The 144,179-nt window shown below is 38.6% G+C and overlaps 7 protein-coding genes, 2 long non-coding RNA genes and 3 other non-coding genes across 17 annotated transcripts; 6 read left to right on the top strand and 6 right to left on the bottom strand.

The window, feature by feature from the left end:
* The first annotated feature begins 38,434 nt into the window (after positions 1 to 38,434).
* On the top strand, positions 38,435 to 39,872 carry gpr101 (G protein-coupled receptor 101). Its single transcript, XM_053630664.1, has one exon. It carries the CDS (start codon positions 38,595 to 38,597, stop codon positions 39,870 to 39,872), a length of 1,278 nt encoding a protein of 425 aa, XP_053486639.1. The 5' UTR covers positions 38,435 to 38,594.
* A 2,217-nt stretch (positions 39,873 to 42,089) lies between these two features.
* Positions 42,090 to 66,193, bottom strand: LOC128611382 (transmembrane 9 superfamily member 2). Of its 2 annotated transcripts, XM_053630838.1 has the most exons (18): positions 65,862 to 66,193; positions 65,379 to 65,446; positions 65,197 to 65,290; positions 59,251 to 59,378; positions 58,966 to 59,095; positions 58,672 to 58,799; positions 58,209 to 58,320; positions 58,022 to 58,101; positions 57,819 to 57,924; positions 56,184 to 56,225; positions 55,549 to 55,681; positions 55,298 to 55,417; positions 54,031 to 54,088; positions 53,782 to 53,941; positions 47,438 to 47,589; positions 47,219 to 47,330; positions 45,539 to 45,710; positions 42,090 to 43,201 (listed from the first exon to the last, which is right to left on the bottom strand). In XM_053630838.1, the coding sequence occupies exons 1-18, from the start codon at positions 65,991 to 65,993 to the stop codon at positions 43,134 to 43,136; spliced, it is 1,995 nt and encodes a 664-aa protein (XP_053486813.1). In that variant the 5' UTR covers positions 65,994 to 66,193; the 3' UTR covers positions 42,090 to 43,133. The 2 variants fall into 2 exon arrangements, with proteins under 2 accessions (XP_053486813.1, XP_053486814.1); XM_053630839.1 differs by lacking the exon at positions 56,184 to 56,225 and having other exon boundaries at positions 65,862 to 66,192.
* Positions 66,194 to 76,967: 10,774 nt separating this feature from the next.
* On the top strand, positions 76,968 to 82,532 carry rbmx (RNA binding motif protein X-linked). Of its 4 annotated transcripts, XR_008386554.1 has the most exons (10): positions 76,968 to 77,069; positions 78,081 to 78,195; positions 78,653 to 78,759; positions 78,958 to 79,123; positions 79,319 to 79,432; positions 79,552 to 79,669; positions 79,839 to 79,973; positions 80,062 to 80,153; positions 82,229 to 82,328; positions 82,408 to 82,532. XR_008386554.1 is itself a non-coding variant. In XM_053630837.1 (9 exons), the coding sequence occupies exons 2-9, from the start codon at positions 78,087 to 78,089 to the stop codon at positions 80,940 to 80,942; spliced, it is 1,119 nt and encodes a 372-aa protein (XP_053486812.1). In that variant the 5' UTR covers positions 76,968 to 77,069; positions 78,081 to 78,086; the 3' UTR covers positions 80,943 to 81,230. The 4 variants fall into 4 exon arrangements, 3 of the variants coding, with proteins under 3 accessions (XP_053486812.1, XP_053486809.1, XP_053486811.1); XM_053630837.1 differs by lacking the exons at positions 82,229 to 82,328; positions 82,408 to 82,532 and adding an exon at positions 80,650 to 81,230 and having other exon boundaries at positions 79,334 to 79,432; XM_053630834.1 differs by lacking the exons at positions 82,229 to 82,328; positions 82,408 to 82,532 and adding an exon at positions 80,650 to 81,230.
* Positions 78,479 to 78,554, top strand: LOC128612124 (small nucleolar RNA SNORD61). The gene has a single exon (XR_008386689.1). It is a non-coding gene; the product is annotated as a small nucleolar RNA SNORD61 (small nucleolar RNA).
* LOC128612122 (small nucleolar RNA SNORD61) lies at positions 78,796 to 78,870 on the top strand. Its single transcript, XR_008386687.1, has one exon. It is a non-coding gene; the product is annotated as a small nucleolar RNA SNORD61 (small nucleolar RNA).
* Positions 79,180 to 79,251, top strand: LOC128612123 (small nucleolar RNA SNORD61). Its single transcript, XR_008386688.1, has one exon. It is a non-coding gene; the product is annotated as a small nucleolar RNA SNORD61 (small nucleolar RNA).
* A 180-nt stretch (positions 82,533 to 82,712) lies between the features above and the next one.
* Positions 82,713 to 120,328, top strand: arhgef6 (Rac/Cdc42 guanine nucleotide exchange factor (GEF) 6). Of its 2 annotated transcripts, XM_053630832.1 has the most exons (22): positions 82,713 to 83,034; positions 84,189 to 84,272; positions 87,640 to 87,724; positions 92,875 to 92,987; positions 93,078 to 93,282; positions 97,187 to 97,257; positions 97,373 to 97,467; positions 100,686 to 100,781; positions 101,529 to 101,651; positions 105,777 to 105,915; positions 106,017 to 106,076; positions 108,112 to 108,258; positions 112,063 to 112,149; positions 112,297 to 112,378; positions 112,494 to 112,609; positions 112,719 to 112,904; positions 113,425 to 113,445; positions 115,991 to 116,084; positions 116,250 to 116,336; positions 116,420 to 116,519; positions 116,823 to 116,877; positions 116,967 to 120,328. In XM_053630832.1, the coding sequence occupies exons 1-22, from the start codon at positions 82,870 to 82,872 to the stop codon at positions 117,087 to 117,089; spliced, it is 2,334 nt and encodes a 777-aa protein (XP_053486807.1). In that variant the 5' UTR covers positions 82,713 to 82,869; the 3' UTR covers positions 117,090 to 120,328. The 2 variants fall into 2 exon arrangements, with proteins under 2 accessions (XP_053486807.1, XP_053486808.1); XM_053630833.1 differs by lacking the exon at positions 113,425 to 113,445 and having other exon boundaries at positions 82,715 to 83,034.
* Positions 120,329 to 121,448: 1,120 nt separating this feature from the next.
* Positions 121,449 to 124,712, bottom strand: cd40lg (CD40 ligand). Its single transcript, XM_053630580.1, has 5 exons — positions 124,201 to 124,712; positions 123,025 to 123,159; positions 122,887 to 122,908; positions 122,710 to 122,787; positions 121,449 to 122,621 (listed from the first exon to the last, which is right to left on the bottom strand). Exons 1-5 carry the CDS (start codon positions 124,387 to 124,389, stop codon positions 122,257 to 122,259), a joined length of 789 nt encoding a protein of 262 aa, XP_053486555.1. The 5' UTR covers positions 124,390 to 124,712; the 3' UTR covers positions 121,449 to 122,256.
* Positions 124,713 to 129,219: 4,507 nt separating this feature from the next.
* Positions 129,220 to 132,313, bottom strand: vgll1 (vestigial like family member 1). The gene is made up of 4 exons (XM_053630643.1): positions 132,005 to 132,313; positions 131,394 to 131,585; positions 130,891 to 131,283; positions 129,220 to 130,287 (listed from the first exon to the last, which is right to left on the bottom strand). The coding sequence occupies exons 2-4, from the start codon at positions 131,581 to 131,583 to the stop codon at positions 130,247 to 130,249; spliced, it is 624 nt and encodes a 207-aa protein (XP_053486618.1). The 5' UTR covers positions 131,584 to 131,585; positions 132,005 to 132,313; the 3' UTR covers positions 129,220 to 130,246.
* A 4,400-nt stretch (positions 132,314 to 136,713) lies between these two features.
* On the bottom strand, positions 136,714 to 138,276 carry LOC128611280 (adhesion G-protein coupled receptor G6-like). Its single transcript, XM_053630663.1, has 4 exons — positions 137,770 to 138,276; positions 137,404 to 137,681; positions 136,937 to 137,038; positions 136,714 to 136,832 (listed from the first exon to the last, which is right to left on the bottom strand). Exons 1-4 carry the CDS (start codon positions 137,925 to 137,927, stop codon positions 136,714 to 136,716), a joined length of 657 nt encoding a protein of 218 aa, XP_053486638.1. The 5' UTR covers positions 137,928 to 138,276.
* Positions 138,277 to 138,286: 10 nt separating this feature from the next.
* Positions 138,287 to 140,715, bottom strand: LOC128612066 (uncharacterized). The gene is made up of 5 exons (XR_008386667.1): positions 140,531 to 140,715; positions 139,832 to 140,133; positions 139,624 to 139,727; positions 139,398 to 139,519; positions 138,287 to 139,313 (listed from the first exon to the last, which is right to left on the bottom strand). It is a non-coding gene; the product is annotated as an uncharacterized LOC128612066 (long non-coding RNA).
* A 218-nt stretch (positions 140,716 to 140,933) lies between these two features.
* Positions 140,934 to 143,564, bottom strand: LOC128612068 (uncharacterized). The gene is made up of 4 exons (XR_008386668.1): positions 142,907 to 143,564; positions 141,200 to 141,404; positions 141,041 to 141,071; positions 140,934 to 140,945 (listed from the first exon to the last, which is right to left on the bottom strand). It is a non-coding gene; the product is annotated as an uncharacterized LOC128612068 (long non-coding RNA).
* Between the last annotated feature and the right edge of the window lie 615 nt (positions 143,565 to 144,179).

Here is a 144,179-nt window from a genome sequence, read left to right as displayed (position 1 = left end):
CATATGGAAAACAATGTTCATGAGTAATTCTTTTTTCTGTTTGAAACAGATTGATGTGCTCTTTGCAATTCTAACAGCATACTGCTCAGAGAATTACGGATTGAGGTGACAAGACACCTATAGATTACGTGTGTGCGTGTGTGTGTGTAATTCTGTTTCAAGACTAACAACTGGGTACAGATCTGATGTTGTTAAATAAATCATGGCGTAAAGGACCCCTTGTGTCCACAGGAAGTTAGCCTTGGCCTAGCACTAATTGGAAGTTGTGAGGTGATCTGATGAAACTGCAGGAATACTCTCCGTTGTCACAATAGTAAAGCATCCATTTTTAAGCATGACCGCACTCACTTCAGCCTTAATTAATGCACAGTTTAATGCAAACTGGTGAGGACAGAACCCAACTCATAGACCAGAGGGTCACAGATACCAACCAAGTTTAAACACCAACCTAAAGCTTTACCTGTGCAGAGTGCAAAGTTCTCTAAAGCAGTAAAATTACAGCACAAATCAGAATGACAGTAGGTTTTCAAGAATTTCCTTTGTAGAAGAAAAAAAAACTAACAGAAACTCATGACTCAGAGCCATCAAAATGGGGAACACATTCCATCAATAGAATAGATCGATATAGCATCTTACCTCTCAGAGCGCTCAATCAGACTTGATATATGTCTTGTGTGAGCAGGTTCAGTGAGCCTCTGTAGAGAGAAAACATAAAAGTCAGTTTTCAGCATCTGACACTAATAGCATATGATCAGCCTCAGTAACCTTATGAGATAGCTACTCCCTTTCTGCCCATCATTCATAAGTACCTCAGAATATAAACTCTATCAAAGGCAAATCCCATGCCACTCCCAGCTGCCAAGGGAAGCAATAGAAGCTAGAAAACATCCTTTCCTTGCTTTTATTATTTACTGGATGAATAAGATTGTGCGCAATATTAAGACAATCCTGTGCAATATTGAGATCCTGATATAATATTCATTATTTTCATCTGGCAAAAGCCGCCATACATTTTAATAGTCTACTAAAACAAAACAATTAATGGTGAATCATATTTCGATATACAAATAAATCTAGCTCAAACACCAATGGGAAGATCAGCCATTGATACATTTGATCAAATGGGCTTCCTGTTATTTCATTATGAGACTTATTATAAATCGATCCATCCATTTTCCATACTGTTTATCCTACAGAGGGTTGCAGGTGAGCCTGAAGCCTATCCCAGGGAACTCGGTGGACAGGACAGGGGGATACCCTGGACGGGGTGCCAACCCATTGTAGGGCACAATCACACACATATTTACACACTATGGACAATGTGGAACTGTCAATCAGTCTACAACATATGTCTTTGGACTGGGGGAAGAGACTGGAGTACCCGTAGGAAACCCCCAATGCATGGGGAGAACATGCAAACTCCATGCACACAGGGTGCAGGCGAGAATCAAACCTGCGAGGCAAACGACTAAACCACTAAACCACCGTGCCCAACCCCCTTTATCATTAATCTTCAAAACAAAAAGAATATTGAAAATTACACAATGTAAAGAATACACTGGTGCTACATTGTATTTAGAGGTTAGTGTTCCATTGACGCAACCTTGTTTAAATCAACCAGTGCCCATGAATTGATGGTGTACTTGTATGTTGTGAAACACAGATTCATATTGTCACTAAAACCAGCTTGACAAAGGCAACATAAAAAAAAGTAATTACCTTCAACGAGAGATACGTACTTGAGCCGCAAAGAACTTAAAGTCCTTAAAATGTTACAAATTGAAATTCGCAGCAAAACGTTAAATTATAGTAAATATGTATGTGTGACTATTCTGGTGGATGTGATAACCTTCTCCACCATTATTTTAGGTGTGAGGCATGCTCTTATTGTGTCCAAGAATTCAAATTAAAAAGACAAGCCAGCCATTTGTGTTGTAAGTGCACCATGCTCAAAACCTGTACCAGATTCAAAGTTTCTGTGAGAAACAAGAAGAACCTCCCAAACGCACCCATCCATGGTACATCCCCTCCAGCCCTAACTGCAGGCTGTCCCCCAGGGAGAGCTGCACCTCCTGACCTCCTCCTCCATGGGGGTCAAAGGGAATTTAACGCGAGGGTCCCACATTCCTCCAAGGTGATAATTGCTGTTGCTCTCTGCAGGGGGCCTTCAGGCAGTGGGTAAACAGGAGGAGAAAAAGACCCACCCCCACCCTACATACACACACACACACTGACATTTAAACACACCGTGCACAGATGACACACATGAATTATGGCATCAACTGATGGTGTGACACCAGTCACAACGACACACGGTGGCGGCGTTTTTTTTTTTTCAGGCTCTCCCAAGTGTGCAGCTGTTAGGCCAAGTGTAAACAGCGCAGCACTTCACACCTCCAGTCAGACTCCTATGAACACTCTCCATGCTGATAAGATTTATTGAAAACTTCACGCAAGGCCCATCATAAGACAAAAACATTACAATTACTTAATTACTCCCCTTCATCATCTGAACCGCACACCCAGTGGTCTCTGATGGAGTCTTCGGTGCTAGCTGATTGATGAACCATGCCAAGGATGAGATCTCTCTCATTCATCCACTGCTGAGAGGAGGTGCATTGCTCCTTTCCTATTATCAAGAGTGTTCATGAAAGTTGTTCTAAAAGCATAAAATTTGGTCAAAGAAAGCTTTACAGAGTATTTTTAGAACGAGTGCTCTTTGCCTTACTTGATGATGTCTCACAGTAAAAGAGAAAAGATTCAGGCATGACCAATTAAGAGACTTCTGTCTGCTGAGCCTTGACCCTATTTTCCAAAACCAACACCATACAGGAAAACAAGCTCTCCAGTTTCCGCTATGATCTTTCTAATCATATCTAATCGCTCGTAAACTACTGTACAGGCACAACACAGTGTGGTTAGTAGCAGACTGCCTTAAGCATTTGGTAAAGGCCATTATTTTTAAAGGCATTTCCCAGCCTATGCCCACATGTGGTTTCTGCAAGCCACACACTGAGGCTTCAGGGGTTATAAAAGCTGAGGTGGTGATTAAGAACCAGAAATAATGGCCTTCACAAAACCTGGAATGCTTTTCCAGGGCAGATGAATTGCTGACTTATTAGCCCCTCAAACTATGATCATTAGTGAAGCTACATGCCATGTAATAAGAAAAAATTAGATGTTTTTGCCATTATGTGGAAAAGGCCTTGTGGGCTGCAGGCTTTTTGCTAAGCCCCATATTGCTCTTTTGCCTAACCTGACTACTGATTTCACCTTGTTAAATTTTGTGAGTCTTTCTACTCCCTAAATCTGGGATTAGGGTGGACAGCAGTGAAGCTATCTCAATCATGCCCAGATTCTCTTTAAGCCTCTCTATCTCTCTCTCTCTCATACACACACACACACACACACACACATGCAAAAACCCCTATCACTTTGCTCATTACAAGAGCTTCACACCTTTTAGGGCTTTATCTGGGATTTTATATTCTCCAGCCTCTTACTTGACATCTCTGGCCCAACGACCTTCAATCAGGACCTGGAGCTTGGCTCTAAAGCCACAACTTTGTACCTTTACTTCTGCAAACACACCACTTGTCTGGCTAAGCCAAGATCATTAGAGTTTAGTAATGCTCTCCTGCCTTCCATCTATTGTCCACACTGACCTAAGTTAATGATTAGAGTGAGACAGGTTGGCATTTTATGTCCTTGTGTTTAATAGCTGTATCCATGCACTGTTACTATGTGTGTGTGTGTGTGTGTGTGTGTGTGTGTGTGTACCTGTGTACTCTAAATGTGTTTAGGTTGTATGCATCTAATTGAGATGTAAGCAAAAAAAAATGTTTTTTTCCTTCAGAAGTTTCTAATAAATATCCAGGATAATTTTAAACACCTGGCCATAAACCTGGAGGAATGCTAAATAAAAGCAAGGTTTCAGAGAAAGACTCCTGTCTGGCTATTACTCACCAAGACAGCAGGATTTGTAATGGTTATAACCTGGATTAGCTGGTTGAAACAAAAAAAAAAAGCCCTAGAAGAGGGGGTAAAATGTATCACAATAATATGTGTTTTTCACACAGAAGCTGAATGAAATCAAATTTAAAGAGTCTGTCTAAAGCTAAGGGATCAAGTAATTCCACTAACATATGGAGTATTGTTTGCACTTTACAGGAAGGTAGAAATAACTTAAAACAAAAATGAGACAGCATGCTTTCTTTCCATCAGCCGCTACAAACTGTGAGCAAAGCTGGAGAGGAAGTGGATCTTGAACTTGCGTTCTATTTTGACCCCCAATCGGGCCCCTGAGGTGACCCAGGGGACCAGACACAGCCCTTGCACTGTGCTGCAGCTCTAGTTTCGATTGCCTGACTCCTTCCGCCGCTGCACCTGTCACCCATCAATAGACCCCCTGCCCACACCCTTTCAGCATGTTGAATATATGGCCAGGCTGAATGCCCCCACCCAGCTAATTACTGCTGGTCCCGAGGTCCGGCTGCATTACACTGTGTGCACCACAACATCACAGCTCCAGTGTGTGCTTGCTCTGGCCTGGGTATGCCACACACACACACACACACACACACACACACACACACAGAAGCAAGCACTGTGACATGAAGACAGATTAACGAGTGCTGTACACTCACAAACACTAGGAATAGAGTTATCACTCTGGACAGGCAGACAGCACAGGCTGGAGGTGTAAAGCCTTGTGTAGGACACTGTCTTTACCAAACTCTCTACTGGTCAGTTGTCAGAACAAACATATTATATAGGCCACTATGAATTCCCAAGCTTATATATATATATATATATATATATATATATATATATATATATATATATATATATATATATATATGTATGTGTGTGTGTGTGTGTGTGTGTGTGTGTGTGTGCGCGCAGAACAACATGGAAACGTCCAAATATTGTCTGAAAAAGGAGAGGATTTAAAAACATATAGCCTAGACTTCACACATTCATAATAGTTGTATTAAGATCTAAACTAAGTCTATTCATATAGAAATGTACGTGTTCATGTGGCTAAGTGCGTGGAATGCGCCAGATTCAGAGCCAGTCTTGGATCTACTTGCACACAGATGAGTAAACTCTAAATTTACCCTTCCGTACGCGCGACAACAAACAACACGTGACGCAGCGCGCGCACGAAAGAAAAAAAAAAGACACGCGCTCGCTCTGTGATTGGCTCGCGCTTCTGTCTCGCAGGAGCTCCGACTGGGATGCGCTTAGAGGCGTCCCGCTGCGCAAGTCGCCGCAGGTAAATTTCGCATGTTAAGCCGCGTTGGGAAGAAAACATGACACGATGCACTACCCTAGCCACATGAAACGACGTTTTGCTACAATGTAAGCACCGCAGTCCTCACGCTTTACTCTCCTGATTGTTTCCAGACTACCGCACCTGCTGACAGACACAGACACAGACACCGGACTGAGACTGAAATCTCGTGCGCATTCTCTTATCCTGGTGACGGCCAGATCATTGTGATATCCGCCAAAACCGGAGCCCCAGTCGTCTTGCATGTGAGCCGAGATTTCTGCGCACCCGGTATCAGAGAGAAAACCATGGATGAAAAGTCATGGGGGGGAAACACTCCGCCAGGGTGTGACTCCTACTCGGCTGCTTGTTTGCGCGGCTTGTCCTCTCAGCATCCACGATGCAAACGTCCCGCAAAGCATCCTGTATCCTGCTCTCCACAGTCAGGTTTAGGGTATCTCCCACTTGTCCGTTCTGCGAGTTATTATGGTTTTTTTTTTTTTTTTTTTTAAACTTTTGACCCGTTGATGTCATTTCCTGTATGGGTAACACTCAGTATAGCCTCACCTCAGCTCCAGAATACCTTCATGAGCGCGTAATACTTCCCAAAACTCCTGGGTTCACCAGGTCAGTGGACGCTGTCATCGTGCGGCGAAAGGAAAAGATCATTAAAGTGATATGCACCATCCTGCTTCGTTCATGCTGTATCTCTGAAGCGCATTTACTTTTAAATCAACATTAGTGACTCACAGTGTAAAGTTTGGGCAACATTGCAAAGGAAATCAACGTGAACGTGGGTAAAGATGCAAGGCACACAACCAAGTATTTATAAGTTAATCACAACCTTATGTATTAGTTAATCACACTCTAGGTTCTCTAGGTTTTGTAATGCCAATGCTCATCTTCATGAAACCTCTTTAAGATAACTGTATAGCGCATTAGCTGATAAGGAAACAATGCTGACAGAGGGTGGATTTCACTATTTTTTGAGACTTTTCAAATGTAGTGTCATGACATAGCGAAGTTGCAAAGCAAATAAATAAACAAACCAAAATCCCAACAGCAAATAAAAAAGAAAGAAAGAAATAAAAATACAACTGCAGATTGTACAGAACAGAGAACAGCAGATTCAAAACAGAGAACAGCAAATTCAAAAACAGGAAAGAGAACAAAACACCACAACAAAAGCAAACCTGAAGAGACAAACAATATTGGAAAATAGTTTGGGGGGGAAATATGAAAACACAACTATATTACAGATTTATTTTACTTACAGAACTTACACACATTATTGCACACTGTCAAACTATCCTCACTAACCAAAGTTCACCTGTCTTCAATCAAAGCACTCAAAACTGCATTTTGGCTTTGGGGACACTCCCCCCCCCCAACTTTTCTATAGAGAACATAATATAACTTAATACAAAGAGGCCAAGACGGACCAGTGGCTAAGAATCAAATCTATAATGAATGTATCCATGACTTTAATTAGAAAGAATGTAAATGGTAGCATTAGCAGCACTGCAAAAGAATAACTTTTAATATTTTTTTGCCACAGTTGATGCAAACTCTAACAATTACATGGTTATGCAAGCTCTCTGAAGGTTTTGGGTTTGTTTTTTGTTTTGCTTTATTTTTGCAGTTGTGTTTTTTATTTACTTTTCAGTTCAGGGTGTCTATACAATTGCCCAATAGGAAATCTGGGTGTGAAGGGTTATACAATGGAACATTGTTTAAAAAAAAAGAGGCTATAGCTGATTTTATTCACATGCATTTTATGTATATACATGTGTCTGTATTAGTGGTCAGTGTGCCTTCATTAATGGAGGATTGTGATCCTTTAATAACGGTTAAGTAAACCTGTGTGTATTTCACTCTATCTCTGCTGCACAGGGATAGAGTGAAATGCACAGAGTGGGTGGTAGGTTGTTAGAGTTAGTTACAGATAGGACCCCTACAAGGTGTGGTGTTTCCTTACTCGTTTCTGACTCTCTTTCTCTCTGATTCTTTTACCTTTGAACCTAGGGTGAATCACCATGAGCCAGCCGGCAATGATAGATGGCCGCTGGTCTGCCAATATGGCACAATATTTCAATTTCCTGCCTAGGCTGTGGTGCTCCAGAGGTTGAGCAGAGTTCAGCTGCACAGTGTGGTGCCAGCAGCTGCCCCCAGTGCCCGTGCTGGAGACCTAAGAACAAGTTTCCATCACATACCACAGGCCTGCGTGGTGTCAGTGAAAACAACCCAGCTTTGTAGTGTGACACAAACCCATCTGACTCTTAATGAGACACAACACACTACACTGAATGTTGCTTTTCTTTTCTTTTTTAATGGAAGGATATTTGTTCCTTTTTAAATTTTTGTGGAATATTTTATTTCCTGTGGATGATTTATATAAATAGAAATACATGCTGTTTCTTAAACTAATTACGTTGTACTTGTACAATGAGAATAAAGCTATTTTAATCTATTCTAGTCTAGCCCATTGTATTCTATTCTATCATTAAATTAAATATGCCCAAGCAAACATTTTACATCTGAGCATGAAATGGGTTTATGAAAAAGGTAATCCTGATTTTCAATATATTTTATTAACAGATTACGCTGGGGGTAGTGTGTTAACATTTCGATTAAATGTGATAAGGCAGTGATCAGTCACACAATTCAGGAAGTCAGTAGGGCCTAGAACATGTTACATCAGGCAAAACAACTGAAAGATAATAGATATACAGCTAAGCTTTTCAAGTTGTTTTATTTTGGAGTTTGCCTCTCCAGCATGGTGCTCTTTCCCAGAGCAAGCAAAATATGTTCAGAGAGACAGAAAAAAAGGGGGGGGAGGGGGGGGCTTAAATAAGGAGACAAAAATACATGCAGGAATGAAGTTGTGCATCACACTGTGATGCATGCCTTATATTTTGACATTGCTATCTGGGTCAGTGATATTTATGAGTATCATGGTGTTGCTCAGAAATGTGATTATGCATGTTCATTTTATGTGACAAAACCAGGCTGATATCCAGTAAGTGTGCACATAGATGCACATGTCTATCTGGAATTGAGTATTTCTTTCTGTCTGTGGATTTTAGAATGGGGGAGGGCAGTGTGCCTTTCAGCTGGAGCACTGTGATTGGTCTGAATGAATCTGAGGCCTTGTGGCATGCAGTGCACCCTAGTGGTGGGGAGGAGGATCAAAAACAAACACTCTAATAAGCCTCTGAACATTCCCTCAAACTACACACAAACAGTCTCATACCATACTTTACAGCATCCACACTTCATGTTCTGCATTGGGTGCACGGAGGCACAGATATTATATGTTACAAAACCAAAGGTTTGGGTGCAACATTAACCTTTTCACAGATCTATAACACCATACACAAGTATGAGAGTTAAAAATATGTATCAACACACTTCTAGACAGAATGTCTTAATCTGCCTGGAGCATTGAATCCATCATAAAAGCCCAATATACTTGTTTAAACCACTGTACACTCATGTCGGATCTGCTCACATGATTGCTGACTTATTTGTCACAATCCCAGTGATCAGAAAAGTAATTGTATGAAAAAAGCTTTTTGGCCCTAACAGAAGCTGCAGCTATATATATATATATATATATATATATATATATATATATATATATATATATATATATATATATATATATATATATATATTTAAAAAAGTGGAATTTAGATAAAGATAAGAGTGGTTGTAATATAACACCCAAATCTGATTCATGGACAAATGTCAATAAATTTGCCTCATGTATCAATTTATAGCAGCTGCTGATTTACCTCCTGTTTCCCTTCACAAAATCTAAGTAAACTATACTTCCAGATGTGTTGGGCAAATTGTAAGGATAGTAGCAGAGGAGCATGAGGGTGTTTAAAGGTCAAAATAGTCCTCCTTCCACTGGGGGCCAAACTCTTGAACTTGTTTCCAAGATTTCTGGCGCCATTTATTTGTGCTGGGTTAGGCTTAAACAAAATTTAACCAGGAACACAAGAGCCAGGACAAGTCATCTCCAGCACTGAGGGTCAAAATTCTAAACTGTTATACCTAATACTGCGTAGTTACTATAGTTACTGTATGTAACAATGCTTATTTAATGTTTATTTCTACAAATTTAGCAATTCATTCATTCAGTGTGGAAGATTCATGTCACCATCAAAAAAGGAACAGGCTTCATTATGTTTGTTGACTGAAAAGTGGTCTATTATGTAACATCCATCCATCCATCTTCTATACCGCTTATCCTTTCTTCAGGGTCACGGGGAAACCTGGAGCCTATCCCAGGAAGCATCTGGCACAAGGCGGGGTACATCCTGGACAGGGTGCCAATCTATTATGTAACATATTCCATAACTTTCTTCACTGACATAAAAATTGGAAAAATATAAAGTTCTTTAAGGGGGTGGGGAAAAATCCTCCTTCTTACTGATGCAATAGTCATGCAGATACAGGTCAAGAGCTTCAGCTAATGTTTACATCAAACATCAGAACTAGGGAAAAATGTGATCTCAGTGACTTTGACCATGGCATGGTTGTTGGAACCAGATGGGCTGGTTTGAGTATTTCAGAAACTGCTGATCTCCTGAGATTTTCACACACAGTGGGGCAAAAAAATAAAAACACATCCAGTGAGTGGCAGTTCTGTGGGCAGAAACACCTTGTTGATATGAGAGGTTAGAGTAGACTGTCCAAATTGGTTCGCGCTGACAAGAAGGCTATGGTAACTCAAATAACCACTCTTTACAACCATGGCGAGCAGAAAAAAATATCTCAGAATGCACAACACTGCACAGACCTTGAGGTGAATGGGCTACAAGAGCAGAAGACCACATCAGGTTCCACTCCTGTCAGACAAGAACAGGAATCTGAGCACAGGCTCACCGTTATTAAGATAAGAGATAAGATGTAGCTTTATTGATACCCCATAGGGGAAATTCAAGGATATTGGACAGTTGAAGAAAAACCTCACCTGGTTTGGGGATTTATTCATTTAATCTATTCAGCCACAAGAGCATTAGTGATATTAGGCACTGATGTTGGATGAGAAGGCTTGGTGCACAGTTGGCATTCTATTTCATCCCAAAGGTTTTTACTGGGGTTGTGGTCAGCGCTCTGTGCAGGCTACTCGAGTTATATAAACACAGCATATAAACACATCCTACACTGTTGAATATAATTCTGTGCTTCCAATTTTATGGCAACGGTCTGGGGAAGAACCACAGATGGGTGTGATGGTCAGGTGGCCATATAGTGTATATAGTAAAACAAATTCATAGCTGTGCAAAACAGGCTGGGGGACAAAACATAAACAGACATACAGTCCAGTTACATAAAACAACAAGGGTGGGGTAGTATTTTTTTTTCTCCATGGTTTGGCATTATTGATCCTTTTGACTTTCACACAGAAATCAGCAGCAAGGAAAACTATGCCACCTGAACATCCTCCAATTTTAATGTAGTGCTTTGGGTGTTAAAACTGAATATACACCTTTCTAAATGTTGCAAATCTATGTTTTATTATGGCTGAAGCACTTGAGCAGAAAGACACCAAAAACTGTCGCTTTGTGCTCCACTGTGGAAAGATAGCTAATGAATATAGGTTATAAGGATGTGTATATTGGGGTATAGCTGAAGACTATAGACCCCTCTTTGCCTGGCAAGGGGATTAATAATGAATTAAGGCATATAAACCCCACAGAGCAACCCCCCTGCCAACATGCTTTCCCTAAAAAAAGAGAGAGAGAGATTCATGCATACTAATGTATCCATTATTTATAGTGCTTGCACAGCTGGGTTACCAATGTTAAAGAGAAGGAAGGAGGGAAAAGTGGTTGCTCCTGGATGGAAGTCCCAGGCTGAGAAGCAACCAGGTTTGAGGCAATGGTAAAGTATGTGCTATGGTGGCAGTTGTACATCCATATCTTGAATAAAGGAGGGTGTCCTACACTGAGAGTCACGCCTAATACAAGGGGACAAGGAGGCAAGTGCTGCTGGGGGATGGGTGGATTAAACAAATAAATACATGATAAGAAATAATCATGCTGGGATAGCAGGGCTCAGTGGAGACAAAGAGACTATGGGGGAGGAGGTCAGGACTCTAGCTAGAATCAATTCACTGCCTTGTCTACAGATTACAGTTTGTGGTGGAATGAAGATTGGGTGGGTATAGCAACCTAATGTGAAGATTCATGAACTTGAGTTCTAGTTCTTTACCAAGCCATCTTCACAGCAAAACAAACAATTTAATTAATAGTAGATTTATGCACTCTGGGTGTGTGTAGGAGAAGGAGAAGGAGAGGATTAGAGTTAGCAGACAGTTGGAATTTTGGAGAGAGTCAAGGAGACTGGAATCAACTCACGCATCAAGCATGATAAGATGATAAGATACCTTCTGGCCAGAAGAGTATACAACCCACTGGAACTTTATATTTGCATAGATAGCAAGAGATGAGGGGACATCTTGAGAGACTAACAGACCACCACCAGAATCTCCCCGATCTCCACTGATACCTGCATGTCTGCAGCAGGCCACAGTTGATTTGATCTCTTAACCACATCACTGGAGATAGACAGAGATCACTATGGAAATCATATGAAAGAGAATTACCCAGTCAGTAGAAAATAAATTCATGACTGGTTACATAGTGTAAATGCAGATATACCTGTACCTGTTTGCATGAAAATTTTTCAATATGGTTTTAGTCTTTTATGGAGAGCAGGCCTGTAGAATTGTATTTGTAGTGTTTAAGACAAGTAACTGAGACCCAGGTCATTTGAAATGCATATTTTAAAAGATTTGATAATTTCAAATATTTTGTTCTTCAGATTGAGCAGCATACACTATGGAATAAATTCAGTGTTTATTTATGAATCAAGATTTTGTGTGTGTACATATAGTGCATCCACCATTTGATGAAATAAAATGAATGCTAAACTAATCCAGGAAGAAGAATGGGTCCTAATTTACAGTGGGTTAATAAGGTGGTTCAGATGAATTATCACCTGAGGCCAGACCTCCCAAGAGAGATTCTACACTGTGCAAACACTGCAACCTTTATTATTCTGCACAGACAAGGACTACTTAGACCTTTTATACTGAGTTGTGCCACACACAGGAAAAATCCATAAACTTTGGAATTATAACAAAATAACCCATTGAGGTTTTGACAGACTGGATTTTCCACTGTTCAAAGTCAAAATTGCCTCCACAACATCCCTGCCCCTCCATTTTTATGGCAAATACAACAGCATCCTAATTATGTGTGTGGCCACCATGGTAAGAGTCATCTTGTTAACTTGTACATGCTGTGAGCTTGTATAAATGTGCTATAGCCGCACTTTGGGATCTTTGCTTCCTGCTTAGTCTGCCACAACTGGATCTCAAACCAGAATTAAAACAGGTTAACCCATCATTTGAATGTGTATGCATTATCCAGGACATTCTGTGTGTACATGTTCAAAACCCGTTTGGAATCTGATTTTTAGATCCAAAGTTGTTTTATACAACTGCAGAAAAAAAAATCCTAAAATACATTTGGAGCAGTTTTATACTCTAAAAAATATTGCTAGTTGTGTAGTTTATTTCCTGGGTAGACTTGGAATTACAAAGATTGTATATCCCTATGCATTTACTTTCAAAGACATGGTGTGTAAAACAAGGTCTGGGTGTTGTAATTCATTGCTTAACCCTGAGGTCATGGATGTTGTCCAATGTCTGCAATGGGTAGATCAGAGCTAAGTCCTAAGCTAAGTCGCCAGCTTCAGAATGACAGAGAAACCGTGTCTGAAGCTTGCCCCAGGGTGTCCGAACAGAAGGCTTTGAGTGTCCTAAAGACACAGAACCACCAACCTGTTCCTCAAGAGGCTTTCATTAGGTTTCAAAGGCTTCCTGGTTTTAGATTACTGTGCAAATATGCGTCTAGCTGTGTCCACTAGTCACTGAGTGCTGTGAAGATTGGGCTGATTGAACATGTTAGTGTTCAACTTCACTGTGAATCCAGAAGGAATCCATTTATACTGCGGTTTGAAAAGAAAAATCCTCATACAAACACAGGGGTGATTTTCATTTTGTAACCTTTGGTCATGATGAAACCTTGACATTTGCCTTGGTTCATAGGCCAAACAGGAAAGCTAGCAAGTGTGTCAAGATCCCTCATATAGGCAGTCGCCAGCCTGCCTGACCCGTCCAGCTTTTTTTTGACATATTGTCAATCTTAGGCCAAGAATTGCAGAGGTCATAAAACCAAGCACACTTTATCAAGCAAAGATCTATCTCAGAGAGATATACAACCTATGTTAATGTAATGGGCAGGCACAAGGTGATAGGGCCCTGAAAGACGCCCCACTTATCTTATTATGTTCTTCACCCATTGTCTCAGAAAAGGCCTTATGCTACTCTTAGTTTGTCCTTTAAAGGCACATTAGGAAGAAAAAAAAAAGTGGCCCACAACTTCCCTGGAATGGTTCACATTCATTATGAGAGTCCTTTAGCATAAGAATGGCTCCTGCCTGCATGCATAATTCTGCTGAGTAATTGTGATGGCCTTTTCTGCTGGCTGCTGACAAAAAAGCACCGGCACGGGGGCTATTGTCATGGGCGCATCCATCTGCATCCAGACCATTAAAAGATATTTGCACTTCCTCAGGGCCACTGGACCCGGGTGGGTTTTTGACATGTAGCAGAAGGCTGTGGACTTTGGCCACCAGCTCTTGAGGTGCAGATTAGGGAAGCATAAGGGGCCGTGCTCCTGTCAAGCTCTTCGAGGATTGGATGGACAAAAACAGGCAAGGGACTGACTGAAAGTTGAGTGTTAGAGGGGAAACTGTGTGGGGGTTGTAACCTTGTGAGTAAGGATGTTTTTCAGGGAGTTGATACATGTTGGAGTCTGCCTTCTCAATGCAATGGTTTAGGCAGTTGAATGAGCATCAGACACAAATACACACAGACAGACTGACAGATGGGAGAAGCTGGCTGCATTCTGGAGATCCGTGTATTAACTGGATTCTTAATACCTCATTGTGAAGATGGTACAAGCATGTATAATCAAGAGTATTGGATAATGCATGGGGTACTCAGACATGAATGAACATGTTAAACTCATTGTAACACATTATCAAAAACTCGTAACTATAACCTAAAGCCAGTTACGGACAATGTGCTAAAGAATTATGTGTAATGGGCAAGTTACAGTTCAAGATTTTCTTGAACTTTTCTCAAGATTTATAAAGTTTTGATCAAGCCAGGTCTTACAAATATGAACGTTGGTGAGATTTATACCCTCAGCACCAACACAGATCACAATTACACCACAGTCATCACCAAGTGAAGCCATGCTTACGTTAAGCACACTGAGTGTTTTGATAACCTACTGTATACTATACAAACCTGCACCACCTGTCAATCCAAACCTTACAAGTAACTTAGGCTTGTTACTACATTGTTACTACACTTGTTATACGTGTTACTACACTACCACTGATGGAATGCTGAAGGACAGGTATAAAAATGATTGAATTACGGGGTTATGGAAAAGTCATTGTGTGTGTGCAGGCAGCACTACCACTGGGCAGGGAGTACCTGTGGGCTGGATCCTACTGGGACTCATTTGGATCTGACAGCTCCCAATGTGTTCATTAGGGCTCTGATTGGGCCCAGCTCCTGTGGGGAGTGCCTGCCAGCCCCATACTGAATAGTCGTGATTGTGCTCAGCATAAATCGCCATCTGTTTCAGCAGGAGAGAGAGAGAGAGAGAGAGAGAGAGAGAGAGAGAGAGAGAGAGAGAGAGAATGGGCAGAAAGCCACTCAATTTTTAATCCATCTACATTTTGTGGGTTTAAGTCAAACTAAAAAAATGAATAAAATCTGTCTCGTAGGAGGTAATGCTAATATATTAAACTGCAGTAACATTTATATGGTTTTTCATCATAACTGTCTGCGAGGAACAAATTTTAATATACTACATTTTTAATATACTAGCATTACATTGGCTATAAGTATAATTAGTAAAAAGGAGTGCTTCTAAATGGTACTTTTTCCACAAAGTATATCTCCATTCATATAAACACACACACAATTTCCAGACACATGCAGAGTGAATTTAACATGAATGAACATATTAAATTCAGTGTAATATACATATATACATATTCTAATGTTCAGTGTAATATACAGCGGGGTCCAAAAGTCTGAGACCATTGAAAATCTGGGAATGTTTATTTAAAATTTGGAAATAAATAGAAGATTGTAGGCTTTTAAAATACTTTTTGAAACAAAGAAAGTAAATGTTCAATGTATTGAATATATAATATTGAAGATTCTGCTCTATTACTAGGTCCTTATTTAAATGTAAGCAAATGTGTTAAATTACCATGTTAACTGCTTTGTACAAAAGGTCAGATTTACTCATGCATAATCTCTTCTATGGAAACAGGTGTTCAGACAACACTCTGAAGGATTTGATCTAAAATGGATCATAAGATTTTGCACAAACTTTTGGAGTCTGTTTCAGCTCGAGTGCACACTGTCATTAAAGCAAAAAGGGGATGTACCAAATACTAACTCTGAAATTCATGTAAATATTTCAAAGATTCTGTTTTTCACTCAAGTTGTTGTCAATAATATAATTTGTAATTAATTGTTCTATTAAACTAGAAAAGAATGCAAAATAGAAGCATTTTCACTAGTGCTCTCAGACTTTTGCACCCCACTGCACATCACATACATATTCTAACGTTTTTGTGCTTTCCAGAATACAATCAGATTTACATTGATGCACAAATCATGCAGATCTGATTGTCTTTCTTTTTTGCTTATTTTCTCTCAGTCACTCACTCAATATAAAACAAAGAAAAAACGAAGATGCCCCTTTTTGCCGCTTGGGTTCTTGAAGCATCTTTATCGGGCCTGGCAGCAGCATTCTGTGTGTGCTAGTCTTGCTTTGCTTTTCATCCTTTGTGCCAACCAAGGTGTGACCAATGCATAGGGTATTTGTACAGGGTAGAAGACTGTCTAAATGGAGAAGGGAGGGGGGATTGTGAGTAGGGGGAGACAGGGAGGAATAAAAATGCGGTGCGCACAGGGCCCAGGTGCTTTACAGCTCAGCTACACAAAGGCTTATGAAGCGTTACTCCATGGAGAGTCATGTCAGATGTAATTGCAGGGTTCACAAAGATAGTGAATCACATGCAATGCATTGACCCCGCCCTATGATGCCATGAAAGAGGCCATCACTAAAAGGCTCCAGTGCCAAAGAAATTAAAAAAAAGTTTTCTTGTTATTTGATTATCCATAATCAGGGGTGTAAATAAGCTGTCCTTTGGGACACCGTTACAAATCCTCCCACTTGCTGACTCCAAAAGGCAATTTCACACATTGAACTTGATATTGCAGAATGAATGGAGAACTACACCAGAATACATGGGGAAGGGTTACGTTCCACTGAGTATCAAGCAATTTCAAAAATGACTCCCACTTTTCAACTATTTGCATGTTCAGCCACTCTGATTACTTCTCCAAGTTATAAGTGAACTATTGATAGCCTATGATGTAGATTTGACATTGATAAGCTGCCTCTTTGCTCAGCAAGGGAACATATAGGCAGCACTATTAGAGATAAGCTTTATTCATCTTGATATTTCCCATAGCGAGCTCCTGCTGGGATATAAGCACATGTGCTGTGGAAGTCTGAATATGTTTCTGGGCATCAACAGTTTAAAATGTGGCAGGTACTCAGCAAGCACTGCACCTTTGTGTGACCGACTAACATTTAATTGGAGGTGACCAACAAATGGGTGATAAGACCGAGGGGGCTCCAAATGCTCACAGATGGAGTTCTATTGGGATCTAGGTGTTCCTGTGCTGTTGGCAGCCAAAGTTCCATGCTCTCCCACATTGGCACGTCTTGGAACAGCTCCATCCGGCTCACCACGGGTGGGCCTACAGACACCGAGGGCATCTTAGGCAGCTGGCACCAGTTCTGATCAACAGTGAGGAGTATGTTCACACTCAGATGCTAAGCAGGAAACTCTTGAACTACGCTCCAATTAGACCTCTAACTCCAGACCTCTCACTTACAGCACTGGTGGTACTGTTAACAGTAAAGTGAGCCATGGGTTGACCATGTTATTCCTTGACAAATGTTGTGCAATAATCATTAACTGGATGTGAATGGTTGTGATTAAGTTCTTTTGGCAGAGAACTGTTAGTAGTAGTTTTTTAGAACAAATCATAGAATTATGTTGAATTCCTTCATTTTTGTGATGAGATTTTTGAGGAAAGAACAATGCCAGACTTATTTTACAAGTTACCGCTCAGTAACTGATGCGATTTGGTAACATGTGCCCTTGCAAGGTTATTCAGGAATAGGACACTTACTTTATCTCTGTTCTCAAGAGAAATTTTAGATTGATTAAAGTGGATATGAAAGATATCATGTACATCCAAGCAATTTTAAATGGTTCCTGGCAGAGTGGGACACACCTAGAATCTCCTTAGTATTTCAATGACAAGATAGCCATGAAATGGAATAATTCATCCTCCTGCGGCAAATGGATCCAACATCACATTCAATATGTGTGGTAGCACCATGAAGACTCGGCAGCTCAAGCCATAAGAACAGAGAAAACAAACCACAAACAATATCAGATTCAATTAAATTGACGACAGGGCAGTGCATGAGAAAAAGGTCAGACGTGTAGATTAGAAAATGTGATTTATTATTTCTCATTTTGGAAAATTTCTTCAGGTAGGAACAGCTGGCCATGGCATGCCCAAATCAGTAGGAGGGGTTTGCTAATGTGGCTAAAAAAAATAATTTACTGATGAGTGCTTCAGCTGCTTTTGCCGAATAGGCATCTTGGAAACATGTTCTCCACTCTTGGGGGAGATGGACATGATCTTCCTACAGCCAGGGAGATATGTAGGGCAGGGAAAATTTACAGTATACCCAGAAAATGAACCCCCTACTGTGTGTCTAGTAGAGTTCCTTAGTGGCTCACTCTAGTTCCATATGGGAGCATAGAAATCAGTCAGACAGTATAGCTCATAACATAGCTCAAAACTTCATTGTGTTACTGACCTTTTCCTCTCTCAACCACATTTCTGCTCAGGTTGTGGAGTACAAGTTTCCATCACATGAGAGACAGTTAGGCACAACCTAGTTCCCCTGAATCCATTGTTATTTCTATTCACAATACATACAAGCTCTTTAATATCTTCACACCTCACCCTAGACATGTGCAAAAAGAACTCACACAAAACAAACCAGTCTGTTGCATGCAGACGCTGTACTATCTTTATGGACAAAGACTAGAGTGGAAAATCATACCCAGTTTGAGAGTATTAAATAAGATTCACTGCAGTGCTGTGCTGCCAATGACATTGAGGGTTATTTAGAGACACTGGCATCTCTAAATGAAGCAATTAAATAAAAAAAAAAATGTGACATGCCTATGATCGTATAATTGCTGCTATTCATACTTTCAAAACTGATCACACATTTGATCCACAGGTCCTCTATGGTGTTCTGCAGTCAAAGCGGGGTTAAGGGAATATTACTGAACTAGCTGTGAATACTTTTTTGGAACTGAGATCTTGAACTAAAGTCAAATTGAAATGCATAAACAGGAGAACATTAAGACATTTTTAGCACAGAATAAAGCTGATGAACATATGCATACATAACATGTTGAGGCTCAGGCCTCCTGCTGGTAGCAGGCACGACAAAGGCTCTCTAACAGGAATACCTCTGGGATCACTAATGATTAATTAGCTTGTGTCATTAAGTGAAGTAAATGTCATGGTAGCTTCCTAGGGAAGCGGTCACACCGTGTGTGCTAAAGTGCCCCAAGGGACCATGCGCACAGTAGCCAGGTGAACACTGACATCTAGTGGCTGGAGTTTGGTGTTTGAAACTAAGTTTAATGAAGACTGCAGATGATCTCCAGCTTTCATTCAATTATTCATCTTCAGTTACTGCTTTATCCTGGTCAGGGTCAAGGTGGATCCAGAGTCTATTCCTGGAATTCCATGTTCTTGGGTAGTAGGAGGAAACAGGACAACCAGAAGGAAATCCACAATAACACAGGGATGAATGCACTGAAACGCCACACAGATAGCAACACAAGCTCAGCTATGCTACCCTCTCTGCCACAGTGACCCACTGAAGAACAGCTTTTTAAATACAATTGACTTTTGTTGAGGCTGAAGGCATATTGAATTAATTGCTGAGAATGGACACTATGGCTTCAAATGAATGCAATGTGGTTCATATGCCATTAATCATTGTAAATCAAAAATGGCTACATAGAACAAGTAGAAATTCACCATTAGTTGACAAAACATCAAATTAAATACAGGTCGACAAAATACTGGAAATGTCCTTACCCAGGTGGAGAAAAGGCCTATCAACTGGTGCAGCTGAGTCATACTTAGATGGAAACCAGTTCCCTGTGCACTTACTATATTGTGGTAGCTAATAACATTGGTTTCCTAATTTCGTAAACAGCATTTTCCTTTTCTGCTCTCTTTTACTTGCTGTGTTGCTTCTCTGATATGCCTGAGTAGCAGAATGGAGACTGGCGCTGGCTCTCAGGCTCATTAAGGAAGGTTCAGCCAACTGTGAGCCAGAGGCTTTTTCTCTTCAGGAAGGTTATGAAGGCAATGGCGGAAATACACAGAGAGAGAGGCAACTGTTCAAATGGTCTCTTTTTAAAAGACTCATGGCTGATAAACACGTTACCAGCAGTCACAGAACTCCCCTGGAACACTCTTACTTCACACACATAATGACACACCTGTCAGAGCCTTTCCACTCTGTAAGCACAAGCAAAGCGCCCAGGGCCTCCCTCTGGTTCTCTCTATATGGCACAGCATGTCCCGTGTATGAAAGAGGACCATTCAATTGCTTTTCTCAGTTATAACCCTGAGATAATGGCATTGGCAATTTTGCATGTACATCAGCATTCTTTTTTGTTCTTTCGCAATCTATTTTGCATTTGTTTCTTTCCATCTTTTTGCATTTCCCTCTGTTATACATCTGTTTTCTTTTCCACATTCTCTTGCGAACCCACACCCATGGTTAGAAACTGGCTGTGATTCAAGTTTCGGTGTGTGTATGTGTGTGTGTGTGTGTGTGAGAGTGAGTACATAGTTGGCACTATTCTCTTTGTGGTCAGGGCGGTCACACACGGCCTGCAGGAGGCAAAGATGAACATGGCAGATGGAGTTTTGATGGTGTGCTGCATCCCAGCACAAAGACACCCAGTGTTTTTAATGTGTGAGAGAGATTTGAGGCAAGCCTGCTATAATCCTGCTGATCACTTATTTGATACTCAGATATCTTCATTGCTCTCAGCTACAGCATTATAGACACAACTTTACCCAAATACATAAGTGACCTATCCAGCACTCACAAATTTCTGCATGTTTGCCATTCTATAGCATGTGTTTTCCTTGTCTTTCCAAAGCCGAGTAATTCTACCTGTATCGTATTGCATTTTCTATTTAAAGAACAGAAATAGAGATATACAATATAGACAAGGATAGACTTAACACTAGGCAAAGGTAGGCAACTGCATTGGGCCCCTAGAGCCCCCTAAAAATGCAAATTATATTTGTTTTTAATTATTAACATAAAATAATGCATGCTAAAAATTTTAACATCGATGTTAAAACACTGAAATGAGGGTCCTATTCCTAGGGCCCCCAAATCACTAAATCCGCCCCTGAATAGAAACATACACTACAAGTAAATTTAACACTTATAATAGAGTAAGAGTACATTAATGTTTAAAAAAAATCTTTTGGGGTTAACTGCATATCAATTAACATGTTGTGTTACACTGAGCTGGCAAATTGACCCAAATGAAAAAAACTCAAATGAGCTTGCAACATAGTCGATGAGCTCTACGTTCAGCCGATTTCATACTCGACTTTTGTAATGTGTGCTGCTACAAGGAAGTCTAGCGAAAGATTTTATTAACAACTACTTTGGTCCTTTATGCTGCATTTACTTTGCAGCTCATGCCTCAACACTGCCTCTGAAGTTAATTAGCCTGGGTGCTTTGGTGGCCGGTCCACAGATCCTCAATAGAAAACAGAGAGAATCATCACATGAATGGGAAACTAACATCTAAGAAGACTTTTTTTTTTCCACACTTGAGGTTTGTCTTTTGTGATCATTACCCTATTCAGCCATGGTTTTCACACAGCTGTGGCCTCAACTGGAAAATCTTTTGTGCTGGCTCCATGAATATGATTCATGGCAGGTAGCCCTCATAGCAAGTTAATCTCCTGAAAGAGCCTTGTACAAATACTTTTAATGTCTTCCTTTGGCCCAGAGAGGACAGTCAACAATTGAGCATTTTGGCCTGTTGTGGTGGCAGTCCACTACTATGAATGGGAGGCTCCAAGGAAATCACAAGTAATTACTTTTAAACTGTTTCAGGAGTGAAAACAAGCACAATTGTATGAATAGGAACCCTTAAAATGCTTCTATTCTGGAAGCTTCTAGTAGACACGCTATCAGAGTGTTTATCTGTCTGCAGTGTATTGTAAGTCTTCTCTGTCCTTTAGGTTCCCTTTTGAGCCCGAGACAGAATGTATATGTTTTTGGATCATGCTTAGGGACACCATTCTATAATTACTCAATAAAACTACTCAATTAAAAAGAGACAGATATAATATACACAATTTAGTTTTAATTGTATAGCACTTTAAACAAATGGCATTGTCACAAACCAGCTTTACAGAAATATATACATTTCTGATATAAATTTTACATTTATAAATGTATCCCTGATGAGCAAGCCAGAAGCACCAGTGGCAAGGAAAAACTCCCTGAGATGACATAAGGAAGAAACCTTGAGTGGAATCAGACTAAAAAAAGGAACCCATCCTCATCTGTGTGACACCGGGTAGTGCGGTTATAAATCATTTCTCTTCTATAACTATGTACTATGTACAGTCAGGTTGAGGAATTACGAGGGAACAGGCCACGCCTAGCCATGATACTGCTTATCAGTCAGTTGTCCGATTACTTTTGAGCCTGTGAAAATGGATGCAGTATTTTTGTTAAACCCATTGAATTAAAGCTGAAAGTCTACACAAAGTCTATTGAAAGTCAATCATATTTTGATTGCTTCATTTCATATCCATTGTGGTGGTGTACAGATGCAAAATTACGAAAATTGTGTCACTGTCCAAATACTTATGGACCTGATTGTATACAGTATAGTGCTATACAAAATTGCTACTGTGCTAACAGGAACATATGAGCAACTTATGAGTATGAGCATCAGAGTCATTTCTGAGTTCATTATAGTTTTAACTTAAAGGCTGTTGTATCAAACTGAAGTTATTAACTGTTCAGTGATGGAGACTTGAGTGCAAATTCCATCCATCCATCCATCTTCTATACTGCTTATCCTTTCTTCAGGGTCACGGGGAAACCTGGAGCCTATCCCAGGAAGCATCGGGCACAATCCTGTACATCGGTACACCCTGGACAGGGTGCCAATCCATCGCAGGGCAAACAAACACATACACACCCTAGGACACTTTGCCAATCAGCCTACCATGCATGTCTGAGGAAACCGGAGTACCCGGAGGAAACCCCCGCAGCACGGGGAACATGCAAACTCCGCACACACAGGGCCACAGTGGGAATCGAACCCAACCCTAACCCTTTGTGCTTCATTCCCTGCTCCTTCATATAGAATATCTCCTGGTTGTACAATTGCACAATGTCTGTCCAAAACTAATATACTGAAGCAGGGTGGCTATTGCAAAAGCTTACTTCTGGGATAAAAGTCACTTTAAAGGAATGCTTTGGAATCAAAGCAAAAAAGGAATGCTTTGGAATATGTTCCTCAGAGATCCAATAAAGAACTACATTTCACCTCGTGGCAAGGCCAGACTTTGCTCTAAAGAACTGAGAACTCTCTGAGAATCCAAGATGTCATGAACCCCAATACCTTCGAAGGCAAAACAATCAGTTTTCAGCCAGCATGCTATAAAATGGAGATTAGGTTCTTTTGTGTTTGAATGGTCCTTTTTACACTGGACCCAACTGTGGTCTTTGTGGTTCAAAACCCGAAGACGGCTCATGAACATTATAGTCCCACTGATGGTTTGAACATTTTTTTTTTCAGCACTTTGTGGCTTGATGGGAGTCTGGAGCAATTTTAGTACATTTTTACATGTAGTATTAGGAAAATCCCTGCTTGAGGGAAATGCACATGCATCCCTTTGTATAAACACTGCATATGATTGATTCATATCAAGTTTAAGTTAGTAGTTGAAATATTTTGCTGCTTTTTTTTGTCCTAGCAATCTAGTCTCAGTGCTACAAGGACTTAAAGTGGCTAATGTTAAAGTAAATTAAGTGTGTGTGCGTGTTACTTGACACCTTGACATTTCCTATAATAGCCACTAGATGTCACGCTTCAGCTTCACAAGTGCATACTTTTATTTTGCTTAGTACGTTGAGATCTGCTCACAGATTGTGTGTGTGTGTGTGGGGGGGAACGAATATTAATTAATATATTCGTTCTTACACAAACCTCATGTGCTCTTACTGTTTAATTGTTCAAATGTCCACTGTTTTAAATGTCTAAACCATGACACTTCACACGACACTGATATGGATAATTTCTGTAACACAATAAATAAATATAGTTCCCATGCAAACATATATATTCCACAATCCCCATCTCCATCCCCACATACTGTCTCATTGTGTTTTATTTACCATTTTCGCCAGTAATATATAACATTTAAGTGTGGAGATGGTTCTTTTTCTCAATTTTCTCTATCCTCTGCTCCAGGACTAAATGCCTCACAGAGTTTCCCCAACGCATCTGATCCATCTTATCAGCTAATTATCAAGCCTTTTAGGAGGTGCATTGAGAGTGCAAAGTCATTATGATTAGGTGTGAAATAATGTCCGACAGGCTAGGTGATTCAGTACTGGATGTTTATTCATCTCAGGTGAGGGGCTGTGAAGTGTGCTTTCCCCCAAATGAAGAATTGTAGTAGCTACATTTCTGAACACAATACTGGACTCAACATCCTGGCAGTTAAACACTGTGATTCAGAATAACTCCAAGCACCAAATCTTCCTTAGTTCGTTACATTATTGAATACCCCTTTCCTCATCAGCATGCAAAAAAAATACTCCATAATAAAAAAATCGTAAACATCTTTCAACAGTCTCCTTCGCAGATCAAGACTGAACCTCTGAAGCCTAGTGCACACTACACAATTTCACAGTTGCCAGCTAATTTTGGTGCTCAACAACTACATCCGCTGCAGATCCCCAAACCCAGATTATCATCCATCTAATTTGTCTGGGAGGGTGAGGATAAAATGTAAACCCAATAATATTGAACACTTAGGTAAAAAGGGGTGTAGTGCTGTCAACAAGCTGTCAAATGATAACCTTGGTGGAGAGGTGGACAGGGCACCACCCAGACTTGACTTGGTTGTTCAGATTATCAGCACAGAGCAACAAAATCCAGACTCTGTTCTTATCATTCTGGGTGATTTTTATAAAGATAACTTCAGCCATGAGCTGCTTAAATTCAACCAGCACATTACATGTCACACCAGAGACAGTAACACACTGGAACACTGCTACACCATAATAAATAACACACCTCGCCCTGTTCCCCGGGCACCTGTGGGACAACCTGATCACAATCTGGTGCACCTTATTCCAACCTAAAGGTAGCAACAAAATTCTGAGGCACCTTCAAGTCTGAGAAAACCTCAGTGTTTAGACAAATCTTTTGACGGTTCCATCAGTGATCCTCGTCTGAGGCAGACCCTGGGTATCCCCCAAAAGTGGACAAATGTGGACTGACCATCTCAGTTTGTTGCCTACCAAGGAAAGCAGAAGAAAAACAGTTTTGCAAATCATTTTTTTCTTAATGTAATGACATGTTTGCACTTAGCTCTTTTGTTGAAGTTCCTAGGATATGATGTCTTCATGATGATGGATTTGAGGATTTTCTCAATTTTCTTTCAGTAGACCAGCTCCATCGGCTTTTTTCCCCCTGTTGTCACGCACTTGTGCTCAAAGATAATCTGACTCACATAATCACTTCTGATAAACATCCATACAGCATGATGCTGTCTGTGAAAATGGAGGGACTTTATTTTTGTTAATATTTTTGTTAAACCCCTTGAATTAAAGCTGAAAGTCTACACTTTAATCACATCTTGGTTGCTTCCTTTCAAATCCATTGTGGTGGTGTTCAAAAGCAAACGTACATAAATGGATCCGACTGTAAATATCAGGAAATGAAAGCAGAAATTCTGATCTATCATCTCATTCATTTTTTGATCTAAAACCCAAATGTCTTCACTGTATAGCAAAAACAATAGAAATGGCCTTGCCGTTCAAGTAGTTTCAGAGAAGACGGTACATTTTAAAACATTTTTAAATATGTTATCCATGCTTGGTTGTTTTCATTTTAGAAATAATTGCTTACATTTTGGTGGACTTTTGCTTTTTTTTTTTTTTTTTTTACAAATTGGTTTAAAAAAATTTTTTTACAGATGTTTATATATTTCGTCTATAGCTGCCTGTGTATTTAAAAAAAAATGTTTCAATGGTATTTTGGCCTATGGTGTCTGTTATTCTTTTTCTTTGAGGTTATGCTTCCATCTTGAGCTATATTTTCCTCAATAATAAAATGAGTTTGATTACACTGTACAGAACTTTGCAAATTAGTGAAAAATAATGAAACACAAAAAATAATTGTGATAAATTTGTGGATCATGATCCAGCCAGAAAAAAAAAAAAAGTGGTGTACTTTTGGCAGCTCGTCCACTTCTAGCTCCACATTAGTTCCTGAAAGAGCTCTGTGCTATTCTTATCGCCCAAGTGAGACTGTAATATTCCCTTCAACTCTTACATTTAAGTCCCCTCTCTACATTAACTTCTCCTTGAATTTGCCTGCTTTTGTTATTCTGTGCACCTGATGAGATTACGGTTACTACACCTTCACAATGTTCACGTACACCTTTACCCATCTGCCTGTATATGCTGAAGCTTATCTCTGATGTCCAGTCACCAGTGTGACCTCCATGGGTTTTAAATTCTCCACACAACAAATAGGACAAGTCTCTCCATGAAACCCACTGATCATGTGTGATGAATTCATTCAGAGGCTATAGAGTAACCGAGCTGGAAATTAGTGGAAGGGCTAACACTGTTTCACTAGTGTCAATAACCTGTGGCGCAGCTGCACCTAACTCCCTAGCCCAAATAACTGCTATTACAGTTACAATGCTGCCATTGCTTCATTTTCAAACTCTAATAACACTGATCAGAAAGGCCTTTGCAAATTCAAAATACCCCTCTTTGTCACTACGTAGCTGTTTAGCTATATCTCTCTATGCAACTGGATCTAAGCCAGTGGTTTTCAAAGCGGGGGCCGCCAAGGGGCGCCCGGGGGTCTCAACAATTTGGTCGGAGCCACCAAGCCCATCCCTCCCACTAGTATGTTTTCTCTTTCTCACTCTCAGACAACCACACACACACACACACACACACACACACACACATACACAATCAATTCCTAATGTAATGTAATGTAAAGATGTAAGATGTAATTATTAATAAAAAAAAGGGGGATATATTCAGAAGTATGTATTTTTAATATACTTTAAAGACATCTTGCAACAGGGGGGCCTCAGTCAAATTTTAATGCCATTTGGGGGGCCTTGCCCTGGCAAAGTTTGGGAACCCCTGACCTAGGCTATCTTGGAAGAGTTCATCAGATAACAGATCAAACAGGCCTTTCAGAAATTGTCTAAGGCGACCTCTTCACTCACAGTTCACTGCCATGATGCCTCTCTGCATTGTCATTGTCTAGGTGAATGCAGCAGAGATGTGATGGTCTTAAACAGCTTCATTCTGCTAGTTGACACTGAGCCCGGACATACAATCTGGATGGAATGCTATTCAGTGCACGGCTCCATGTGCACACACCACAAATTCACACCTAGGGGTCAATTTAGAGTCGCTACTCCACCTACAAACATGTATTTCAGGCACCTGCACACCCCCTGGCGACAGTGCTATGTCCACTGTATGAGGCAGGAAGAGAAATCATTTGGCAGACTCACTAGCCAGTCCCTACAGGATTTTGTGATCGCAGAAATTAAAATATCTCTACAATATTTGGAGGAGCTTACAAAGGTTAAAAATTACCGCAGATTTGGACCAAGACGCATTAAGTGACGTCATCACAACCTACATTCAGGCAAAGCCCTCTTCGATTCACATGAGTACAGCTAAAAGGTCTCGTTTAACAACAAACATAACTGCGTAAGACCGTGCAAAACAATTTTGCAATTGCAATTTAACCAATTCAAATTGCTTTCCGCAAAAAGCACGAAAATCTCCGCAAACTCCATTGCAAATTTAAAAAAAATAAATAAATCTGCAGCAAAATCAACCATTTTTGGTCTCAACAATCATAAAAAAAAAAAAACTCAATGAAATCCTGTATGGACTGACTAGCACAGAGCTGTGCAGTCATTTTAGCAAGGACAGTGTTAATAAAAAGAATTACTCCACTGCAAAGAAACATACAGAAATTATTCCAGAAATATTCTAGTAACACATGCATGAATACCAGTATCTTCATACCAGTAGTTTCATTAGTGTAGCTATTCAGAAATGTCATTTGTTTATGTTCCAAATGCTATTTATAAGTTTTCCATTAATCATAATAATGTATACTTACATCTTCACCTACACTACGAACCTGTATGGTTTTGATAAGGACACATGGGAATCAGTGGTTTATTCAACTAGTTTTGTTCACTCATTTATTATTAAAGAAAGTGCACCCCTGTAGTAGGATTACACCTACTGCCATCTAGTGGTACGTTATCAACGTCCACCCTAATAGAAAACAGGAATATTAGCATTTTCTTTTTCCATATTTGTTCAAAGACTGTATATACCATATTGAAGTATTTCGCTGCCTATTTTCAAAACTAATTGCAAATTGTATTTGCAATTGTGTTTTCCATTTGTGGACACACAAACTGTGACATTACTGTTTGCATTTTTATTTACATAAACATACAATACCTGCCAGATTTCAAATGGAAAAGCCCAAATGGAGTCCATTTGCAATTGCATTTCCCATGTCTTACGAGTTACGACACTGTCATATCAAAATAGCAATAGCAATTACCCAGCTTAGTGGTTAGAATGTTTTCCTCGCACCTCTGGGGTTGGGGTTGGGAGTTCCACCTCCACCTTTCGTGTGCGCAGTTTGCATGTCCACGCTGTGCTTCGGGGGTTTCCTCTGGGTACTCCGGCTTCCTCCCCAGTCCAAAAACATGCTTTGTAACCTGATTGGCATCTCTAAATTGTTGGTAGTGTATGAATGGTGTGCAATTGTGCCCTGCAGTGGGTTGGCAGTATGTCCAGGGTGTCCCCCGCCTTGTGCCCCGAGTCCACTGGGATAGGCTCCAGGCTCGTCTGCAACCCTGTGTAGTATAAGTAGTACAGAAAATGCACGCATGGATGGATTTGCATTTCTGATGCCTTGCACAGAAACCTATCACTCAGTGTTGGGGGTGGGAGTATACTAATGGGCGTGTTTGTATTTGGAAGTGCCATCAGTCACAGTCGACAGCCAAGAAGGACAATGTGCTGTACAGACGATTCTGCCAATGCGTCACTCCTGCCTGCATGGAGTGTGGCGAAAAGGTCACCCTTAATTTTGGGACAGAAAACAAGTTGAGTGACAGTCACAAATGAAACATAGACAATATAAACACAGAATGTATTATTTCACAACAACCTTCACATTTGCAAATTGTAATTTATTTTTTATTTGTTATATGGCACGCCGTGTTCTGAGTGCGATTTGTTTTGTTTGGGTTTGTATTTTGTATAGTTCAATATAAATAAAATGTTCAGTGCACATGTGTAATAGTGTTTGATGTTTTTACATTATTTATGGTTTTTATCCCAAACATTATGTAAATATGTTTACATAATTCATATATTATGTACGAATTATAAAAGCCAGAAGTGGTACTAAATGAACAGCCATTTGGGAGCCAAAAGAGCCAGCCCTTATTGCTGAGCTGAGCCAAAGGGTTAGGGTTAGGGGCAATAAAAAGAGAAGTACAGTAATTCCCATGACTAATCTGCAAGGGACTCTAAAATGCCATGGACTCTGACTAGCATCACTTCCAAATACAAACACGCCCTGTAGTATACTCTCACCCCCAACACTGATTGACAGGTTTCTGTACAGGGCATAGGAAATGCAAATGCAAAGCAAATTGCAATTCCATCTGAATTTTGGCAGGCTCCATACACGACGCTGAGGAAGTGAAATAGCAGACGGGGTAATTGCTATTTTGATATGACAGTGTCATAACTCATAAGACATGGGACATGCAACTGCAAATGGACTTTGCAAATGACATTGTACGTTTGTGTAAACAAAAATGCAAACGGTAATATTCTACTTGTATTTTCATTTGAGTCACAGTTTATGCGTCCACAAATAGAAAACGCAATCGCAATCGCAATTTGCAATTAGTTTTGAATATAGTCCACAAAATACTTCCATAATACTATGTATGAATGGACATTGTAGCAGGGATTCAAAAGTGAAGGCTCTAAGACCCTTTAGTGGTTGGCTGCAGCACAATTTTAACCCCGCCCATTCCCATATTATTGAACACAAAGTGACACCTATAGAAATTGTTTTTGGGAATGGTGTTCTGACATTTTTACAAGTTCATTTGACCTCCAATATCCAATGTCGTGCAAGCAAGAGTGCAGTTTTACTGAATATCAGCACAGCTGTGATTTGGCCGTAGGTACGAGGCTGCAGGTTCTCACAGCCATCCTGATATTCAGTACAACAGCACGATTGAGAGTGTGATATTGCTTGTATATAACAGTTCTATAAACAAGAAATGACTATCGTGTAACTGACATTTCAAACACATGATGGCCAATTATTTTTGTTTTATTTTTTGCTCCGTCAATGAAAACGCCATATATCAGCACTCTTGGAATGCCCATTGTCCTAACAAGTTAGTGGACCAGAAATAACTGTTTTATAAATGCTTTTTTAGTAGTTACTTGATAATAAATAAAATGACAAGGCGGATGAAGGTGATTGACATTTTTGGGCTGGGCTTGAAATGATAGTAGAGCCTCATGAACCTGCACGCACTTTCCAATATGCACTGAAGTGCTCACTGAGATTACAGCCCAGCAAATGCAATTACCATCTTTAAAACTTGGTAGATTTAGTGTTGACACCTTTGAAAGTTCTATAGCAAAAGGAATGTCTTCTTTTCCAGATAACTGTTCTAACAGACCCTTAGCAGGGAGTTCTTTGCAGTGTTTCCAGTATGTTGCTCATTTTGATGTCTAAACTAGCTCAGTGTACCGATATTCTAGCAAATGACTGAACAAAGTGATGGCATAAACCAAGACAGCTAACACTTGCTACATTTCATAACAATTTATTGACTGTATGACCTTAGCAAACACTTAGAGTAGTTTGGTAAGGTTAACTAGACTGAAAAAAAATGCCTACTGAATTTACTTCCAATGCATACTGTGCATCGCTTCCATGAGACTGAATACACTTAGATGAACGCAATTTGTTTACATACATCCAATATGATTGGTCATGTATTTTCAAAGGAATAGAATAAAACCAACACCAAGCTCTCACTCAAACTGAGGATCGAATGCAGATCGTTGGCATTCTGCAACAGCTACATTACTGCTCCACTATTCTACTGCACACATTTAATTGTGTTAATGTAGTATTATAGTTCCCATCAGTGACAACATGTTCAACTACAAGGTTTCATAAGGTTTACATTAATACTACGTGAGTTAATCATGTGTGTAAATGATGGATAATGTACATCCATCCATTTTCTGTACTGCTTATCCTACACAGGGTCACGTGGAACGCTGGAGCCTATCCCAGGGGACTCAGAGCACAAGGCCAGGGACAGGGTGCGAACCCATCGCGGGGCACAATTGCACACCTATTCATACACTACGGACGATTTAGAGATGCTAATCAGCCTGCAACGCATGTCTTTGGACTGTTAGCCGATGCGTCTTGCATGTGTGCTCACAACGTGAACAGTATAGTGTCACCAATGTGGTTGAGGTGAAAGGTCGACCCACTGCCCAATTGGCCAAATCTACTGTTCATGCCCTGGCTCTAAAGTCCAGTCCATCACAGGGCATCATACAAACATTCATACCCAGTGCTGTGAAAAAGTATTTGCCAGTATCCTGATTTCTTCTGTTTTTGTGTATATCTCATACTAAATTGTTTCAGAAATTAAAGCAAAATCTAAGATAAAACAAAGACAATACAGTTTTTAAATGATAATATTTATTGAAGCAAAAAAAGTTATCCAATACCAACTGGGCCTGTGTGAAAATGTATTTGCCCCTGTAGTTACCAATTCCCCAAATCTATGAAACTGCATTCATAATAGGGTTCAGCTGGACTAGACACAACCAGACCTGATTACTGTAAACCCTGTTCAATCAAATCAACACTTAAATAGAACTTTTTCAGCAGCATGAAGTTGGTTAAAAGGTCTTACACAGTAACACACTATACCAAAATTGAAAGAAATTCTAGAAATGATGAAGATGATGATTGAAATATATCAGTTTGGGAAGGGTTACAAAGCTATTTCAAAGGCTCTAGGACTCCAAAGTACCACAGTGAGAGCCGTTATCTCCAAATGGAAAAATTCAGCACAGTAATGAGCTTTCCCAGAAGTGGCAGACCTTCCAAAATTCCTCCAAGAGCACAGCAATTACTCATCCAGCGTGTCACAAAAGTGCCAAGGACAACATCAAAGGACTTACAGGCCTATTTTGCATCAATAAAGGTCACTGTTCATGACTCCACTATCAGAAAGACACTGGGAAAAGTGTCAAGGAGAAAACCACTGCTAAACCAGAACATCATTAAGGCTCATCTGAATTTTGCCAAAACACACCTTGATGATCCTCAAACCTTTTGGGAGAATGTTCTGTGGATTGATGAGTTGAAAGTGGAACTGTTTGGAAGACAGTGGCCTCTTTACATCTGGCATAAACCAAACACAGAATTCCACACAAAGAACACCATACCTACAATGAAGCATGGTGGTGGAAGTGTGATGGTGGGGGGATGCTTTGCTGCTTCAGGGAATGGGCAACTTCAATAATTCAGAGAAACATGAATTCTGCACTCTACTAGAAAATCATAAAGAATGAACAGTCTTCCGTTCGTAAGTTGAAACTCAAGCACAACTGGATTATGCAGCAAGACAATGATCAAAAGCATAGGAGTAAATCCACCTCTGAATGGTTAAAAAATGCTACATTAAAGTTTTGGAGTGGCCTAGTGACCTGTAAAAGACTGATCTCCAGTTATCGGACGCATTTGGTTGCAGTTATTGCTGCAAAAGGTGGCACAACCAGATTGAAAGTTTAAGGGGGCAATTCGTGTTTCCCATGGGTGATGGGTGTTGGATCACTCTTTTTTTTTTTTTTGCTTCAATAAATAAATAAATAAATAAATAAATAAATAAATAAATAAATGTATTGTGTGTTAATTCAGGTTGCCTTTGTTTTATGTTGTATTTCATTTGAAGATATTATTTAGTATGAGATATACACAAAAACAGAGGAAATATTTTTTCACAGCGCTGTATTCATTCAAACGTTGGGTCAATTAAGCAAAAACAACTGACCTACTAGCATGTTTATGGGATGTGGACAGAAACTGGAAAACCCAGAGGAAACTCACACAGTTGGGGAGTGTCATGTATCAGAGAAGGAACTCTGAACTACAGTTCCCAGCAGCCACTGCACCTCACTACATCACAGTCACATATAAAAAGTCACAGCAAACCTGCACCTGAATCACATTCTTGTTAAGAAGCACTCATGAGTATATAGCCACAGTTTGCACTGCACTCCTTGTCTTACATTGGTCTTTCTTTGCCGTTGTCTTTGCTGCTGTGTTTAGGTCTTTGGTTTATGTTTAGTCTTTGCCATAGTGTTTTGCCACAAGGTCTTAGTGTCTTTTGTGTTTTTGTTTTTATTAAACTTATTATCTGCACTGGTCTCTGTCTCCAAATCGTGACAGAACGTAAGACCTCAACATGGATGCAGCAGAATTTTTCAGGGTCCAAGAGGCCCTGTATGAAAAGGAAAAGCTTTCCTTCATTAAAAACAATAGGGAATGGCTCGACATGATGTAGTCCGTCATGGAGTATACCAAAGGAGAGCCTTCCAGCCAGGATGGAACCATCTCCACCCCATCCCCACCCCACCCTGCCGTGTCAACAGACAACGTCGTTCAACCTCCCAGCTCGTCTGAGGACGCCGCTCAGCATCCCTGTTCAGCTGAGGACGCCGCTCAGCATCCCTGTTCAGCTGAGGACGCCGCTCAGCATCCCTGTTCAGCTGAGGACGCCGCTCAGCATCCCTGTTCAGCTGAGGACGCCGCTCAGCATCCCTGTTCAGCTGAGGACGCCGCTCAGCATCCCTGTTCAGCTGAGGACGCCGCTCAGCATCCCTGTTCAGCTGAGGACGCCGCTCAGCATCCCTGTTCAGCTGAGGACGCCGCTCAGCATCTCTGTTCAGCTGAGGACGCCGCTCAGAATCCGTCTCCATCTCATGACAGGGAGAACATGCTACTCAGATCAAACTGGTGGCCTAGAGCTGTGAGGCAGCAATACTATACTACCCTGGAATACACTTGCTAGAGCTAAAGTAATTCATGTGTTTGCAGCATAGTGGAGTTTAGTCTTGTTTAACACAGCCAAGTGTGAACAATGAACCTTGGTTATCCTCTGATAAGAAAAAGATTGTGGTTTCCTCTATGATGCCACAAAAGTAAACCGAGAGAGAGAGAGAGGGAGAGCTAGCGAGAGTGCGAGCACGTGAACACAATCATGACAGTAAAGCTCATTTAATCTAACTGAAGATCTGAATTCAACTGAGATCAGTTATATGGTTTCTCTTTTAAAGAATTTTATTGGGTATCATTGCAGTTGTCATTATTAATGGGACATTATTTTTACTCATTGATCTTTACATGCACTTCTACTGTGTAGAAAGCAAGATTAAAAACTCAAAAAGAGTATGAAAGAGATTACATGAAGAAATAAATCCTTTCTTAGCTGTTCTGATCACAATAAATATTTCAGATGCAATAGTTAAATAGGAGAAACAGGCGGCACCATTTATACTAGTAAAGAAGAACATCCTAGTAAGTAATTAAATTAGTAATTGCTTGGACAGTCTATAGGTACTATAGCCTTGCCTATATATTTATAGATAGTTATGAATTGTTCTTAGGTCAAGACTAAGGAATGAGTGAGCCTTAAGACCAAAAAGGAAAGGACACTACAAGCATGACTCTCCTTTTCAGCATGGAGAAGATGGAAAGTAACTAAAATTCTATAAAACAGATTGACATTTACCCTGCCAAGTAAACCACCAGATGGCAGATGCCTGCCATTAAACTGGGTAAGACACTGAATAGCCAAACATTTTTAGATGGCAGAGCAAAACCAACAAACTGTTAAATATTTTTTGACAGGTTTATTTTACAGACATAGGTAAGCAGTGGCTAGCTACATATTTGCCTTTGCTGCAGTCAAGGTCAACCATTGATGATACAGATGTCCATTTTAGTTGAAAACTGTGAGAGCTGAATTTATCCTGCATTTTTTAATGCTAGAACAGTGTTGGCTAAATATCTTTCCTGTAATTGTTAGCTAATGAGGTGTTATTTTGTCATTTACAGATGTTACCATATTTTCTACACCAAAGGCTCCGACCTATTAACTCCAGAAAATTATTGTGATAGCTACAGGCTATAAATAGGTTTAATGATAAATACGCAATGATAATTTAACAATCGTGGATCATGTCTTTAAGTTTAAAAGGAATCTTCCATATTTTGTACATTGTTACATACAGTGGGGGGAAATAAGTATTGAACGTGTCGACATTTTTTTTTTTTTTGAATAAATACATTTCCAATAAGGTTATATACATGAAATTTTCACTAGACTTCAGTATTAACTCAAGAAATCAGGAAATATAAAGAATTCACAACATTAAAGTCCATAAATAAAGTTATGTATAATAAAGTGGAATGACACAGGAAAAAAGTATTGAACACGTTAAGAAAAAGCAGTTCTCCAAGTCAAGGTAAGGCAAGGAACCAGCTGAAATCCGTAAGAAGTTAGAAAGTAATTGTACCTCCTATCTGCAAATTAATATCAGCTGGGTTAGTAAATTGATGGTCTATAAAAAGGCTTTTAATTACCAAGGTGTCACACAAGAAAGATCTCATGATTGGCAAACGCAAAGAGATCTCCCAAGACCTTCACAACCTTATTGTTGCAAAACATATTGAGGGAATCGAATACAGAAATATTCCAAAACTTCTGAATCTTCCAGTAAGCACCATTGGAGCCATTATCTGCAAGTGGGTGAAACATCACTCCATCATCAACCGACCATGCACAGGAGCTGCTCGCAAGATTTCTGACCAGGGAGTCAGAAGAATAGTCAGAAGAGTAGCCCAAGAGCCAAGGACCACTCGGAAAGAGCTCCAGAAACACTTGGAGGCAGCAGGTACCATAGACACAGAGAAAACAATAGGCAATGCACTCCACTGCTCACGCTCACCCCACAAGACTCCATTACTAAAGAAAAGGCATGTCGAAGCTCATTTAAAGTTTGCTACAAATGTTAATGTTTGGATTTCTTTATATGTGTGGATGTCTTGAGTTAATACCAAAGTCTGGTGAAAATTTCATGTTAATAACCTCATTGTATATATTGTATATTTAATGGAAAAAATGTTGATGCGCTCAATACTTATTTCCCCCCCCACTGTATATCCATCCATCTTCTATACCGCTTATCCTTCACTTCAGGGTCATGGGGAAACCTGGAGCCTATCCCAGGAAGCATCGGGCACAAGGCGGGGTACACCCATGGACAGGATGCCAATCCATTGCAGGGCACAATCACATACACACTCACACACCCATTCATACACTACGGACACTTTGGACATGCCAATCAGCCTACCATGCATGTCTTTGGACTGGGGGAGGAAACCAGAGTACCCGGAGGAAACCCCTGCAGCGCAGGGAGATCATGCAAACACAGGCCCACAGTGGGAATCAAACCCTGGAGGTGTGAGGCGAACGTGCTAACCACTAAGCCACTTGATACAAGTTGCAACTTAAACCGATTTTCTTTTCGGTTTATTAGATTGCTTATTAGATTACATTTTGGTGATTATGAATAGAACTGATGAAGTATGCAATATTAAAAATAAAAAATAAAAATTCAGTTGTACAGCAGGTAGCATTGCTGTTTCACAGCTCCAGGCTGTCTGGATTGATCCTGGGCTGTGGTTACTGTCTGTGTGGAGCTTTTCATTTTCTGCATGTTCTCCCCATTTCTGCATCAGTTTCCCCCCTCCAGCTCATAAAAATATGACAGTAGGTTGGCTACTCTAGATACTCTAGAACATGTATGTATGGTGCTTTCTGATGGACTGGCATCCCATTCAGTGGGGATTCCTACCAACACAGTGTTCCTTGGATATGCTCCGGGTCCATCAGGATCCAGTATAAAATGGTTACTGAAGCTGAATGAATAAGTTAATTCTGGAATACAGTAAAAATACACCTTTACTATAAGATCAATAACTGAACAGCTGGCCCATTTTGCCTGAATGTTGTGTCATGGCTCAAGAGAGTACCTGCCAATACTCTAACTCTAATCATTATAAAACAATTATACTTTTTCACATTTTTGAAAGAAAATTATATTTAAGAGACCCATGCTAATATATATATTATATATATATATATATATATATATATATATATATATATATATATATATATATATATATATATATATATAATTAGATCTCATGCATAGTTTATTTGATGGTATTATAAATCATTTGCCAAAAGGTGGCCCATTTTAGCTGACTTCACCCTCATGGTATACTAAAAATATAGACTCTAAGGTATGATTAAAGACTGCACGAAATGTCATAACGGTTACAATAAATCGAGTTAAAATGATATTTAAGCTATATAAGGTGCTAGTACTGGGTTGCTTCTGTTTATGCAAATCATGTCAATGTTTTTGAGTGTTAATGTAAGTTGTTAGATGAATCAATTTAATATTAGACACTGTTTAAAAAAAAAAAAAAAAAAAAAAAAAACGCATGTCCCTAATCTATTATTGATTCATTTTAACAATAATTCAACACCACCTTGCATTTGGAGATATTTTATCTCATGACCATTATATTTTCATCTGAGGGCTGTTTATGCTCCAGAGTGAAATGCAGCTGCATATAGCGCAGGTGCACGGTGTAGCCTATATCGGGGACGTTCACAGCCGTTTCAGCAAATATGTGTTATGACCGTCGAATTCCGATCGGAATGAGAGAGAGAGAGAAAGAGACAGAAAGCAACGCTGTCAGTGATGATCAGAGACGTGCGCTGCATGCAAAAGCACAACACGGCCATTGATTACCACTAAAATGGGAGCGCAGCGTCGGGAACAGAGCACAGCGCCGTCAGTGGGCACACTCTCAGCGGAGGACGCACGACTGAAAACACACCACAGCCTTGGATATGGAACTCAAGATACAGAAGATTCATCTCTTCTTATAGCCTAATGGTTGCAATAGCCAGGTAAAAAAAAAAATTTTAAACGATTTGGACAGCGACGTGAGTGACAGCTTCTTTGTGTCCAGAGAATCCGCGCCTGGGTTAATAATGGAATTCTGACAGCTGTTCTTTCCAGCTGTTTTGTCACCGTTGTGAAGGAGAAAACGGCTTACAGGTTAACCTAAGTGGTGTGGATGTGCCAAAGAAATATTAAGGAGAACATGAAGAAAGTATAGCTGTCATGTTGTGGCACTGTATTCATTGGTGATTTATGCTCTAATAGATCTGATCTGAGAATGTAAGTCGGATCTGGTGATCCGTATTGAATGTTCATTGTAGAAATAGCTGAACAAATGGAGAGATGTGTGTGATAACGATGTCTGTCACGCTGTTGAATGTAGACACTCAGTGCACTTCCATTGTATTTAATCTCCTAGGTGAAGACGGGGACAGCGAGAAGGCTTGTGCAGATTGTGAGGTGATGTTGCTGGGGTGGTAGAAGCCACTACATGCATCATCACCCACTTAATCAGCATCACCATGCCCACAATGCAGGATCCTAGCATGAATTACAGCTTGAGTGCGGTGCCCTGGGACCCTGGTGCCCTCCAGCCACCTTCGATGACAAACAGTGCTGTGAAGATGGTGGCCATATCAGCTATTGTGTGCATGTCTCTCTTTGGCAATGTGGTGGTACTGCTGGTGTTCCAAAGAAAGCCACAGCTGCTGCATGTGGCCAACCGCTTCGTGCTCAACCTACTGCTGGCTGATCTGCTGCAAACGGTGTTTGTCATGCCATTTGTTATTGCCGCCACTGTACCTGAGGTCTGGCCACTGGACACCCGTCTGTGTCAAGCCCTGGTGGTGCTCATGCACCTTTTTGCTTTCACTGGGGTAAACACTATTATCGTCGTGTCAGTGGACCGCTACCTGGCCATTATCCACCCGCTGTCATATCCAACACGCATGACACCTCACCTGGGCACTAACCTGATCACTCTTACCTGGCTGGTGAGCCTGCTGCAGAGCACCCCACCTCTCTACGGCTGGGGAGCTATCGATTTCGACCGACACCATAATGCCTGCATCATGGTATGGTCCTCCAGCCAGTCATACTCAGCGCTGGTGGCCACTCTCTCCTTCTGGCTGCCTGTGGCCATCATGCTTGGCTGCTACTGGATGGTGTTTAGGGCAGCCCGGCGGCAGAATGCTTTGGTGCACCCTGTTCAAACGAACCACCCTCCAGACTCAGGCTCCAGTCCCCACAGGCAGCCGCAGCAGCTCCAACAAGAAGGCCCTTTCTCAGCCACGAATCCTGCCAGGAACAGGCACCGTCGCTTTCACTACCACTGTAAGGCAGCAAGGGTGGTTTTCGTCATCATGGCCTCCTATGTGCTCAGCATGGGTCCGTACAGTGTTTTGAGCACCATTTCCATAAGTTCCCGCACTGCTGTGCCACCATGGTTGGCCTCACTGGCCCTTGTCCTCTTTTTCCTGCAGTGCTGCCTGCACCCTTACATCTACGGCTACATGCACCGCAGCGTGCGTAAGGAGTTCTTGGCGCTGCTCTGCGGGCCACGATGCGGACAGACACGTCCAGGGCGAGGTTCAGCTGTGGACAGCTGCTTCACAGTGACAGATGGGCGGTCAGCACAGATGCATATCCCTAGCCACATGACCCGCATATGTTCCCTCCAGACTTGGGAGGAAGGAACATCATCCTCACCTGTAGCCCGGATATCAAGGGAGAGCCAGAAAGAGACAACGTCTGTGAGCCTGAGCTCAGACAGGGAGCTTACTCTGCAAAGCACCAAGTGAAATTATTCTTTACTATTTGTAATGTTCTTGAGGCAAACAAAGACATCAATTTGCATGACAGGGTCAGTAGTCATTAGTCCAGGTTTATGTCTTAAATATGTCTGACTGCTCATCCAGGAGGTTTCATCAGTTTTACCTCTATATACCACAATACTTTCAAAATGGCCTAACTGAAAACCTTTATAGACAATGAACGAGTGGTTATTGACTGCTATAGTGGTTAGTAGTTACTATTTGTCAGTTTCATAAAAAAAGTGAAATTCAAAGGGTCATATGCACAGAAAGCTCATGTACCTCTGATATTTCTTTCAGCACCCAGGTCATTCCAACTGGTGGTTTGCAAAAATGCTATTCCAATGTTCTTCATGCAGGAAGTAGTGTATTTGATGGCCTATTAATATTGAATTATTATTATGAAGTTATAGGTATGTTAAACGTAGTATATTTTTTACAATTTTTTGATATACTATGGATTTACATGTATGTCATTTTGTGATGCTGTGTGTAATATTTGTAAATTCAACCAAAACGTACATATTTTGTGTTCGAAAAATTGTAAAGACATCAGGGAGAAGCCCTAATGTTTCAACATTAGCGTAACATAAGTCTTGCTGTGGTTCCTCAAATGCACAGGTGGAGAATGTACACTTTTGATTAAAAATAAATAACGAGCTTTAAAAACAATAACAAAAAGCAGGCGGTTTTTAGGACATCAAAATTACAGGCGAGCTAAGTTTTGACAAGGCATTTTAAAAGTAAACAATACTTCAAAACCCACGATAACACGTTACCTTAAAGACTGACTTCATGTCGAGGTCGCTGATGTTCCTCATGAGAGCATCCAGCGTGCAAAGCTGCTCAAGGGGTAGTACAGTCTGTGTATTGTCTTACTTCTTAACCACTGAAATGCTTTGCTGGCTCTGTACACAGTCAGCTCTGTTTAAGAGCGCTTCTCTAAGAGAGCTGTATAATAGCTCACTTCCTTTAAGTGTGAGATAATTAAATCGGTATGCCCACCAATTGTTCAAAGGGGTGACAATCCCTATGGGCACTTAATGTTCTGGAGTGGATCACAGCAGAAGGAGCAACCTCTTTTGCATCTGTATTCAGTCCCCCCCATCATAATACACACATAGGGCTGCACAATATATTCAAAATATGTTAAGATTTGATTGTCTTACACTGAAATACTCTACAATACACTAAATTATTACTAACACTATGCCTTTATTTGACATAATACCCACACACACACTTCTGACCCTGTTTAAAATGCTCACAGCATGATTCATGATTCATTAGTGTATTGATTTGTACATAGCAGAAGCCAAGATCACTATAATGATTAACAAACAATATATTGTGCAGTCCTACTTAAGAAGTGAAAAAAATCCAGAGCGATTTTCATTCATGCTAAGCGATGAAACTGGGAGAACAAAACAGATTTTCACTACTGGTTAGTGAGTTAAAGCAATGGAAACATATACTCCCTTACAGAAACACTTTAAAAAAAAAAAAAAAAAAAAAAAAAAGTCTATATTAGTATATTAGTTTTTTAATTGTCTGACATGTCTGTCTCTATTTATAAAGTTTCATAGCCCTAGGACACATCATCTGTTCTTAAACAATACAGTCAATAGTGTGTCTGCAGTTTTTTTTTTGTATGAATCATCAACCAGACTGTTAAACTTATGGTCTCAATGAATGTGGACAGAATAATGTTTTCAAACAGATTGCAGTTGAAATCTGGTTAAATGATGAAATAATAAGTTTGTACTTACCAAACTTGAAAAGGAATCGTTGATTTAAGCCAGTGGTTCTGCAGGCCCTGGTCTTGGGGATACCTTGCATTGTATATTTCGGGGGGTTTCATTTTGCAACGCACATGATATAACTCACAAGCTTAAAAAGGCTTTTGAGTTGAGCTTGTGTGAGAACAGGGAATGCATCAAAAAACAGTAGCCTAAGCCAAAACCAATCCGTATGTAGACAAGTTCCGAATTAAACCGTTTTCTAGCAAAAGCCTTATAGGAATAACCTGAAGAGGTAAAGATGAAAACATTTTATCAATATTATTAATAATAAAATGAATAATGTTTTGAATATTTGAATTGTTCAATATTTATATTTTCAGCAAGGTTATAGCCTGCTATTTTCACGTGAATGTTAAGACACAACAGTCATTTGATGTCTAAATTCAACCAACATTTGTTCCTCTGTAGTAAATCAAATATTTAATGAGTAAACAATTAAGATCCTTATAATGCAAGGCATTTTTAAAAACAAACAAACAAACAAACAAACAAACTTGTACTTATATTAAGAACTGAATTGTTTTAAACTATGTAGATAAATATTGTAATGATTTATATTGTGTTTTATTTTTGTTTCATGATACAAGAATCTTTAGCTATACCTCACATGATTTTCAATTAAAGGTCTTGAAGCAAAGCTGAAACAAAACTTTGTCTCTGTCAACTTATTAAATCAATTCCTTTCTTGGTTTTACAAAGTCAATGTGTGATGGCCGTAAAAATTTAACAGGTTGTTGACGAAAGATACAGTAACAGTCATTTTAAAACCCAATCATTAATGATGAATAATCCCTTTTAAATCCTTTTTTTTATTATTATTATTATTATTATTATTATTATTATTAACAAATCTTTTCACCTTTTTGCAAAGACTATTTTATAAAACAGAACTAAAAGTGACACTGGATTCCATATTTTAACATTCAAATTATAAAACTTACAGCAGAACAGGTTTAAAATAAATAAAAAAAATTAAAAAAAAGAAAGGAATGAACATATTTGGAGATTAATATAAAACCGTAATATATACACACACATGAGATCTGAATACCTTTTCTAGTCCGAGATCAATGTGTGCTTAAGGTTCAGGTAGCAGATGGCCTCCCATATAGATTTATTTGATCACAATTTGTTTTCCTTCACTCTTTTACAATTTCTAGAGTCTGCAATTGGGAATGACAAGTTAACCCTTTCATGTGCAAATGTTTGAGCCTGCTCACTTCTGCTTTTCTCTCTAGCCAGCTTGTCCATCACATTCATAATGTTCAAACATGTTAATTGTGCAAACTAAATCAACCAAATTACATACAGTAGAAACAGAATTATGACAGTAAATCTAGTTTACAAGCAAAGAAGGACATTTCTCCCCAACAGTCTGCCAATCGAAGCTCAACACTGAAGATATTTCCTCACATTGTCCAGAGAGTCCAGTGCTGAGAGCCCCACTTTAGTCCACCTTCACCACACTGTAGATTTTATTTACAAACCAGAAGCAGGCAAAAAAGCCAATGGTGCCTGTGGAAAGATGGACAGATGAGACAAGTTGGATATGAACAAATTCATCCGTGAATCATTCAAAGTATTTAGACAAGAAATGTGGTATTCATAAAAAGCCATCCATTTTCTGTACAGCTTATCTTACACAGGGTCATGGGGGAGACTGAAGCCTACCTGAGGGGACTCTGGGCATGAGGTGGGGGACATCCTGGACAAGGTACCAACACATCGCAGGGCACAATCGCACACACACCCATTCACACACAAACACTACGGACAATTTGGAAATGCCAATCAGCCTACAACACATGTCTTAGGACTGGGGGGAGGAAACCCCTCCAATGTTTTCAGCTCTCCATGAGGTTTGCCATTTTCAGGGACGTCAATATAACATAAATCAGCTGTGCCGTGAACAGGTTTGGTACCTTACTGGCAATTGTCTTTTGTCAACAATCCCTTTGATCAACAGTTTTAACATTTATGAATCTGCTGAGATTTTAAGGTCAGTTCGGCCTATGAACTTCGCCAGGTTCACTGAGGCAACAACATTAGGCATACAGAGAGGGAGAGGATGAAAATCATGAACCACAGCTATTAGAAGTCGGAACAGGTTTAACGCATCCCACATATTGGCATGTGTGGGTGTTTTCAACTAGGAACAGCTAGATTGTGCTGTTACCATGTCAACTTCTGACCACCTCTACCTAGAAAATACAAGCACTCTGGGAAGTGTGCATCGTAAGCTGTACACAAACATGTTCTGTTTCTCTTTAGATTCTTGTTTTCATGTCTTAAATGTGAGGTAATTGTGATAAGTGCCTTCGCCAGGGTTTCTGAAGCATCTATTAGATGCCATGGCAACATATAAACTGGGAGTCTGATATTCATGATGGAAACAGCGGTACCAAATCGAAGACTATAATAGCAGAGTCCTGCAATCATATGTGACTGTAAGGAGTGCTCTATGTAACGGTCAATTGATTCAGTAATGACCGTAAATACTCTAGGCCTCTATTATCTACACATACTACCAGCATAATGGAAGACCATTATCATTTCAAGATGGAAACCAAGAAGCTAGGATTCAGCATTAGAGTAGCTTGTGGCTAAAGCTATTCAATGACAGGAGAGAGCGTGAGACCAAGGATGATTTTGCAACCCAATGCTGAACAGATGATCATTTCAGGAAGATGGGAAGCAAAATAAGGTCAGCAGTCAGTGTGCTATTTATATAATACACACACACTGTATGCAGTTTGCTTGGATCATAGCTGGATCATTTCCTTTAGCCTCCTCCAACTGAGAAAAACTGGGGAAGATTTCATTAAAACCAATGACTGGGCTACTATTTCACATAAATTAAAAAACAAAAATTTGTTAAAATGTTTATAATAAGTCTCTTCATTTACTCTTGGCCTAAACATCTCTACTGAAGCAGAACATGAAGTAAAGAGTAACAATAGGAGAGAAAAAAAATTCTCAAGTGTGGGGGATCTGTGATGGTTAGCCAAGTTACCACAGGAAAAGACCTCAGTGACAAAAAAAAAAAAAAAAAAAAAAAAAAAAAAAAAAAGTATTTAATAATATAATCCGTATAGATTTAAATCGTGCAAATCACAGCTCGACACTAATATTTCCATACGTCAACACTGAACTTTTAAATCTGCTCAAAAATTTGTTCAGTCTTCTTGGAGGATGGGTTCACTTTGAGTCTGGTTCCTCTCAAGGTTTCTTCCTCATGTCGTCTCAGGGAGTTTTCCCTCGCCACCGTCGCCTCTGGCTTCCTCGTTAGAGATAAATTCATACATATAAAAATGTACACCCTGAATGTATACATTTCTGTAAAGCTGCCCATTGTTAAAAGTGCTTGCTATACAAATAAAATAAACTAGAATTGAATTCCAAGATCACAGATAACACCAGCACAGGTGTGAAGTAATAAAAAAAAGGTTTGACCAAAGAAAAAAGCAAATATCCGCCAGCGTAAGCATACAGAAGCTACTGCTACAGAGGAATGGGAACAGGATACAAATCCTGCATATTCTAAAATGGTTACCAATACAGGCCACTTCGCAACTTATTGACTTTTATTTCATCACAGGCTGTGTAAACAGAGCAAAAGGATTACACTCTGCTCCTTCCTGATTCTTCCTGCCCCACAGTATCCCTATAAAACTCAATGTCAACTGCCAGGCTGGCATTTTTAATTGATGCTTCTTATTATTAAAATGACTCGGTTTTTATAACATTTAAACAATGACCAGTTACACTGACGTGACACATTTACAAATTACACTGTTATCAGCAACACCTTTTTTTTTTTTTTTTTTTTTTTTTTTTAAGCGCATCACTCACCTGTGAAGAGGAAGAATATGAGAACCATGATCATGGTGTAGCCAAAGTAAAGTATAGTACTGGCAGCTCCCTGGATTTGAAGTTTGGAAAAGAAATAATGTACAGCATAGATGAAGAGATAAACCGCAGTAAATCCACTAGTGAGGAATGATCGCCACCACCAGTGATAATCCTGTAAACAGAAAATAGAAATAAAAATAGGTGGGCAAGTATATAGACACGAGCCTCTTGAAAACTCCACCATCACTACAGGATATTCAAAGTTTTTGTCTACAGTAATGCAACTGTGAAAAACATATTTGAGCACAAGACCCATTTGCCAAGGGTTTTCCTGTTTGAAATCATTATGAAAACTTTGCAGATATTTATGCTCAAGATAGACCCTTTGAATTAGTGTTCTAGAATACAGAGTGCAATATATTGTAATACTTTCCAGATGTGAAATACTATATACACTAATCACATGTACAGTACTGTGCAAAAGACTTAAGCACATGTAAAGTAATGCTGTAAAGCAAAGATGCCTTCAAAAGTTAGGAAATTAAATGTTACAAATAAATACATAAATAAATAAATGAAACAAAGGGGAAATAAATTAATAAATGAGTAATAAATAATAAATGAAACAAAGGGAATAATTATTGATGACCCTTTGCTTCTCAGGTAGAATTTGTGTGGTTTTATAAGGAAATGAGCTGTAAGATTTATTGAGCATCTTGCAGAACCAGCCACAGTTCTTCTGGAGACTTTAACTGTCACACTTGCTTCTTAAGCAGAAAGCATGCTTAACTTTCTATGCGTACGCTAGGAACAGCGTACGCTACGTGTGACGCAAATTTCATCACCAGCAGAGTACGTGCGCAACACGATTTTCGCACGTGCACATTTAATTCTTTTGCATTATTTAGTTGCACAAGGTTTGAGACAGTGAGCCAGGACCATTGATTGTCAAGGTAGTTGAAGAAAAAAATGGAATAAAAACGGAAGGGACGGAACTGAGCGCAGGTTAGAAAGTACCCGCATTTGTATAATTCTAGCCTTAAAGTATAAGGATTTGTATACGGGTGCTAATCGTGCCGAGAGACTGCCAGAGCATTGTTCTTCGTTGTCGTCCTTCACACCAGAAGAACTGCTTTACTGCTCTGTACTGACTCTTGTAGACCAGGAGGGGTAGTGCAAGTTGTCGTAATGCGCATGCGTCAATCGACTGTGTGCGCATATATGTCAAATTGAGTATTCTTTGAAAGGCTATGCGTACGACTGCATGCATACGTGTAAAAAAACGAAGTATACCAGAGACTTTATTTTTGCAGCAAAATCCAGCAGCCTTCATTATGGTTTTTGTCTAAAAAGTTTCTTACCACTTAATATGCTGGTTTCTTTAAAGACATAGAAAATGGTTTGTGTCACATTTAATTTTGTGTTGGAAAACTAATGTTTGGGAATCTAAAAAGGTATTTGTACTGATTCGATAAAGCAGAATTCATAAAATAAAATAAAAAAATCTATAACAAAGTTTGTACAAAAAAAAAAATATATATATAGGGTGCCTAAGACTTTTGCACAGTACTGTAGATATGTGAAGAATTTCACAGATTTATTAATATATTACAAATAAAAATACATCCATAAATGCACATGAATTTAAAAACTTTATGACATCCCGGTCTACAGCCTCACCTCAGCACACAAATGAAAGTAGCAGAGCAGAACGGTGGCTTCTGAACATGTGATGAGGAGGATAATAAACACCAGGAACAGGAAGCCAAACATATAATACATCTGATGAGACCTGCAAGTATAGAAGGTCAGAAAATGTCCTGTTTTTAAATCTTACAGTAACAGTGGGGTGTATAATTGCTATTATTTGAATAACTCATAGGATTATTATGAGGGTACCAGATGCTGTTGAGAATGAAGAAGAGTTGGATGAAAATGCAGCCGAAGGGCAGGATGCCACCCATGATGATGCCTGGAACAGGTTTGGTAAAAAAGGACTGCGTTGGGATTTGCCGTGGGATCTGGTTTGTTCGCACTGGCACTTCAATCACCTGTTGAAAAAATAATAAAAACCCATAAACGATTCAAATGAATACGGTTTGAAACAGACAGTGTGGGATTGCAGCACACACTGTACACAGAATCAGGAGCTTACAGTGATTACAGAGAGACATTTTGCTGATGCCACACTAAATGAGTGTCAACAAACTTCCAAAAATTTTGTAAAGACAAAATAGTATCTTTTGTTTTATTTTTTTTATGGCTCATTTCTAGTATTCTAGGGCTGCCAGGATACCCCTACTGAATGTGAACTTCCAAAAGATCCATGCAGGGACAAACAAGCCACCACTGAGTTTCTACAACCCCCAGGCATCACTGTTGCACAATATAGTGTCATCTTGTTAGTTGGTGAAAAATGATACACCAAGAAAATCTGTAGAAGCTGGACACAATATATGCATTTCCTGGTTAACACCTTGCATTCTGAAGTTATGAATGTAATGACAGGATTAATTTAAAAAAATAAATAAATAAAAATAAAAAACTTGGGAATCGATGAGGGATTATATAATTTATTAAGCTATTAAAAGCAATAGATAACCAGAAGATCTGTTTTTAACACACACACACACACACACACACACACACACACACAAACACACAAACACACAAACACAAACTGTATATTCATAATGAGATTTTCAAAATTACTTTCGCATTAAGTTCTTTTCAGTCTGGAAACAGAAAACTTTAATGTTCCAATGTAAACTGAACAATTAGCAAAAGACCTCATCTGTCTGTTGCTAAACTCAAGCATCTCAAGTAACAGGAAAAGACCGGAAGATACACATTTTGGAAGACACTAACAATTTCTCACCAAAATCATAGATAGACTAGCAATGTGCTGTTAAAAGTAGAGTTTTTGTGTATACGCAAGACGCTGAGGATGGCTTAACGCCGAAACGCGTTAAGTCTTGTTTATAGTCTACTCCCATTAAAAATTAATATAACATACCCTTTTGTGGGTTTTTTTTCCCCCATTCCTACCAAGTTTTATTTGACTCACACCCAAAGAATTGGTAAATATTGGAGTTGTTCCCTCAATGGGTCTACTGTTTCCCTATAAACCATGACCACAAGTACAAAACCCATCACGTACCTCTGGCAAACTCTATAAACATAGCACCTTACTATCAATTTTCACTATGCAGGGAGAATAATAGAGTTCAGTACCAAAAAAAATAAAATAAATTAAAAAATAAGATGTATGAGAGCACAAAGTACATATGAAATAGGGATGTAACTGACTAAATACATTTGGCTTGAACAGAAAATGTATCCTTAACAAATATGAATACAGATGTGAACAATTTGTATTTTGTAATTTGTGTATTTTTTTTTGTTTGTTGAGAAAGCTTCAAACAAGATGTGTGCATTGGGATCACATGAACATGAGTTTTTTCCTTTAAACCTGGGTTTGGGAGTTTGGGAGAAGTTGCTGTGGTTGTGGTGTGGTATGTCTTATGTCTAGTCACGTGAAAAAATAAGTATACCCCATGGAAATTATTGGCTTTTTTGACATACTTGAACAAGCAAACATTTGGACTGCTTTGAAACAGTGCCTATTAATAAAAGGCGATCCACGATCAAATGACACATAAAATTGACATTTTGTGGTCATTTTCACAATTTAAATTAACAAAAAACAGATCAGTCACATGGAAAAAGTAAGTACACCCCCTACATTTATCATACCTTCAAATCCATAAAATTAGAACCAGGTGTTCAAGATTGGGTGTCCGTGATTAGAACCTGCTTAGGGAGTGCAGGTGGAACTGGTCTTATTTAAACCTCTCTCATATCTAGTATCTGGTGTTCCCCTTGTATTTGAGGTGTGTGGTGTCATCATGCCAAAATCTAAAGACTTCTGGAAGGCCCTCAGAAAAAAGGTTATGGATGCCTAGGAGTCTGGCAAGAGATTTAAAAAGATCTCCAAATTATTTGAAATACATCATTACAACGTATTACAATTATTGCATAAGCCCTAGAGCAGACCGTCTGTTGCAAAAAGAAGTCTCCAAGAACCCCAAAATTTCATCACAGGATCTGCCAGTAAGTCTTGCAACTGTTGGTGTCAAAGTGCATGCTAGTAAGATTTGGATCAACAGCTCGAGTGTCTGAGAAGGAGGAGGAGGAGGAGGATGACGACGACAATGCTCTGTGCTGCTCCTGAGAGCTCATCTCAAAACAAATAGTCATAAAAGACTACCCAAACCTCAAATATCACATTATGAACTAATATACTGACCAAGTAAGTAATTTCCACTACAAAAGTACTCCAACAAAATTCATGCCACTGAATTCTCTACTTCCAGGTCAGGGAGCTGTCTATCCAAAGCTCACTAGCCAATGACAATAAATCGCTGTTAAGCCCGGCCGCATGAGATGTTTGTGCCGGAATGGGGAATGTAAACTTGCAAAGCGTAATCGAAAACTCTGACAGTGCATTCCTAACCAATGATTAGACAAAAGGAAGCTTACAAAGAATGCTGTTTATTTGAAGACCATGTTACATTTTTTGCCATGGAGTTATTTTGTTTGCAGTTTCAGAGTGTTTTTCTTCTCTCTCATTATATATTTTTGTTAGTTTCTTGAAAAACCATGCTCAATACTTTTGGCACAAAAGGGACAAAATATTTTAGGTGATCACCAAAATATAGCTACCCTGCTAAGTTTACTAAATTTCCTTCACCTGTTTCAAAGACAATAACTCAAATGAACAAGTCCAAAATGCCTTATTACATGAACAGGGACTCAATTTAATCCCATCTTTAAATATTAGGCATATTCGTGAATTGAACGGATGCTAAACCATATATCCAGAATCAGGAATAAGTAGGGATGTGGGAAAAGTGACAAAATCGTTATGTAACTCTGATATTAACCAAGCACCCAGTCACTTTTCATTTAAACACTTCAATGAGCAAAAAAACAAAGATGCTAGACTCTGATAAAGTCATTACAAGCAGTGATGAAAGACTATGGCTTTAAAGTACACACTTATTTTCTGCAGCAATAAGGGAATACTCTTAAACATATATTTAACGCATGTAACTAGCTTTTCATATTGGAGTTCAATCAAACTATGCCTCTACACCCTCATAAAATGGGACTGGACAAGCACATTGCCTTTACTTTCCTGGTTTGCTCACTAATGCATATATTCAGGGGTTGACGAATAATTTCAACAACCCAGTTTGCATGACGTATAACATCAAAACCAGCTAATACAAAGCGATGCCTTATACAGAACCCATATCATCTTCAAGCTGTCAGACTCATGACTCATATCAATTTCCATGTTTAACAGATGATTATTTGTCCAATGTCTGGCTCTACAAATCAGTTTAGAGTGTCTGGTTGGGGGGCATGAGCAGGTTGCCTTGGTTTCATCATCCCAATCTATCCAGACACCTCACTTCTAGACCAGCTCTTCTCCCTCTGCTCTCCTCTGTAATCACTTTGTGACTTTGTTGAAGTTCTCCGCATACACAAGAAAGCATCCAGTTGATTCTCACCGCCCCTGAGCACAAAGTCTTCATGCCAGCCTTTAAAGCGCACCTATTATCGTTTTGAAACGTGCCTAATTTTGTTTTAGGTGTCTCATACAATAGATTTACATGCATCCAAGGTCAAAAAACACCTTAACGTGCTCACAATTTAAATTGCAGCATTACCTCATTCATTAATTTGCTCCGCCACTCTTATTGCATTACCAGTGGGTGGAACATAAACCCCACAAATGATGATGATATTCCCAAACTCTCTCAGTAAACAAAAGCGTCTTAAACTTAAGCAAAGCAGTTCAACATCGGTATTATACCGTAGATCTCACTGGGAACACAAGCCTTCCCTCACATACATGCACACTCCCCCACCTCGGTTCTTTCCTGATGCTGCAGAACGATCGGCCCGAACCAGAGAGAATCCATCCACCTCATACTGCTAGCTGGCCATGTCTGGATGAAGCCATGTTTCCATGAACACCATAAAGGCCTGCTTCTCTGTATTCAAAGCAGACCCTGGCTTCAGTGTGAAGCTCCTCAATTTTATTTTGCAGAGATCTCACGTTGCTTATAATTATTCCAGGCAAAGGAGGTCTATTTCCACGTCAGCGGAGATGCTGACGGATACCTCCCCTTCGTCCTCTCCTTCTTAGGCGTCTTTTATCCAAAAATTTACCCTCAGCGTTCGGCAAATCTGGCAAGTCCAATAGACATAGTGGGTACAGTAGACCGAAGCAACAAGAGGGCATCTCGTGTATGTGCAGCCCGCTGTTCCTTTTCGTAATTGGATGTGTTTGGCAAACCACAGTCACAAGCACAAAGATCAATATCCAAAAAGAGTATCCATTTTTGAGCCGCCATTCATGGGGACGTCCTCAGTGAGCCAATAACCCCAATAGAATAATAAACTACTTAAATACTAAAACTAGAGACCCATACATATATCCCTTTCAGACATATAGGGATGAAACGGTTACCAGTTTCAAGATAAACCACGATTCAATTCCCAGACAGTTAGTATTTCCGTGTCACATTTAATTATCATTAAAACCGTGCACGATTATCGTGATCACACACACACACACACACACACACACACACACACACACACACACACACACACACAAACACACACACAAACACACACACACACACACACACACACACACACACACCTTGTTTTGTGAGAGTGGAAACAGGCAGTGACAGCACTCAGGAGATTTTCCAACCTTCCAAAAGAACCAAATCTGAAGTGTCGTCATATTTTGGATTTTATAAAAAAAAAAAAAATATGCTGAGGGAAACTGAATATAGATGGTAACCTTGTCTGCAGAGCTTGTCAAAACATAGTCGCTGCAAAAGGGGGCAACACGTCCAATCTGCTGAGTCATCTTCGTGACAACAATCCATCACTTTTAGCTCAATGAATGACTTGGAGAAAAGTATGAGGAAAAATAAATAGTTGGACACAAAATAGTGAATTGGCTTGAAATAATTTCTTAGCAAGTGCATCGCTTTGAGCCAAGACAAGTTCAAACAAGACAGTAACAAACATACAAGTGTGACATTTAAGGGATAAAGTATATTCATACCACGAATACACGGCTTTTCAAAATAATTGCAGGGACATGAAATAGTGGTTTGAAATGAAGGTTTTAAAATTTTACCTGTTCTTTATTATTTTATAATCTGTTGCCGTCTACAAAAACAGCCGTCCAACACAAATACTGAAGTCCTCTGATTTCATTTTCAATACAATCAATAACTATAACGGAGATGCACGATGGCACCAGTTGTGTTTATATGAAAGGAGAGAGCGCGAGACATGAAAAAAGACAGAGTTTCAGGATGAGCGTTGTATTATACTGCGTTGCTATTGATGACGGTAATAAACAGGAAATAGCAGACCACGGATTGACCAGAATCAAGAATTTCAGAGAGCCATGTAATAAGAGGTTATGTATTTAGTCACCCAACCAACATATTTTAAAATATTTGATAATTTAAAATGTGTGCGCAAGTTAATAATAATAATATATTATTATTATTATTATTATTATTATTATTATTATTATTATTACTGGATTTGCTATTCCCTTGTTTTCAGAGTGGGCATGCAGCAGGTAAACCCAGTGATGCTCCTGGTTCCTCGTTGACGCACTCCTCACCTGAACCCCACAGAGAATCTACGAGACACCAGACCCAACAATACAGACGGGCTGAAGGCTGCTATCAAAGCAACCTGGGCTTCCAAAACATCTCAGCAGTGCCATGCGACATTGATGCAGTAATTCATGCAAAAGGAGCCCCGACCAAGTATCGAGTGCATAAATGAACATACTTTTCAGAAGGTTGACATTTCTGTATTACAAATTCTTTATTCTAATATTTTGAGATACTGGATTTTTGATTTCCATAAAAACTAAACTATTTAGTAAAACTAAAAAAGGCTCGAAATATTTCACTTTATGTGTAATGAATCTAGAATATATTAAATTTCCACTTTTTGAATTAAATGGGGGGGATTTAAGTTGCACAATATTCCAATTTTTTTTTTTTTTTTTTTTTTTTTAGATGCACCTGTACTCTTTTCTTTTTAAATAAATAAAAAAATAAAAAGTACACAATCCATATATCAAGCCTAAAAGTTGTACTAAATTCAGAGCAGTAACTCACCGGTTTTTTGAAGCCGACGTATGCACCTACAAAGGTGAGAGGAACGGAAATGCCAAACCACAGTGCCAGGATAGCTACCAGTATTGAGAATGGGATGGCAGCAGATGAGCCCTCCACCCACAGAATCAGATTCATCAAGAAGAAATCCGCAAACACAATGCTGTGAAGGACAGTGTTATAACGTCAATCTTAAAGGCCCATCTTGTTATGGACCACTTTTTCCTCATTATACAAAACAATTCAACATACCCAGGACACAAAAGTGCGGTCAATAAAACATTCGTTTTCCATTTGTCACCACCAAAACCTAGAGGAAAAAAAAAACAAGAAAAAGAAAATTGCTCATTTATATAATGACAATCAACTGGTCATATATTTATCAGTCAGTATTTGTGCTGTCTTATAAAAGAAAGCATTATGATTAAGTATATTAGTATGTGCGCATATATATATATATATATAATCTCTCTCTCTCTCTCTCTCTCTCTCTCCACAGACACACTCCAGGCCAAAAGTACACAAGCAGGTTTTTAAAATGATTTATAATTAAAACAATTTGCCAAAACTAAAGCCCTTTATTGGCATCTACTAAAAATATCAAATACACAATCTAACGTACAACTACATATTTTACTCTTACAGAATTAGTGTTGCTTATATGAACAGTGAGGTAAACAATTGAAATAGGTGAGATCTGAGTAATAGGGTCAATATTAAATAACTCAGTATGTGGAGGCCGGCTGAATTCTGGCAAACAGCCAAGGGGGGGGGGGGGGTGTTCAAAATTGCATTTCCGCCAATAACAATCTTTGGCACATATGCTATAACTTTACTTATTACCGAAATACAGACAAAACAAACATTTAATTTCAGGAAAACCTATCATTTTCAGAACACACACATACACAAAGACAATGTCAACATGACACCACACTGAAAAATTAATGTGGTTGGTTAGATTAAGCAAAAAATATTACATATGGGTTACATAAAAATTCTCATCAAAATGTGATTTCATTGCTTATGCTAAACTTAATTCAAGCACTTTCTAATTAATTCAACCAAATTATGTAAAGTGGGTGTGATCAATTCACATAGTATTAACATAAACCAATTACATTATGAAATCTTGTGCAGATGTTGCCACTGACAGGTACTATAACTATAGCATTTCAATTAACATGATTAAAAAGCATGTGTGGTAGAATAGAGCAGCGGTAACATGGCAGTTGCAGAATGCCAGCAACCTTGGTTCAATCCACAGCTCAAGTGAGTGTGACGTTTGATTTTTATTCAGGCCATTGAAAATACATGATCAAAATCACGTTGGATGTACGAAAACAAATGATGTTAATTTAACTCGATTTGATCGTGTGGAACCGATGTATGCATTTTAATTAAGTAAATTCAACTTAAAAGTGCACGTGAAGAGTTTCATGTTAAATGCCCCGTAACATTTGCTAATGGTGAACATAATTAGCAGTGTGCCAGTCCTTTTAATAGGCGATATCCTTACTCTTGTACAATCTGGCTGATACATATCCGGCAGGTGTGCCCAGCAGAACCCACAGCACCACTGCACAGGTCATAAGGGCTCCTCTGTTCGCTGGAGACAAAAATCCAAGGCACGCTAGAACTGAAAAGAGGAGTTTAAATAAATATTGCAAACAGACCAAAAGCAGGAGTCCACAAAGGCCTTGTATTAAATCATATACACAAAAGAGTCTAACAAAAATTTCTCGAAGAGTTATTTCAGGTTTTCCTTACAGAGCGTGATGAAGGTCATGATGAAAATCTGTGTGCCCTGCCCTAGAAAGACAGACAGCAGCATGCCACTCCTGGGCGGTCTGAACACATCCCCATGTACCTGCTTCCACCCTGACTCCTCCTGGGCATCCTCCTGTACCGCAGATCACAAAAACAGATTACAATGACTAAACTTTGCCGCATTTAAATTAGAAGCTAATTATGAGGGGGAAAAAAATCAAAAAAAGAAAAAAGAAGACAGGTACATTCTCACTGATAGCTGAACCATTTCTCAGACCCCCAATAAAGGTTAATCAGATATCAGGTACTGAGTGCTTTCATCAGTTTTCACTTGCCAAGCACAAGCAAGAGGACACATCTGAGATATGATAAAATATGGTGCAGAAATAAAGGTGATTATGTGTCAGTAAATTTCAGTCAGACATTTGCAGAAATTTGTAGAAATGAGAATGCATGTATTTGTAATTTTTTAAACATGATTCCAGTGAGAGAAATATGACCGATACACCATGTTTTACCACAAAGAAAATCCCAGAAATTATTAATTCAGCAGTCACCCCAAAAATAAATAAATAGATAAATAAAATAAAATCACCCTAAGAAGATATGCAAACAGGGCCTGGAAATAGGCTTACATATACAATGCCTGACTGTAGGTGGATCTTAACCAAGTCTGCCTGCAAATGTTAAAAATGAGATTTCAATGGCTGGAATTCCCATGGATGAATCCACAATGCTAAAATAGACAAGTGCTGTGAAAAAGTATTTTCCCCCACCCTGATTTCTTCTGTTTTTTGTGTTTCTCTCATATTAAATAGTTTTAGATCTTCCAACGAAATACAACATAAATCAAAGGCAACCTGAGAAAACACACAAAAAGTTATCCAACATCCATCACCAACGTGAAACACTGATTGCCCCCTTAAAATTAAAATCTGCTTCTTCCACCTTTCGTGACAATAACTGCAACAGAACGCTTCCAATAACTGGAGATCAATCTTTCATTTACTTCTAGGACTAGGATTTACTCCTATGCTTTGGCTCATTGTCTTGCTGCATAATCCAGATGTGCTTGAGTTGCACTTATGGACTGAAGACCAGACATTCTTTAGGATTTTCCAACCGAGAGCAAAAATCATGTTTCCCTCAATTACTGCAAGTTGACCAGGCCCTGAAGCAAGAAAGCATCCCCACACCATCACACTTCCACCACCATGCTTGATCGTATTTGTGTTCTTTTTGGGGAATTCTGTGTTTGGTTTACGCCAGATGTAATGGGATCCCGGTCTTACAAACAGTTCCACTTTTAACTAATCAAACCACAGAACATTCTCCCAAATGGTTTGAGGATCATCAAGGTGCGTTTTGGCAAATTTCAGATGAGCCTTAATGTTCTTCTGGGTCAGCAGTGGTTTTCTCCTTGCCACTCTTCTATTGATGACATTTTTCCCCTCCAATGTCTTTCTCATAGTGGAGTCATGAACAGTGAACTTTGCTGATGCAGGAGAGGCCTGTAGGTCCTTTGATGTTGTCCTTGGCTCTTTTGTGACTTGCTGGATGAGTAGTTGCTGTGCTCTTGGAGGAATTTTGGAGGGTCAGCCACTTCTGGGAAGGTTCACTACAGTGCAGAGTTTTTCCATTTGGAGATAATGGACCTCACAGTGGTCCTTTGGAGTCCCAGAGCCTTTGAAATAGCTTTGTAATCCTTCCCAGACTGATACATCACCTTCTTCCTCAGAATTTCTTTCAATTTTGGTATAGTGTGTTACTGGGTAAGACCTTTTAACAAACTTCATGCTGCTGAAAAAGTTCTATTCAAGTGTGGATTTGATTGAACGGGATTTGCAGTAATCAGGCCTGGTTGCTTCTTGTCCAGCTGAACCCCATTATGAATGCGGTTTCATAGATTTGGGGAATTACGGGGGCAAATATATTTTCACACAGGCCCAGTTGGTACTGGATAACTTTTTTTGCTTCAATAAATAATATAATTTACAAGCTGTATTTTGTGTTTACATAGGTTGCCTTTGTTTTATCTCAGATTTTGTTTTAATCACTGAAACAATTTAGTATGAGATACAATTTACAATACAAAACAATTTAGTATACAAAAACAGAAGAAATCAGGATGGAAAATACTTTTTCACAGCACTGTATATTTATTATTATAATAAATAAGCTTTATTATGCATTTGTTATCTTAATAGATGGCGAGAATGCAACTGTTTAAAGACGTTATTAAAGCAGTTAATAGGAAAGTACTACTGTACCTGGTCCACCTGGTTGTACCTGGCGATGTCCTTGTGAAGTGTTCTCAGCATGATCATGGCCACCATGCCAGAGAGGAAGAGCACAATGACCAGAGAGTTCATGATGCTTCACAGAACACAGAGTAAAGGGTCATTAATATGCATGTGGACACCTGAGAATACGTACACTCTAAGACATGTCTGGGGAGGGAGAGAGAGCACACCTAAACCACTGGATGTTTGTATGAGGCATGGACACCAAAATGTAATCCCACCTTGAAGCCCATTTGATCTGATCTGTGTTCTGAGAAAATAAATAAATAAATAAATAAATAAAATTAATAAATAAAGTCAAACTCTCTGGATAGATTTATGCTTACAAAGGTTTCTATAGAACATCAGTGAACTTACCTCAAACTTGACTGAATAAGAGTAGATCACTTCCAGATTACTACTGAACTCTTTTGGTATGTCCATGGGCGGCCCGTCACATGTCTGGCTGTTTTCCTCACTGTGTTTAATGCTGAAATAAAAGCGAGTCATCAATTATCCATCCATCCATCCATCCACCCATCCATCCATTTTCGGGAACCGCTTATCCGACACAAGGTCATGGGGAGCATGTGGCCTATCCCAGGGGACTCGGGGCATGAGGCAGGGGACACCCTGGACGAGCGCCTACCCATCAACAGGGCATCACAAACACATACCCATGCACGCACTATGGAGAAGCACAATTTTCTATAGACTCACTTATTTACAACACAAATTTACATCGTTTTTAACTAGAAGAATTTTCAGTCTTGAGAAGTATACAAGAAGTAAGAGAAGTATACAAGTTCGATGAGACATGTTGATGGCTAAAACGGCTAACCTTTTTGGCTCCAGTCGAGCACCAACTAGCCGAGCACCGGTCCAACTCTCATTTTCCCCACTGTGGTAAGTTATGGTGATATCCACATGGTTGAAGAGGTAGAAAGTATTTTTCTTGTTGAACTCCGACTTAACGCAAAAACAGACAGCGCTATTACAACACAGAAATTCAAGCGACAATTGAAGCTAGAAGCTCGCACACACAGAACTCCAGAATTTTATTCTTTTAATTAGCATTTTGCAGCGGTTTAGGGATCACAGACTCCAGTAGCTGTTTAGCAAACAGCTTACTCACGCTGAGAACACATGCATCCTTAGATCGTCCATCGAAGGTTACTAAGCAACCAATGGGAAAGCCAGGATTACAGTACTTTTGATTGTCCTCCACATAATAACACCATGTTACAGGCATGTTGTCAACAATCCTGCGAACAACATACAATTTTTATTCATGACAAAAATGCATTGACTATTCACACTGAAAGTGAAACAGCCGCCCCTTTATATGTTTACATCTGTAAAACTGTTTCTTAGCAACTTAATAAATGTTAATCAACAAAATAAATTCAGACCCACTCACCAGTGATGCTGGTAATTCAGCTCCATGCCTCTCTTAAGAAAGTCCAAATTAGCTTTATCTTCCTGTTTAGATGCATCATATGTTTTTTTGCACACTATGTGGCAAGGCTCATCTTTCCTGAATTTGAACTGAAAAATAAAAGTTTATGACTGCAACAGAGTTTAAAACGTGTGAAAGTCACAAGTGATGAGCTCAAACATACAGGAGTCATTGTTTAGTTGTATATTTTAAACAAGATTTGTTTAATGTTTTTTTAAGTAATGCAAAACGATCATTCTACAAAACAACTGTTTAGCATACATTTTTCCCATCCTCACTGTGTAAGAGGACTGTGCTGAGGAGTCCTAACAAATTTCCATATATTCATATGACATGTAAAACTTGTTGGCACGTGTTGTGTTTATTTGAGAGCATTTCTGTCAACACTTGGGGAGGGAGGATACATACGAGCATGCATACATGCATACATACATGCATACAGTGAGTACACTGCTCACATTTCTGTAAATATTTGATTATATCTTTTCATGGGACAACACTGAAGAAATGACACTTTGCTACAATGTAAAGTAGTGAGTGTACAGCTTGTGTAACAGTGTAAATTTGCTGTCCCTTCAAAATAACTGAACACACAGCCATTAATGTCTAAACACTGGCAGCAAAAGTGAGCACACCCCTAAGTGCAAATGTCCAAATTGGGCCCAATTAGCCATTTTCCCTCCCCGGTGTCATGTGACTTGTTAGTGTTACAAGGTCTCAGGTGTGAATGGGGAGCAGGTGGGCTAAATTTGGTGTCGTCGCCCTCACACTCCCTCATACTGGTCACTGGAAGTTCAACATGGCACCTCATGGCAAAGAACTCTGAGGATTAAAAAAAAAAAAAAAAGAATTGTTGCTCTACATAAAGATGGCCTAGGCTATAAGAAGATTGCCAAGACCCTGACACTGAGCTGCAGCACGGTGGCCAAGACCATACAGAGGTTTAACAGGACAGGTTCCACTCAGAACAGGTCTCACCATGGTCGACCAAAGAAGTTGAGTGCACGTGCTCAGCGTCATATCCAGAGGTTGTCTTTGGGAAATAGACGTATGAGTGCTGCCAGCATTGCTGCAGAGGTTGAACGGTTGGGGGGGGGTCAGCCTGTCAGTTCTCAGACCATACGCCACACACTGCATCAAATTGGTCTGCATGGCTGTCGTCCCAGAAGGAAGCCTCTTCTAAAGATGATGCACAAGAAAGCCCACAGACAGTTTGCTGAAGACAAGCAGACTAAGGACATGGATTATTGGAATCATGTCCTGTGGTCTGATGAGACCAAGATAAACTTATTTGGTTCAGATGGTGTCAAGCGTGTGTGGTAGTAACCAAGTGAGGAATACAAAGACAAGTGTGTCTTGCCTACAGTCAAGCATGGTGGTGGGAGTGTCATGGTCTGGGGCTGCATGAGTGCTGCCAGCACTGGCGAGCTACAGTTCATTGAGGGAACCATGAATGCCAACATGTACTGTGACATACTGAAGCAGAGCATGATCAGTATGCAGTATTCCAGCATGATAAAGACCCCAAACACACCTCCAAGATGACCACTGCCTTGCTAAAGAAGCTGAGGGTGAAGGGGATGGACTGGCCAAGCATGTCTCCAGACCTACAGTGAGGGAAAAAAGTATTTGATCCCCTGCTGATTTTGTACGTTTGCCCACTGACAAAGAAATGATCAGTCTATAATTTTAATGGTAGATTTATTTGAACAGTGAGAGACAGAATAACAACAAGAAAATCCAGAAAAACGCATGTCAAAAATGTTATAAATTGATTTGCATTTTAATGAGGGAAATAAGTATTTGACCCCCTCTCAATCAGAAAGATTTCTGGCTCCCAGGTGTCTTTTATACAGGCAACAAGCTGAGATTAGGAGCACACTCTTAAACGGAGTGCTCCTAATCTCAGCTTGTTACCTGTATAAAAGACACCTGTCCACAGAAGCAATCAATCAGATTCCAAACTCTCCACCATGGGCAAGACCAAAGAGCTCTCCAAGGATGTCAGGGACAAGATTGTAGACCTACACAAGTCTGGAATGGGCTACAAGACCATTGCCAAGCAGCTTGGTGAGACGGTGACAAGAGTTGGTGCGATTATTCGCAAATGGAAGAAACACAAAAGAACTGTCAATCTCCCTCGGCCTGGGGCTCCCTGCAAGATCTCACCTCGTGGAGTTGCAATGATCATGAGAACAGTGAGGAATCAGCCCAGAACTACACGGGAGGATCTTGTCAATGATCTCAAGGCAGCTGGGACCATAGTCACCAAGAAAACAATTGGTAACACACTACGCCGTGAAGGACTGAAATCCTGCAGCGCCCACAAGGTCCCCCTGCTCAAGAAAGCACATACATGCCCGTCTGAAGTTTGCCAATGAACATCTGAATGATTCAGAGGACAACTGGGTGAAAGTGTTGTGGTCAGATGAGACCAAAATGGAGCTCTTTGGCATCAACTCAACTCACCGTGTTTGGAGGAGGAGGAATGCTGCCTATGACCCCAAGAACACCATCCCCACCGTCAAACATGGAGGTGGAAACATTATGCTTTGGGGGTGTCTTTCTGCTAAGGGGACAGGACAACTTCACCGCATCAAAGGGACGATGGATGGGCCATGTACCGTCAAATCTTGGGTGAGAACCTCCTTCCCTCAGCCAGGGCATTGAAAATGGGTCGTGGATGGGTATTCCAGCATGACAATGACCCAAAACACACGGCCAAGGCAACAAAGGAGTGGCTCAAGAAGAAGCACATTAAGGTCCTGGAGTGGCCTAGCCAGTCTCCAGACCTTAATCCCATAGGAAATCTGTGGAGGGAGCTGAAGGTTCGCGTTGCCAAACGTCAGCCTCGAAACCTTAATTTCTTGGAGAAGATCTGCAAAGAGGAGTGGGACAAAATCCTTCCTGAGATGTGTGCAAACCTGGTGGCCAACTACAAGAAACGTCTGACCTCTGTGATTGCCAACAAGGGTTTTGCCACCAAGTACTAAGTCATGTTTTGCGGAGGGGTCAAATACATATTTCCCCTCATTAAAATGCAAATCAATTTATAACATTTTTGACATGTGTTTTTCTGGATTTTTTTTGTTGTTATTCTGTCTCTCACTGTTCAAATAAATCTACCATTAAAATTATAGAATGATCATTTCTTTGTCAGTGGGCAAACGTACAAAATCAGCAGGGGATCAAATACTTTTTTTTCCCCCCTCACTGTAAACCCTATTGAGCATCTGTGGGGCATCCTCAAACAGAAGGTGGAGGAGCACAAGGTCTCCAACATCCACCAGCTCTGTGATGTCATCATGGAGGAGTGGAAGAGGACTCCAGTGGCAACCTGTGAAGCTCTGGTGAACTCCATGCCCAAGAGGGTTAAGGCAGTGCTGGAAAATAATGGTGGCCACACAAAATATTGACACTTTGGGCCCAATTTGGACATTTTCACTTAGGGGTATACTCACTTTTGTTGCCAGTGGTTTAGACATTAATGGCTGCGTGTTGATTTATTTTGAGGGGACAGCAAATTTACACTGTTATACAAGCTGTACATTCACTACTTTACATTGTAGCAAAGTGTCATTTCTTCATTGTTGTCACATGAAAAAAATATAATCAAATATTTACAAAAATGTGAGGGTGTACTCACTTTTGTGAGATACTGTACATTTTTATTTATTTATTTTATATATATATATTATATATATATATATATATATATATAAAAAAACAAAAAGTCCTAACAAGCATTTTGAAATGTTTAATTATTGGGAGTAATGTTTGTATAATACAATCATGTGTTCATTTTTAAGAAGGGTGCCAATAATTCTGAAGGGAAACCGAGCAAGATTAAACTACCGACTTTCAAAGTGATAGTTCCCAAAAGTAATTAACATCTTACACAAAGTGATCAAGTATATACAGGGTGTTTCAACAGTGTCCATTCATAGGGGAAATGAACACTTTAGCAAAATGTCTTGCAAAATTTCTCATACTTGTATTGTATTATATAATACAAGTATGAACAATTGGTACACACACACACACACACACACACACACACACACACACACACACACACACACACACTCAAAATTATTCAACCCCCATTGCAAATCAGGTTTATTGTCAATATTTACAGACTTTCAACTGTTTGCAATGAACAAAATCAAACAAAGGCAATTGAAATAGTTCAACACAACGAATGCTTCAAGTGGGTTCCCCAAATTCAACTGAAAATGCAACTTATAATGATTTCTCCAGTTTCAAATTTATTCAACCCCCTGAATAGAATTCCTCATAACAGCACAATTATTCAAAACAGGTGTTGTCTCAAGCACACCTGATACAACTAATCGAAGGCTTCATTAGTTGCACCAGGTGTGCTTGAGCTGGAACACATGAAATACCTGAATTGGTTAGGGGGAGAAAATTTATTAAATACCTGGACGGGGCAGAAAAAGGAAGCTATCAACGGCTGCAAGCAGATTTCTGAGAAGGCAGGTTGTGAAAAACCCTCGAGTGACTGCAGAAGACCTGCAGCAGGACTTGGTGGCAACAGGCACTGAGGTTTCAGTGAGCACCGTAAGGCGCGTACTAACGCAGAATGTTTCCATGCCAGAACAGAAGACATACACCACTACCGACCCAAAAGCACAAGAAAAGTCGGCTCAAAATTATATAAATAAGTGACAGAAGTTTTGGGATTCTGTTCTGTGGAGCGATGAAACAAAACTGGAACTTTTCGGCACGATGGATCAGCGGTATGTCTGGAGGAAGAAGAATGAAGAAAGAACACTCTGTAAACAGACAAGCATGGTGGTGGCTTGGTGATGCTCTGGGACTGCTTTGCATCCTCTGGCACTGGAAACCTGCAGCGTGTGGAAGGCAAGATGGATTCACTGAAGTATCTGGAAATCCTAGAAGAAAATGTCATGCCGTCTGTGAGGAAGCTGAAGCTTGGGTGTCATTGGACCTTCCAACAGGACAGTGATCTCAAACATACCTCAAATTCCACCAAGGCTTGGTTGTAGAAGAAGTCCTGGAAGATTCTACAGGGCCATCACAGTCACCCGACTTGAACCCGATAGAAAATCTCTGGTGGGATTTGAAGAAGACGGTTGCAGCACGCAAACCCAAGAATATTACTGAACTGGAGGCCATTGCTCATGAGGAATGGGTTAAGATTCCTCAGGAACGCTGCCAGAAGCTATGCATCTCGTTTGCAGCAGGTCACAACAGCAAAAGGTGATCTACTAAGTACTAAAGATGCTTACCATGAAGGGGTTGAATAATTTTGAAACTGGAGGAGTCATTAGAAGTTGCATTTTCAGTTGAATTTGGGGAAACCACTTGAAGCATTCGTTGTGTTGAACTATTTCAATTGCTTTTGTTTGATTTGTTCATTGCAAACAGCTGAAAGTCTGTGAATTTTGACAATAAACCTGATTTGCAATGGGGGTTGAATCATTTTGATTGCAACTGTACACACATACATTATTCATATACACACACACACACACACACACACACACACACTAATATACACACATTCCTCCCCCCGATAGCAATTAAGAATAAAAAATAAAGACACACATTGAAATCATTCTCATGGCTGGATCGGAAAGCTTGAACAGGAAACATGGCAAGCCCATCACACGACACTGCTGCCGAACTTATTATCAAATTCAAAAGACTGGAAGTGTTGCGGACCAACAGAGACATGAGCATCCACGAACATCCAGTGACGAATACACACTCGTCATGGTGCTGATATACATAGTCCCTTATATACGGATACTTTTGGGACATCCTGCAGTTACGCAAGACTTCTTCAGACAAGGTATGTGTGTAAACAGCATCATCAGTCACTGTGTTTAAACCGGTCTCTGACTGAAAACATCGTTCTACCTTGTACGGTGAGGTCTCAATTCTCTCCCCGAACAGCACCTGCCCGAGGTTTTCTGAGGGCCTCTTCTCCATTTCATCTTTGCAAAAATCAAACCTGAAACCACACAATGATCATGTATAAATGAGAGTAGGGTAAGCAGGTATAACCTGTTAGTTTGTATTGAAGGCTGGGTCACACTTACACGTTATACTCATAGGGCAGGACGGATTCCACAGAGTCCAACCGGTTTACAAAGAGCTGGATCTCACTCTATAGGAGAAGTGACCGAGAGCTGATGTTAACTTATGCAAAGCTGTTCAAATGAACTGATGCAGTAGTGTGACTTTTCTTTTGGCCAAGATGTCAGTTTGCAACTAGCTATATATATCGGTCAACATGCCCTAGGTACAGAAGGAGGAGTTCAGGTGTCTTCTGTCACACCTAACTGCGGTATAAGAGGGATAATTAGCAAAAGATCTCCTCTCACCTTGTTTGCCTTAGTGTGGCGTGACTTGCACAGAAACTAAGCTAGCTAGTTCTCACTCAGCTAACTCAGCTAGCTCTGGAGCTAAGTTACAGCAGAATGAGGCTGTAAAATGTGCACTGTTTTCAGTATACAGCGCTCTCTGTCCGCTCTGCAAACTGTCCGAAGACAACCATGCAGGGGGAAAGTGAGAAATGTTACCTGACAGTCACCGGTTCTCTTGTCCTCTTCGCAGAAATTAACCGGAGCTAAACCCGGGAGGTAGAAACCACATACTGTGCTAATAGCAATAAAACTGCACACAAGTCTAAAGCATAAGTCCAGGGTCTTCATTGTTCTGGCAAATTCCAGCTGGTTTAGTTTCCACTTCGTTCCTTTTCCACTTTGTCGGAAATAAAGATTGAGGACTTGTGTTAAACTACCCGTTTAGACAGACTACTAACCTCTGTTACCATAAGCTACAGCTTCAACTGACTTCATGATATCACCTATATGGCGAATGAGGGTCGGTGGTCATTTTTTCCTGCCAATCACAGTGATATTGGGCGTGGCCGAAAACCAGTATTTGTATTTAATAAACTATAAGGCGGGGCTTGTTGCTGCACCACTAGTAAACACCCCTCGCTGCGTCCTGGACGGTGGGGCGGGGTTATACACGTCTGGATGGAGAACTAGTGCTGTGTCTGAAACCGCTCACTCGTTCACTCGTTCACTCTATAGCGAATGACATTTGAGTCCATTATATGTGGAAGAAGTGAAGGAAAACGAGTGAGCGAATTCGGACGCCGTAATGAGTCAAGGCTCTGGTTTACTCTGTCGCGGACATTATTGTTATTGTGTCGTATAACAGTAAAGTTCATTTTCTCCCTGTTCATTTGTTACGTTTATCGTATTAGTTGATGAAGAGAACAAAAACAACTGTTTGTCGTGTTTATTTACTATTAGGGTTATTTATTATATGTAATAAATATATTTATTATATATTAAAAAATAATAATAAAAAAAAGAATAAAACACTACTGTCTGATATATTTATTTTATTTGTTTATTTGGAGAAAAAAAAGAACTATTTTGCTGGGTTTCATTTTCGAGGGGTTTCCTGTAAACTGTAAAATATACTCCGTCCGACTAGGTTTGGTTTTGGCGAAATTTCTTTTTCCTGAGGAGAAGAAAAAGTAGGATTTCAGAAAGCAAAACAGCTTTAAGGTGTACTTTGTTAGCTAGAAGATGCCATCCAGCTGTAAGAAGATATTAGACAAAATACATCCAGCTGTTAACTAAATAACCGATGACTAGATCCTTCCAACTCCTGTAAGAAACAAATGCAACTAAATATATATTTCCCCCATCCGTCCTTAATTTAATTAGAAAGTCATCAATACATTCTTTTCCAATATGTATGTGAATACTGTACTGTGACTGTGTTAATTAATAAATGTGAACAATCCACCAAATTATCATTTGCTGTGTACAGTTGGTCATTTAAAAGTTAATATAAATCACAAACTAAGTGGCTGAAAATAAATACTGTGCCAATCAATCAATACTCTTTATCATTTCACTTCGAAATATCTCGATACAGATGTATTTCAATTAATAAAATGTTACACTTACATTGCTAAAAGTTGCCGCTCCCGATCTTCCTGTCCGCCATGTTTATTTGTCTTTTGAGTTCTATCGCTGTCTCGCGCTGGATTATGGGAAATAATGCGTTGGCGAGTGTACATCGGATGTACACTCGAAATCAGAATGCATTGTGGGTTTAAATGAGTGAACGAAAGTAGGGAATGAAGTTGTTCACTCAGACTTCGGACACTACAAAATAGCCGATACCCTATATAGTACACTGTATAGGAGATAGGGAGCGGTTTCAGACACAGCATAGGTGTAATCCCATCCACAACTATTTTTGATTGGCTGTTTGACTCGTTGCTGTTGGACATGTATGTTACCCCGCTTCAAAAATGTTTTTTTTTAATTGCCAATAACTATCCATTCATCTTCTATACCGCTTATCCTTTTCAGGGTCACGGGGAACCTGGAGCCTATCCCAGGGTGCATCGGGCACAAGGCGGGGTACACGCTGGACAGGGTGCCAATCCGTCGCAGGGCACAATCACACATACACTCACACACCCATTCATACACTACAGACACTTTGGACATGCCAATCAGCCTACCATGTATGTCTTTGGACTTGGGGAGGAAACATGCATGGGGAGAACATGCAAACTCCTCACACACAGGGCCACGGTGGGAATCGAACCCCCAACCCTGGAGGTGTGAGGCGAACGGGCTAAACACTAAGCTTTGTTTAGCTAAGCTAACACTAAAGGGCTTTGAAGCAGGTTCCCAACCCTGGTCCTGTCCTGCACATTTTAGTGTTTTGTCTGCTCCCAACACACCGGAGAGCCCTTCCTGAGTTGAAGTGGATGTGTAAAAGCAAGGAAACACTGACATGTTCTGAACCAGTGGGGTATAACACAACAATAAAGTCATGATCATGCATCCAACAACCCATTTATTTCTAGATGTATGTTTATCGATTCATATGATTAGACTAAACAATGACTAAACTATGATTGGGTGTGCTGTTTTAGATAATCCACGATGGGGTGGTGTGATGCAACCCAACATGGAGCAAAGTTAATGTTACCACCCCAAAGTGAATTATTTTCCTATAACAGTACAACCCAATACTTTTAATTCCTCTTACACCACCGTGACTGGCCAACAACATTAAATTCATTAATGAACAACACTTCATGCTGTTTAACTAGTTATTTTTCATGTTGTGGAATGTCTGTGAGACGAGTTTCTGTTATTACTTATCATCACTATTATGTTATGACAGCTATAAACCCACATATGTGGGTGTAGCGCTTCATCTGGAAAAACTACTAGTGACACAACACTTGTGTCAACAGCATTCAAGCTGCTTGTTATTAATCATATTAGCCAGACCAAATGCCACTGAGTTCTGGCTCAGAATGCTTTCTTGACCTCTTGTTATGTTTATTAGTTGTCACAGGACAAGATGTTTAGGCTGTGTCTAAATGCAGGGTCTGAATGCAGGGTCTAAATCTGCCAGCTGAGCACACTGTGTTGACTTCAGCACTGTGCTGTCAGCACAGTTGCTATCCAAGTCAGACACCATATCCTTAAGTTGGTCAACTCCAAGACAGTAAGCACATAGCTGGTGCCACTTCCACTTCCAACAGACATTTAGACACTGTGCCAGTACCAAAGCACAGTACTGCAAAAGCACTTAGCAACTTACTTCCAGTCGCCCTTACCCCCATCATCGTCAAGTACTTTGAGAGGCTGGTCCGCTCTAAGCTGAAGGCCTGCCTACAACCATGACTGGATCCCCATCAGTATGTTTATCATCATAACAGATCAAAAGAGGACGCCATTACCTCAGTTCTTTACTCTGTCCTGACCAATCTGGAAAATAGCAACTCCTGTGTGAGGATGTTATTCATTGACTTTAGCTCTGCATTTAATACTGTCATTCCATCTAAGCTGATCTCCAAAGTCCCCAGACTTGGTATGAGTACCACTCTCTGCAACTGGACTCTGGACATTTTATTTTGACTAACAGAGCACAGTCTGTTAGACTTGTCAACAGCACCTCCTCCAATATCATCCTAAACACTGGTGTACTACAAGGCTATGTGCTGAGTCCACTCCGCTACTCCCTCTTCATCTCCGAATGTGTACCTGTGCACAGCTCCAACTCTATTCGCATATGACACTATGTTAGTTAGCCTGATCAGAGATGATGACGAGACAGCCTACAGGAAAGAGATTCGGCATCTGGTAACATGGTGTGCCAATAACAACCTTGACCTTAATACCCAGAAAACCAAAGAACTGATTGTGGAATACCGGAAATCCTCGAGGACCCACAAATACATTCCTAACCTTATTTTAATGGGACTGAGGTGGAGCGGGTCTCTGGCTTAAAGTTTCTGGGTGTTCACATGTCCACTGACCTTTCCTGAAACCTCAACATCTCCTCTTTTCTGAAAAAGGCACAACAGTGCCTGTACTTTCTGAGAAGACTGAAGAAAGCCCACCTTGCACCTCAGATCATGGTGACTTCTATTGCTGTACCATTGAAAGCATCCTAACAAACTGCATCACAGTATGGTACAACAGCTGCACAATGTGTGACCAGAAAGCATTACAACGGGTAGTGAAAACTGCCCAACACATCACTGGAACACAGCCACCCAACATTAAGTACATTTATCAAACACATTGCTTGCGTAAAGCGAGAGGTATCATCAAGGACACTTCCCATCCCCACCATATACTCTTTGTGCATCTCCCATCCGGAAAACACTACAGAAGTGTGCATTGCCATACAAAAAGACTAATGAAGAGCTTTTTTCCTTTCAGCTTCTAAGCGTTAACTGCCAGCGTCCACCTAACAACTAAACATTAGCGTTAGACATCATACTATACTGCATTGTACATTACTGCTATTATCTGCAATTACAGTATGTGTATGTACTTGCACTCCAATTATCTGTCATTACTACAATTATTTATATCAGACTGTTGTTTGCACATTATTATTATTTGCACATTCACATTTACTGTAATCCACTGTATGTATCTACTGTATCATATTGCATGCATCTACCTGTATGCTGTTTCTCAACTTGCACCATAATTCTTATTTATTTCATTTAACTTAATTTCCATTTGCATTACTGGTATGCATAACATGGTTTATCTTGACCTGTACACTGTTAGCTTAACTTATTGCACTATAGCCTTATTTACTTCATTTAACTTGTTTAGTATTTGCACTACTGGTTGGATGCTAACGACATTTTATTGTCTCTGTAACTGTACTCTGACAATGGCAATAAAGTTGATATTTGAACCAAAAATCTCCAGTTCAATTATCTACAGTACATTTTTCAGAAGTTTAAATGTATTTTTATTATAGTGTTTATAGTACTGTATATAATACTTTACATGCATGGTTGTAGCTACAGTCAGGTGCAGAAGTATTTGGACAGCGACACATGTTGTGTTTTTTTTGTTTTGTTTTGTTTTGTTTTTTTATAATCTTGCCTCTGTACACCACCACAGTGAATTTGAAATTAAGCAATCAAGATGTGATTGAAGTGTAGACTTCCAGCTTTAATTCAAGACAGCTTTATTTCAACAAAAATATTGTATTTACTGTTTAGGAACTACAGCCATTTTTTTTACACAGTCACTCCATTTTCACAGGCTCAAAAGTAATTGAACAGTCGACTGATAAGCAGTTTCATGGACAGGTGCGGCCTGTTTCTTCGTTATTTCATGATAAATTAAGGAGATAAAAGGTTTGTAGTTGATTCCAAGCCCTGAATTTGCATTTGGTAGCTGTTCATGGGAACTCTCATAATGCAGTCCGAAGAGGCATCGATGCATGTGAAGAAGGCCATCATTAGGCTGAAAAAACAAAACAGACCTATCAAAGAGACAGAAAAAACATTAGGAGTGGCCAAATCTACAACTTGGTACATTCTTAAAAAGAAGGAATGCATTGGCAAGCTCAGCAACACCAAAATGTCTGGAAGACCATGGAAGACAACTAAAGTGGATGAATGGAGATTTATTGTCTTGTTGAAGAAGAACACTTCACAACATCAAGCCAAGTCAAGAATACTCTGGAGGAGGTAGGCGTATCATTGTCAAAGTCAACAATCAAGAGACATCCTCATGAATGTAAGTACAGATGGTTTACCCAAAGATACAAATCACTGGTAACACTCAAGTACAGAAAGGGCAGATTAGACTTTGCTTAAAAAATTATTTATTTATTTATTTATTTATTGAAAACCTGGTCAGTTATGATGCAGGGAGAGAGATATATGAGAATCACAACTATGTCTCCTGAGCTTAGGAAAAGCAACCACTGAGCAACAATCTTTTCCTCTGGGGAAAAGCAGTTCTATAGAAAAATAGCGCTTTAATGCTAGTGGTCCTTTGAAAGAGAAAACAGATCCATAAGCAATGACTTAGATTTCTAGAAAACAAGCATGCACACTGAACAATCATGATCTGATTTGTAGTCAGTCTAGCCATTGTGCTGAAAAAGCACCTAGGTGTTTTTCTAGGAGCTGAATGAAACATGGAAACCTTGCAGCTTTCAATGCATACCCATAACTAGACCAACTCTTCTTCTATGTTTACATTAAAATGTCACTATTAAAGAGCTGCACTTAGCACACATTCTTTATGAAGTTACAGTATTTTCTCTATATATGTTTTTTTCCAGAAGGAGAGTGTGACGTGGCCACCCTTGAGATGATAATGGAGTTTGCGTCTGGAGCCCCAACAGTGCTACCGCTGGGTTTCCCCCACTACCCACTAATAGAGTTCCTCCATCAAGATGGAAAAATCTTTCCAGAGGCCAATACTTGCCTCGTTGTATAAGTATGAAATGTTCAAGGCATACATAATATCAGAAGGAATTGTGCAGAGCCCAACTTTTGGTGTTGTCTGAACTAGGTTGTTTTAGATCAGTTATAAGTGCCAGATCAAATCTATTTTAGATCAGCATTTTAGACTCATTCATAATGGATGCATGAATTACTCAGACATGACAGAAATCTCATATTTCTACTATTCCTTTTAAGTACTTATGTTAGCTTTTTTTTTTTTTACAACGTGATATTTTGTGTCCAGTTACTTATAGCAGAATTTAAAGTTCCACTGAGAAACAACCTAATGTTAAATACATTTTACTGAGATGTGCATCCCAAAATAAAACGTGTTGTTCTCCATTTACGTGCATTCGTGTTTATTGTGGGGAAAAAAACCTTACAATTATATTACTCACACTGATTGGTCAGGTCAAGTTCTTCCATTTGTCTTCTAGTTTTACATATAGCTTGTTCAACTTACCATACTGTATGTTCACTGTCAGCATCTACTGTACATTGATCTTTACGAATATTACACTTTACAATGGGGCCCACAAATAATCAAGTACTTGTGCCTGGACTAATTCATATTTCATTATGAATAAATGCAGAATAAAGGCATGATCTAATCAAGAAATCATGAATTCAATTCAAGTCAAAGCAATTTTATTACATGTATAGCACATGTATATGCATATGAATTGCTTACCTTAACGACAACTGGAGTAATAAGCACTATAGGAGTAATACATGAACAACAGTAAACTTTATTGGGTGGGTTTATTTACCATTTGTTCATGTATTAGTTCAGGTACTAGTACATGATTATTTGTACACTCACAGTAAAGTGTTACCTGTAAACTAAACCTGATCAAAACTAACCAAACCTGAAAGTGATCATATTTAAAGTGAAAATCTATTAAAACACTGTATAATGTAAGGAGTCCACTTGGTTTGCTGATTCACTATGCGCTATATATATATGAACACCCCCTTCTAATTAGCAGGTTCAGATATTCCAGTAATTCCAGATAGGACAAATCTTGTTACTGCATACCCTTATATTCTAGAGAATTGTGTGCTTCCCATTTAGTGACAACAGCTTGGGAATGGCCAAAGCAGCACTGGAGGGAGGACCAACTACCTTTTAACTCAAATTAAATGTTCAACAAGCATGTATGGCTGGGGTGTTCATTTGTTTATATAAGTTTGGTTGTAGTTTCCATTAACCTGCCAGAATTGGCTAATGCAGGTGTAGATTAAGCAATATTAGCATCCCACCATGCTTATGCTGCATTAGCAGAACTATAGGCTCCTTCAACTATTATTAAGCTAACCTTATGAGGCGCATGTTTCCATCAATGTGCTACAGACTGTTGGGGTAGGGCGAATGATACACTCTTCTAGCCATTGTGCTACTCCATCTCCTTGCAGCAGCTGCTGGGTTGATATGAACCAACATCTCGTGCACCCTATGCCGTGAAACACTCAATCCTTCTGCAACCATTAAGGCTTGCATCATCTAAAATGGGTGTATCGAACTGCAAAAAAAAAAAAAGAATAAAAGTTTGTTTGATGAACTGAAAGAACAGATTTTAAGTGCCAACAAAGCTTACCTCATTCCCAGAATTTGGATACAGGCCTTGGAGTCATCTTACTACATTTTTCAAGCTCTTCATCATCCACTATTAGCATTCTGCTCCTGATGGGTATACAAAGCAACTTGGACCACTTGTACAGAAATTATGAGGAGCACCCCAATATTCTTGCCATTTGCTTGACTGTGTGACCTTGCTTCATTAGAAATTCAGTTTGGTCACATGTTATTCGAATGGCTGGTCTACCTCACCTACCTAAAATTGAAAATCACACACTTTTTTGTGTTGCTGACTTGCAACTCCTAATGATAACCAATATAATATTAGAAAACCAGGACTGTCAGACTCATAATTGGGTGATTCTGTAACAAGCACTGTGCACTTTACCATGTGTGGCAGATTTCAATGACTTTTTCTCAGTCAATGTTTTTTTTTTTTACTTTTTATTATTATGACACTGGACTGTTGCAAATAATACAATGGTTTATCACAATACAAAGGTTGAAGGAATATTTTACCATTTCTAATTTATAAACCAGTTAACTTGACATGGGGTAATAGTTCACAATTAACCTTTTGACCTCTTGGAGTCGCTGTTTCTCTGTCATTTCTAAAGTTGCATAAGAATATACTGGAGTGTGATACAAAATGTGGACTGTAAACATACACGTTCATTTTTAATGGATCGTTGAACTTGACATGTGTGGCACTTTTCAGTGGCTTTTTCTCCATTCAAAGAAACATTATGCAGGCCTACCGTTTGTTGCACAGTCATTCTTTTCTCAGATTAATAGGCACATTTAATTTGGTATGTAGGTTTTGATTTGTCTTATAACTTTGACCGAACTGCACTAATTTTGCAGCTAGGTAAGTGGATATACAGTATGCATACAGGTAATATTGTTGTTGGTCTAGTGGTTACTATTAATGCATCAGTCTGAGGGGCAAGTATCGTTTTATTTCATTTTTCAGTAAAGCCTGAAACTCACCTGAGCTACTTCGAGAGACAGAGAAAGCTCCAGTTCCCTCACAATGACTATGTTTACATGGACAGGAGTAATCTAATTATTGACCTTATTCTAAATAAGATGATATTCTTTTAGATTAAGGTGTTTACATGAGTTGCTTTTAAAATATTCCTTTCATGTTCCCATTTTACATATTATTGAACATAGATCGATTAACGGCACACGTCATTACGTCCCCACACCACGCCGTCTGACGTTCCCTCAAGAATTTCACGTATGGAACATACAGTTCGTCTTCGTTATGGTATCATATACAGTTTGGGGTGTTTCATTTTTAACTTTACGAAAGCTTCAAGTGCAGTTAATTATTTGTCATGCTATACGTGCAAATAGACAATGGCGGATACAAATTCTCCAGCAACAGGCCTCTTTCATTCGGGAACATTTCATTCATACCACCGCAACAAACTCGGTGGTACTGGATGAAAGTATGAAGTAAAGACTGGTGGGAGAGAGTTGTTTTAATGGAATTTGATGCCGCCGAATGGAAAGAAATTTTATGTGAACGTGTCCTGTCGCAAAATGCGGTGAAAACTCCCACACGACGTTAATAGTGTGATCAAGATGTGTACATGTCTATAATCCACTTCGATAATAAATGCGACTAAAACAGGAATACTCCACATGTCTTAATTTGATTTGTGTTTACTTCGAGTATGACTTTAGTCGGATTAAGGTCATCAATAATCGCTGTTTACATGGTAGTTTCTTAATCAGAGTATCGTCTTAATCGGGTTAATATCGGAATATTATTGTCCATGTAAACGTACTGACTGTGAATATGATGACACCATTGTTCGAAGATCATCCAGACTTTTGTTAAGTTCTATGTCTCTGGAGATAGTAAATGTGCAATTCTCTGTGCATTTCTTGAGCAATTATCAGTTCTTGCTTGCCACAATTTCCTTGACGTTGAGCTCTTTCGATTTCTTGACATTTTCTTGCTATTTTGTCGAGAACAGCAGCCGCCTTGCTTTCCAAATCCCACTCCGATACTTTATTAGTCACCTAATAGAAAGCAAATTGTACTAGGGCAAAACTCAGTTCAGATATCTGAAAATATCATTTTGACTAGTCAAAACTGAATTAGAGATATCTCTAATAACCTTTGTGCATGTGTGACGCATAAACTGACGAGATCTATGACACCATTAAAGATGTCTTAAATGGAATTTTGACTAGTAAAAATGTATTTACAGATATCTCGAGTCCGATTTCTTACTAGTAAAGTTATAATTAAAGATATCTCTAATCATCATTCTGACTAGTCAAGTTATAATTATGACTCATCAAAATAAATTGTGACTATCTAAAATATAATTATGGATAGTCAGTCCAAAGTTTTATATGCTATTTCAACTTGCCATACTACGTCATGTTTCTAAAATGTAAGTCCACTGAAATACTATTGAAATTCAATTACCATGGAAATACTTTTTGACTGACAAAGTCAAAGAGGTTGTTTTCAAATTCTGACACAAATGTTATCCAGCTAAATGTTTTATTCAAAGAATCAAAAATGACAGACACTCGGTGCTGTTTTTGTAACAACTCATCAGAGACAGTTCTTAGTTTATTTTGGAGTTGTAATCACCCTTAAAAATGTTGGTATGATCTGTCATTTTATTAAGACCGGCATACAAGCCGACTTTGTTTTTACTCATCAGCATGTGCTATGAAAGGAATGACTGTAATAGGTATTATGTAATAAACCTGTTGTTTTTGTTATTCGAAGTGTCTTATACATAAGTGCAAGAGTAGTAGTTTAGAACCCTGAATTTCTTTATTTTTAAATGAATTACAACAACATTACAGTACCATATTATATTCTAAACATCCCAAAGCACACAGAACTGTGCTTCTGATGGCCTCTTACCACATTTGGAAATGGTCAGTGTATCTCTTTTCAATGCTCCCCCCGCCCCCCATTACAACTGTTACAATTGTGGTTGTGTTGTACTAATCATAGGCTTTGCTATGTAAAAGTTGTTGAATTATTCAAGAAAAAAAATCACAAATAAATAAACAAATACATTAATTAATTGATTAGTTATAAATGAATAAACAAACAACTAAATATCTCAATTTAAAAAATGAATAAAGTAAAAAATAAATAAATAAGTACATTTCCATTTCCGGTTTATTGATTCCCAGGTATCAACTTTTCTTGCGAGACCAGTCATCGAACACAGCGCATGCGCGCCAGGTGCGCATGCGCGTTTAAGCTTAGTGCGGCGATCTTTCACGACGTCAATTATTTTCGTTACCCCGGGTGGGACATCTGAATGATTAAAGGCAGCGTGAGGTCTTTCTTCGGTTCTCCTGTTGAGCGTCCGACGTTTTCAGGTGAGTGCTCAGTGAATGGGCGTCCACGGCTGCCATCTGTTACCCTGATTAGGTTGAATCTACCTTATTATGCAAAGTAATACACACTTAAGGTGCACATACAAATATTAGTTTAAAGTTGTTTAGAAATGAAACCGTTGAACAAGAAACACACTTCCAGTCGCGTCCCTTACCGGCTACGTGCCTCTCTAACAAACCTGCTAGCGCTGCTGGACACTGTATAGCGATTACATAAAGTCACAAACATTATTTTATTAGCATGTATAGTTTAATAGGTGAGCATGACTTAAAGCCTTTAACACGTTGCTCAGAATGGTTGTAATTGGGGGTAGTAAAGCATGCAATGTAGCCATAATGGCCATGGCGTGTAAGAAGGCTCTCCAAACCGCCAGCATCGTCCGCCATTTTGTGAATCACGTTAACCAAACAACCGATTGAACCTAGGTGTTGTTAGCTTGCTAATTTAACCAAAGAGCGTGTTTTATTGGCGAGCTTTCTCTCTGTATTATTTTATCGCCTCGGAAATTGCCATATGCACTGCTGCTTGTATCGCTAATATTAGCATGAGTGTTTAGTGAACGTTGTTTACTGTGATAGCTCTGAGGTTTAATCCAGGCTAACATGCTCGCTAAATCGCTAGCTTTGCACGGTTAGTTACACATGCAGGTGGTACTCGAACTGGATGCTTTGAACGCTGAATAGAAGTGCTAAAATGAACTTATTAGAAACGTCATTTTTGTGTGGTCCTTTTGCAGAATCCAACATTGTGTATGTAAGAGACGCGTGCTGTTTTTATTATGCAGCACTATTCAAAAGCACCGAGTTACTCAAATGAGACTTCTCTGTGCTGTTGTTACTACCTCATCTAACAATGTGCTTACTATAGCCTAACATTATAAAGGGCTATAAATGATAACATTTCCCACAGACAGTATACATTATATTTTTTTCAGTCTGCTACATGCAAACTTCTTTTTTTTTTATTTAAATAAGGAAATCTCTTTGTAATAGTTGGCTATGGCGGAGGCAGACAGGCCTGGGAAGCTGTTCATCGGTGGCTTGAACACTGAAACTACAGAAAAAGCTCTTGAAAGCTACTTCAGCAAGTTTGGCCGGATATCTGAAGGTAATTACTGAAACTTAAGAACAAATGATGTGTGATGCCAAATTGAAACACGCCCCTGTACGTTTAGTTAGGAGGTTTAGTACCAAGTAGTGATAATGGGATGATAACAGAAGAACCAGGAATACTTTTGCTCTGATATTTTGGTGTCTAAAATGCGGTGATGGTACAACGTGCAAATTTTGGATGGAATTGTCCTGTAGAAATTGACAAGATGCAGAGCCGGCTGTTGGAATTTAATTTTGTACTTGGGCATCATAGATGTTGTGTACTGGGTGCATTGCAAGCTGTGATGAAAAATTTTGGAATTGATCCACAATGTGAAAATAATTAAGTCAATACCTCTGAGAAGTTCTGAGCTTGCATAAATGCAGTTGCTATTATGCTGAGATTGAAATGGCTTGCTCTGACACACTTGCTTTTTTTTTTGCCCTCTTTCCTCCCCCCTTCCATTTTACAGTTCTGTTGATGAAGGATCGTGAGACGAATAAGTCCAGAGGGTTCGCGTTCGTGACCTATGAGAATCCTGGTGATGCAAAAGATGCTGCGAGGGAATTGAATGGAAAGGTAAGCTCCTTTTTGTGGTTCCAGTTGTGGTAGTAAGCTGTGATGATGCTTTGTCGCAATGATCAGTTTGAACTGATTTAGCCCAACTGTCCTCTAAGAAGTACTGAGCTTACTTGTGTGTGTTATATCCACTTTGGTTTTATCTTGAAATCTTTTGTTAGCTTATAAATACTTAATGTGAATCTTTGCTTTTCAAAGGCCCTGGATGGTAAACCCATCAAAGTAGAGCAGGCCACAAAGCCTCAGTTCGAGTCGTCCGGCCGTCGAGGACCTTCATCAATGCATCCACGCAGTCGGGGTTCTCCTCGAGGGCCGCGTGGTTCCAGAGGAGGTCCCAGTGGAATGCGGGGACCACCGAGCAGAGGTATTAAACAAAAGATTCCAGGCTGTCCCTTTATTTTAGCAATTCGTAACATGTGGGCTATGATGATTTTGTTTCGTTTGATCCATTGGAGCTGATTTTTCGCTTGTTCTCTAAGAAGTACTGAGCCTGCATAGTGTATGTATCTAATAATGTCTGTCTGATCTGCTAAGTATTGTGATAACGTAGAGATTGTAGAACCCTTTTTTAAAGGGATGTCGTCCAGAGGACCCCCACCAAAAAGAGGACCACCAATGCGCAATGGAGGGCCACCACCAAAGAGACCAGCACCTTCTGGGCCAATGGGCAGACGTAAGCAATTTTCATAGGTTGAATGATTTTGCATTTTGTTCCAGTTCTGAATTTGACTTTTTATTTATTTATTTATTTATTTTCATTTCAAACTTTTAACCTTTCATTTTGTTTTGCAGCCCCAATGTCTAGGGATCGGGATCTTTATGGTCCCCCTCCTCCTCGCAGAGATTCACTCATGTCAAGGAGGGATGACTACCCATCACCACGTGATGATCACTACAGTGTCAAAGACAGGTATGTCAAATAAATGAAGCATAAATATTTTTGTCTGTATCTTGGTGTACCTCATAATCCGTGCTATATATATATATATATATATATATATATATATATATATATATATATATATATATATATATATATATATATATATATATATATATATATATATATATATATGCAGCTATTCTAGTCGGGACTACATGAGCTCGAGAGACAGCCGGGACTATGGGCCTCCACCACGTGATTATTCATACCGTGACTATCCATCACAGTCCAGTTCCAGAGATGATTATGGTTCTGTGTCTCGCAGCTACAGGTATAAAATGTTTCTTGTCTGCTTTTTTAGGTTTTTTGGGTGGGGGGCGATACAGGCTGTTGAGTGACCTTTTCCTTTTTGCTTGTAGTGATCGTGACAGTTATGGGGGAGGTCGTGAACCTAGAGGCTATATGGAGCGAACAAGTGGAGGCTCCTACAGAGAACCTTATGATGGTTACGGTAAGATTCCAAGCTTTAGTGTTCTAGAAAGAGCTTAAGGATGTACCCAAACAGCGCTGTGTGCTCCTGGGACAAGTCGGCCTCATGACAATCCAAATAGTAAAGGGTACCTTCAAAGCGTCCTTTCAACTAAAGTCGTACAATTTCAGAATCGCACTCGAAAAGAAATGCCTCATAAGATTTTTCCTCCTCCACTGAGCCTTTCCAAGAGCCCAGTCTAAATCACACGAGAAGCAAAGTGATCAAACTACAATCTATCCTCTTGACCTTATTCCTAAAGGAAACCAGTTGAACCAACATGTTAACTTGGTATAGTTCATAAATCCAGAGCTCCACATTCATTCTCAGTTAAATCATGGAACACTTGAAAGTGCTAATGGCCCTGATCTGTAAATCATTCAGCCATGAGGAATATATTTAGGACAGTGGGCACTTGACAGCTTGCACAAAAAATGTCTGTGAATTTTGCCAATTACATGACCCGTTGACCCTGCAGGTAACTCACGCAGTGCCCCACCCTCAAGGGGCCCCCCTCCGTCCTACGGTGGGAGTGGTGGAGGCAGTCGCTATGACGACTATGGCAGCGGTTCCAGGGATGGCTATGGCAGTCGAGACAGTTACGCCAGCGGTCGGAGTGAGTCGTACTCTGCTAGCCGCCCCGAACGCCCGGCCAGGCAAGACCTCGAGAGAGGCTACCCTCCTCGCCAATACAGCAGCTCAAGCCGAGGCGCACCTCGGGGTCGTGGAGCTAATCGAGCAGATAGAGGAATGAACCGAAGTCGGTACTGAAATGGACTCTGTGCTGGAAAAGGGTTAGGTCACGTTGTGAGACAACGGAGAGGCTAAATTTTTAACTTCTAGATGAACTTTAAGCTTCGGTTTCAATCTGTACGCAACCATGTCAAGTTTTTTCCTGAGTGTTACAGTTTGTTTCTTTCCCCCTGCTCGTCTCACGTTTAATAGTACTGTTGCCAATTTAAGTGATGAGTGTTTAGTTTTGTGCCCTAGTGATGTTAAAGACATGCAATGCCCAAGAGTATTGTTTTTCATTTATCAATAAAAATTTTAATCAAAACATTCATGCCCCACTCCTGTTCGAAGAGGATCCATGTAAACGGTCAGCTCTCAGCCTCATTCACGGTGAGGGAAATCTTAAAATTGATCCATTTTAGATTATGTGGAGAATCTTTTTCAGTATGTTCAGTCTGTTGAGAACGAGACCAATGTCTTTGCCAAACTCTTTATCAGTATAGTTTTCCTCAGTGCAAATGGATTCCTCATCACAAAGCCTAAACATTGACGGCTTGCAACGACCAATCCAAAGACAACCAATATGCAGGAAACAATCCAACACCAGATTAAACCTGACATCAGCTGGTAAGCAAAGCAAACCCTTTTGTCTCTGGTCTAAATGAACTTGACTCAGTGGTATGAGTGATGTCTCAACTTCAGGTTAGTTAACACACCATCTTTACCTCTTCTGGCCTTACAGACGATAACCTGCAATCTAACACCGTACAGTTATTTCATGCTTGATCAACTTGACTAAAAAAAAAACCGTCCGCAACCAAAGGAGTCTTTTTTTTTTTTTTTTTCCTTTTTTTTTTTTTTTTTTTTAAATCAGTGGATCATTTCAATTTAAAAGCCCATAGTCTCAGGAATGAATGACAAGGGGGAAACATGGATTTCCAACTCTCCAACACCACATTCCAAGTGACAAAAGGCATTTTAAGGATATTAAGATGAAGCCTCCCACCTGTGGACTATTTCTACAATGTAGTATAAATCCCCCTAATTTCAAATCATTTCCAGACCATTATCAGTGGAACCTTTTATTGTAGAAGTTGCCTTAGCTTTTAACAAAAGCCAAAGCCGCTCACAAGCATGCCCATTCTAACAAAGGAGACGCCTGGAAAAGACACTTCTAAAATTCAGCCTGGAAAATAACTGGAAGCCAGTCAAATTGGACCCGGATGCATTAAATTTTTGCTCTCGTGTACCTTTTTAAAATATATATATATATATATATATTTTATAGTTACAGCAGTACGTTAATCAGATTTTTCTTGTTGCAGGATGAACATAGCCTGATCAACAGGACCTGAGCTTGTAGTTCTTCAATGCTGATGGCTGCTTGGTTGTAGCTATATACACGGCATGTATGGCAATCAGCAGGTATACCCACTCCCATAGACACATTTTATAAATGATGAACTGTGTTCAGTTTCTCATCCTCCTTGCATCTGTCTTTCAGATCCAGATCGAGTGTGGCCCTGGTTAAGTGGGTCCTTCAGATGGAATTGAGTCTAAGCCTACATAGTGATGCACTGGGGTGTGTGTGTGTGTGTGTGCGCGCTCTTAAATAAACGTTTGCTCTATTTCAAAGCTGTCTCTGTCCATTCATTGCAGAGCCACAATTGATTCAAATACATTGTGTGGCTTAGTGTAGTCTCTGTTAATATAAAGGAAACCATAAGCAGAATTTTCTCTCACTTGAAGCATGTGTGAGAAACATTTTAAGGAGGTCTAGTCAGTGTGCATGTAGTTCTTTGGAAAGATCAGGTTGGCGGGATGTTCAATATCCTCTCACTGTAGACTCCGAGTTAATGCTTTGCTGTTAGATGTGAACGCTGTTCCGCAAAGCAGAAGTGTTGCGGATGTGGGCAGCAGCAGTGCGCAGCGGCCTGTGTGCTGCAGCAGTGCGGTCCGATCAGCCATGAACCCGGAGGAGCAGACTGTAACCTGGCTCATCTCACTCGGAGTGCTTAATTCCCCTAAAAAGAACATCGCGGACCCGGAGGGATTTCTCAAAGCATCACTTCGAGATGGAGTCGTCTTGTGCAAGCTTATGGAGCGACTGGTACCGGGATCTATTACAAAGGTAACGCGATTTGGGAGGATAAAGGATGACACGACCGACAGTAATGTACCGTGTGCTTACTTTTTACTTTAAAGCTTCAATAAACTGAAGAGGAATGTAACGGGACGACGATGCTTTACCTCAAGCACTTTAACAGCCCGGATGAGTACACCATGCTGTGTTAAGAATGAATTTACGTGTAAAAGTGTTAAATAAACACTAAACACTTGTTTTCCTGATAAGCAAAGTAGTCTAAAAACGCCCAGTTTTAATTGCGATGTAAACTCCGACTTCCTGTCTGCACGATTAAGTCTTCCGCATTCTCTAACGTCCTTGTCTTGTTCTGCCGCCTGTATCGTCTTACACCATAACAAAGCATGTCCTTTCTATCAGCCTCTCTCCTGTTTTATCTCCACTTTTAAACCTTTTTATATCTCATTTTTATGCCTAAGAATTAGCCCGTGGTTTCATTTCCGTAGCCAGTGGACTCAAACATGCTGCTTAAGATTGTAAAAGCCACAGCAGTTGATTTCTGACATGTTTAATTGACGTGGACGGATTGTGGGTGTTAGCTTGGTTTGGTGTTTGGGTTTCAGAACTAATTAATGTGCTGAATGTGGAAATAATACACCGTTACAGCATACTACAGTGTCTGTAGTCGACTAGAGAAAGGCCTGCTGTAGCAGGCGTCTGTTAGCATGTTGCTAACACTAACTCAAAGCAGCGCGCGCTGCAGATATTTAAATATGTATATATAATATAACGTATAAATACTATTTCGGTGTAGTGTTTTGCACAGTATTCCGCTTTAATGTGCCCATACTTGTCGCTACGGACCCTGAGCAGATCGTCACTTCCTCCACACAGCTCTTTTTTTTTCTTCTCTTTTTTTTTTTTTTTTTTAGCTTGGTGACGGGGAAAGAGGGCTGTGAGCGTTAAGGGAAAGGAGCAAAGAGTTTATGCTGACAAGGAGAGTGAGAAATTGAGAAATACTTTTGCATAACGAATGCACTTCATTAATTCGTCCTAAACTACTCGGTTACGCCGTTAAACCGGAATCCGTTCAGCTCGTGCTTCTTTTCAGCCTCGAGTCGTAGTTAGATAGTATACCCATGTGACATTAGTAGTATTATTTATCATCTTCGGTTGTTTATTTTTTGTTGTTGTTCTTGCAGTATTGTCCAGATCCTAAATGTGAAACCGACTGCATTGGCAACATTCGGGAGTTTTTGAAAGGATGCGTCTCTTTAAAGGTTGAGGTAAGCGGTCATTGCACTTTATTATCATAACATCATTCTCCTATCTAATTACATCCAGGACATATGCCTCTGAATGGACGTTATGGGGTATATGCAGAAGAATCTCAGCAGGAATAAAGCGAGAGAAATATTCTCTGCGTATATTTGACCTATCTGCATAATAATAAATACAAGTCAGATAAAATAAATAAAAAGTACTATTAGTGATTGCTCTTAGAACAACTTTGTACATGACTGACATTGCTCGGTTTAGATAAACTGATAAAAATGTGTTTTATCATATCCATGGACTGATGTGTTTTGATTAACTGTCTAGTTTACAAGCCATCAAGCATCATGTGAGGGATGTGTACCGTAATTCTTCCTCCAGGTCGAGCCAATTGTACAAGAATTAAGATCAATACTTTTAGGGAAACATGGGAAATGTTTTCAGAGCACGTGGGAAAATGTGTAAATATAGGTGCAGTACGTTAATTTTTAATCATTATGTATGCTGCTTTATCACTGTTTGTCTTTCTTGGCCTGTTTGCGAATCATCACATCTTCTCTGAAGCTGAGCTGGTTACAGCTATTTCTTATATATATATAAAATTTAAAGAGTGCATGTTTATTAAATTGCATTTTATAGTGTATTTTCTGTTACCTATGGCATGTACTGAATGCAGACACTTTACAAGCAGGAGTTTGCAAGCTACATTGTGAAGTCCCGCCAAGAGGAGACTTGAATTATTCAAATACTAATAGAAATGAGGAGAACTGAATTGTGACAGAACGTCTTAGGTATTCAATATGCCAAAGTAAACGGCTGTGATGTATTCGGGGCCTGCCGTTTCCTCCCCAAAATGGGAGGGCTGGTTCCAGTTTGGAGGTTCAACATGTCCAGGCAGCACTATCACCTGGAAAGGGAGGTTGGACTAGCGGTGACATGCCAGGATTTCGAGGTGTTTTGGTTGTATCTGTGCTTTAACTGTAAAAGTTATATTTGAAAGTTCTGTTCACAGACTACACTCTCTGCCCCAACCCCCCGGTCCTGCACTCAGTACTGTCATTGGTCCGGTTCTAAAGCTGCCTCCCAGATTTTGTACCGATTAAAAAAAAAACTCCACGCTGGGTACGTCCAATATTAGCAATACTTTATTGTTTGAAATGCTAGCAGGATGGGATGCTACAATGCAGATGGACCACGTGTTTTTAAGTCGAACACATGAGACCTGAGAAGTGGTCCGTCACCTGCCTCTCACAGAAGATGTAAACCATGTGACTGGAGAAAGAAGCCACTTGCCCAACTTTCGCTTCTGTTTTTTGGGGGAACTCTTCAAAGCGGAAGCAAAGTAAAAGTAGTGCAACAGCTGTCTTATTTATTATTATTCAGACTTTATCAGTTCACATCTCTTTTTTTGTGATGTGGCTTAATGTTCCTACGCATATACATTACATTTCTTTTACTTTATCCTAGTTATAAGAGTTGAATTTGTTAAAATGTTTGTCATACACATTTGCCTAGTCCAGCTGTTATGGCCATTTATTAGTGTTGAGTGTGCAGTAAGGCTAAAGACTTCATTCTGTGTCGGAAGTATTCCACAAAATTACCAGATGAACAAGCAAAATTTCAGCAGCTAAAATATTAAGAATTACACCAGATGTGATTAAAAAAAATCTGGCCCTTTCCTACTAATGAAAATCTGGAATTCCTTCCATTTTATCCCGGCTATTTAAGGCGCATTTTGGCAGTGCATTTTTTTGCTTTTGGAATGTTTTGACACATTTTTCCTAGACGCATGCTAACCCTTTAGCTAACCTTTTACCATTTTTGTCCACTCAGTGAAGTGTAGCAAGTCATTGAACATGAGGAAGCCATCTGGACAAGGGCTCGGGAGCAGATATTCTGAAATTATTGGTAGTGACCTCTGTAGTTATATTACATGTGTAGTGTTTTCAAAATATGATTATATTCCATTTCATGATTAACCACTGCCTTTTTTTTTTTTGGTCTACTTATGTTGTCAACCCATCCAGATAGTATCAGTACTCAGCTAACTCACTAAGTTAACAGTCCCACATCTGGCCACTTTGAATTTCAGTCATTGTGTAGTTTTGTCTGCTTTTGCTGTTCACTTGCTCCAGGTTAGCATTTCTAAGCCAGGAATCCATTCGCTATGTGTTTAGCTAGCATGTTTGTGTGGGTGCTTGTATGTACATGCATTGTCTGTCCTGTAAAAGTAAATGATAAAGAATGTTTGTGAATAGGGCATGATACAGTATTTTACAATTTAAAAAAAAAAAAATTATTATTTTTTAAAATACTTTTAATGTTGTTACTTAGAAGGACATTAAACTCTCTAAATAACCCTGGGAACGTGGTAAATAAAATGTTATACTGATGGTAAAATACTGGAATGAAAGTGTGGAGATAAGCATACAATTTACCAGTAAATGCCAAGAAGAAAATCCAACTTTTTGTAGTCTAACGTTTGACAGTGAGCGCCAAGTGCCAATCTGCTGATGAATGGATAACATGAGAGCTACACATCTAAAAACAAAAACAAAAAAAACCACCAAAAATCAAAACAAGGACACTCAGTTAGCAGTCTTAAAGATAGCATCTCTCAGATGTAGGAAAGGGAGGAATTTGGCCAAGCCGCTCATCTTCATAGCCATAGGGAAGGAAATGATCAACGTAATTTGGCCATTTGGAAAGTCATGTATTTTGTTTTCAGCTTCTGTAGATCTTTGATTTTGATTTAACTATGCACCAAACACTTAAAATGTTTAAAATAATTCACATTTTTAATTATATGATTAGGATTTAAAATGAGTGAATTTTTTTTAAAGGGGTTTTAAATTTGATTCTTTAAAGCACGTTGTACTGGACATATTGCGAAAGGAGAGAAATGCTAAGTTGTGTGATTAAAGTGTGAGCTCGATAAAGTCTTTGCCAAGTCATGCCCAAAGCAAGTTGTGATGTGAAAACAATTCCAACAGTAACTTGCCTCACAGAGCACAGTAACGTTGTTTAAGTCTTCATCTTGTCCCGTGCAACACTGCTGAAGGGTTTTTAAACAGATAAGAAGACTGATGCACTTCAGTGTACCATGTAAACTCTCTGTTTATGATGTTTAATTTAAAACATGAAACCTAACCTGTTGGAAGAAAAAGGATAGCGGCCTGTGAACGTCGGAGGCTGGACAGCGATTCGGAGGCATCTTGTATGCTTCTCAATGTTGTTATATTGCTGTACGACTTTATACTCAGCTTCCACTTTTCTGACTGTATACACTGAAGTTTTTTTTTTTGCATTTGACCTCTGATTCCTGTTTCATTTAGTGTTTCTCACTATCTTTTTTTCTCTCTTCTTTTTCATTTCTAGGGTTTTGAACCAGAGAGCTTATACACTGGTGAGAATTTTAGCAAGGTTCTGTCCACACTGTCAGCAGTAAACATCGCTACTCAAGGTAATTGTCTCGCAATGATCATGACATATCTTACATTATATAGTGATTTTCTGCTTCAATTCTCACTAAAGGTGTCTCATAAAATAAAGCAGGATGAGTAGCTGTTTCAGCAATGCTGTAAATTATCACTGAGCAATGTTTAGCTTTGAGCTACAGATTTTCCCTTGAAATTCCATCCCAATATGCTATGAGACACACCTGTATAAATCGGCAATATGTAGGTTGAACGTGTTACACGTTATTGTTTTTACAGCTTGAACGTGATTTTTTTGGTCAGGCTATGCACCACTATGTTAACAAACTGAACCTGTGTTTGCATTGCTCACGGCTAGACTATTAATACATTTCCTGCTCTTCAAATCCATGACCCAAAATAAATGCACTGGCCCGGCTGTCTCATCATTTTTAATATATAATTTGTCTAACTGCCTTTGAAGCAAACGATAAAATTAGTTTTTATGATACGTGTGACAATTATGAATCATCCGTGTATGTCATAGGTTGGTCAGTGGTTAGGGTGTGATCCGCTACCAGAGGGTGTATGAAGTATGAAATCGAACTAGTACTGTATTTCAAGGTTGTAGGCTTTAAATCCCGTGTATTGAACTCTGGCCTAAACAATGTTCTTTTGATGTAAAACATTCTGAAACGTTCTTGTTTCCTGTGCCTCATGTCCGCGATTGAAGCTGACCTTATTTCTTGTGTGAGATTTCTGAGTAAGTTTACTGGAAATCCAGTGCAAGTGCTTACTTGGCATGCGTGATTCTTATCAGAATCACCTTTATTGCCGAGTATTGTGGGTTTACATGTGCAGGGAATTTGTCTTGGTGTACTGGTGCTTAACAATAAGAGTAAAATACAAGAAAAGAAATAATATTAAGAAGATAAACAATAAAATAATATGAATAAGATCAACAGTAATAATATAAAAGTACAGAGTAAGTACCTCGTGTATTTTTAAAATTGATTTAACATTTTATATGAACATAGTGGAAGTAGTGGATGTATTCCTGTAGCTGTTTGACTGGAATTTTAGCCTTGCCCTGCTTTAACACTATAATGTTAGAGGGCTTTCTTGCACATCCATCCTTCCCAAAGTCCCCCACAGCATTCCAACTACATTTAGATTCGACCTTTGATTCGGCTCTTCCCAAACCCTCCATATGATCAGTATCAGTCGTGTTGTCATGGATTTGGTAGAAGGTTTGGTATTATTGCGCTGTTCGTTATGGGTTTAGTTAGTTTTTTTGGCACACAACTTCATATTTTGCTCATGTGCTATCTGGCAGATTGTGGAATTCACAATTAATCCAATAATATCATGTTGCTCAAGCCCTGACAAATCAAATTAAGGATAAGGATAAAGTGAAAATACACTTGATCCTGACTGTGATGTGCTGCTAAGACCGAAGGATTATGAGAGTATGAGAGGCATGGTCACATTTTAAGACTGTTAAGTAACAGAAAGAGCGAAAAAACAGAAACAAATGCTAAAGAGCTTTTCTCTATACCTCTCATTCTACCACTGCCACGGTGAGAAGAATTAAGCCAAAACATCATTTTCTATAGACAATAGAAAAGGCAAAGAAGTCTGAGTCTAATGCATTTATATATATTTTTTTGGTACAGAAAATAATTGAAATGTTCGCGGGTGAACTCAGTCTATATCAGCATGCAAATTATGGTCGTCTTGAAAGATCCCCTCTATCTAGGATGCTATTGTGAAGTGGTTGATTTTAAAATACAGTCCGCTCTGAAACTATTGGAACGGCAATTCCAAGTCGTTTGTTTGTGCTATACACCAAAGACATTTTTGGTTTGAGATCAAAAGATGGATATGAGACGAGAGGTTAGGATTTCAGCTTTTATTTCCTGGTGTTTACATCTAGATGTGTTAAACAACGCAAAACATAGAACCTTTTTTATATCGACCACCCAATATTTAGGCGAGCAAAAGTATAGGAACAGATAAGACTTAAATTAAAAAGTAAATAACACTTAATATTTGGTTGCATATCTCTTGCTTACTATAACCGCATCAAACCTGTCACTCGTTAACATCACCAAATTGTTGGTTTCTTCTTTTGTGTTGCTTTTCCAGGATTTTATCGCAGCGTCTTTCATTGTTTGTTCTGGGGTGGGTTCTCTCTTCAGTGTCCTCTTCAGAAGGTGAAATGCTGCTCAATTGTTTTAAGGTCTGGTGATTGAGTTGGCCAGTCTAAATCCTTCCACTTTTCCCCCCTGATGAAGTCCTTTGTTGAGTTGGCAGTGTGGCAGTATGTTTTGGATCATTGTCTTGCTGCATGATAAAGCTCTGACTGATTCATTTGGATGTATTTCTCTGTAAATTGGCAGACAGAATGTTCCTGTAAATGTCTGAATTCATTCTGCTACTACAATTTTAAGTTACATCATCTATAAAGATTAGTGTTCCAGAAGCAGCTATGGAGGCCCGTGCCATGACACTACCTCCACCTTGTATGTTTTGGATCATGAGCATTCTAAAAATTGTGTCCTTCAGTTTTTGTGGCAACAGTTTTTGGAAGACCCATATATGGGTGTGATGGTCAGATGTCCACATACGTTTGGCCATTATAGTGCCTGCAGTGAGCCGATTTCCCTGACATCAGTTGTTAAATTAGATCATATTTATTGTTCGCATCAATACAATAAGAGGCACAGGGGTAGAATACGTAAATGAAGGTGTTAGTTTGGAGGGAAGATTTGCTTCTTCATATCAGTATGAAGACTTCGTTACTGTATAGCCATGGTTCTCAGAGTTGTGTTCGGTGATTCCTAGGGGTCCGTGAAGAATAGACGGGGTATGTGATTTTTTTTCTTCTTCCCAGTAGCAGCAGCAGCAGCATACTGTTTATATATATATATATATATATATATATTATTATTATTATTATTATTATTATTATTATTATTATTATATATATATTTTTAATTAGATAGATAGATAGATATAGTTAGGGCAGTGGTAGCTCAGTGGTTAAGACATTGATCTACTGAGGTCATGAGTTAAAATGCCAGCACTGCCACCCTGCCACTGTTGGTCCCTCGAGCAAGGTCCTTAACCCTCAACGGCTCAGTTGTATGAGATATATGTAAGTTGGTCTGAATAAGGGGGTCTGAATATGCAATGTAAATGTTATTAGCATGTTTGGCGTGTCACTCGAATTTAATGAGTTTAATCCAAACCTCAATAAAAAAAAAAACCAAGTATGCATATAAATAATGTCTAGAATCTAATGTCAGTTTTAATAAAATGCTCAATGGCTCTAATAAAGAGTCAACATATTATTGTACGTGTTTATATAATGAGCCTAGTAGTTTGAATAGTTGACTGCTACGCTCATAGAATAAATAAATGATTAAACATTGAGTAGCTATAATGAAGGGGTCTGTGGATCATGTTAAATACGGGTTTTAAAAAAAAAAAAAAACATTGAGAGCCCCTGCCAGTGTGAATGGAGCCTCACATTCAAGTTGCAGCAGCTGCCCATTTCTGCTCTGGCCAACAGACAGTTGTTTATTGAGCAGTCTGTTTGAGCAAATGACTGCATCTGCACAAGCACATGGATTCTGTGCCCTTTACTCTCACAGCCTGCTGAGCAGGACAGAGTGTGTTGCACAAGTCTCTCTCTTTCGCTCTCACACTGGCTTGCAGCTCTTTATGCATGAAGGGACTCGCAGTGAAATGGCCTAACGTTTATGAATATGATATGAAGCTATAGTGCAATCTTGGTTAAGAAAAAAAAAACACATGGCTTTATGCACATACCAAGTGAACAGAAAGTTGACAGAAGGATTGGACAGACGGTAGAAGAGTCAAATTGTGTGTTTGGTGAATTGGCACGCAGAGTGAAGAGAAAATGTGGTACATATTTATTCTTAATCAGGTTTATTGTTATTGTGTAGGTTGGTTGAGCATCTTCATTCATACCACACACAGGTCTGGAGATGGAGGTGTTCAGAAGCCTATTTTACTATACTCTGATTATGTAGTCAGAGCAGGTGGAGGGCAGCACTGTGGGAAACAGAGAGGTAATCTGGAGGCATGATGGCCCCTGCAGAGCAGCGTTCTGTTCAAAATATGAAACTAAATGGTCTTGCCATCTATAGCCTTAGGAGACAGAAACAGCAAATGTAACAGACAGTGCACTGCTTTATTCTTTATCAGCATGCAGTCCAGACTGAGCCTTTCAGGGCTGAAAGCATGAAAGCAGGACTGTGCCTTCTGATATTCAGCGTGCGTTTGGAGGTGCCTGTGTGTAAATGTTTGATTACAGTCTTTCAGATCAGTCAGTCTTGTAGATCCGTTATTGGTACCTAACCGTTGTGGACAAAGAGAGAGGAGGAAACGAGAGAATTGTGGAAAGAGTGGTATGAATACCGCTCATATGAGAAGACTGTCTGAGTATGTAGGAGCTAAAGAGACCTGAAGTTTAACTGGAAAGGGGTACAAAGCATTGTTGTACTGCTCAAATGTCATATAAAGCTTTTATGAAGGACATACTGTTCAACCATTGTAAGCCAAGTAAAATGAACTCAAATGTTATTGGATTTTTTTTTAGCATATCTACTGAAAAGAACTGAATGAATCAATACAAATAATCAAACCGAAATAATGATGTTACTACTAGCTGCATTTATAAAAGATAAAAAACAACACAACAGTAACACTTTTTGAATAAGAAAATGAAACCGTTTCATTCTCCATGTTTAAAGACGTGCAGATTTGCAGTGATTTGTTTAGTCACGAAAAAACAAATGCCAAGCGCTGATCTGCTTACTTGTAAATATAAAGGCTGAAAACACAGTCTTAAATGTATTCAGTAACATATTTTATAAAATACATTAAAATAGATATATATTCAGAATACATTTTGAAAAGACTCATCCAACACCTCAGTCACAGTATCCTTTAGAATTAAAAGTAACTGTCATCTTTTTTTAAGTGGTGCAAATAAAAGAATTCTTTTAAAAAATGATAAGCTGCTGTAACTGTATTCTGAATACTGCTTCCTCATTGGTGGAATATAAGTATTATGTTTTTGTATTCAGTTACAGCCCAATTCTGAAATCATTTCTCTCTCTCTCTTCCTCTTCCTCTCTCTCTCTCCCCCTCTTCCTCTTGCTAGATCGTGGTACTGAGAGGCCATGTCCACAGTCCAGCTCCTCTGTTCCTAGTTTGTCGATCTCGACATCATCCATCTCAAAGTCCAAATCCTTGCGTAGACAATCAAAAGCAGTGGTAAGACCTAAGACCAGTGTATGAAACTAAAGGTCTCAGTAATAGCCTATATGTCTAAACACACAACAATCTGTGTGCAATCGGATGCAGGAGATGTCAGAAAATGGAGCAGGTAGCCAGCTGATGGTGAAGGCACGCTTCAACTTCAAGCAGAACAACGAGGACGAGCTCTCATTCAGCAAGGGCGAGCTGATCCATGTCACCCGGCAGGAGGAGGGTGGATGGTGGGAGGGGACGCTCAATGGCAAGACTGGCTGGTTCCCCAGCAACTATGTCCGAGAGGTCAAACCATGTGGTAAGTAACCCAGTCCAGTATGAGAGGTCATGTTCTGTCTGTCATTCCAAACTTGTATTCCACAATCCTTCATGGTCAGTCTTCCAAACCAAGGTCATGTTCATCAAACATCTGTCCTTTCAACCATACATTAAGGCACTGTGTGTCTCTGATACAGTTCTCCAAAATGGTCAGTGGGCTGATTATGATTGTTTAATTCTTTTAATGTATTTTTTAATTATTGCACAATACTTGTTCGAGCCACAGTACATGGATGCAGAATTGCAGCATACAAAGGGGAAGGCAAAGTTAAAATTTAAACCATGTTAGACCAGGCTTTCTAAATATATTTTATATATATATATATATATATATATATATATATATATATATATATATATATATATATATAATTAATATATATATATATATATAAAACGTGTGTGTGTGTGTGTGTCTTTATTGTTTAACTGTTTGATCTTTTGTTAATAAAATGCACAAAAATACTCTGCTCTCATGGATATCAAACAATTGCAAACAACACAGGTTTATCAAAACTTAAAATCTTTGTTATATATAGGTGTACATTGGCACCCTTTTAGCCAATACTTTGTGTTACCTCCCTTTGTCAAGATATCAGCTCTGAGTTTTCTCCTATAATGCCTGATGAGGTTGGAGAATACATGGCAGGAGATCTGAGATCATTCCTCCATACAGAATCTCTCCAGATCCTTCAAACGCTGGTGGAATTTCCTCTTCAGTTCATCCCACAGGTTTTCTATGGCTTTCAAGTCAGGGGACTGGGATGGCGATGGCAGGACCTTGATTTTGTGGTCAGTAAACTATTTTTGTGTTGATTTTCATGTATGTTTTGGATCATTGTCCTAGAAGATCCAAACACGGCCCATTATAAGCTTTCTGGCAGAGGCATTCAGGTTTTCATTTAATATCTGTTGATATTTGATAGAGTCCATGATGCCATGTATCCTAACAAAATGTCCAGGTCCTCTGGCAGAAAAACAGCTCCAAAACATTAAAGAGCCACCACCATATTTAACCGTGGGCATGAGATACTTTTCCATATGGCTACCACTCTGTGTGCACCAAAACCACCTCTGGTTTCATCTGACCATAGGACTCGATCCCATTTGAAGTTCCAGTAGTGTCTAACAAACTGAAGACGCTTGAGTTTGTTTTTGGATGAGAGTACAGGCATTTCCAGTTTACTGGATCTTAAATAATTAATTATTGCCCTGATGGTGGAAATGGTAATTTTCAATGCTTTAGCTATTTTCTTATAACTATTTCTTATATGCTATGAATGACTAAGGGAATTTGGCCTATGTGGTACCTCATATTTATACCCCTATGACCAATTTCCTGTCCCTAGTCAACGAGGTGTACCAAAAAAATTTACAATATCAATGGGAATATACTTCAAATATATTTTTCTCATATGAATTCATAGTGATGCCAATAATTGTTGCACACCTATATTTAACGGTGTGTGTTTTTTTTTTGTTTTGTTTTGTTTTTTATAAACCGGTGTTTTCTTTGCAATTGATTGATATCCATGAGAGCAGAGTGTTTTTTGTGCATTCTTTCAAACAAAAGATCAAAAGTTTAAACAATAAAGACAATTTTTCACAGCCTTCTTTGCTCATATTTACCAAGGGTGCCAATATTAGTGAAGGGCACTGTGTGTATATATATATATAATATATTAAAATAATGCTTCAAACCAAAAGCTAAAGTCAAGTTACCTTATTTTGGCTCAGCTCCAATTCTGTTCTTTGAGGCCGAGTGGGTAACGATACACTACACTACTTGTTGTTTTAACAAGTGACGATACCTTGAATAAAGGTATCTAATATCCCAGAGATTAGTATATAACACAAATAAGACCGCTATCTTCATTTCAAAACACTTTAATAATTTCATGCCTTAAACTCTCTCCTTTTTTTCTATTGGCAGATAAGTTTTCCTTCTTTCTAGAAATAACTTTGTAATACGCAAGATTATCTGGCAATAGAATAAGACAATTTCAAGCTTGAGGGGAAAAAAAAATCTCGAAATAGGCTTAATAATCTTATATGCTGTGTATTGTAATTGTACAATAGGACATGCTAGATAAATTCAAGATATTCTAGATATTTTCACTTGGTAAGTCATTTGTTTACAGTGTGTGGCTCGATTCTGGTGTCCTTTGTGATCTCAGTAACTCTGAAGTACATCAGTATCATTTTTCTCCTTTCTGATTGCTTAAGCACTTTTTGCAAAACTGTACAACCCCCCCACAAAACGGCGAATAACACTCTGGTATCACTTTGGTAACACATCTTGGTATTTAGCACGCCATGGTTGTTTCATGTTGCAAGCCTTCTGCAACAAGGGGGCGGGGGGTTGTGTATGGGGGGGTATACAACAAGCATTGTGTGACAAGTTATGTTTTAGTGGAACATTATTTATTTTTTTATCTGACACATGTAGCCAACCATACTATGACTGGCTAGTAGTTCTTTCTCACAGGTGCTGTACCATTAATTCTATTTGTGCTGAAGATTTCCGATATCTGAATGACAAGTTTGCATAATGCATGCTGGGTATTTTAGTGACAGAACACTGATGGACATAAATGCAAGAACGTTTTGACTCTTTGATGCCCTTATTAATATTATTGCTATGAATTAAAAAGAGAAGGTTTTCAGTTAATATTGGTGAATTTTCTTCTCATGCAGCTCCTCTTATTTGTGGTGTTCCCCAAGGCTCTATTCTCACTCCTATCTTGTTTTCCTTGTATTTGCTTCCTTTAGGTTCTATTTTGAATAAACACGGTATGTCTTTTCATTCTTATGCAGATGATACCCAAATCTATTGGCCCCGAGACGCAATAAGAATGGTTTAGACTCTCTTTGACCTGTCTCACGGATGTAAAGGGTTGGATGTTTTTAAATATTGTTTTTATGCGTGAACGAGAGGAAAACGGAGATAATTGTGTTTGAGCCTTCTGAAGCCCTTGGAAGACCAAATCGAAATGTTGGTGACTTGTCTCCTTTTGTTAAAAAAGGTTTGTGGTAAATGTAGGTTGACAAATTAGTTCTGTTTTATTAGTTCTATTTTCTTTTTTTTTTTCCACCTTCGAGTCTTGGCCAAAGTGAAATTATTTGGAAAACTTTGAAAGGGTGATTTATTCTCTTATTTCTTCAAGGCTTGACTATTGTAATTCTCTTTATATTTGTGTTAGCTAATCATCTCTCGGTTCCACATGTTTCAAAATGCTGCCGCCAGGCTACTGACTGGTGTTTGAAAACCTGAACATATCATTACTATTTTAGTTTCTCCGCACTGGTTGCCAGTTTTTTACAGAATTGAAGTTAGTGTTACTCCTTGTTTTTAAATACTTAAATGGATTCCCACCATCATATCTCTCTCACCTTTTGACTGAACACCATCCGGTGAGATCTTTTAGGTCTTCCAACCAGAGATTATTAATTGTCCCAAAGTCTAGACTGAAATGAAGAGGTGACGGTGCTTTTTCTGTAGCTGAACTTAAGCTTTGAAATAGTATCCCTGTTTTTATTAGAACCGCTCGTACATAAAAACATATCTCTTTTATTTAGCTTATAATCAATACTGATTTACTGTGTTGTATGTTATTGTTCTACAGTGTGTTATGTTGTGTGTTTTGTTGTTGTAGTTTGTTATATTGTGTATGGTTTATTATTTGTTTTTCTTTCGTAGTCGTTGTACAGCACATAGGTCAACTGTTGCTTTTAATTATCCTCTGTAAAAAAACTGACATGAATTATAATAATATTAATTAATAGTGATATTGACTGCATTGGTTGTATTAGTCATAAATGTGTTATTTTTAAAACATTTCTTCATTCTGCATGTTTTTTTTTTTATTATTTCTTCTATTCAGAGAAACCAATCTCGCCTAAAGCGGTGAAGGGGTTCGATGTTCCACAGCTGACCAAAAACTACTACAGTGTGGTGAGTTCCCTCAACCAAACGAGGAAGTCTAATTGTATCCGGATACAAGGTCAAATCAAAGGAGTTAATGACTTCTGGGGAAAGACCACATGCGTGTGATGTTGTTGTGTCTTAGGTGGTACAAGACATCCTGGAGCACGAGCGTGAGTTTGTGAAAGACCTCCAGACGGTTCTCACCTGCTATCTGCGACCTCTACAGGGCAGTGACAAGTAAGCAAGAACTTACCAAGAGATCACACCATTTAATATGTAACTTAACTTTTTTTTATTATCTATTGAAGGTTATATTTAAACATTGCTACACATTTACATGAACCTGTTTCTTTTGGGTCATTATATATAATAATAATAATAATAATGGCTAGTGCACTGTGCATGTTACATTTCTTTACTCAATTGCTAGCTGGTTACATTAGTATAGAATTTATCAAGTTTGTTTGTTTTGTTTTTAAGGAAAATATAATAGAAATGACTAATTAACCAACTGGATAATTTGGGCTAGCAACAAGTTGGTTTAAAGTTTGAAAATGCAACTTAAACTGAAAATGCAACTTCTGATTTCTCCAGTTTCATAATTATTCAACCCCTTCATGGCAAGCATCTTTAATAGTTAGTAGAGCACCTTTTGCTGTTATGACCTGCTGCAAACGAGATGCATAGCTTCTGGCAGCGTTCCTGAGGAATCTTAGCCCATTCCTCATGAACAATGGCCTCCAGTTCAGTAATATTCTTGGTTTTGCATACTGCGACCGCCTTCTTCAAATCCCACCAGAGATTTTCTGTGGGGTTCAAGTCAGGTGACTATGATGGCCCTTCTTCCAGGATGACTTCTACAACCAAGCCTTGGTGGAATTTGAGGTATGCTCGGCATCATTGACCTGTTGGAAGGTCCAATGACGCCTAAGCTTCAACTTCCTCACAGATGGCATGACGTTTTCTCCTAAGATTTCCTGATACTTCAATGAATCCATCTTACCCTCCACACGCTGCAGGTTTCCAGTGCCAGAGGATGCAAAGCAGCCCCAGAGCATCACCGAGCCACCACCATGCTTGACTGTGGACAGAGTGTTCTTTTTCATTCTTCTTCCTCCAGACATACCGCTGATCCATCGTGCTGAAAAGTTCCAGTTTTGTTTCATTGCTCCATAGAACAGAATCCCAAAACTTCTGTGGCTTATTTATGATTTTGAGCTGACTTTTCTTGTGCTTTTGGGTCAGTAGTGGTGTACGTCTTGTAGTTCTAACATGGAAACCTTCTGCATTCAGTACCCACCTTATGAAGCCCTTGAATAGCTGCATCAGGTGTGCTTGAGACAACACTTGGTTTGCATATTTGTGCTGTTGTGAGGGATTCTATTCGGAGGGTTGAATAATTTTGAGACTGGTGAAATCATTATAAGTTGCATTTTCAGTTGAATATGGGGAAACTACTTGAAGCATTTGTTGTGTTGAACTATTTCAATTGCTTTTGTTTGATTTGTTCATTGCAAACAGCTGAACATCTGTACATTTTAACAATAAACCTGATTTGCAATGGAGGTTGAATAATTTTGATTGCAACTGTAGTATCATATGTAATGTAGAAAACATTACAGGGCATGCTGTTATAGTAAAGTAATCAATGATGGGGTGGTGTGATGTGGCCCGACACAGAGTTATTCTTCTCACAGTGGAATTTTTCCATAGTAGCACATCAGAAAATAGTTGTATTTCTATTATATCGCAGCATTTTGCCAAGGCTAATCATTTTTTTTATTAAAGTTTTTATTAAGTTTAATTTATAAAAGTTTGTAGTTGCATTTAACATCAAAAAACAAGTTAGTCCCTGTTATCACTTACATCATAGCAGCGATAAACAGTTGTTCCCTCACCAGCCTTTCTTTTTCTCTCAAAGTTAATAGCATGAAAAAATACAGCTTGTCACTGACTTACTTTCATGCACATCAATATTCTGATATTAATCAGAATTTGGCAATATTCTAATTAGTATTGAGTCATGTAAAACATTGCAGCCCGATTCTGATTAAGAGACTATTCTGATTCTCACCCCTGGAATATGCCTGTTTTAATCAGAAATTTATTGCATGCAAACACCTTATTCAGTAAATCCACTGAAAGGAGATGTATGCGCATGTTCAGTCCGCAAGGAATTGTGTGTGCTAACAGATTCTTACCTGTAGGGTAGGTATTTGGAGATGGCAACTCGGGTGTATTTATAACAACCATGTATACAGGAATAATCTGATGCCTATATGCAAATAAACACTGTATTCGGAATATGGCTGCAACCCAAATATAGACTTTAAACAGAATATTTACATTTACATTTATTCACTTAGCAGACGCTTTTATCCAAAGCAACTTACAAATGAGAAAATACAAGCAAAGTGATAATTCAATATATATCAAAATATATATTATGTGCATGTAATCCTAGCCATTGTTACCAAGACAAGACGGGAGGACTGGCATACTTCATTTCAAAAGTAGGAAAGTGAGAACCAATGTTAAGTGAAATGACAGTTTCTCGAAGAAGAATTCGATTTTGTAAATGTTACATATATGAAAGCACAATGTTAAAAGCACAGCATAAAATCCAGAAATTAATTTTTTAAATATTTATATTGTTTTTACTCGGAGCATTTTTATTCTTCTGTCCTACTCTAGCACTAATATATTGGTAAACTAGAACAGCTAATCAGGACATTTAAAGAGGGTTTATGTAAAGTGAATGCATGTTTTAAAAATTAATATATACTTACGGAAGTGATTTTTAGTATCATATTACATAACATACTTAATTATATGTTTGAGAATCAAATTGTAAAACAAAGAAAGACAGGGAAGAACATGAGAAAAAAAACGATAGAGAGGAAATGGGCCATGAGCAGGAGAGCTTTAAATCAGTGGCATGAGGAGAGGATGATACCACACCTTAGGCTCATAGCAAGGGCCTGGAATGTCCCAAGAAATCACCCTACAGAGGAGAGTCAAGTGCCTTGATAAATATTTTATTAAAGTTCACACCCCTGTTGCATAAGAAAAGAAAACGTAAAACTACAGCTTTACCTCTGACTGTTCTAAAGCACTGACACTGGAGACGGCTTCCAAAAATGTTAAATAAGTCTTCTCACCAAAACACCGTAGCTTATTATTGAGTACACATGCTTTTTAAACCCATTTATGTTGAGAGTCCACTATACAAGTCCCTCTGTAAGGTGTTACTATAGAAACAGTAATATAATCGAATGAGGGCATTTACATAAACTTGCGATTTACCTATTAAAAATTAACACATTCTGACCAATCAGATTTGAGAATTCCGCAACGCTGTGGTGTAAAACCAATTATTGTCATATGCCTATATGTAATCTGTTTACCATTTGAGGATTTTCTGTCAGTGAAAACTCTGCGTGTGCACTTTTCAGGGTTTCAAGTGCAGAGAGCAGCAGTTTATGTGGGAACTTGGAGGAAATACTCACTTTCCAACAGGGACTCTGTGCGACTTTGGAGGAATGTAGCAAGTGAGTTTTGACCTAAAAATGAATCATGCATCATGATGTACTGCCAGATTGTCATACTCGTAAGTCATCGTATGGTTGGAATAGTCATCTGTGTTAACTCATATTAGGATATCATCTATAGTTAATGTAGTAAGGCAATAATGGTCCAATTGACAGAGGATGCAATGTCTCCAGCAGCATCATAGAGGTTTTTCCACCATGTTCAACTCTATGGAGTTTGGAAACTGATGAAAGTATTTGGCACATACATACATACATACATACATATATATATATATATATATATATATATATATATATATATATGTATATGTATATGTATATGTATGTGTGTGTGTGTGTGTGTGTGTGTGTATATATAATATATAAAATATAAAATATTCCCGTGTTGTATACTGAATTAACATTATATATTCAATGTTCAAATTTAAATACACCAGGATAGGGTAGGAGTGGGATTAAAAACAGTCCGACACACACACACCTCTATACTTCTTGCAAAGTGTTTAATAGTACAAACTCATTTTGCATACAGAGAACCGGCTCTTCAGCAATAGAAAGTCTCAGTATTAGACACCAGCTCTGGCACAGTGTCAGTAGTAAAGCGCCAATAGCTCCTGGAGTTGTGTGTTGGAGAGGGCAAACACTAAACTGCCGTTTGGAACCCTGAATACTGCCAACCTGTGTACAGATACCAAAATCTATTTATATTTTTCTTTATCTTTTTCACGTGTGTGTCTGCCTCAGGATGCCTGAAGGCCAGCAGCGCATCGGTGGCTGTTACATGAACATGATGTGCCAGATCCGTATGCTGTACCTGTCCTACTGCTCCAGCCACCCTTCTGCAGTGGCTGTACTCACTGACCACAGGTTAGTCCTGTCAAAGTAGACTAGAGTAATTTGGGAATCACGGTTATGTTTGTTTCAGTTTTTCAGTACAGTGAAAAGTTTCGAGAACAGAAATTGACTTGTCTCTTAACCGATCTTGGTTGGTTTTCTGGTCGGAAAACACATTATAAAGAATACATTTGCAATATTTGCAAAAAAAAATTTTTTTAATCTAAAACCAGTAAAACATTTCTAATTTGAGGTGTGTAATGTACAGAAGAAGTGTGATGTATACCGATATGCTAGAATTCTATGGATAAGAATATCTGAATTTCTTAGGTTTTAAAATATACAGATATATATTAAAACCTAAGAAATTCAGATATTCTTATCTATAGAATTCCAGCATATGGGTGTATATAATATAAACTGTGTTTCCCAAGCGGGGTGCCGTGGCAACCTGGGGTGCCGTCTAATGAGAGCAGGGGTGCTCAGGTGTAAAAATCCTTCAAACATTTCTAAAATGCTAAAATATGTATAAAACATTTCATATATATGAAAAATGTCTGAAATAATAACACAGACATAGAAATAATAGGAGAGACACACCCACACATCAGGCTCGGATTAAGAATTCAGAGGCCCCTGGGCACAATATCGTGTATAAATAGCGATATGTTCTATTTACACTATATAAAAGTAGAAGTTCTTTGCAATAAGTACAAATGGTTGTTAGATGTTATTTTTACTTATAAATAGTGGCAGATACTATTTGCACCTCAGTATTGTTGTACATTATCAGCTTGCAGTAATAACAGAAGCTACTGTCAGGCGCCGTACTCCCTACGGCCTTAAGGAGCAAGCGTCTTTTTTTAATCTTGTGTGCCCCAACCAGACATTGCCCTCTGTTTTCAGCAATGTAAAAAAAAAAAAGGAAAAGAAAAGAACATTTTTTCTTCCCCTTGGGTCAGTGCCCATTATTCCCATTGGATAATCCATTCCAGACACACATAATAATAATAATAATAATAATATTTCAATTATATATAAGAAAATAATTCCCTCCTCCTCGACCCCCCTTGCTGACCTGTCAGCAGCACGTCAACATCACTATGTGTAACATATGCGTGTGTTTTATTCTAATAATTATAGTGTGAATATGCGTGTGTAGTGTAAAAGAATATGGACAGATTTCTTAAAAGAAATGCTTCTGGACCATCAGCTTCATCCTCATGTAGCTAATGCTGTCTAGCATTAGTGTTTGTGTAGGGTGCCACAATTTTTTTTTTACATTTTCAAAGGAGGCTGTGACTGAAAAAAGGTTGGTTAAATGCTGCTCTAGTGTACAGCAGGTAAGCTTGAGCAAAATGGCAACAGTTTACCACCAGGAGGTGCCAGCGTGCTTTTGTCTTGTACTGGTTAGAGTAAAATGCTGTTGATTAACATACTTTCACCTAGTTTTTCTTTCATGGTGTTCCTTGTAGCATATGAATGTGAAATTCACACTTTTTCTGGTGAAGGTAACGCACTTCCTGCATGCCTACTTGTCAATCTAAACCCAGTAGCAAGCTGTCAAGGCAACACAGGAAGTTGGCTCTAACCCAACAGGATATCTATAGATGTGGTTCTGCTGATGGAGAAATTGAGCGTGTGCTTAAATTGCATCTCACGTTGCAGCTTTTTTGCAGCGTTTTCCATAGCACGTACTCTTAGTGAATGCATGTGTTGTGATGAATCATCTTACTTTGGTTGCTTTACTCTAAAAGCCGTCTTTCACCTTAACCAAAACAATTACTTTGTTTCAGCACTTCTGATTTTCGAAGGTATATGTAAAGGTCATGTGTAGACCGTTTGCCCTAAGCCGCTGCTAGAAATAGACATGCTTCACAGGAAATTTCATTGAATCAAATCTCTATTGCTGCAGACATGCCAACACAGCCTTGTTGGTATTTCAAGAAAAAGAATATGCCCCATTTCTCACTATGGCATACACTGATGTACATTTGTAGTAGAATATGTGGTATTGTGTGTGTGTGTGTGTGTGTGTGTGTGTGTGAGTGTGTGTGTGTGTATGTGTATGTATATATATATATATATATATATATATATATATATATAAACTGATTTCTTCTGTTTTTGCATGTCTCATACTAAATAGCTTTAGATCTTCAAACGAAATGCAACATAAAGGTAACCTGAATAAACACAATGCATTTTTTAAAAATGTATTTTATTGAAGCAAATAAAAGTTATCCAAGACCTATCACCCATGTGAAAAACTAATTGCAGCCTTAAACTTTAAATCTGGTTGTGCCACCTTTAGCAGCAATAACTGCAACCAATCACTTCCGAAATCAGTCTTTCACTTACTTCTAATTTTGGAGGGTTGGCCACTTCTGGGAAAGTTCACTATTGTGCCGAGTTTATCCATTTGGAGATAACGGCCCTCACTGTGGTCATTTGGAGTCCTAAAGCCTTTTAAATAGCTTTGTAACCCTTCCCAGACTGATGAATTTCAATCACCTTCATCCTCATAATTTTGGCACTGTGTGTTACTGTGTAAGACCTTTTAACCAACTTCATGCTGTTGAAAAAGTTCTATTTAAGTGTTGATTTGATTGAACAGGGTTTGCAGTAATCAGGTCTGGTTGTGTCTAATCCAGCTGAACCCCATTATGAATGCAGTGTCATAGATTTGGGGAATTAGTAACTATGGGGACAAATACATTTTCCCACAGACCCATTTGGTATTAGATAACTTTTTTGCTTCAATAAATGACATGACTTATTAACGTTTAAAAACTGTATTTTGTGTTTACTCAGGTTGACTTTGTTATATCTTAGATTTTGTTTTAATTTCTGAAACAATTTAGTATGAGATATACATAAAAACAGAATTAAAGCAGGATTGGGGCAAGTACTTTTTTTCACAGCACTTTTTGTGTATATAGTACAGTGGCTTAGTGGTTAGCACATTTTGCGCCGAGTTTGCATGTTCCCCCTGTGCTGTGGGGGTTTGCAGTGGGTGCTCATGTTTCCTCCCCCAGTCCAAAAAGATATGCATTGTGGGCTGATTGGCATTTCCAAATTGTTCGTAGTGTGTGAAGGTGTGTGAGATTGTGTCCTGTGATGGGTTGGCACCCCATTTAAGGTGTCCCCTGCCTTGTGTCCCAAGTCCCCTGGGATAGGCTCCAGGCTCCCTGCAAACCTGTGTAGGATAAATGCTACAGAAAATGGATTGATGCATGTAACACTTTATATTTTCAACAAAATCTATTAAGTTTGAGTAATTTGTTTATTACTTTTATTTTAGTACTATATATCGTGATGTGTGTGTGTGTGTGTATATTATGTGTGTGTATGTGTATGTATATGTGTGTGTGTGTGTGTGTGTGTGTATATATATATATATATATATATATATATATATATATATATATATATATACACACACACACACACATATACACACACATATTATATAATATAAAATATACACATAAGTTTTGAAAGTGTGAATGGAATGCTATGTAGACCATTTTATCACCCTTTTTTTTTTGTCTCTCTTTATTTATGTTCACCTGTCTTTACATTGCAATCTTTGGATCAGTACCCTGTTTTAGCATTGCAAAAATTATTTGTGGTTTCTGTTCAAATCTTGTTGTCTGTAGGTTATGTATAAATTTACGTTCAGAATTATTCCGTCATGTATTTTAGAGATGTTTCTCTTTGGATATTTCCATTTTCAGTTCAATTTGGATTTCTCAATCCACTTTCTTTACTAGGTTTTGGTTGGGACACAGATTTGTTTGGGCTGTTTGAAAATGCATCTGTCTGAGCGCCACTGCTCATTTCTTGAAAATGCAAAATCATTAGTCCAGCCCATTTAGAGCTCCACCTAGAGGTCTTGTATAGTCAGTTCCACTATTCCCTACCCATATGATGTAAACCAAGCAGCCAGGAACACTGAGTAGCTGCTATCAGAGACATGTTAGAAGCTGGAAGAGACTCGGTTGGGAAACACTGTCTAAATGATTTCATAATGCCTGTGAACTTGTAAGAGAGCATTGTGTGTTGAACATGAAATGTAATGGAAAAATCAGGAATTAATCAGAGATTAATTATAAAAGCGTTTTAATTTGGATATTTTCTGTTTGTTTTTGCCAGTGAAGAGCTGGATAAGTTCATGGAGAGTCAGGGAGCCAGTGTTCCAGGCATCCTGACTCTGACCACCAGCTTGAGCAAGCCCTTCATGAGGCTGGAAAAATATCCCACCCTGCTGCAGGAGCTCGAAAGACATGTAGAGGTAAACACCGGTGGAAAAACCCTCAACCACTGAAAAGGTTCACTTTTAGATGTGCTTCCCCTAAGCAATCTGTTTTGTTTTTTGTTTTTCTCCATTTTTAGGAAGCCCATCCAGATTACAGTGACATTCAGAAAGCAAACATTGCTTTTAAAAATCTTGTGGTATGTAGCTATTCACTTATTGAACTCTGGCCTGTAAATAAGTGTCCCCCAGAGGATTGTATGTGTTGTGTATTTGGACTGTATTTTTAGGTGTATGTATGTATGTATGTATGTATGTATTACTTTCCATTTCCAGAGCAGTGATCAAATCGACCAAAGTGAACTTCCACTTGTTCACTGTTTATTCCACTGTTTATTTGGTTTAAAGCTAGCCTGCTAATTATACACCCATTACAAAACCTTCAGATTTTGATGACTAATTCATTATACAGTCTTGTGAAAAAATAAGTACACCCCATGGAAATTGTTGGCTTTTTTGACCTATTTGGACAAGCAAACATTTGATCATCTTTGAAACAATGCCTATTAATGAAGTTGATATACTTGAACAAAAACACAAGGAAAATTAGCTTCTTTTTTTTTTTTAAATAATTTTTTCAACAGAAATATCAATAGATGGTCTTGCAAAGGCTTTTTCCTGACATGCCTCCCATGCCCAAATTTGTGTAATCTCTTTCTGATTGTAGAAGCATGCACTTTGACACCAACAGCTGCAAGACTTAATAGCAGATCCTGGGATAAAATTTTGGGGTTCTTGGAGACTTCTTTTTGCATCAGATGGTCTGCTCTTGGGTTGAATTTCTGCGGGACAGGAAGTCCAGGACAAATCAGCAGTCATTTGAAATCTGCGTCATTTTGTAGATTAGTGGAATGATGTATTTCAAATAATTATAGATCTTTTTAAATCCCTTGCCAGACTCATAGGCATCCACAAATATTTTTCTGAAGGCCTTACAGAACTCTTTAGATCTTGGCATGATGACACCACACACCTCAATAACAAAGGGAACACCAGACACTAGATATGAGAGGGGTATAAATAAGACCGGTTCCACCTGCACTCTCTAAGCAGGTTCTAATCACAGACACCCAATCGTGAACACCTGATTCTAATTTTATGGATTGTATGGGTGTACTTACTTTTTCCATGTGACTGATCAGTTCTTTGTTACTTTAAATTTTGAAAATGACGACAAAATGTGATAATTGTGATAAATGTTATAAGGTGCATCACCTTTATTTATTGGCACCGTTTATTTTTTTGCCTCCGCATGACAATCATTTCCATGGGGTGTACTTATTTTTTCACATGACTGCATGTTATGTAGGATAGCATAGCAAACGCTATTAGCTAATGGTAAGTTTGAGACCAGTGTTGATTACCAAAAACAACCTTGGTGTAGTGGGTGTTTGTGTTCCAGAAGTAGGCGTTCACAAACTGTGTCTAAGCAGTTTTTCTTTTCTTTTTTTTTTTTTTACTTTTCCCATAAGATTTAAAATCTCTCAAATAAGAAAGAAGACTCAGTGAGTCATTCCTACTGCTTGGTAGAGAATCCTCATTGGGGCTATGTCTGACCTCAGCATTGTTTGATTTTTTGTAAGAATGGCTTTGAGGTGAGTGTTCTGTGGAACGCCTTACTTCTTCGTTACATTTTCCTGCCTCTTCAGGGAATTTCCCTTCTATTCTCAGTAGTCTACCCTGCTGTTTTACATGCTGTCTTTAGACCTGGTCTACCCCTACAGAAATGCACAGAAAAGAACTACGCGCAAAATCTTCATCTGATATGTAAAAGAGTTGTGCCAATTTTTAACACCTTTATAACATCATCAGGCACAAAAAGCACACCGTGACAATTTTGCCTTATTCCATACTAGCACTGGTTCAGAGTTTCTGCCCAACTGATGTCAATGTTACGTCATGGTTCTGTCATGATTTCAAGATGATTTTCGGCGCATTATTTTCCTGGCAGATGTTATTCTTAGGACTTTGTGTAACTAACTGCTATCCTGTTTTACTACTTACTGTTATTTCCATTAAAAGCTCAACGTTCACTGTGCAAGCTAGTTTTATTGTTTGTTGGCACATTTTATCAATAATTTCTACATTAGCAACATTTTTCACACTTCTTTTGTTAGCAGTGTATATAATTGTCATCCTGTGTACTCTTACTGAGTGGCTCTGTTCCCCCCTCAGATGCAGTGCCAGGAACTGCGAAAGCGAAAGGACCTGGAGGTGCAGATACTGTCCGAGCCAGTGCGTGGCTGGGAGGGAGACAGCATGAAGTCTCTCGGCCAGGTGGCCTACATGTCCCAGGTGCACGTGCAGAGCAGCTCCAGTGAGGTGAGGAAAAAGGAAGGGTGCGTCAACCTAGGGGCTACCGGGATGTGTCAAGGTGTCAAAAAGTACAAAGCCACATGCTCCTTTTCCTCAGTCATGTGGTTACACAGATACATTGCTTTTGCCGAAGCTTGCACATTGTTGCAAACTCAAAAAGCCACTGAGTTTTCAACAAATTCCCCCACTGAAGACTTATTTATACACTTTATACTTAGAGTAGAAGCAGTATAAGTGGCATTTTCATTTAGAGATATTTAAAGATTTTTTTTGTAATAGACCACCCAATAGTTAGGTGAGCAAAAGTATAGGAACGGATCGTCTTAAAGTAAATAACACTTAACATTTGGTTGCATATCCCCTGCTTGCAATAACTGCTTCAACCCGGTGACCCACTGATATCACCAAACTGTTGCATTTTTTTGTGTGTGTTGCTTTTCCAGGCTTGTACTGCAGCTTTCTTTCAGTTCTTTGTTTTGGGATTTTTTTCCCCTTCAGTCTCCTCTTCAGAAGGTGAAATACATATTCAACTGTTTGGCTAGTCTAAAACCTTCCACTTCCCCCCTTACTTAGGTCATCAGAGGGCCCTCTGAAGGTGTTGAGGTGTCAAAAATCACAAAGATACATGTTACCTCTGTCAAAGTTTGCACGTTGTTGTGATGCCACATTCAAATGTCAAGCTACTGTGTCAACAAATTCCCACACTGAATAATTTGCTTCATACTTGGAGAACAAGCAGTTTTAAAATAAAGATAAACGTACAAAAATGAGCCATGATCCTTGTGTACTTCAGTCCATTCCAAAAGTATGTTCGAACGGCAAGGCCAATTCTTTTGTTCTTGCTATACACTGAAGTCATTTGGTTTGAGATTAAAGATGAATATAAGACAATAGATCAGAATTTCAACTTTAATTTCTTGGTATTTACATATATATGTGTTTAACGACCAACAACACCTTTAGTTTGAACCCACCCAGTTTCAAGTGATCAAAATTATTAGAACATATTTTTGGCTGACGGGTGTTTCTAGTTGCTCAGGTGTGCCCTGTTAGATTATAGCTATTAATGTCTACTTTTGGTTTGAGGCCTGGGTTTTGCCTGTGAAGACTGTATTTTTTGTTAAAAAGGATACACCAACATAAAGACCAGAGAGCTGTCTGTGGGAGAAAAGCAAGCAATTTTTATGCTGAGCAAAGAGGGAAAATCTATCAGGGCCATTGCACAAGCACATTCCACCATTTTGAGCTGATTGGTCAACAGTGGAAGTTGTGCCATTTCTTTGTGCTTGCATGGCTGCTTCTGGAACAGGCCCACTTAATCTTTATTGATGATTTAACTTGTGCTGGTAGCAGCAGAATGAAATCAGAAGTCTACAGAAACATTGTCTGCCAATTTACAGAGAAATGCATCCAATCTATTTGTGAGGAACTTCATCATGCCGCAGGACTATGACCCCAAAAACACTAACAACGCAAAATAAGGATTTCATCAGGGGGAAAAGTTTTAGACTGGACAAGTCAATCACCAGACCTTAACCCAACTGAGCATGCATTTCATCTCCTGAAGAGGAGACTGAAGGGAGAACCCCCCCCCCCCCCCCACAAAAAAAAAGAGCAACTGAAAAAAGCTACAGTAAAAGTAGGGAAAGCATTGCAAAAGAAAAATGCGATATGCAACCAAGTAGTTGAAATTACTTTGACTATCTGTTCCAATGGACGCACAGTGGCTTAGTGGTTAGCACGTTCGCCTCACACCCCCAGGGTTGGGGGTTCGATTCCCGCTGTGGCCCTGTGTGTGCGGAGTTTGCATGTTCTCCCCGTGTGCGGGGGTTTCCTCCGGTGCTCCGGTTTCCTCCCCAAGTCCAAAGGCTGATTGGCATGTCCAAAGTGTCTGTAGTGTATGAATGTGTATGTGATTGTGCCCTGCGATGGATTGGCACCCTGTCCAGGGTGTACCCCGCCTTGTGCCCGATAGGATAGGCTCCAGGTTTCCCCGTGACCCTGAAGAAAGGATAAAGCGGTATAGAAGATGGATGGATGGATCTGTTCCAATACTTTCACTCACCTAAAAATTGGGTGGTCTGCCATCAAAGGTGTTCTACGAAGTTTAACACATCTAGATGTAAATATCAGGAACTGAAAGCTGAAATCATCTCATCTTTGTCTTATCTCAAACCAAAGTGTCTATTTAAAAGTGTATAGCAAAAACAAAAGAATTGGCCTTGCCGTTCCAGTAGTCTCTTAGAGACTGTATTTACTGTATATTTCACAACCTGCTCTCAGACTAATGATGAAGAATGTAAGCAGAGAATTCAGCAGTCACTTCAAAAGCAGCGAACTGCAGGTACAGTCATCTCTGTTCTTAAACCCCATGCAAGACTCCTCTGCTAAAAAAATTAGGTGTGTGTCTAAATGCATTAAGACAAATCAGAACTCTTTTTGAACTATATACTCAGAGAAAATAAAGAAAACAACCTTTTGGCAGTAATTCAGCTCATTATGTTTGGAGAAAGAACAGTTTCACATCTGTTTCTAAGAATACCATACCCACAGTGAAATACAGAGGTTGGAGCAACATGTCATGGGGCTGCTTTTCTGTAAATGGTACTGGGACGTTACACATCATTGAAGTCAACATGAATGGAGTGATGTACTCGGGCATAGAGAGGGGAATTTAATCTCATCTGCTAAGAAACTGAATCTGGGGAGAAGATGGACTTTTCAACAAGACAGACCGTTAATCTAATCATACAGCCAAAATAACTCAAGAAGGCCATGCATGATGAAGCCAATCTCCTGATTTCAATCCCCATATAATGTAGGGAAGGTTTCGAAGTTGCCTGTCTATAGAGGGACCCTCATATCCTTAGGGAATTGAAGAAGCTTTGGCTAGAAGCATGGGCCAAATGTGAATGCATTTGTTTGCTGTATATTTTTATTCTGTATCTCAAATACTTAAGGATACGACAGATACGATCTGTTTCTGGAAGGGAAAACGGACTGAGTGATAAACATTATGAAGTTACCTTAATTAAAAAAATTAGTGGTGATACTGATGATGAATAGATTTGTTTGGTATTTTGTGAGAGCTATTTCAACATTTCTCATTTCCTTGAAAAGCGTGAATAGACTATTCCCCAGCAGAAGATTATTCACAGTCAGTGGAGTTTTATGTGTTTTATAGGCACAAGATAGGCCACACACCTGATAAACACACCACTGCTCAACAGAAGATAAAACCTTCATATGCAGCACAAATAAAGGCTTATCTATTTGAAATGCATAACAGACTTCACTTCTATTTGCCTCCTACGTTTATTGGAAGGGGAAAAAAAAAAAAACTTTGAGGGGTGACCGCTCTTATATGAAACCTCTGCGTTATTTTGATGGTGATATGATTAGCATAAATGAAAAAAAAAACCCAAACACACTATACAAAGCACGGAAACTCAAGCTCAACATCTACAGTAGGTTAAGATTGTGTCATGCAGAGGCTGAAAAAAAAAAAAAAAAAGGAGGAAGATTCACTTTCTTTATGAAATTTTATTGAAATGTAATCCCTCACTCTTGTCTTTGCTTAGCTGAAATAGGTCTTGGTTTACTAAACGTGAGGTATGATGTTTGTTAATCACACGCACACTAAGCGCCAACTCCATCTATCATTTTAAATCCATGTCTAGACACAGAACCTATTTTTGATTAAATAGAGGGCATCACTTCCCTATGTTGGGATTTCTTACTCACATTATGTATCAATGTTAATTAGCATTATTTATTTATTTATGAATGTACATGTGTTTGTTTTTCCAGGACAAAGAGGAGCGCTACTTCATGCTGTTTCCTAATGTGCTAATTATGTTGTCTGCCAGCCCACGAATGAGTGGCTTTATCTATCAGGTACATTTACTAACTCCAGCATAAACTGTAAACATCTACTCATTTTGAAGGTCGGATAATACGCAACTCCAATTTTGACGAAGATCAGCTATTTATAATCAACTGGCTCCTGTCGTTTGTTTCAAATGTAGTAATTTCTTTTATCAGGGACGGCTGCAGCTTTCAGGAAGCACAGTGACCAAACATTTGGATGATGCAGAGACCAGTCATTATGCATTTGAGATTGGAGGTTTGTTTCAGCCCATCAGAATGGGTTTGTTTTGTTATTGTTGTTTTGTGTTCTATAACAGTATGAAAGGATGCTTTGAGTTTGCGGTAACGGATCATGCTTGGTCGTTTTGCAGGAGGTATGGTCGAGCGCATGACAGTTTTCTGCAGTAGTTCCCAGGAGCTGCAGGAATGGTTAGAGCATCTGCATGCTTTTACCAAAGGTGGAAGTCCTGTTGGAACCATCCTGAAGGTATGAACCTTCAGGCATGCTCTGCCACATTTGCAGTAAACAGAGGCAGCACTGTTTGTGTTTTTTGGGTGAATGTTATGTTGAAGCTTGTGTTGCTTCTATCTTGCAGAATGTAGAAGGCAAGCCCATGAGTATCGTGGGTACACCGTCTCATCTGAGCCACATGCAGGGCTTTGGCACATCCACGGCCACCAGGTGCCCTCTGGAGCCACCTAAAATCACCAAGCCGTGGTCTCTGAGCTGCCTGAGACCTGCTCCCCCACTTAAACCATCTGCCGCCCTGGGCTACAAAGAGGTGAGTGGTTTTATATAAATCCACCTTTGGTGGTGGTTGGAAAACAGTGAGTCAGAAGAATAGTGGTTGAGTGGGTGCGTAATGTACGTCTGTGACACAGCTGAGTGGTCCTGAGAGGAAGCATGTTCAGCCCCCTACCCAAGCAGTTACAGATCTGCATGTCAAGAGCTCTTAACTGTAATATCAGTGTCTTGTGGAGACTGCAGCCAAACAACCACTACCCTACCCCTACCATACTTTTTACCACAGGTTTCATGTGTGGTCTGCTGCACCAAAAACATAAAGCTGAGCAGGCCACATTTCTCAAAGCTGTTTGACACTTGTTGAAGCCGGCGTAGATTTGCAAGACCTGGTACAGTACTTGACAGATCCCGAAGCCTGGCCTTTGTGTTTTAGAGAAATGCACACACACAGAATGTGTATAGAAATGTTCACCCCTCACTGTTCTCTTCATCTTGTTCTTTTGGACTCTTCCATTTTTTTCTCATACGCTTTCTCTCTTCATTTCCTGCTTCTTTAGAGGATGTCTTATATCATGAAGGTAAGAGTAGACCAGTTAATTTGTGTGTCTTGTATGCCTGGCTAGCTCTGGTGTTGCAGCACAATGTAGTCATGCTTTATTGTTTTGTTTTTTCTTATTCTCTGTCTCTCTCTTTCTCTCGTTCCTATAAACCACTCATTTCCTGTTTGTTCATTTGTCCTCCCGCATCCTTTGACTGATCAGTGTCCTGTGTGCAACATATTGTAGACTGCTATTTCTTTACGCATTCTTCAAAATAATCATGTTTTTGTTTCCAGTCCCTTTTACCTAGAAGGAACAAACAGGAAACTGTGTGTTTTCTTAGATTCATACCAAACAAATTAGATAACAGATAAGAGATGATTAATCAAAATGGGTATTCTGAGTGATGTGGCTCCCTGAAAGTGAAAGCACGCAGAATTACACATTCTCTAGTGTATTGTTTAATGAGAGCGCTGAGTCTCTGCTTGCTTTAACTTTAGTTGTAGTTTTGCCATTTGCTTATCTTTATTGAGGTAATATTGAATAATTCAAGTGCTGCTCAGTGCTTTTAAAATTGACTTCATTTTTCACTTTGAACAAAGACGGGTACAAGCCATGCTTCCATCCAGTTACGAATGATCTATTATCACAAAATCTTCGTTCGAAACCATGTGATGTCCATAAAAACACACTAGTGAGCTGGACTTGCATCAAAAATTGACTTGTATTGCATTACATTGGCAATTAATAACAATTTATAGAGCATGTCTGTGACATTTTTAAAAAGCACGTTGGTGGAAACATCGCTGTCAACCAGTTTGTTTTGAGTTGCAAAAAAAACTAACTGTCCTTGCTTGTAGAGTGGCCTGCATATTCAGCACTGTTTGTCACCTGTAATGCTTTAAAAACCTGGTTCCGGGTTCCCAACTGGTGAGACAGAAAAGCATTCGTCCTGTCTGAATCCCACCGATGCCACAGCCATCCGTGGCTGGGAGTTCAAGAGAGCAAAATTGGCCGTACTCTTTGTATGGGAGAGCTGGTATACTCTCCGGTATATCCATATTCAGCGACACTAGCCAATCATGGACATCTATGAGCTAATCAGTGTAGAAAGTGTTTATCGCACTTTTCCATAAATATGTTGCACTGCCCAAATGAGGAGCAATTCAAAAGATGTTGCTTTCATGTGTCTTGGAGGAAGCACGAAATAGCCTTCACCCTGCCTAGTTGGGAGAACCTGTTTCCTTTACCCCAATTTAACCATCTGTTTGAAAGGACACTGCTTTTTGGGTATTCATTAAAAAATTATTTTGCAAAATATATGTGGACACCTGGCCAATCACACCCATATGTGCTTGTTGAGCATCCCGTTGTTGATTTAGTCCCCTTTTGCTGTTATGATATCCCCTCCACTCTTCAGGGAAGGCTTTCTGCTAGATTTTGGAACATGGCTGTGGGGATTTGTCCATTCAGCGACAAGAGCATTAGTAAGGTCAGGCACGGAATTGGGCGCCCGGTGCACAATCAGCGTTCCGGTTCATCCCAAAGGTGTGATGATCAGTGGGGTTAAGGTCAGGGCTCTGTGAAGGCCACTCGGGACCCTCATTTGGGAGTGATGGTCAGGTGTCCACATACTTTTGGCTATATAGTGTAGATATTGTCAAATATTTTTCAAATATTATACCAATCATTATTGTCGTTTATTGCAAACTTGATATCCTGATTGATGTTTCTCAGAAAGAGAATCCAGTGCGATGCTTGATTCTGATTGGTCAACTGAGGAAGGCATTCTTTTTATCATAGTATACCTGTCGTAGCATTGTGCCAAAATTTGTCCTTACTCAACGTAGCTTGTTAACATTTACCAACAAAAGTTCCAGTTACTCTACTTCACTCTGCCCCTCACTCTACCATAAAAAATACATAATACATACCATACAAAATACATAGATTCCATTTATAGTAATTTTTTAAATACTAAACTGGCCACTGTAACTATAAGCTACAAGTCCTACCATTAGCTAGCTAAGTGGTGACATCTTTCGTTTATTCATTCCTTCATTCCCCCCCCGCCCCCCCTCTTCAGTAACCAATTTATTCTGGTTAGTGGTTGAGGTGGATTCATGTTTTTATGTTTGCTGTTTATTGCATGACTACTTCTTACATATTACTAATGCAATACTATATAAGCCAGTCTACAACACTCTCATACAAGTGCCTACATGGTTATGTAGTTCCATGTAGAAGTCAGAAACTTGCAACAATAATGTAATATGTTTAAAACAATAGTGTCAAATTGATGATGAGGATAAGTAGTCGTGTAATAAGCATAATAGTTGAGACAAAAAAATTGTACATTTTACAGGTGTCCCATCTATCTAATCTATCTATTTAACAATTAAATTAAATTAAAAACATTAGCGAAGCAAAATCATTGGTTAAGTCTGTACACAATCTTATTGTTCTTAATAGCACTATTAAGAACAATAAGAACCCCCCCCCCCCCCCCATTAAACATTTCATGTAAATCATATGCTGTTAATTTGTGTTCTTTTGCTTCCTCATGGCCACCTTGTCTCTCCAGGATTCCAGCAAAAGCCCTAAGCCCATCAAGAAGTTCCTGAACAAGAGAAAGACAGAGAGAAAAGCCTCAGATGATGAAAATTTGCTCAGAAAAAGTAGGTTCAGTGGGATGCTGGTGAATAAAGCTTTAGTTAATAAAGAAACAAAAACAAGAGGTTGGAGAAAGAGTCTCTCTTTGTGGTATTGATTAGGCCATCAGTTTCTATTGCAGCCCTGAACGTTTAAGTCTCAGATGTGGGTTGTGGTGCTGAAATTAACAGGTACCGTAGCTTTGGAAGAAGATGCCCAAATTCTGAAGGTGATTGAAGCTTATTGCACTGGAGCCAGCCTGCACCAGACCACAACAGGTATTTTCCTTGCTGTGATGTTAGCATTTCTGGAAATGGTTCAGATTCTACCACTTTGACACACTGTGCTCATGCCCCCACAGCTGTGCGTAAGGACGGTGTCCCTCCAATTCTGCTACCAGAGGAGGAGAAGATCATTGTTGAAGAGATGAAGAGCAATGGCCAAACAATCACTGAGGAGAAGTATGTTAAACTGGAATAAATGGAGGCATTGTGCTAAAATGATCTTTATCATCCTGTCAGCCATGTGGGTTATTATCATTTAAAGTTATTAAATAAGCAAAACAGGGTGGTGGGTTATTTCACTCATCTGTTCTATTCTATATAATCATGTGTTTTTATTGTGTTTTCAGTAGATTTATTTAATTGGAAAATGGTTTTATCGAAGCAATGTGTAGGCGAGACAGAATGCAGTCATGAAGCAGTTGAGGGTTAAAGGGCTCAAGGGCTCAACAGTGGACTTACTGTTCGTTCTTTCTCCTCCAGAAGCCTTGTTGATGCTGTTTACGCGTTAAAAGACGAAGTCCATGAGTTGAAGAAGGTAACATTTCATTACTGCTCATCCATTATGTTTCTTGGCTCTAAATACGGCTTCTGTGAGGTCTGAAGAGGCGTGTGTTTTGACTTCAGGAGAACAGATGGATGAAGCAGTGTCTAGAAGAGGAGCAGAAATCCCGCAAAGAGCTTGAGCGTTTGGTCAGGAAGCTGGCTAAACAGAAGAACGACTATACGTGGGAAGACGGAGGCCACTAAGTAACATTTCTAAATGTTCTCCCCTTCCACATGTATGAGTGTGTGTGTGTGTGTGTATATGAAAGAGAGTGGGTGGATGAGTTGCTAGTTTTGGGTTTACACCAAATGTTGCAGTGAGAAAGTCTTCCTGCCTTGTAAACTTTTTTTTTCTTTCTTTCTTTTTTTTTTTTTTTAGAATAACTTTTTTGTGGATGTCTTGCTATGAGATCATTTGTGCTTGACTGATGTCTGTACTGGGTTTCAGAAAAGGTTCATGCAGAGTGTGTTTAGTTCCTGCAAACAGGGCAAAAAATGGTGTTAGACGTTAGCAGCGTGACAACGTAGTTGTGAAAGTCTGCACCTGTGACTTTAGCCATATGGCTCACAAAACCAGATTTTATGTTCCTGTCCACCCTCTAACATTAAGCGTAGGACTATATAAATGATGCAGTACAATATAAGAAGTGTAATAACTATACATCAGATATGCAAATGTAGCCATTATTTCCATGCATTTGGAAAAAGGAAAAGATTCAGTGTTCAGACTTGATGGGGAAAATAAGATTCAATCTTCAACCAGAAAACGTGTGTGTGTGTGTGTGTGTGTGTGTGTGTTTGTGCGCGTGCTGATGAAGCCTCCATTCAACAAGCATGAAAGTGAGCTCAAAGGCCATATGTCTTTATATGTGAAACTACCTTCATGGTACACTGGCAGACAGTTTCAATAGTGGACTTCTTTGTGTGTTTTTATTTCTAATTCTCTATGATAATCTGAATGATAAAGGAAGCATTCATGCTTGATATTAGGAATGTGAATTATAGAATATGTTGCACATGAATGACATGAGATGCTCCGGTTGTCCTCTCGAAATGATTTGACTGTTTGCTTGTTGTTGTTGTTGTTTTTTATTATTATTATTTTGTAGCTTTTTGAATAGTTTGAAAAGTAGCTGGTGTGTTATTACTGGCCATCAAAAATATTTCCTTAAACTATATCTGTTACAGTCTACAATATACGTATGTACAGTATTTCTATAGCATTCTTTACACAAGATCTTTTTTTGTTTGTTTGTTTGTTTCTGGGTTTTTTTGTTTTTTGTTTTTTTTTTGTCATGCTTGCTCAAAGCTGTTCATAGCAAAAGATGCAGCTATTCCTAGAAATACAATACAATTTCAATACTATTACGGTATAATTTATTACATATGTATATCATATATACTTTAAAACAGTATATAATAGCTAGTATAGCCAAAAATAACCATGTAAGCTTTCCTATTTAGAAATAATACAATAATTGATGATTACCTCCCTATTCTGAGGTTGTAAAAAATATATTTATTTTTGAATGCAGTAGTCCTGTATTGAAAACATGGTACTTGGGCCTCTCTAAGCACTCCTATAACCTTACACCTCATTTAACCATCTGGTCTTACACAAAGATTGTAGGAATTTTTATTAGTAAGGATTATTTCATCGTATTCCGTATGAATTAAGTTGTATGAAAAGCTTGTTACTGTTAATCTCACCGCCCCTGACCCTAACCTTAATAGCTTGTAGCTTTTTTTTTTCCTCTTTATTTATTTTTTTTTTTTGTGCGTGTTTGAATTCTTGCCACTGCAGTCCTGACACCATGCTGGATTTGCTAAGAAATTAGCAGTATATTCATAGCCGCAATAATTTTTTATAAGTATGCGCTCTTTATTAAAGGCAGTTGCACTGCATGATTATTATATTAGGGCACCATGAATGTGAATTTGTAGATGGATAACCAAATTTAGGCATAAGGTCATAAGAAAAATGAACCGTTTATAGCTGTGATCTCTGATAATAATCATTTTTGTAACATGTTTAAATGCTAAACCGGTACACCCTGTTGGATGCATATTATATGCTCTGCTGCATTGCCTGATCTTTCTTGTAAGGTTATAACACGAACAGATTGGTGACAATTAAAAGGAAAAAAAAAAACAGCAGTGTATTAATTAATAAGTTGTTGGTACTTCAGCTTCGCTGCCCAATGGTACAGATTTAATAAGTTTCTGGACCTGTACGGAAAAGATGAGCACCATTCTTCCAGAACATATTCCCTCCATCGGTGATTTGATGATGGTGGCAGAGAGCACTGTGAAAACACGTGACTCCAGAATTGCAAAATGGACTTTGAATTCATTTGCAGTCATACTTCCCTCTAATGGCAAACCACGATCCCTTGCATCAGAGCCGTGGTTTTTTTCCTTTCATTTGTCATTCGTCTGTGCCATTACCTTGAAAATGAAACTATTTGATGTAAAATTAGACCCTATGGGCAATATTATTATAATAAATAGGTGTATATTTAAGCATAACGAGTGGTGAGACGGTATGTGTGAATGTTTAAAAGCCATAAAAACAGGAAGAGATGTATTTGCGTAGTCCTGCAAAAAAAAAAAAAAAACAACAACCTAGTATTCAATGCAATAAGACTGAAGACTGGTTTACTGTTAACTGTTATGCATTGAGGAGCCTCAATTTGCACTGAGGTATGTTCTCCAACTGGTTGACAGGATTTATTCCTACAACCTATATGATCCTGTTTCTATAGTGCTGTGATGATGTAAAAAAAAAAAAATTTGTATTATTATTTTATTCTTCCAGAGAGAGACTTACTGGTACTACTCAGTAATTTGTCTAAGCTGTGCTTGTCATTGTGTGTGTTTTGCATAGCTGTAAGTATTATTTAAAAATTTCCATAGTTGTTATCAATATTATTCATGTTGATACACAATGTGTTCCACCAGAAGTCATTTTCATGGCATCCTATGTACAATTTAAATACCAGTCCAGCTGTTGAGATTTATGTTATTGCTGATGTGCATATTATCCATAATTGATGTGCTGCTTCATAATTTGAAGGACTGATTGTTCTGAGTGGTGGTCTGTTTGTTTCCATTTTCCTTGTACTAGACTATCCCATGATATTTGTTATACTTAATATTGTATGCTGTCTCTGATGTCATGATTGGGGTTGGGATTGGATAAAACTGCCTGATATCTGTAGCACTTGCAGGAGATTTTCCTTGGATGTTCATCTACAGTAGTCACTTATTTTTCTTTAAGCACCCTAGTCTGCAGACCATGTGGATTTCTATGCAAATATCATTGTAACATATATATTTTTTCTTTTCTTTTTTTGTGCTTCTGTTCCCTTCCCCCCCTCCCCCCCCCCTTTTGCCTTCATTTTTAAAGGAACTGTTTTAATAAAAACATCAGATAAATAACATTTCCAGTCCTTTTGTAAATGTTTAAGAACTTCGGATCCTTGGAAATGAACTGGAAAGTTCATGTCACTCATTTAACATTCCAGTTTACATAAGTATAACCTTTAACTCCGTTCATGCGGATTTTGACTAAAAGGAAAAGGTAAAATGAACAGAGAACGTGTGAGAGAATGGAATGAGTGTGGCTGATTGAATTCTTCCTGTAACAGTAGAAAAACGTGTCCCGGAGCTTGTTGTACATTGTGTCACTCACTCTTTCCATGGTGGGAAATGAAGTGCAGTAAAATACACAGTATTAGTTGCTTCTTTGTGGTATTCTGCTCATGTGCCGATTGGAAACTTGCATAATTATAAGAGTTTGGTGGGTGTTTGGCAGCCGGTGATATTAGAGTTCTAAAAATATATATATATATATTTCTCAAATACATCATGTCAGCTTCTCCATTTTAGAATGGATGAGACCCTGATTTATTTCACTTCTTGATCTGTGGAAAGCTTTTTCAAACATTGAAGTGAAACAGGCATCAGTGGAGAAATTGTCTTTAAATGATAAGGTCAGATCAGTGCTCGTGTTCTCTGGAAAGTATAGGGGGAGGGGGAGCCTAGCATTTCTGTGGTTACACAGAAAAAAAGAAAGTAAAAAAAAAAAAAAGTCGTTGTCACGTCTAATGCTTCGAAATTTAGATTTTATGCAGGTAGGCATGATTGCTGATCAAACACTAGTAGGGACTGTTTGGACTCAAATATATATATGCGTTCTTCTCACATATTTTTCACATATTACCATAACATTTTTTAAAAAGCCTATTTGGCTTTGAGTGTGTGTGTGTGTGTATATATATATATATATATATATATATATATATATATATATATATATAATATATATAATGTGTGTGTGTGTGTGTGTATGTATATATATATATGTGTATATATATATATATATATATATATATATACACACACACATTATATATATATATATATATATATATATATATATATATATATATATATATATATATAATGTGTGTGTATATATATATATATATAATGTATATGTATATATATGTTCTTCTCACACATTTCTCACATATTACCATAATATTTTTTAAAAAGCCTGCAAGTCAGAATAGAAACAAAATTATGCATTTGATTTAAAAATTGTATTTTAATACAAAAATATAAATACATATTTGGACAGAAGGAACTTCCATTTAAAAATCCTACTTGCCATCTGTGGTTTATTCATCATGAAGTTTTACTGTGACACAGCTCATTTTAGAAATACATTGTAATCTTTTCTGCCATATAACAAGACCATATACCAATTTAGATTGAAACACAGGTTTTTCTGGCATAACCAGAATAGTTTCTATTAAATGTAGTGTCACGTTCAGTTCCAGAACAGCTAAATCATGATGATTTCAAATGACACAGAAGCTATTAAATAAGAGTAGTCTTTCAGGCTGGATTTCCCCTTTCATAAATATAGCTATGACAGTAGATAACAGAGAACATCAATAAATTATTTTGGTAGTAATACATTGAGAATATTCAAGAAAAGTTACATTTACACCACTTCTTTGAACCACACGTTTATAATTGCTGACAAATTTCTTGTATGGAAAAGGTTTACTGAATGGCACACATTCTCCTTTTTTCCTGCGAATCCAGTTAATGTTCCACTTCCTGTTAATGGTGTGTCAGAGTTTCCTCTGAACTTGCATTTTGGTGTAAATTTAAGGAAGAAGCTCTTCTCTTTAGTTGAAGTTCCAGCCTTCTTTTTCAAATAATTTCAAATAGTCAAATTTCATATAGTTATCAGTGCATGGTTATCCATGTACATCTGTAAAAATGGAGTCAGTTATAGCTCATATCCATTTTGTTTTGTGCTAGTAGATCCTCTTAGTTTTCAGTTAGTCTGCACTCAGTCTTGTAGCTTGAACAATCCAAACGTGGTAGAGTCCAAGTGCACCAAGCGCCTGTCGGTTACATTAAGAAACAGCGTCTGATCCTTCTCAAGTCTGAACACCCCTGTCTGCGAGGAAGTGCACAAATCGGGTATCGCACTGTTCCGAGGCAAGCTGCAGTAGGACTCGAGCAGTTTGCTATTTTTGGTCCATATGGTTTGCTTGAGTGGTGCTTTTTCATGCGCTTTGGAAAAGGTGACTTGAGATTGGATCAAATAATATCCAGGGTAGCGAATTGTCAGGACTCCTGATGTACTGAGGCTGATCTTTTCCATCACAGAGTAGGTTAGGTCCCACAACAGGGTATTGGACTGGTCCCTCACTGAGGAAAAAGCCGTAACGGGATAGATTAAAAACAATAAAAAATTTACATCACAAGGAGAGGATCTAAAATGAGTGAATATCCTTACCTTCAGTTTGTGAATTTGAACCTAACACCATCCTTGCTTGAGGTATAGTGGAGGATCCTGTTTCAGTCAACAAAGCCACTATAAGAAGGGAACAAGTTAATGGTCAGCTCAGACCCATCTAAAACAAGATGTTCACATGTTTCTGCATTCTGAAGCAAGACATAAAAATGTACCAACCTCTTCCTTCAGTTTGAGAGACCTAGAAAAGGGATCGTAACATAGATATTATTGAGAGTGAGCCCCATTATTGCGAAAGAAAAATACTATAAAGGTTAACAATGTCCTAACTGAAGGTCCAAAAAGAATCTTGCATACCTTTTTTATGACAGTCTTGTAGTTCTCAACGATCTTGCTGCAGTACTGTAGGTCTTCAGAGTTTAGGTTGTTTTCAGCACACTGCTGTAGTTGTCTTAGTGTGCTTATCTTGTTATCGTTGAGTCTGTCCTGCAGCTGCCATTAACACAGGAAAAGCCTCTTGTGAAAATGCTTGTATGCATTCAGTATTCACTCAAAACCACACTTCTCACAACCTATTGTTGCATATAAAAACGTGTATGATGCGGAATATGTGAAAATAATTATTCATATCGGTGTTTTGAATTGAGGCGTTTCTATTTTGTTCACTATGGTGAGTTAAATGTGGAAAAAGTTGTTGATTTTCAAAGTTTAATTATGACTATTATCCCTAACATGATTTGTGATCATTATATCCTTTGTGCACTTACAGTAAAACATACAGATTTGATCTAATTCAAAAATGAAATGAAAATTTCCAATCATATAAATTTATCTTATTCATAGCCAAATCACAATATGGGGAGGGCGTACTTTATTATGTCTTCTCAGAATTCATATTCTAGTAAATGGGTGAGTTATCAAAAATCTTTCATCACTTAAGCAACAGAGAAAGCTTTTTTTCCCTAGAAATTCAAGGTGTCTATAGTTTGAGATGTTTAGTAACAATGTCTTAATGATTAGATCATTGTTAAGGGGTTTGTTCCTTTGAAGTCGATCACGCTTGTTTGCTCATCAAACCACACGACTCAAGAAACCATGAAACAGTATTTTTTTTCTATGACAAGTTTCACATAAAATATGTTCTTTAACAGTGTATAACCTGTATGATGAATACCCCATACTGATAAATATATATAACGTGAATCAAAATTGAATCTAAAATGTATCATCATTGTTGGCTTTCCTATATGACACAATGGCGGGGAAAAAAGGCTTATTGAATTTTATTTTATCAGCATATCCTTATAAAACTTCTCTATATATCTCCAAGAAGTCAAACATCATCACAAAGAAATAGAATTTAAATATTTAAATTGAAAAGCATTGTAATATGAAGTATTTAAGGGGGAAAAAATAATATAACATATCTAAGACTGTACTCTAAAATGACTTGAAAACACACGTTTTTTACAGACTAGCAGACATTTTCCTTTGCGATATAAGCCCATAATCATTAAGTTTATGAATGCATACCTTGTTGATTGCATGGAACAGGTAGAGAAACCCTCCAAATGTCTGTATCATTAGCAGAAGCAGCAGCACTGACAAGAACTTGACTAATGGTGTGTTTGATGGGAGCGCTGGTCCTCCTCTGTGGCCTTGCCTTGGAGGTACCGGTGGAGGATTGAAGCTGCTGTGAAAGGTGTTTATCATAGTAGACATATTTGCAGGCAGCAGGATCCGCGATGTGAACACCAGATCCACCCATACAGGTCTGAAGAATGTCCTCCACCAACACAACACTTCATCTGAATGCAACTTCCTGGAAGCTCTGAACTTGTCTGATAGGCAAGCACCATCTCTGTGTGAATGTGTGTGTGTATTTTCAGACACAGATCCCCTTTTTTGTAAATCAAACTTTGGTTTGTGGAAGTGGGTTGTTTTTTATGTGTTTGTTTTGTTTTTTGTTTAGTTTAGTTTTTTTTTCCTGCCCATCAATTTTTACAATGACGGCATTTTCTGTGAAGATTTTTAGCAACTTCATGTATCCCTTAACTCCCTCTCAACCGAAACAACAAAAATATATGGGATTGTATATTTACCATGGAGATTGGACAAAATAGAATGAACCAAAAAAAAAAAATTCTTTATGTATCGATACCTTAGTATTGCTGAAAATATACTGCAATGACATGCGGCTGAAAGCCTGAGACAGACAGCTACCCACAGGAAGCCAGGCCACATACGAACACGTGGACCGCTCTGGTGATACTCTGCATATACACTCTAAATGGATATTTTTAAAAAGGCCCATGGCTATATATATATAATGTCAACAAGCGCCGAATCAGTAATGGCCCAGAATGTTCCGTTCACACAAAATGCGTTCATCAAAATCCTCACTTGATTTCCATCACCTGGAAAACTGTGTGTTTCTGCAGCTGAATTCGCAAATGCTTTCATACTTTCATGTTTCTTCTTGGTCCACATCTCCATGCTGAATATTTTAGCTCGTTTATATTCTTAGGTTTGTACGTGTGGACTTCAGAGCACAGGTTTTCAATAGAGTTTAAATAGAGAGACTGAGATGGTCATTGCAACACTGCAACAAAAAAAAGTCATCTTAGCGAATGAAAATATCTTGAATATATATCGCAAATGTATCTAGTATTACGCATTATAAGATAACAATAAACCAAATAAGGATCATTAAACCTATTTCTAGACATTAGGTTGTCATTTCAAGCTTGTAGTTTTCTTATTCTATTGGCAGATAGAAATAAATGCTTGAAATGAGCAAAATTATCTGCCAATAAAACAAAACTATTTGAGTACAAATGGCTTAAAATTGGTTGAATAATCTTACATTTGGTTTCCTGTGATGTTAATAATAAGAAGATAATAAGAATACTAGATACTAAATACTAGAGCTGTCTTTTTGTTCAGTGAACACACTTATTTTTGACTTCTTTCAACATATCTGTGTTGATTTGGAAGTATGTATGACTCGTCATCTTGGTGAAAGCTCTATTTATGGGCAAGTCTAAACCATTTGGCATCCAGGTTTTGTGCTGAAATATCCTGGTATTTAATAGAATTCATGATGCTATTAATATTCACACAAGCCCCTAAACCACCAAAACATCAACGCTCCACCTCCATATTTGCAGTAGTTGTCAGCGGTTATGTTTTTCCTTCTCATCTGACCACAAAACATAATGCCAATTATAGCGCTATTGATGCTCAGTGAAGTTCATGTGCTGCATTTTGTGAGACGTTCTGAGGAAGGGCTTCTTGCAAACAACTTCTTGGTGTTTAAAAGCTGATTTCAAAACTTGACAACCAAGACTCAACTACACACAATTCTAAAACTGTGGTCTTTGAACTCTTTCTGAAATTTCCAGCTGTTTCAGACACGTGAAACTTTCAGTTATGGCCCTAATTCTGGTGAATGGTATTTTTCATTGCTTATGTATTTTATATATACAACCCCAATTTCAAAAAAGTTGGAACGCTGTGTAAAATGTCAAATTTATTTACATTTCACACAGAGTCCCAACTTTTTTGGAAGTGGGGTTGTATATACAGTACCTAATGTATGCTGATCAACATTCATTTGTCACCTTTCTTTTGAAAGTTCTTTGGGTTTTCCTATAGTAATGGAAGACAAAGGAATTTTACATGTGGGCAACCTTTTATTTATTCCCCAGAGAAACAGGGCATGAATGCAACAATGTAGTTCCTTGGGACGTAGAGCTAATGAAAAATAATATGCTTTTCATCCATTCATGACCTTTTGTTAAAAAATATTTCTTATGGGTATCACAAAATTGGTATATATATATATTTTGGAAATTTTTTTATTATTTATTTATTTATTTATTTGTCCTATAGTTTGAATGGAAAGGTTGTGTAATGTTTATTTCATGCAATCATTTTTGCTGATTTTATGAAGGCACCAATAATAGATGAGGGTATGGTATTAAACTACAAAACTAAGATAATCTAGGTGGTATATATACATCCAGTTTTAGTTGAACACACCATAATGATGAAGTGGAGATAATATTTTCAGTCTTATCTTGGAAGATCTCATATAGGCTAATCAAGAGAAATAACATAATAACATAAAAATGTTTTTTTTTTTCTCTTCAAAATGTCATTAAAATTTTTTGTCTTTTAAGTGTCAAAAATGTTTCCACCATTTTTCTGATCACTGATAAGACAGTAAACACCGTCTTTCACTAGATGGCAATGTTGTGACAAATAATATAATTAAATAACTAAGATTTGGCAGAAAGATCATACCAGAAGCTCTACCTTCTTCCTAGTTAACTTCTTGTAGTCTCCTCCCTAATATTCAACAACTCCTACCCAAGAGATTTTAGTGGTGGACTGGACTCCAGCCCAAGTTCTTGTCCTTTTTACAGTTCCACAGTCACATGATTTAGCTGAGGGATTGGTCTGTGCTCAGAAAGTGTTACAGAACACTTCAGTCACCATTCTTGTATTGTATACACATAGGTGGAAAGTATCAAACTACATCTACTCTTGTTACAGTGGTTGAGTACATGGTTCACAGTAGCAGCACTTTTTGAGCATATTTTCACACTTAGTCCGTTTCAGTGTTCCAAGTGCTCTAGGATTGATGACTCAGCGAAATTTTGTGTATATGTGGGCAAACAAATGAACTCAGACCTCTCTAAAGTGAACTGTTTGTGGGTCATTTTGTGGTCCACTCGATTTGTGCATCGTGAAAACAAAGTGGTCTCAGTCCACTTCACATTTTGCTTTATAGATAAAGAACTTAAGGGTTGCTGTACATATGCAACTCCAGTTAGTCACCTAACAGAAAAACAACTCAAATGGCTTTGGCAGATAAACTAATACAGCCACTGTAGCACTAGCAATTATGCTATAGAGCTTAAGTTGTTAGGCAGCAGTAATAATAGTATTGTGTCAGTGACATGAGTATTAGTATATAGTATATGTGTAATGTATGTAGTGTATGCGGGTATTTTGTCTACCCCAACCACTCACATCAGCCAGTACTACAGTCAGTAGCTCTTTGGCCTGAAGTTGATTTTGATGGTTTAGTATCAAAAATGCTTCTGGTGTTTCACTTCAGATCTGTTTTGCCGGCTCTGATTTTCAGCCAAATGACAGCACCATGTAAAGCAACCATTTTGACTTACACTATTCATCTATCCATCTTCTACCGCTTACTCCTTCTTCAGGGTCACAGGGGAACCTGGAGCCAATCCCAGGGAGCATAGGGCACAAGGCGGGGTACACCCTGGACAGGGTGCCAGTCCATCACAGGGCACAATCACATACACACTCACACACCCATTTACAGTTCATACAATCGAACCCCGGACCCTGGAGGTGTGAGGCGAACGTGCTAACCACTAAGCCACCGTGCGCCCTCTTACACTATTCAGTGTTACACGTATTCAATATACAATATGGTAAAGGAACAACAAGTGGTCTGAGATCTCATCAGTACTAAAATTTCCCCCTTTACATTCTCTTTTTTAGTCCACTTGTATTGTGAACACCAAAAGCACTGATTTGCCATTTGCAGCTAGTTCCCTTTTGATTCCACTTTAACAGGGACAGAGTATGGTTCATTTAAAAAGTATATGAAAATACCCTAAATCTTAGTACTTAGTACTTACTTACATAGTACTACTTTTACTTTGAATTAAAAAAGTGTTAACTTTGCTACATTTTTTAAATGATGACTATTAATGAGTATAATAATAATCATCATTATCATGCATTTGACCCTGGAAGACTGTAAGCAAATTCAGATACAGTATGTGTCAATTTTAAATAAATAAACAAAGCCGTTTCCTGCTAAAAGGTATCTGCAGTAGCAATGTCTGAGACAATGGAGACAGATGAACATCCATGGGCCAATTTATCAGGTTCTTTCAGTTTTAAGGCTTCAAAAACAAGTGATACAAATTATGCAAGCCAAAACCTGTGAAGATATCAGCATTTCACAGCTCAACACCCAACCTGCAGAAACATGTACAGGTATGCTATTAGCTAGTTGAGTGAGTTAGACTAGCTAGCTAGACCTTTTGATGTTTTACAGTATTAAAGCTCTTTATTAAACTTAAGCTGTCCCATTGATGTTTAGAAGTGATTACCTGTTGTGTTAAATATATCTTAAGTGCTACTACAGCTTTTAAGATAGCGTGTAAGGAGTATCTTAGATAGCTAACTATGCTAGAAACATGTATGATTAAACATGAGCTAGCTAATGAACATAGAAAGCTACTGAAACCCTGGCGACATTTGACATTTGAAATCCAAAAATCTATTCCTTATATATGGAACATTTTCTGATTAGTCAACTGTAGACAACATATAAAAACCAGTTAGTTGCAAAAATGTACTTACTCAAGTAGTTTTTCACAAGATGACTTATGTACTCATAGTTACTCATAGTAATTTTCTTGATCACTTCTTTTACACAAGTGAATTATTACTGTAGTCGCAGTTCTTTTACTCTGTCAATGAGTTTTATGCATTTTCCACCACTTTGTACACGTATGTCATTTTATTTTAACGGGATAAAATATTCATGATCAATACATTGTTGTGTTTATTTGCATAATTTACAGTGGATCACAAAAAATTCTCAGCAAACATTGTACTTGTTAACTGTAATTTTGACAGAAGCCATATACTTATACTCTATACACTTTTAGCCCTAAACCATATATATATATATATATATATATATTTTATTCCACATACTATTATTTTACACATTATACAGCAGTTGGGCTCCAACTAAATTCATATATGTATACTTTTTACAGTTCATTTTCACCTAGGTTCACAAAGAAGCAAAAAGAAGTTCAGGCACCTCACACAAGTGAAATGAATTCTTTCAGACGAATATCTCGGGATTCCCCTCTGCAGAACGAAACTTGTTCAATTTTCTTTCATCTTTTCTACTATGTCAATATGATTTACATCATATTAAAAGAGTTGGTTAATTAAGAGGACAACTATAAACATACATCCAGAATGTGAATAAAAAATGTGCTCTTTTTTTTGTTTGTTTGTTTGTTTGTTTGTTGTTTATAACAGACATCAATTTCCCATATGGTCATTATTTATTTCTAAATTAATTTTGGTGTCTTTCATTCTAGACATGTTTATTTGTTTATTAACACATGGATTTACATGATCTGTGTCCATATGTTGATATTACGCTTGCCAAGAATAAGTAATCGAAAGGCTAATTAAATAAATATCTGGGTATGACCTGGCTTTCACAAACTGTCTGAAAGTCACTTGAAATGCTCTGTCTACAAGCAGAGGAACCACCAACCCCCATGTAGCTTAAGGGAAGTTCTTTTCAAACTCACTGTGCTGGGCTACGTGATGAGCTGGTTCTTGAACAGGTTTGTCTGCATGTAGTCAGGTACAGTGGCTTCTGAGTAAAGCATTTCAAAGCTCTGAACAAGTGAAACAGAGATAAGACTTCCGTGTTCTTGAGAATCAGGTTTTTGTCTCATAGGTAAAGATGTCTGAAAACTGCAACAGTGCTTCTCTAATACCAATATAAATCCTTCTTCTCCATCATTGGTACACCTAAAAAAAAAAATTAAAAAAAAACACGAAACAGGACAAATTACAGACATGAAGCGGTCATTTCAATGCTCAATACAAATCCTTTGTTCTGGTGTTCAAGTAAATCTTTATTATATGGTTTAAAAATAGGTGTTAGTACATTTTGCCCTCTCTGGCATTATTATTCCTCAAACTGTTGCCTCTGTCTTGCTCCTAAGGGATCCAAGTCTATATCTGGATTTCTGTAAAGCTCCTTTGTGATCATGTCTGTTGTTAAACATGCTGTACATTAATAATTCGATTGAATTATTGTCATAAAATGGGTTTATAGCTCAGTTCCATTCAGTCAGTGGATTTGACTATAGGCCATTGTTCTCGCAAAATGATTAATAATGCAAAAATATGCAGATTTAGGCATATTATCCTACTAAATCTTGAGGGAAAACCGAGTTCCTATATAAAATATTAACATGCATGATTAGATCTAATTAATAAGGACAGTGGAATTTACTATAAGTACTGTCAAAAATCAGGCCTACTGAAGCTGGAAACATTATAACTATGATAAATGTATTTTACCGTGAATAGTACAAAACCCAAAAACCTATGTATAAATTCCAATACCAGAGTCAAGGCTGTGATCTGGAGTCATCTGATCTCCAAATCCTGGGTGCCGGGTCCAGCCTGGTATGAGCTCCTGTTTGGAGGAGGCTACCATAACGGAGCCCAGTTCTGGCCGGTCACTGTGAAGCAGGTTTAATAGGGAATTATACTGATGATCTGCCACCATCAAACCCTCAGCAGACGCAGCAGAGGGATACACCATGGGAGGCAACACCAGACTTGTGCCCTGCCGTGGACCACCGTGCCAAACACTGGAGCTATCAGGAGTGTTAAGTGGCAGACGGGGGTTTGTCAGCAGCTCTTCATGGCTGCCAAGCCCAATTCGTCCTGAAGAAGCTGTGGGTTCAAAGCACATATGCGATGACATGTCCCAGTTACATGTACTTGGCTGTTCTGCAACACATCCAAAGAGAAATACTTCACTGTATGCATGTCAGTATGTATCCACTATCATCTTGTGTTTATAAGGTATTAAGATATTTAAAGATAAATGTGTGTGTTACCAGATTTGACCGATTTGCGGGGTTTCTTGTTTTTAGTGATGTCTCTCTTTGGTTTGTTGATATTTTCTAAGGCACGTGAGAAATGTGCATCTACCATGCTATTAATATCTCCCTGGAAGTAGGTGAGGAGTAGACTTCCTGATTGCTCCTCTGTTTTCCCAGCCACTGGACTCCCTGGTTGGTGCGCCATTACTGAGATTAGAGAGATTATAGTGTTTGTTAATTTACCCAGCTGTATGTGACGTCAAAAGTGAAAACTATGAATAAACACGTTTTATGTTTTCAATCTCCTCTGTAAAAATAAATAAATAAATAAATAAAACAGCAATTTTTTCCTTTACTTCTCTAAATTGGTTGCAACTGTGTAAGAGATGAAATGGACTTGTACTTGAATGAAAACAGGGAAACCACAGTCAAGTCATTGAATATTCAAAGAAACCACATTTTCTACAGAAATATAACTCCTTCAAGAAAAATCAGCATAAAATCTGCTTTCATGAATTGCTCCAGATAAAACGGTAGATGATCTACTCAAAGACTTTTTGTAATATTTGCAATGAGATTTGTAATGATTGCAGTTCCTGTATTTCTTGTGCTGCTTTCGTACTTACCTGCAATAAGAAGTCTGGTATTTCCACTCTGAAAAGTAAACGATTAGCCTGCTCAAAATCTGCCGCTGGATTTCATCTAGACATCTAGAATTAACTGGAAGGAAAAACAGAATCCTTTCCTTTGGTTGAACGGATTGTATTTTTCTTTAGCTATTAGACAGGGGGTTCCACTTAAGTGTTAGTGTCTTTATTTAATGATGCCTGATGCAGGTGTGTTCTTCCTGCAGTTCTCCCAGCATGAGCAGAATGTGCCTGAACTGGTCAAACCACACTGACGTTGAAGGGGAAAACGCGCTTCTTAGAAAACCACAGTGACTTCTGCAAGACTACAACTCATCTTGCTCTCAACACTTCATTTTACCTTTCCAGAATTTATTTCCACCAGTAAAATGGAATCAAGAGTAGATTCGTGTAGTGTTTGCGTTTTTCTCTCCAATGGAGAGATCTGTCATGGTTTTTAACACATTCAGAAGAAAAAAACCGTCGTGTTGCCAGGTTTTGACTACTAGTGAACTAGGATATATTGTTTACTTCAAGTCATATTCCACCCTGACCCCAGGATTATCACATACACACACTAATAAAAGCCCAGTAGCCTAAATCAGTTGTTCTCAAAGTGGGTTACCATGAATCATAGCCAGGGGGTCTGTGAATATTATTTTTTATTATTATTATTATTATTTCTAGGGCATGGAAATTACAACGCACCCCTATCAAAGTTATTATATTTATTACTGAGGTCATATATTATTAGCCTACTTGCCTGGTCATTTGAACAGGGTGGAACCCATTGAATGAGTACTTCAATAACTCAGAACCAGGTAGGCCCATAAATAATGTCAGCTTGGACCGAATGTGTTCTGAGAGTGGGAAGTTCAGGAATAAAAGCTCTGTGGCTTTACTATATAGACTGAATATTACTGTACACATTGAATGACTGGAACTAATATTTGAATAGTTGTATAGGACTACCTCTAGGAAACCTCAGTGTCTTAATGTCGAGATATAGCGAAAATTATCTTGTTTTCTTGAAGAACAGAATTGTTTGTTTTATGATCATGACGCAAACGATGAGAAAACAGCAGCAAGAAAACAAATTAAAATGAGCTTGTTTGTGTTATAATTCCATTTAATTTACTTTCGTTTTATTTCTTGCTGCACTGAAGTGGCAATATGTCACCAGTAGGGCTACTTAAATACAGAGTACTGTACAGGGAGGTCATATTTGAAGAAGAATTGCATTTACCAGATGACCAGATGACCAATGAATTACCAGATGACCAGTTAAAATTCAGGTACATAAAGGCTTGCATAAATATACAAGCCTTTATCGACAACCACACACTGCTCAAGAAGATCTCCTGATTATCAAGTGTCAGGCTAATCTAAGCATAAGTTATGTGATTGAATATAACAGGGCTTCGAAACATCAATTTGTTAGTATGACCGTCTAAATGAGCATTTTTGAAGTCTGAACCTGAAAACATGACACGACAATCTAGCCAATTGTTCTTTCTTTCTGATGCAGACCTACCTATAGCTGATCAAATGGTCTGTGGAATCGAATGACAAGATAGAATAGATATAACAGAGCATCCAGATGAAGGACTGCGGATGAGAGTCAATGAAATCCATGGGTATGTGGAAATCTCCATCTTTCAGGTCTCAAATCGTCACCAATCAATAGTTTCTGTTTACCACTCGCATCACAACCAATATGTGTAATACACAAAATAGTAAGTAAGTAAGTACATTTTATTTATAGAGCACATTTAAACACAGCAAAGCTGACCAAAGTGCTGAACAGAGTAAGACAAAGTTAAATAGAAAACAGAATAAAACCAAATAGAGACAGACAATAGACAACAATGCAGAAAATTTGATTAAAACACCTGGGAAAAGAGATACGTGTTCAGCCTCTTGTTAAAAATGATAATTGAGGGTACAAGACAGATGTCTAGTGGCAAGTGATCGTGGTTAAGCCTCTGAGTTACTGATCAGAAGGTCATGGGTTCACGCCCCAGCAATACCAAGCTGTTGTACCCTTGAGCAAGGCTTGTAACCCTCTCTGCTCCAGGGGTGCTGTATCATAGCTGACCTTGAGCTCTGACCCCAGCTTCCTGATGTGCAAAGAAAAGAATTCTGCTGTAATGTATATGTGATTAATAAAGACTCATTACCATTATAAATGAGAAAGCTGTATCCCCATTAGTTTTTAAACGGGATCGAGGGACAGGCAAAAGAAACCTAGCAAAATGGCAGTTATTTCAAGGAATAACTGCCATTCAAGTTATTTCAAGGTTTCTTAGTTCCAGAATAGCAGATTCTACCTACTTTTTTGGTATCAGAAATAGCTTGAAAAGCACTATAATCAGGAAATTTGGCCCATGTACTTTCTCTCTTGCCTGTTTATCTAGCAGCAACTGCACATCTGCAGTCAGTATAGTCAGTGGGCTTGGTCTTATACCTTTGTGGGCTGAACCATGTGTTTGGTGCTGGTTGACAGTGAAATCATAAAGAGGGGAGCCAATATTTTCAGACACACTTTTGGCATTTTCAGCGACTCATGCACAGTTAGTGCTGTGTCACACCCTGATCCATTTGTGTGCTCTGGGCTGGCACAGAGGCACCAACATGGCCTGCATTGTATTTAGCATCTCCTCCTATCTGTTGTTGCAGCCTCTGAAATCCAAGTTTGCATTAATAGTGACATACCAGAAGAGGGCGCCTGAAGGCAACTTGCTGACTCAAATGTTTCAATCATGTTTCAGACAGAAGGAAGTGACAGCCTAGTGCCTCCTGGTATTCTGTGCTAAAGGGCTTTCCAGGTACTAGAACCAGATGGCACAGATAGTTTTAAATAGGTACGTCTGCCAGGGGAACTGATCTCAACCCTAGTGCTTCTGCATATTTTGCTGTAGCCAGCATATGCCATTTTATCAGATCACAAGTTCAGTGCATTTTCAAATGTGCATAACAGCTCTCTGATCAATCTTGTACATTATGGCATAGCATAGTCTCACTCTCTCTTGGATACATGATGAACTGTGTTAGGTATTCGATCCGTTGTGTAAGGTGGAACGTTTATAGCTGTGCCCATCTGTGTTCCTGCTGCAGCAATGCAGCAAAGACGTTTACTGTTTTTTATTTTTAGAGGGCTCACTGGCTATATCTACTGTTCGCTTTGTTCCTTGTTGTTATACTGCAGCATCTGAGGTAGGTGAATAGTTAGTAATAGTGCATTGATTCATGTGTGTCTCCACTGGGGCCTAAAACGGTCAATATATCTGCCCTGTAAATGCAAAAGGTTGAGAAAGTTATGATGTTATGAAATTGTTCAATTAGTTATGCTCATAGCCCTGTGTCCACAGCACCAATGTTTCTACTATAGACCACATGTTTGTTTTAACAACACAGTCAAATCTGGTCAAACACAGTCAACTGCACCGCTGCTTATAACGTGTGGTGTAGTAAAATCCATAAAACCTTGTACATTTTATCTACTGCTTATCTTCTGAACAAATAATTATTTGAGGTACACACTGTTTTACATTTTAGTGTAACCACCAGAAGTTGTAGAATATGACAAATTATCAACAACATGTATTTTCTTGACATTTGCAACCTTTCTTATAGGGTATTAATTAGAGATGCACCGATGTATCGGCCGATAAAGGCAATTTGTCACACTATGGGCCATCGGCCGATAGTTTAAAAACATCCGATGATCAGGGCCGATTATATCCGGTCAATCAAAAGAGGGCGGGAAAACACATCGATTTTGTGCTGTATGTAAAGATGATGTGTCTTGTGTTGAATGACGACAAAACTGCAGTTTGTAAGCTCTGTAAACTCTGCACCGCTAAAATTTTACACCGGAAGTGAGCAGCAGTGAAGTTTCAGCGTCGAGCCTAATTTTATTTTTTTTGCTGCGCTGCTGGCGCTGAATTAAAGCACCAGTACACGGTTGAAAGATTTAAATGAAGATGAGTTGACAAAAAAGTATATATTGCACAAAAAATATATATTTGTAGAGTAGTGTATTTCATATCCAGTTAATTTTAATATATAAAAAGGTTTATATTATATATTACCATGTTCAGTGATGAAGTGGAAATGATTTTGTTTGTGGTGAGTGAATGTGAGACTAACAGGAGGTTTTTTAGAATTCAGTCAATGTTAATATGAATTAATAACATTCAATAAGTTAATAAATCTTATTTTAATCTTCAGAGTTTAGTTCGTGTGTTAATGTTAATTTGGGTAATGTGTTTTCTGTTTATGAGACCAGTTACTGTGAAACAACTTGCTGAAATGGAGAGAATAAAGTTTTTATTTGTATTTCTTTCAGAATTGTGGAGTTAATTATTATTAATTTAAAAGAAGGCATAAAAAGCAGAACAATCGGTATCGGCCGATATCACTCTGAATAATCGGTTATCGGTATCGGCTGAGAAATTTCATTATCGGTGCATCTCTAGTATATATACACATACTCTAGTATTAATACATGGGAGGCATTTCACAAATAAGTGCAAATAAGACTGCATATTAAAAGTGCTGGCGAAGATATTGAATTAATAATTAGCAGAAAATTGTACAGAATGAATCACTTGTGAGCTCACTGTCCTCATTTTAGTTAAGTAGACATGTTGGGTCAAATTCGCACCGTGCAACTTCCATACAGTGAATGCTGCTGTCTTTCATCTTTAATTTTCATCTTTCTGGCTGCTCCTGGAAATCTTCTGTTCACTTGTGGTTTCAGATGGGGTGTGAGCTAGTTTTACACTCTTAGCTCTACCACCCAGCATCACTGAACCACTCCAGTCTGAGGTTAAAAGGTAAAACAAACAAAAAAGGGTTTTTCATTTTAATTAGCATGCAACAAACTCCAGGTGTGAAAAAAAAAGTACAGCTCGCTTAAATTCCAACCTGAGTAGCCACTGAGTTTAAATCTTCCACAACAGAGGTGAATTCTCCACTGCTTACGTACATTCTCTTTCATGAGGCAGTGGAACAGAAATATAAAAAAGCCTGAAACAAATACAAAAATGTCAGGTAGGTCAGTGGGATTGTGATTAAGTGAAAGTCTATCCTGATACGAAAGTCTGGACTGGTGCACAGATGACAGGATTTTTATTATTGTGTTAGTTATAATATTAAGCAAAAGCATACATGTCAAGTCTCATGGTTTTACACAGTTTACTTAGTTAAGAATTTGGCCACAAAGCAGTAAAGATGTGAGAAATCATACGAAGACAGAACTTTGGAAACTTACACAAATTAAAAACAAAGTCTTTTTCTTGTGCATCTCATGAAGTACTTCTAATGAAAATGATTGTTTACTACGGTACACCATCGTTTATCCTTGTTTTTTGTGACTCCTTCTGCTTTCTTACCTTGAAGAGTATTGAGGAGTGAGAAGAGGTAGAGGAAAGGGACTCGCATCGGGCCCCAGGTGAAGAAGGCCAGCATCCAGGTGAGACCCAGCAGAAAGGTGAGGCTGGCCACCACACGCATTTCATGCAGCATTCTGCTGCACCGGCCTTCTTTACTGAGCTGCATGCCTCGTATCTGCACCAGCACCACACCCAACACACTGATGTTGCAGATCAGGATCAGCACCACGAACGCCACCACCGTCACATAGAATGCCATGTCATTCTGTAACCAGCAGCTGCAAAACATATAAGATGTATAGAGGTGTTTTATAGAGGCAGGTCTGAGTCAGGATTTCCATGTATATTGATTATTAACACACTTACAAAGATGAGAAATCTTCAGCTAGTGTTTGGGAATGAGTTCTACCGTAGCAGTTTTTATCCACAGCAAGCACTACACTGACAATTATCAGAGGTAAACCTGGAAAGAAGCATTCAAATATTAACCTCACCCAGATATAATCATTTTGTAACCTATCCATTTAGCTTTTAAGCAACACTGACTATGTTTACATGGACAGCAGTAATCTAATTGTTGACCTTATTCTGAATAAGATAATATTCTGATTAAGGTGTTTACATGAGTCGCTTTTAGAATACTCCTTTCATGTTCCTGTTTTACATGTTATAGAACGTAGATTGATCTAACGTCACACGTCATGACACGCCACGCCACACCGTCTGACGTTCCCTCCAGAATTTCACGTATCGACATACAGTTCATCTTCGTTATGGTACCGTATACAGTTTTAGGTGTTTCAATTTTAATTTTATGAAAGCTTCAGGTGCAGTTAATTATTTGTTTATAGCATTAAACATGCAAATAGACGACTGCTTGAAGCCGTGGGCTGCATCCGAAACCGTGTACTTACCTGCTATATAGTAGCTGAGATACATGTATTTCACCTTCTATACAGAAGGTAAGTACACGGTTTCTGACTCAGCCGTGCTCTCTTGCTTGCCGTCAAACTATTGAGCACTGCCGTGTGTATGTGTGTGTGTGTGTGTGTGTGTCTTGTGGCAAAATGCGGTGAAAATTCCCACACGACGTTAATAGTGTGATTAAGGTGTGTACATGTCTGTAATGCACTTCGATAATGCGAGTAAAACAGGAATACTCCACATGTCTTAATTCGATTTGTGTTTACTTCGAGTATGATTTCAGTCGGATTAAGGTCATCAATAATCACTGTTTACATCTTAGATACTTAGTCAGAGTATCGTCTTAATCGGGTTAATATCGGAATATTGTTGTCCATGTAAACGTCTAGTGCCAGAGTTAAGCTGCTTTGTGTCTTCCCAACAGCTCTGCCATCACACAAAACCTAGTGGGTCCAATGACATGTGGAAAAGTCAGCCCTGTTCTTCAGTATTATATTCAGTATTGAGGCTTAATAATTATTTGAATCAGAGATTTTAGAGCACTAGCAACACAAAACACAGGCTGTGTACTTGGCTATGTTTTCAACACCCGCTGCATATTTTGTGACATGTCTCAAATACATATAATGTGATTCTATCCTCCACTAAATTCGACTTTGCTTTCATTCAATTCATTTGATAAGGAAACTATACAAGTATATCCTTAAAAAGTCTCACCCCATCCAAGAATACAAAATTTAAGGATGTAGGAGGAAACATAGACATTAAAGACTTTCACAAAAGCCAGGTACATGTTGATCGCCTCTAATCCCATCCAAGTAAATGTGGCCAGGAAGAAGTAGTGAAGAATGGCAGCCGTAGCGATACAGAGGCCATAGTTGTTAAATGAAGCAAGCCAAGAATTAATCAGAAAGAGCATGTTGAGACCCAGCAAGGCCCCTGCGAGGTTGATAAGAATCTTAGATGGGTAATCCCGCCGCAGCTTTCTGTAGAATGACAGGAAAGAGAATTATGGAGCTAGAAGTCTATCACTTGATACTAATAATTCAGCAAAGGCTGTGTTAACTCACTCAAAGGCCATATAAGTCAGCAAGGTGACGCCTAGAAAGAGGGAGGACAAGCCACAGCCCAGGTATGTAATAATTGTGAGAATCATGTCATCTTTGGGGTTTATTGGTGTTTTGGATATATCCTGGAAGACAAGACAGAATAAGAGGCGGGGGTTTTATGGATTTTAAACAGTTATTCAGTATATTCAATATACTGTATATTAGAATATGCACAACGTCTGCTTACCAGCAGCACTCCAAAATGTGTGAGGTGAAAACAGAGGCAAGATGTATGAGTGGCGTTGCTATATTTAACCTGGCATCCATTACCATCCCAACCACCTTTTCCGTCTGTCACACAGACAAATACATCATGAAATAAACTGCAGGTTCCCACTGATCCTATGGATAGATAGATCTCATGAATAGATAGAACATTATAAAATGAATCTCACCATTCCTCTCTAAGTTCCAGTAGACACACTGGACCGTGTCATGGTCCTATAAGAAAGGAAGTGTAGATTTGTGACTAAAACGAATTTAAGGACAACACTGGGGAAATATCACATATGACAACTGCAGGAAAAGATCAATGGTACATTACACTTTCAATGAGAGATTAAATGTTGTTACAGACCTCTTTGTGCTGAAGATGAAGGAGAGTGATTACAACTGGGTCCCTCAGGTCAATCACACTAGCATTGGTCACACTGGCAGAAACCACGTAGGAATTCAGCACCAGGCTACTATTATGGTCCTACAGATAGGATTTCAAGGGTGATTCCATATATTTCGTTCCTTTTAAAAAGGTTCTTGTCACTAGGGTCATACCCTCAAGGGTACATTGTTCATTTAGTATGTAGCTTGTATCTTTAGTATGTAGTACATTTCACCTGACAGTGTGAATCTGTATCAATGAAACTACTTTTGAAACATTTAAAAGTACATTGTTAGAACTTTAGGACTATTGCTTATACCTTATATGTTTTAAAGGTGTCTCATTGACAAGCAATGGTATAGTTTTTTATTTTGTTATTGTTGTTGTTTTCTTAAAGAATGTAATATAACACATTTCAAGAACATAAATTAATGAGGATAAGAAAGCAAGGACGAACTTGATATTGATATGTGCAAATTGTGGAGGTGGCTGTTACCTGGAATAGATTTTCTATGCCATAGAAATGAAACTGAACACGACTTCTTTTGCTCTGGGGGAAGAAGGTCTCCAGGGCAACCGGTAAGGATATGGATACCACAGTGCCACTGTCAGACTGCTCAGCAAAGGTCTGGTTAATAAATATCTGCAATGGAGAGGAGAAAATATCTATTCCAGAACATCTTTTCCACTGCTGTTGTTAAATACAAGCGCAGTATTTATTCAAAAGGTTATTTAAGGGACTCACCTCAGGAGGAAGGCCTGCCTGAAACGAGGACACTCCAAATGTGAGTCCTTGGAAAAGCAATGGATCTAGATTGATGAGCTGCAATGCCAATGAAGGAACTGTGGTGTTGTGATAGTCTCCAGAGAAATCCATCCTGTTTCCTACTTGGTTAGTAATAGAGAGAATTCTGAACCACAGATAAAAAGAGGACAGAGAGAAAACAGAACATGTAACATCTAAAGGATTCCGAAACTGTTTACATGTTTGGTTTACTTGGTGTACCTGTGACACTATCCAAATCATTGTACTGATGCTTCATGATGTTCACATGTCACCAGTAAGATTAGAAAGATGCAGCCTCTTCAAATCTTTCAACTAATTTAAAAGCAATTCGACTGCACATGCATCATTATAAGAGATTACATATAACTGTATACTTACTTATTCGTGGCTTCAGCAAGAAAAGATGTGAAAACACAGAGATCTGAAACCACGCTTATAATGTTGTTTGCCAACTGAGTGGTCATGATACCGACATGTGCGACATCAGACAATTTCTGCAACAGAGTGTTCAGCTGAGATGTATTCAAGTCTGTCTGGTTCTGCAGCAAATTTTCAATCATGTCCACAATATCAGCCGAATTGCCTGGTGTAGATGAAATATAGAAGTTTTTCCAGATCAGTTGAGGCAGATGTCCTGAATTTATATATTTCTATAAAGCTGTCCGTTGTTAAAAGCGCTATACAAATAAAACTGAATTGAATTGAGTTGTATAGACTGAAGATGTCTAGCTTAAGAATGAAGAAAGGCTAGATACAGTGCTCTTCAGAATTATTGGCAAAAATCATTGTATACATTAACCATTACATACAATATTTTACTCTTTCTACTCAAATAGTCTGTGAAACTATTTCTCCTTGTTCTCACAACAAATAATTCTCATTACAGCCACTTTTTAGAAAAAACACATCAAAATATATTTGCTAAAGGCATTTGCTAAACCCCTTAAGGAATTGTCAACTTAATAAAACAAATCAAATAAAATGCATAATTTGCTCTCATTCCCCATGAACATTGTTGTTGCCTTTAACCATGCCCTGTTTCCATTGGGTATACATTTATACTGGATATAAATTTAAATTTATCCATTGAGTACTAATATATACTGATCGGAAGGTCATGAGTTCAAACCCCAGCACCGCCAAGCTGCCACTGCTGGGCCCTTGAGCAAGGCCCTTAACCCTCAACTGCTCAGATGTATAAATGAGATAAATGTAAGTCACTCTGGATAAGGGTGTCTGCCAAACAGCATAAAATGTCAAACATAAAAATAAATTTGCAGACATGTAAAATGCCTTTGCGATGCACAACCATGTTAAAAACCGAAAAACTTTCAAGAAACAGATGATTGTTGTCCTGCACAAATCTGTTCATGCATATAAAATATATAGCCTATAAGCATTTAAGAACAATTAGGGCCGAAAGAGACTGAAGATCACAGGTAGTTGATTTTGTGGTTGTCAAGTTTCAAAATCAACTGGTAACAAAACCTTTCTTAGCAACAAACAGTTACAAGAGAGACGCCTTTCTTTTGTGAGCATCTCACAAAATGCAGTGCCCAAACGTCATTTCAGATGAGACAAAGAACTAAATTTTTGGTCATGCACACTATTAGCATGTTTGGCAACAAATGGTTAATGCATACAAGGAAAAGCACTGTCGGTGCTGTTATTCTAACTATGTTCATGAGGGGCACCAGTAATTTTGGCATATAATCATAGCTTTGTAAATTTAATAATTATGATGCAATTATATACTACTAACATAATATTTCTAATTATAATGAAATATTATATATTTATATATATATATAAATTTATATATAAATATATATATATATATATATATATATATATATATATATATATATATATATAATTATATAGTTATATATAACTATATAATTACATAACTACGTAAGACACCAGATTATAATTTATTGATGAATTTATGGAATTATAAAACTGGAGAGGCAACAATCTAGATAACAGATATCTTAAATAAAACAAAATAAATAATTAGAATAAATATAATATATTTATTCTAATATATTCTATTCTATATTCTATTCTATATAATGCACTTACTTGCTGTAACTGTGACACTTTCTAAATCATTGATGTCTGTCAAAACTTTCTCACACTTGGACAAATCTGGTGGATCCCAAATTGCTTCTTCAGTGCTGTCATCTAGTTTACTGTGGGGGAAAATTATTTACTTACGTGTTCAGAGAACATGAACTTCAGGGAAGTCAGAGAACTACAGTAATCACAACAGCCCAAAAGCAAATATACCCAAAGCTAACATTGCCAACATCATATATTAAACACAGGCTCCATAAAATAAATTAGCTGTACCTTAGTTATTAAATTTTCATTGTTATCTTCATCTGTCCAAGGATTAATATTTGAATGCATTATCTTCAAAAGCTCATTTCTGTTTTGAGGCATATTGCTTCTCATAAGCTTGTTTAAAAAAAAAAAAAAAAAAAACCCCAGCAATCGATCCAACAATCATAAGGTTGTGTATTGTATATAGAGTGTGTCCTGTGACGCAAATACTTATGGAAGCAGAATTAACTGTGAAGCTTTTAACACGCTGTGGAAAATCCACTGTGTTAAAAAAGTTATATTCCTGCTATCATTAACTAGGAATTTCTAATAACAACTAGCAAAACCATCCTTTGTGTAAAATTACATAATGTCACGTTATAGTTGATATGTTTCATATGCATAATAATATACTGTACACTATTTAATAATTATAATATCACGCAGTTTGCTTCATTTGGCAATCAAACACAAGCGATGGAGTTCATTTTAGCACAAAGCTGAAGTCAGTCAAACAATAAATATAATTAATCTTTTAATCTGAAGAAGATGAACTTGGAATAGAGGACCAAGTATTTCAGTGCAGGTAGAATTCTAACCAGTGGTGCGACATACGGAGTAAAGATGTAAACTGCTTACCAAAGTCTTACAGCATCATGATGTCCCTTCTCACACTTCATCACACATTTGTTCTGAGCTGGTGTGGAGGGCCATATATACTGGCCATGAACTGTTAGCGTGGTATCCTCTCGACAAAACCCAGGCTCTGGAAGGAAGGCAGGAAGGAAGGAAGGAAGGAAGGAAAAAAGAAAGAGAGAGAGAGAGAGAGAGAGAGAGAGAGAGAGAGAGAGTACATTAAAACAAATATACAAATAATTTACCAATGATTTTTCAATCATGTTAAAATCTGGGCTTCATCACTCAAATTAATCTTCACGTCAAAGTCAAATTCTGCCATAAATGTTCCATAAACTAGGGCTATTCATTTTTATTTCATTAACATAAATTATTATCTATTATATTGACTAAA

Source organism: Ictalurus furcatus, chromosome 8, assembly GCF_023375685.1.
Source record: "Ictalurus furcatus strain D&B chromosome 8, Billie_1.0, whole genome shotgun sequence".
In the NCBI taxonomy this organism is placed as follows: domain Eukaryota; kingdom Metazoa; phylum Chordata; class Actinopteri; order Siluriformes; family Ictaluridae; genus Ictalurus; species Ictalurus furcatus.
This window is presented reverse-complemented; position numbering and strand designations above follow the sequence as displayed.

Excerpts from the sequence above, each read along its gene's own strand:
- gpr101 (XM_053630664.1), top strand. The coding sequence starts at position 38,595 with ATGCCCACAATGCAGGATCCTAGCATGAATTACAGCTTGAGTGCGGTG.
- cd40lg (XM_053630580.1), bottom strand. The coding sequence starts at position 124,389 with ATGTCTACTATGATAAACACCTTTCACAGCAGCTTCAATCCTCCACCG. Across the intron at positions 122,909-123,024 it reads ACAAGACTGTCATAAAAAAG|GTCTCTCAAACTGAAGGAAG; the intron begins GTATGCAAGATT and ends TCCCTTTTCTAG. Across the intron at positions 122,788-122,886 it reads CTCTCAAACTGAAGGAAGAG|TGGCTTTGTTGACTGAAACA; the intron begins GTTGGTACATTT and ends CCCTTCTTATAG.
- rbmx (XM_053630834.1), top strand. The coding sequence starts at position 78,087 with ATGGCGGAGGCAGACAGGCCTGGGAAGCTGTTCATCGGTGGCTTGAAC. Across the intron at positions 79,670-79,838 it reads CACTACAGTGTCAAAGACAG|CTATTCTAGTCGGGACTACA; the intron begins GTATGTCAAATA and ends ATATATATGCAG. Across the intron at positions 80,154-80,649 it reads AGAACCTTATGATGGTTACG|GTAACTCACGCAGTGCCCCA; the intron begins GTAAGATTCCAA and ends TTGACCCTGCAG.
- arhgef6 (XM_053630832.1), top strand. The coding sequence starts at position 82,870 with ATGAACCCGGAGGAGCAGACTGTAACCTGGCTCATCTCACTCGGAGTG. Across the intron at positions 92,988-93,077 it reads GTAGACAATCAAAAGCAGTG|GAGATGTCAGAAAATGGAGC; the intron begins GTAAGACCTAAG and ends AATCGGATGCAG. Across the intron at positions 112,905-113,424 it reads CCGCCCTGGGCTACAAAGAG|AGGATGTCTTATATCATGAA; the intron begins GTGAGTGGTTTT and ends CTGCTTCTTTAG.
- vgll1 (XM_053630643.1), bottom strand. The coding sequence starts at position 131,583 with ATGGCGCACCAACCAGGGAGTCCAGTGGCTGGGAAAACAGAGGAGCAA. Across the intron at positions 131,284-131,393 it reads CCGCAAATCGGTCAAATCTG|AACAGCCAAGTACATGTAAC; the intron begins GTAACACACACA and ends GATGTGTTGCAG. Across the intron at positions 130,288-130,890 it reads AGATCACAGCCTTGACTCTG|GTGTACCAATGATGGAGAAG; the intron begins GTATTGGAATTT and ends TTTTTTTTTTAG.
- LOC128611382 (XM_053630838.1), bottom strand. The coding sequence starts at position 65,993 with ATGAAGACCCTGGACTTATGCTTTAGACTTGTGTGCAGTTTTATTGCT. Across the intron at positions 65,291-65,378 it reads CTGCCCTATGAGTATAACGT|GTTTGATTTTTGCAAAGATG; the intron begins GTAAGTGTGACC and ends GTGTGGTTTCAG. Across the intron at positions 55,682-56,183 it reads TACAGTCAGGCATTGTATAT|GAGGATGCCCAGGAGGAGTC; the intron begins GTAAGCCTATTT and ends TCTGCGGTACAG.
- LOC128611280 (XM_053630663.1), bottom strand. The coding sequence starts at position 137,927 with ATGGATAGGTTACAAAATGATTATATCTGGGTGAGGTTAATATTTGAA. Across the intron at positions 137,682-137,769 it reads GCTGAAGATTTCTCATCTTT|CTGCTGGTTACAGAATGACA; the intron begins GTAAGTGTGTTA and ends TATGTTTTGCAG. Across the intron at positions 137,039-137,403 it reads ACTCCTCAATACTCTTCAAG|GCTTTTTTATATTTCTGTTC; the intron begins GTAAGAAAGCAG and ends TATTTGTTTCAG.